Genomic DNA, 108,216 nt, shown 5'->3' on the forward strand with positions numbered 1-108,216 from the left:
AAATATTTTCTTTTCCAGTTCTTACAGCATTGAAAATAAAAATACAATTACAGTGAAATAAATTCTTGAACTGATGGATCTTTCCACAATTAATATCATTATACGTCAAATATTCAATTTGATGTTGTTTATACTTTCCAAGACTGTACAAGACGCATATATTTTTCAGTAAAGTGCCAATGACGCAGCAGGTTTTAGACTTTTACAGTGAGAGAAGGAGGTCATGCCCAAACTCTTGTTTGTAGTGATTTTTGTTCGTTTCAAGCTTGATTTAAATATTCAATTTAAGTTTCACTCGTTTTATTTTATTTTTTTTATATAATTTAAAATTCAAGATTTATTTATTAATTTACATTAGTATCTATTGTATGTCTGTGTGAGTAGTAAGCTATCTAGCACTTTCACCAGTGATTGCGTAATATGCCTTACCACGGGCCAGGCATCTATATATTTGAACCCTACGCCTAAGACATAGATATGTGTGTAGATTTTAAACGAATTGGGGTTACCAGGGTCATTTGCAAAGAGGTATCATTTCTATAGAAGCTATAGTAATTTGAAAAATCATATGGAATTTGCTTGAAGGTACGCGCCCATACCAAACAGGTTTTTCTGGTAGGTAAACAGGTCATTACACTCGGTCATTACACTCTTTGTCAAGATGATTTACTCAATTTCATAGTTCAGTGTCTTTTTTTTAGTGGTAAACCAGCAAACAGATGTCCCTTTTTACTCGCCAATTATTTTTGTATATATTCAGATTTCATATTTGATTCTCCATCAGTTTTGAATAGTTTATATTCGAGATAGCATTACAGTCATTTTTTGTAAAAAGCATTTACATAGAAAAAATGCATAATTCTAAGCAATTTCTGGTGAGTAAAAATATTCTCATTATTATATTAAAAAGAATCAATCGGTAATTTGGGGCTAGAATAAAATGTTGATTTTTTTTTTTAATGTATTAATTGTTACAAAAGCTTCCTTTTTTTGAGTTTCGGTTTTTTCCTTAATTATAGCTCGTTATCACGTACTGCTGGAAAATGTATTTCAGTGATATTTTAGATCATAGTAGGCTAATGATGCTTTTCGTCTTTAGAAGAAGAATAAAAAAAAACAATTTAGAATCTATGCTGCTTACGGGGATTGACTGAGCCATGTTAATTAACTTTTCCACTTCCTAAATTTCTATTTATGTCTACATTTGATTGAAATCTGATAGTTTAAAGAGAAAAAAGGCTGTTATACCAAAGAGTTTAATAATTTCCGACTAAATTGACTTTGAGTTTCACAAAATCTTCATAACTGTATGATTAGTAACAATTTTACGCTTGAGTATACAAAGAGGAAGGTCGCTGAAGGAAGTGTCAGAGACCGGATAATCTTGAATAAGAAAAACAAATCTGTTCTTATTCTAAAAAATCTAAATTTGTAACAATGAGTATTTTATTTTGATAATAAAGGAAAATAAAAATATTTTCAGTTTTTCTCAGTAGGTAGCTTGCAAGCTTAAAGAGCTAAATATATATATATCATATATATATATATATAATGCATTCAAAAACCCTCACCCCCCTCCCCATTTTTTAATGTATTAATTGTTACAAAAGCTTCCTTTTTTATCAAGATCAGTGGCTTTTTTTTAGGAATGTTTTCCAAAAACCCAAAATGCATTTTTGCTACATGCTAAATTTTTGTCTTTTTTTTTAAAGGAAGAAGAGAATTGCAATAATCCCCCTTCTGAGCAAAAAGTGAGATATTGAGAACCTTCGTTAATAAAGACCGCAAGGGCGTCTCTTATGAAATTCGCTGGAAAAGTTACGCACGATCTGGTTCATACATCTAACACCCAACTTATAGTGACAGAGCCCTCTGACCTCCACGTTAGCTCCATGGCAACTTGAAGGAAGTTGAAAAGAGAATGGGCTACTTTATACCATGTCTCAGATCAGCCTACTCACCCCGACACCTTAAAGTTTAGTACAATAGTTAGTGTGTAGCAGTAGATTCAGTTGTTTTAATTTGCGAATGAATTTCGTCTATCTCTATTTTCAAAAAATATGAACATGTTTCTCATTTGATTTTATACTTATTAGTTAAAAAAAACTAAAAATTTGTTTCTAGTATAATTCATTTTCTTTCCGTAAACAAATATGCCATAAATATATATAGGTTTTATTATACGCATTTCTATAAAAAAAAAACGTACATTTTAACTTAAACCAAAGATAAATTCTATGTAATTATTTCCTTTTAAACAAAAAAAAAAACGTTTTTGTATTTAACGCTCGGTAAGTCCCCCTTAAATTGATATTATTTCGATAAAAACATTTGCATTGTATCAGATCGTCCCATCGCTTTGAATTGTAAATGAAGTTCCTGTGACAGGAAGAAGGTTTTATTACTCTCAGCGGATGTGGGACACATTAGAATAAAATATTATTATTATTTTTAACATGATAGTGCTATGAGTCTCTCTTTTTAATTATTCAAGAAAAAGCATTTTTGAATGATCTTTTACTAAAGTGTTGTGGAATCCGATATCACCCTCTCTCATTAACTCGAAAGGGTATCGATCCTCCTACATCGAAGGAAGCTCCCGGTTCCCAAGGGTCCTCCCTGGGAGAGGGGAAGGGAAGGAGGGTTCTAAACAAGGACCATCCAACATTTTAATTGCACTTTAATTGTTGATATGGATGGAGAAAAAAGTTCTTCTCTCTTACAAACATTTATTTAGCCCATATCAACTTCAAACAAATCCGTTGACAAAATACACAGGAAAATACTGGTTATTGAGAAGCTAACACCACCAACCGACGACATATGAAGCTTATACTTTTAAAAAATACAAAGTTCAATATTCGAAGCTATCTCCAGCAGGGGCTTAGGATAGTAGTGGTGACAATTTAGATATAAGGAGCAATTACCCCCCTATTTTTGAAAAATACCTTTTTTTGGGATTTATAATATTAAAAAATTAAATATTCGAGTCCAGCCACATCAGGAGCTTAGGTTAGGAGTGGGGAAAAATGAGATATAAGGATCAATTGTCCCCTTTTTTTTAAAAAAAACCTATCTATTGCATTTATACTTTAAAAAAAATAAAAATTTCAAAATTCGACGATAGCTTAAGAATGATCGTAGGAGCTTAGAGTGGCCAAAAGATAAATAAGGATAAAATGAACCCAAAAAATTAAAAAAAACCTTTTTTTTGCATTTATACTTTAAAATAACAAACATTACATGATTCGTTCCTAGTTCGATCAAACGCTGATGATTTGTTTTAGTAATAGTTGTATATTAGGAGCAAGTGCCCCCATATTTTTGAAAAAAATTCCATTTCTTTTGATTTATAAAAAAAAATAATACTTTAGTCGAATATAGCTCAAGAGGGAGCTTATGTGCTTAGTTATGACACTTGAGATATTAGGAGCTCTTGCCCCCCTATTATTGAAAAATTCCTTTTTGTTGAATTTATAATTTTAAAAAATACAAAGTTCAATATTCGAATCTATCTTCAGCAGGAGCTTAGGATAGTAGTGGTGACAATTGAGATATGAGGAGCAATTGCCCCCTATATTTGAAAAAAAATACCTTTTTGTGGCATTTTTACTTTTAAAAAATAAAAAGGTTAATATTCGAACCTAGCTCCAGCAGAAGCTTAGGATAGTAGTGGGGAAAAATGAGATATAAGGAGCAATTGCCCCCCCTATTTTTGAAAAAATACCTTTTTGTGTCATTTATAATTTAAAAAAATTCATTATTCGAGGCTAGCTCCAGCATGAGCTTTTGATAGTAGTTGTGAAACATTAGATACCAGGATAAAGTTCCCACTTTTTTTGAAAAATATTATTTTGTTCGAGTTATACTTTTAAAAAATAAAAAATTCAATATTCGAAGCTAGGTTCAGCAGGGGCTTTAAAAAAAAAAATATAAATAAAAATATATTTTAACATGTTCAGTTGACATTACGAAAGACATAAGGCAATGTAACTTTTTTTCTTCTTCTTTTAATTTTTCAGGTGGTGATGATGGTGTTAGTGGGACAATGACTATGAGAAATTGACAAAGTTTATTAACTATAAAAAATTTACATAAAAAATAAAAATTTTTTTCTCTACAGATTAAAAATATAGAACCACCACCAGCGACACCATTGAGTGATGGGGCAACTATATTTACAGAATCAATTCTGTCACCACCAGCAGAGTTCAGGGATGAACCTATACCGGTCCTAGAGAATATGGAGTGGCATGAGGGATTCCTTAACGATGTTTTTGGGGAAATGGCCAGCCTGGAGGACTTAAGCTTCGATATTGACATGCCTGAGGATTGGGGGGGGACAGATAGTTTCATGTTTGTATATTTAGATGATGTTACAACTACATATGAATCAGGTCCTCATAAAAAAATTCTATCAGAGGACAATACCACCTGGCTCGATCTTTTGGAACAGTTCAAATTAAAATATATGTGGGGGGACCTAATTTCCTATCCCCCCACTGCTAGCGTAGAAATCTTTGGTTGTTCTGCCTGTAAGTCAAAGCCAAAAGCCACCATTCCAACTAATTATAGCTCGAGAAGTAGTAATACAACAGCAACTGTCCACCCTTGTATGGATTTTTTTCTCTCCAACTCTGCCTTGCATCACACATTGGTCTACAGCATCAAATTCGGTGATCATTTCAACTCTCGAGGGTTGGGGGATATAAGACCCGACCTCCTGGACATTACACAGTCCTAGACGGAGAAGAGTCGAGCCAGTCTTGAACAAAACCTGGGGGTTTTGGGCATTGAGCAAAGTTTAAAAGCATTAATAGAACTAAAAATATTTTTTTTTAAATGAAAGTGTGTGGGAGATATTTTAGAAATACTTGCACACAGAGATGTTGGTAATACACCCAGATTTATCAAATTATGGGGAGGTTTTCCTAGATTGAGGCAAGAATATTCAAAGTAAGTGGGACAATTATAACGAGGGGGTAGTGGATCTGTGGTTTTATTTATAGAAAGTTTAAATGTTAATATTTGTAGGTTTAAAAAGGATTTTTTCGTACGAGGGGGAGCGGGGAGAGGGAATTGTATTAAAATGTAATTCAGATTTAGAGGGGCGTAGGGGGATACAACGAATCTGTTTCGATACGAGGCTGCAGTGTTTGAAGTATGCGTTTTTGAATGCGGCATAAAGACAACTTCAAAAAGATGCATCTAAGAAAAAGATGGACGGAATGGCAGTTAATAGTAGGGTGGGTTAAAAGGTCCCCAAAGTAAATTTTATTTGTCTTAATGGTCAATACCCCGGGATACTCAAAGAACTAGATATTTTTGAGTGTGATAATGCATATTTAAATATTGGTGTTACGGTGCTACAGTATGAAACATAATTTGAAGAGGTTAACCGTTATGATGAGAAGGTGAGGTTATTTCCAGTGCGGGCTCCTTTAATTGAATCAGTAAAATATTGGGTGTGGCTTCTATACACCCCACACATAGACTCCGATTCAATTGGTCATTTCAATCTAATTACGGATATTAGTAGGGTTCTAAGTGAGGGTAAAAATGGAGGTGGTGTGTGTTATTACTGTCCAACATGCCTATCAAGATTTCGCTCTGATTTAAAGTTAAAGAATCACATGAAACACTGTAAACGTCATGGATACCAGGTTGTGGAGATAGTAAGCGGAGAGAAAGCTATTTTATGTTTAAAAAATTTTCAAAACACGCTCCTATAGAGCAATAAGATCAATTTGGACTGTAAGGCTAAGCTGAAAGACATTTGCGACCTATCAACTTCAAATCATGTTAAAATACATGAAGCCATCGGGGTCTCTTACGCTCACGCGCAACGAGATTCCAATAAGACCCTGCAAGTGCTGGAGGTCGTGGAGATGTTGAGTGACTGTGAAGACATGAAGCGCTCGGCAGTGGTCAGTATAGTCGAACCAGTGAAAGGTGCAAGTTTGTTCAATCTCTATACAAACTCCACTATGACCCTCTCACCAGATGCTATCGGTTCCATTAAAATATTACCCGGGTTTGGAGTTGCAAGTGAGACTTTTATGAGGGGGTTGGGACTGGGGGGAGGAGAGCCGTGATTAATCCTGATAATTCTCGGTAGGACAGTATAATTGAGGGGAATACCGTTTGAGGGGTAGGACAACAGTCATGCAATTTAAACGTTAGAAAACAGTATTTTGTACCTTTTCTTATGCACAACTTCAATTACAACTTGAATTTTGCTCTTCCGGCGTTGGCCAACATTGCCAAGGAAGGAGTTGAATATGAAGCAGGGATATATGGTTCTTTTTCTTATAATATCATACCCAAATCATCGGAGAAGCTACTGCTGCTAGAATTCATGTTGAAAACTGTTGACAAGGGTAACAAGTGCCTGAATAAAATTCGTTTTTTAGACTCTTTCAGCTTCATCCCCAAATCTTTAGGTCAATTGATTCAGGTGCAGAAAAGTGACAATTTTGATAGAGTCCCCCTCCTTACACTGTGCGGTCCAGATGATGAAATGTCTGAGTTATTAAATAGAAAGTGTCTATATTCATATGAGTATTTCAACACGGGCTCGAGACTCGATGAGGTGTCACTACCGCCAATTGAAGCTTTTTAAAATTCTCTTATTGAGAGTGAGTGCACCACGAGCGACTAAAAATTTGCTAAAAGGGTTTGGGAAAAGGGCGGATCAAAAAATGGGGGGGAGTATTGTAAACTATACTAGAGCAGTGACGTACTCATTTTTCAAAATATAATTTTCTAAAATAAGGATAAAATCTATAATGACTACGGGTTGGAGTTAGGTTATTATTCTTCCACCCCCTAGTTGGTGATGGAACTGATACTTAAAATCAGAAAATAAGAAATAGGTCTGATTGTCGTTGTGGATCAGCATCTTTTTTTAGAGTTATAAATGAGGGGGGGTTATGTTTTTCACGGGGATCGCATCATGGAAACTGATCCGAGTGGACAGCACACCGATGAAAAGTTGGACGCAGTATTTTGGATATGAATTCTTTTTACCCATTTGCAATTTTTCACTACTGTTTGCCGTTTGGTACTTATAAATGGCTTAACAATCCCTTTGCCTCGAATGTCCACGACAGTGCCATTTTTGACGGGACTGGAGAACTAGGATGTTTTTTTGAAATTGATGGTGAAATACCCGTGAATACACAGGACTCTGCAAAGCACTTTATTTTTCCGTGCATAAATAGACTAATGGGTAAGGACTATCTGAGCCCCTAAAATTTATCTTTAGTAGAGGACGGGAGTATGCACTGGGTACCTTCAAAACAAAAACTAATTGCCGATTTCAACCCAAAACAGGATCTCGGTGTTCATAACTTGCTATTAAAATGGATGGTGTTCAATGGTTTCAAGGTCACAAAGCTTCATAGAGCCCTCCAATTTGATCGAAAGCTTTACATAAAAACGTTTGTTGATACCTTTGTCACTAAGCGTTCATAAACGAAAACGAAAGTTGAAAAAGAAATCTATAAACTCATTTTGAACTCAGCTTTCGTTAAAAGATGCAAGAGCACAAAACACAAAAGTTGATTTCACGTTGTAATCAACCCCAAATTATGCTAGAATCGTTGCTGATCCATACGTCACCTCTTTCAGAATCATAGACCCTAATATGGTTCTCCTACGTCACAAAAACAGAATTATTGTATTAAATAAAAATACTGCAGGTGGAAGTGAAATAACCGAAATATCCAAGAAACTAGTGTTGTCATTCTATTCTAATGTATGAACTGTACAGTGGCCAATGTATGGACAAGTTCAAGTGTAGTACGGGGACACTGATTCACTCCCTTTAAAAGACAAAACTGAAAATCTGGTGAATGATTTGGAAAATGGCGAGTACATTAGCTAACGAATGGACTACACTAACTGTCATGAATCTATTTACCCGGAGCTAATGAGAAGCATGACCCAAAATCAATTGTTAATGTTAAAATCTGAAACGGGTCGCAATCTGATATCCAACGGTGTTTGTCCTGGACCAATGGTCTACTTTGTGGAAATGCACAGCAAATACATCGAACAAGTTTGCAAGGGTGTACCCACACCCTTCTTAAAAAATAATTTCAAAAGAAGTGTTTATAGAAAATGTGTGGACTATTGTTTGATCCCACGGGTGAAGGTCATGGCGATTTTCTCTTAAAAATTTAAAAAATACACTTTTAAGAGTTGAGAAAAACGCCTTGTCTGCCATATCGGACAAAGTCTATTTACTTGTGGTTGGTGTTAAGTTTTTACAATCCGTTAATTATTTAATTACCGATAGTTTTTAATTTACATTTTGAATAACACACCTCTTTATAAAAAAATTTAATTAAATTCACTAGAAAATTTATAAAGGGGAGGGGAGGGTTTTTTTGTGGGTAATTAGGTTTTTTTTCTAATTCTTTTTTTTTCTATCACAATAAATTTTCCATGTGTGTGTGTGTGTTTGCACGGCATAACATTTTACTGTTGTTAATTCCAGCCCCGGCCCGGGCCCGCCGAAGCGGGCCCCCGCCGCCCGGCAGGTACCGCCCCCCGCTGCCCCAGCGGCCGCCCCCCGGGGGGGGGGGGGGGACCCCCAAAATAAAAATGTTGTAAATTAATGTATTATTTCACGTGCGCAGTAGTCCAATAAATGTTGTATTTTTTATAAATAAATAAACAGAAAAAAAAGTGTATTTATTTAAGTGTTTTTTTTTTCTAGTGGCTATTTAAATGTTGTATTTTTTTTTATTATAAATAAATTAAAAAAAAAAGTGTATTTTTTTATTAATTTTTAATTTGCCTTTTTCAATGTAGTATTTTTTTTTTTTTTAAATTATTTTAACCTTTTTTTTTAGTTATATAATAAAATAAAATATTATTATTTATTATTATAATTATAGTTATTATTATTATTCTTCAACGGAGTAGTAGTAGTAGTAATAGGGAAATTATTTAGTCATTAGACGGCCATAGTCTACAGTTAGTTGTCCAGGTGAACTGTTGAAGGGAACATGTATCAATTTAAAACACCATTCAGATCGTTTCTGTGTGGATCGTCAATGTAAGGAAAAACTACACTCTTAACTAAAATAATTAAAAATTTTGATAAAATTTTAGCGGTAAATACGAAGAAAATCTTCTAGTGCTGTAGTCTTTGGAAGGAATCATATGATGAAATAAAACCAATTGCTGCCACGATAGGTTTGATGCAGTTACAATTCATACAGGAACTTGATGTTTTCAGCACTATTGATCAAAACTCTTGGTTGATCATTGACGATCTGGCTGAATCTATTGAAAACTAGTCCCCGGAAATGCTATAACTGTTCACTATTTACTCTCATCATGAACAGATTTTAGTTCATATTGTTCTACACAATCTCTTTCATCAGAGCAAGTGTATATAAAAACTTGCATTGAACTGCACCTGCTTTATCATCTACAGAGTTGTTCGTGATTCCCGCTCGCGCTACACTCTCAATGAGAAGCTACACCCCGGAGCCCCCCAATTTCTGCTCTTGGGCTCAAATCAAACAACAAATATAACCAACGACTAAATCCTATTGGATACTATTAAAAATACAACAGACGATCAGCGTGTAGTCACAAATATTTTTAACAATGCAATTACAGTATATATCCCCGTGAATAACAATAAGACTTATTATTTACTATAATGAAATTGAAGAGACTAAATGAAAAGAGACATGTGTTTTCAGTTCTAAGCACTTCAAAACCTTTTCTTAGTACAAAAATACCCAAAAACTGTCTTGACAACAAGTTACTTAATATAATACCTGAACTGTTTTTAAATTTGATAAAGGTTACTGATAAAGTGCCCGAAGTATTTAAGAAACTGACAAAGCAATATCGTTCATGGATGAGTGAAGGGGCCTCTCAATGTAACTTAAATAGTTTCAATATGGAATGTCTTCTGCAGGTGGGCGGTAGCTTTTTCACAATTATACTGCCAATAATAGCTGGAATTTTAAACAGTCTTTTCTAAAAGATAATAGCAGGGCCCTATAAATTGGCTCCACTAGAATTCGCTCTCTAGGCTGTCAAACACTTTCAGAATAATATGGGTAAAGTTCTTGACCATTAAAATATTGAGGATGATAAGAAACTGCTTTTACTTCAAGATGCACTTTGTCAGTTGAAAAAAAACTATCGGTCAAATTCGACTGCTGCTGCTGCTGCTGCTGATTCAAAGAAATAAACCTCTTAAAAGGATTCTGCTGGTGGTCCACAACGGAATCAGGTTTTTAGGTTTTAGTGTTCAATTAAATTTGTAATAAAAAGGCCCAAAAATTAGGTTGAAAACATAACATGAGTGCTGTCATATCTCCTTGAACGTGATCACAGTCAACTGGGTAGCAACAGTGCGAATATCATAATTCAGGACATGAGATATAATACACTATATTTAATACGTGATATTTTTACAACTATCAAACAAATATTATCATTTGATAGTCATCTATACAACTTTCTAAATACATTAAACGTCACAAAAAGTCTTATTTGTAATATACAAATTCTAAAAAAATTTAATGAAAATGCATCATCGTCATCATCAACAACATTGACTCCATTAAAAAATGAACTTGAATACGAAGATTTTAAATCAATTTGGGAAAATACTAGCCCACCGCTTATAGCTAGACAGAAGCGAAGACGCATCAGGTCATCATCACCACCATCATCCCCGGTCAGTATACAACCGTGGCGCGGACGTTACACAACGTGTTTACATACAAAATTGTTGAAGTTCTTAAAGCTGTTTATGACCGTATTGGTGAGGTGGAGCGTTTAATGTCCCCCACAGCTCTTTCCAAAGTAACGTATATTCGAACTAAAAATGTGCAATACGATCTTATGAATGAACAAAGTTACAATCTGCAGTAAAATCATAGACTTTGTGCCAATCAATATCAAAACTATAATTCTTTTTACCCATTGTATATAATTCAAGCAAATATCCTGACTCTAGATGCGCATCAAAGACATCACAATACACTCTACAGGTACATCATACTTGCAATCAGTGTTTATTGTCTCTATGTACATGCAAGTCTATTGGGGACAAAGATAGGGTCTGAAGTTTCTCAGGCCATTGAAAGTATTCTCCAACGTGAAACGTATAAAAAAATTCAAACAGATTGGGGTAGTGAATTTGTTAATCCTCATGTTTCACAAGTACTAGAGAAATATAGTACACTGCTGTATCATAGTCACAGTCCTATAAAAGCTGCATTGGCCGAACTATTGATAAGAACTATTCGACTTTTAATTTCAAAGTATTGTAAATTGGAAAAAACACCGGGTTTTATTCGCTATACTGGTAAAATCATGTTAATTTATAATCAATGACCTCATCGATCGTTGTCAAACTCTATACCAATATAACCTCATCATTCGAATCATTATGCAATTCATGAAACCTGTCTTAAACAGTGGTCCAGTGAGTCGTCAGCTGTCAAGAAGAATAAGAATAAATTAAATTTCGTGTATACGTGCCTAATTAATATAACAACTAATTTTTTTTAAAAGTTTACTTTCTTATGGTACACTGAACAGTTTGTATTGTCAAAAATACGATAAAATCCACCCATAACTTATCGTCTGCTTGATACTACGGTTGAGTAGATTTTTGATGGGTTTTGTTCCTATGAATTGCAAACAGTTAAAAATGCTAGTTAAATATATAAAACTGAACATGTATAAAAGACCTATTCTCGTGTGGGTAAGAAACAGTTACTTGTTTAATGGCTAAGATACAACTCTGATTTTGATTCTTGGGTCGGTGTTGAGGATATTGACAATGCCCATTGATTTGTATGTAACATTTATGTCCAACGAGTTCGATCCTCTCTACACTGACTATAATACTACAAGTGATTTTTGGACAAAACTATCACCCGCCGTCAAATTTGACTGTGCGTATTACTTGACTCTGGTAAAATTTATCTTCAAAAAGAAATATGAAATCCTTAGAAGTGGCCTTAAATATGAAATAAAAATACGAATGATTGACTTCGGCGCTGAAGTTGCAATGCCAACTATTGATTCTACTCAGTATCCAAGATCTAAAAGCACCTCTTTGGACTACAATCACATGAATGACATGTGTCGAGTAATCAACAAAAAAATTGCAAGTCTAAAAAAGGGAGGTTTCACCTTCAATTACATGACAGAACAAAGCAAAAATCATGTTACTAACCCGTTTGAGGATTAAATAATTTTCCTAAATGAGAATGTACGTGAGTTTCTTGGTTTTAAGAATTGTAATGTTAACAAAGACAATCTCAATGGGAGTGAGCATGTTTTATATACAGACTATGCATATAGACTCTTCACGAACACTTTTATATTTTTTTACTCGTCATGTTTGGAAACATATCTTTATTGTAATTCAAATGTTGCCCTCCTTTGAGATTCTTGAACAAAAAACAAATCTAGAACACGTTCACCACTACAATATAAAGCAGTTTCTTTATAGTCCCTTAAAAACCTCATATCTGTAGCTCTTTATTTTAAAACAAATAACTTATTTAGGTTATCAAAAAGAAATTAAGCAAGTAATGACTGTTTTTAATTGCATTTTTTTCCAAATTTTAAACGAAAACGACGGTCAAATAACCTAAAAAATGAACAATAGAAGAACATGATTTGTTTGTCCCAAAATTGACTGTTATTTTGGTGATTTGAGTCCACGTCAAGTAGTCCATGGCTTGGACTGCTACAAGGGGCGTACTACACTGTCTGGCTCTGGTCTTGGTAGCTAGTTTGCTAGGCTATTTCGTTCTGTACTACCCCTTGCCAGAAAATATCTTGTACCCGCTTAGTCAAATTTTGCTGCCTACACACGACAGGACTAGGGGTTGGGAAAGAATTTCAGAATGTTAATGACAATATTAGATCTTCAGCAAAAGCCGTTTGCGAACAATTAAATTCCCGACATCCTTGAGAGGAACTGAAAAGGATACGGTTGAATCAGTCAATCATCAGTCTCCACCCATTTATGAATCAAATGACATCAACAAGGACTTTGATAAATAAAAGCCCGAAGGCCTATCAGCAACAGAAGAAGAAGCAGAAAAAGATTGTTAGATCAAAGAAGGAGATCTTCTCTTAAGATGATCTATCTACCTCACAAGGAATCATATCCATCAATCACGTCCTCATTGAATCTATTCAATGCTGAAAAAGTTGATTTCAACTTCAAGTATTTTTCCAATGAACACATTCACCCTCAACACCCTCCCTGGAAAAATAAACACTTTCAAATATTCTCAAAGGAAGAATCTGTCATTGATTTGTCATCAACATTTATTTATTTAAATGATGTTTTGAAGAAAAATTCAGATAAGACACCTCCGAATGCCGGTGATGGTCTCTCTCCTATGAAAACTGTAGTATACACAACCCATTAAAGCAACTTAATGTATTTATTAATTGGACATTATTGAGCTATAGCAATAATTTATCCAACGATTTAAGCTAAAGAACATTTATGAAGATGACACCGAAGGCGCACAATGAGTTGAGCGTAAAATCGTCGGGCTATGAATCTCGAACAGGCTGAGATACTGACAATGATTTTACCACATCAGGGACCTAGGAGTATCACCTAGTTGAAAAATTAAATCATGAGATACTAAACATATCCCAATGGCTACCCCCCCAAAGTCAATATAGACATAAAGTTGTAGATGGCTCCATCTAACTTCCTTTTGAGAAAAACACTTCCTACAGTGCCTGATTCAAACGTCATTATCGCATCGGAAAGTCCCCGCGTCCGAAAACAACTATTTATGGGCTCTGCTGCATTAGCAGCTGAGAAGTTAAGAGCCTATGATAATAACATGAAACTTTATGTTCCCCATACACTCAACAACCACCATCACAGTACCACTGGCTCCCGTGGCTCAAGTAATTCATCGTTTATCAATGGAAAAATCTCACCAAAATGAGCTTCGGCCTATTTGAAGAGTGGCAGTGTCGTTGGATCCTTGACTGACTCCCCCCATCATTATAATTTTTTCGGTCTATCTAGCCTTGTGTGTAAAGTGAATGGTATTCCACTGTACACTCTATCGTTTGACAAAAAATCACATTGAACTCCTTATGAGTTGACAATGCAATCCCTAGATGATGACTCTCAACCATTGGAGCATTGAAGAACCGATTCATTGTTTTTTATATATCATGGGGTTAGTGTTTTGGATTTTTTAGTCGCCAATGATATGGCCATAGCACGAATTGTGACTGTATGTTTAGAGTTTACATGTGCCGATGCCCTGATTGATATTATTACGCTCGTATCACTAAGCCAATTTGAAACCTATTATGAAATCACCCCTGACAGTAGTTTTCTACTAGACCTATCACAATGAAGACAAATCAAATACTCAATTGATTTAGTGAAGATCCAGACTTGTCCCTGTACAAGTCCTATTGCCTACCTTCGGACTTCATTGAAAAAATTCAAAGTGTTCACAATATCCTCATCATTGTTAAAAGCTGTTCATCAAGTTTGACGACCGGTTATGGGCTAGGCGTCTCTCAAATAGCAAGGAAAATAGATTTTGTATATCCTCTTGTCTTATCGTATAAATTCTACGCTCCATACATCAGCAGCGTTATTGAAAGCGGTTGGAATAACATTATTAAAAATCAACGGAGATTAAAGGATTTAATGACTAAGACATCTGGCTTTCATTTATTACTCTATTTCATGTTCAGAGTTAGTGGTTACACCTACAACCAGTTTCTCGAAATATGAGTTGACCCAAATCACTATAACGACTGTCTCGTGGATAATACATTTACAAGTGTATTCAATATTGATTTTTGTAACATAATCATAAAATTTTATAAAAATGTTTGTTAAATTGTCTATTAATAAAAAAATTTCCATACACGATAAAACGACTTTTCTACTCTTTAGATTTCATCCACTACTAGGTATTTGTCGACAAAAACGAGTGCAGGTAGATTGTCTGGATTCAAAGTGTACTGATCCTGATGTAGTGCAATGTCAGGGTCATATTTTCTACAGTAGAGTGTGACCTTACTCTTTTCATATCTCTTTGTATAGTCAGTGATACTATTCTCATTCATTCTATAGAATACAAATGTTTCAATTTGCCTATTTGAAGCAATTTCACCAACAGTGTCCTCAAGTGTCGAATCAAATTCCGTCACAGCCAACTAAAAATCAGTGGGCTTATAATCATAAAACCCAGTCTCTTCACAATGATGACTTAGAAACCATATTCTTTTGTTTTTCCAACAGTTGAATCGTTTACCCGGGTCTTCCTTCCAGAACAATCTAAAACCACGACAAGACCAATCTCGTAGAACAAAACTGAAATCACGGTTAGGATTCTTTCCAATCATACCGGGGTATGTACTCTCCCATTGCTTGCATTTATCATAATGACAATTGGATCATAGGTGAAATCTAGGGTGAGAGTAGCACCCCTCTTCAATACAGGAATTACAACTTTTAAGTTGTATAGCATATTATCTGTGTAATTTAAACGGGTTGCATAATCTACACTTTTCATCATCTTCCACAGTCATTGTGCAAGTCTCACATTAAGACCAGCTGCCATGTGTATACATACATAACTGACATACATTGAAAGTGTTTTCATATGTTAATACTCTCGCTGCCACACTGAAAGTGAGCTAGCAACAAAGAGAAATTGTATGAGAAAGAGAGAGTGGTAAATCATCCTTGAGCACCATGTTTCTTATGAAAAAAAAGTCCTAAATTTCTAAACTAGTATTTACAAGCATATTAAAAATATCATTTTATCATCTCGTGATCAATATATAAATAAATTGTGTAAATGTTGTTGGACCACGTTGTAGAATATTCATACAATAGTATACTGATTGAGAATCAGTTTTCATTATATCGACAAGCATTCATAGAGAAAATATCTTACTTTTATTATACAACTCTAGAAAATCATCATCTAGAATTAAATGTTTTTCCATAAGAACTAGATTCTTCATGACTCGATCTGTATCGAATCTATCCATTTTTTTTTAGTCCTTACTCTCTCACAACCAACTTCAGACTAATCAGAATTTCTTTTTTCTACTCTAGAAAATATACGCTTGTCTACTATAGAAAGAAAAAAAATACTATTGATTTAGAAACATTTTTATTGAACATAATTACAATAATAATATTCACTGATGCATCTTGTTCTCATCACTATATTTCGATAGAACATCTAATGCCGACCGAAGTTTATTTATATGGAGAGTATTCACTTTTCCAGCAAAACATATTTGCTCCTCATGCTTAAATTTGCTTAATGACATAACGTATCTCGCATACATACTATCCAATTCAAGACATAGTCTACACACAGCGGTTATTTCCAGAACTACAGTAGGTACTCGTATCTCGTTGCTGCTTTTGCTGTCAGTTCCATAGTTAATCTCCAAAATTGTAAATGCACAACTAATTTTTTTTTTCAATAATATCCTTGTAAATAATCTAATATCTTTTAATGAAATTATCTTACTAATATGAATTGTAAAGAAAACTATTCCTTTTATTAAAATACTAATCACCAATCAAGTCATACTCATTCCTCTTGCCAAAGAGTGTAATGACCACTAAAATGGGTCTACCAGAAAAAAACCTGTTTGGTACGGGGACGTACACACAGTTTATACGTTCAAGAAAAGTCAATATGATTTTTCAAATTACTATACCATCTATAGAAATGACACCTCTTTGCAAATGACCCTGGTAACCCAATTCGTTTAAAATATACACACATATCCATGCCTTCAGGCGTATATCTGAAAGTATACTTTAAACGAATTGTACGGTTACTACTAATACCTCGCTCTTTAAGCCAAAGATTTTTTTGTACTTTCATAAGAGCTATTTATTCTAAATAACGGCCTTTGTGATTAATGGGTCATTTTTACATAATTGGAACAAAATTCGAACTTTAGCTTAAAGAGCGAGGTATTGACTAGGGGGGCGAACCCCCTAATATACGTATTAAAAATATATGAATATAGAAGTTCGTTACGTAAGTTAATTCGAAGTTACGTACATTTATTACTAATAAAAACGTTCGTAAATAAAATTAAACAAGTTTCGAGAAAGCCATTTAACCAAATTAAAGTAAAATTAATATGCAAATTTTGTTTTAATTATTCATGTACGGTTAGCCAAAATCAAACCCAAAATCTGATTCTTTTGATGTATCTATTTGTATCCAAAACCCGTTTTCTAGAGTTTCGGTTACCATTGAGCCGAGTCGCTCCTTACTTACAGTTCGTTACCACGAACTGTTTGATTCAGAAACTCATCCCAGAGGTAATTACGTGACATTGAATTTATTTGCTCAGGCAGGAAGGATGGAGTGCATAGGTAGGGAGTAGGGCTAATGATGAACAAAGAAGCTGCTAAGTCTTGTTTAGGTTGAAAGGTAATAATAATAGAATGCTATTCGCTCATTTTATGACTCAAAAGTGCAGGGTATCAGTCATAATAGTATATGCCCCTTTAGAACCGACTGATGGGGAAAGTAGGGACTCAGAGGAATTTTACTTACAGCAGCAGGGAGAAATAGACAGGATCCCAGGTAGAAATACGGTATTTTTATAAGGAGATTTTAATACCCAGACCGATAGAAATAGGGATAGATGGTACCCCAGCCTAGGTAAATTTGGTATAGGAAAAGAAAACAGTAATGGTTACAGACTGTTTTAATTTCTTAGGTAGGCTATAACAATCTAGTTGTAATCAACACAGTATTTGGTCATAGAATTACTCATGAGTTAAGATGCTGCTCACATGATGGTAAGATGGCGAACCTTATTGATTGTAACTGTAAACCAAAGACTGCCCAGATCGATACAAGATACTAGGGTATATAGGAGTGCCGTTATTGATGTTAAAAGTACAGATCACCAGTTAGAAGTGTCTAGGGTTAATCTAGAGCAGAGAATTTAAGAAGGGTAACTGCCTTCCGGGAAGCTACGGCATTGGAAGATTCCAGGATGAGAATTTAAGAAAAACTTTCCAGGAACAGTTGAATACTAAACTGGGGAGTTTAAAATTTGGCAATGTAGAAGATGGATGGAATAATTTTAGGAAAATAGTTTGATAAGTCGTTGATGGTGTCTTAGGGAAGAAAGTTAGAAACGCAGCTAGGGATATTAGTGAAGATGCTTTATGCTTAATATAGGCCAGAAGGGGCTTGTACAAGTATTATTTGACTGATACATCATATGAAAATAAGAGGAATGTAAAGAAAGTGGAGAAAACATTAAAATATAAATTAAGGTCAAGTAGTGGCCATGTACAAAATTGCCGTAGACCTGGAAGATGCAGCCATACGTCATAAAAGTAAAATATTGTACTTGCATGTTGATGAATTGAGATGGAGTAGCCAATCTTGACTTGTCCCAGTTAAAGATAGGAACGGGGCCACAACTAGTAATAAGGAAAGTGTTAAAGAGAGAAGGGTAGAGCATTTTGAGAATGTGTCAAATGGTAATAGAGTTACAGGAAAAGATATAGAGAAGAATGGAGAAGTTTGTGACACTTTGGATGTGAATGATGATTTGAATTAACGACAGTACTAAAAGGATTAAAAAATAATAAGGCCCCATGTGCTGATAGTGTGTTAAATGCTGTGGTTGGGATGTTAGAGAAGTTACTGAAGATTAAGATACAATTTTTGAAAAAGGGGAAATACCTAGCGATTTTAGGAGAACTAATTAAACCCCTTCGTAAGAAAAGTGATAAGAGTGAGCGTGGTAATTATAGAGGCAATAGTCTGATTTCTTTAGGAAGCATTTTTATCATGATGATACTTTTATTTAGTATTTAATTATTTAGTATGATGATACTTTTTGGACTTAGAGATACTGTAGGTAAACTTTTAAGAAAATAACAGTGTGGTTATAGGAAGGATAGGGGATGCGTCGACCAAATTTTCACTCTTAGATTAATAGTTGAGAAGTGCCTGAGTCATCAAACCCCTTTAGTCCTCATTTTTATAGATTATGAGTAAGCGTTTGATTCAACTGATAGAAGACCTTTAGCAATGGTCATATGCGAGTTCAGGGTGCAAGAATAGGTTTAAAAATCAATGTTAAGAAGACTAAGTTTTTAAGACTAGGAATAAGTATAAGCTGAAGAGTTGATGTTGGGCAAAGAGAAGATCTAACAAGTGGACAGCTTCACTTACCTAGGCAGTATTATTAGTAAAGACGCTGAGTGCAGTGAAGACGTTAAAAGTAAAATAGCCAAGGCTCGGGGTGTTTTTTCACAGTTGAACAAAGTTTGGAAGAATAGGAAGATAAGTCTACGGACCAAGATTAGAATAGTATCAACTGAAAAGCCCGCCTGCTTTGAAATAGAAGAAGAAGAAGAATATTGGAAGTTATAATGATGACTGTGGTCAAGTATGGTTCTGAAGCGTGGGCGCTCCGAAAATAAAGGAGGATTTGCTAGATGTTTTTCAGAGAAATCACCTACGGATTGTTTTGGATACCCGACTGACTTACTGTATTTCAATCAGTAAACTGTATGAGAAATACGGTTCAATCCCACTTTCTAGGACTATACAGATGAGTTGGCTAGGACATGTTCTGCGGACGACAGATTGCCAAAGATTGTCCTTGTCGCCAAATCGTCTAGGGCCAAACCACAAGCTGGTCCTCGACTGGGGTGGGAGGATGTCGTAAGGAAAGATATAAGAAAAATAGGAACTTCTGGGGAGGGTGAAAGGAGGGAGGCTTTGAATCGATTGGGATGGAGGAGGAGCGTGTGTAGCTGTGTCGGCCTCAGGTGGCTTGGTGCTGCAGTGAATTGTTAGGAGTAGTAGTGATAGTATATATATATATATATATATATATATATATATATATATATATATATATATATATATATATATATATATATATATATATATATATATATATATATATATATATATATATATATATATATATATATATATATATATATATATATATATATATATATATATATATATATATATATATATATATATATATATATATATATATATATATATATATATATATATATATATATACACATGTGTGTGTGTGAAGATAAAGCCAAAACAGTTTGCAAGTGAATGACAAAATAAGTTCACCAAGCGTCTTTCTTGGCTACTGATGCAAAATGTACAGGAATTATAGCTCAAGGGGAAAGCCTTCGAACCCGCGCCGCGCCCCATTCCCTAAATCTCAAGATTTTCATTCCTTCCACAGTGATTTCTTCCGTACAATTCGTTAGATTTTTAAAGTTTATTTGCAAGGCTGTGTCCCACCCAACAACCAAACCCTGCGCAAGTGTGTGGCATGCTGTATCATAAATACCACATGCTTAATTGAAATATATGGTCTTTTGTTATTGTATTTTGAACGGCAAAATTTTACAGAATTAGCTTAGTTGCTAGTCTTTTGCTTAGATTTTTATTTATCTGGGCAAACCATTGATACCAAATTGGTCTTAATAAGTGTTTCTCTTCTAGCCTGCTCGGCACTCCAAGTTAGAAAAAGCAGACATTTTGGAAATGACAGTAAAGCACTTACAGACTCTTCAGCGTCAGCAGTTAACTACGGCAGCTCTAACGGACCCAAATGTATTAACGAAATTTAAAACAGGATTCACTGAATGTGCAGCTGAAGTAAGTCGCATAATGAGCAGAATGGAAGGATTCGACAGCAATCTCCGCCAAAGGCTTATGAACCATTTATCGGGCTGCATGGTAGGATTTGAGCACGTCCAGCCAGCACCCATATTACCCCTCCATAGCTATCCTTTTTCAAATCTAAATGATTTTAATAATAATGCTACAAGGTTTCTGCAGAGTTTGAACTTGATCCCAAGTCGATTACCTACTGGAGATACGGCACTTATGCTGGCTAATATAGATAACCCGTCAATTACCAACCTAGCTGGTAGCTCATCAACAATTTCCACTGCTTTAATAAATGAAAAAACTAACGTATTTAGTACAAACCGTTCCAAAGAATATAATTACAACCTAGAATCCCCGAGTGAATTTACAATCGAAATACCTGAATCAGCGTTCCAACAACGTATATCGAGGTCTCTTAAAATATCAATGAATCAAGAAAGGTCATACCCTTACAAAAGGGAGCTTGATGAACAGGGCGAAGGCAGGGCTACTAAACAAGCAAAGCTCTCTGTAAAATTTTCACATTATGACGATTCTAGCACATTAAGCAGTGTCAAAAATCAAAATACATCACAAGAAAGTGATAACATGTGGAGACCGTGGTAGTTCACGTAACCTTATTGGATTTAATAGTTGATGCCTTTTTTTTGTCTATTTAACCGTTAATTTTCTGTTTAAGTTCGTTTTCAGTCACAAATATATATATTATATCGGAATTTTGTCTTCAAATATATAACCAAAGGACAGGTCAATTGTTATACTTAATCAGCACATTAAACGGAAATTTTTTTTACAATGATATAAACCCAAAATGCAATTTCTACCTTACGGATGCTCTATTTAATACCTATAACTACCACGTCAACGCATAAAACAAAATACTTTCAAGTCAACTACTCGAAAGTTGACAACTCGACACATACAACTTGACCCTTTCTTCTATTTTGTGACCTCTTTATTATCCGTGCTTTCTAACTCTTCTCGATATTTCCCCTTAATAATAACTAAACCATCTCAAGATCAGATTTATTACATATATTATCTCTTTCTAGTTTCTGGTCCCAAAGTTTCAGGAGTTGATATTTGTCCTAATGCCTAAAAGTTTCATTTACATACTCAACTACTTTGAATTATTAAAAGCCGCAATTGTTTCCGCTAGTCTACTATGTAATTACTTACATTTTTCCGTTTTTAGAAAGATTATCTAGCGAGTTAAGTACAAATTGTATTAGTTAATTAAATATTAGCTTTACATAGGGTAAACAGTCACGTTCCATTCCAAATTTCCTTAAAAGAAAGATGTTGAGCCACGTAAATAAAACTTAGGAATCAACTTCTGAAACTCTGAAAGTTTTATTTGCCTAGATCAAGTATATTTTTCTTAAATATTAACGAAAAGTTATGCGGAAAGTGGTTATCTACCCTATGTAGCTTTGTTCAAAAAGTGATTGTTTACCCTAATGTGAAATTACCAGCTAAAATTTTGATTTCACTTACCCATACTGACACAAATAGCACCTCCAAAGCGATTCAGCTTATCAAATCAAGCAATTCATTCACCATATTCCATGTTACGCTTAAACATCCCCATGCACAACCTATTTTATATTCCTAGAGTACTCTGTTTCCAATGGCTAAACCTATAGCCGAAATTGGCAATAAAAATCCATGCTTTCATTGTGTCTAAAAAGGGAGTCCCCCTTGAAAATATATAGAACTGGCAGAGAAAAATACGAAACATTATGCATGCTTATCTCCAAAATGAAAATTCCATGACTTACGGTTCAAAACAGGACATACTCGTTTGTCCTGTTTCTGAAACTGGAGGTTCCATGCACATTTTTAGACTCGTGGTGGAAAAACTAAGTCCTTTGATAGACCAATGAGACTGGCGGGCCACATTCGCCACCCTGAGTTTACCTTGCGTTACCAGAGACACTCTTCTGGAGATCAATGTCAATACATCTTGTACAATTTAGGTAAGAATATTGGTCGGAATTTAGTGGATGCATGTGTTCGTTCAAAATATGCGAACTTAAGACGACTCTATAACTAGCTACTGCAGACACTTACTTAGATGGCGTCGCTGTCTATCGTAAATAATACAGCGAATGATGCTGCAAAGATGGGACTAAATATAATGTATGGTTAGTTAAACTAACCTTTAGAAGACAAAGACAAAAGTTGGGCTAATAATTCAAACGAGCGAACATTTTTTCGACTATACTTAATCATTACAATCCCTAAATAAAGAGGAAAAATCATTGAGCCAGAAAGAGAGATTATTTTGGTGAATGTTATTGACGCTTAAGCTCACAGAGAATGGCAATAATTTGAAATGTCGGGTGACAAAAAACCGTCTCTCCTTGTGCATGTAGTTGAGCCATTTAGAAGTAGGATCAATAAACTCTGCTGGGTGCGTAGAAAATCGTATACGAATGGGTTAAACAATAACAACGACCTTAAGTTCTAAATTTATTTTCATAACAACGTAATATTATCCTTATTAATTTTGAACTGCGACGCTTTACTAATTTTTTTCAGGCCTTTTGCCCACAGAGCTTCAACATCACCAATTTCACCATTTATACATGTATATTCAGCTATAAGCTTTTTCTTCAGTTTCTTCAAAGATAGTTGCTTGTCTTCACGTGATTGAAGAATTGATAAGGCAAATTCTGGCCATTTGAATTTCCTTTTTACGATTGTATTTTCGGCAACCTCTTCATTAATACCATTAGTATTGGGTTCTACATCAGGATATTCTAAAAAGAAAACGAAAAGCAATGTACGTATTAGATTTTTTCTATACATGTTTTTTTTGCATTGAAAACCATTGCAATTCACTTCACTAAGTTTTTTCACTAAGTCACTCCTCTTGGCAGAAGAACTTATTACATCCCGCTGCAACAACTTCATAAAAGGGGAGGCACTAATTTGTTTTACAGTGAAAAAAAAAAAAAATCCAAAGCATAAGCTTCAATTAAGGAAGTATGGACAAGGAGTGATGCCTAATGTGCTTTGATTCTGCGACAAATTTGTAGCAGCAATAGTAGAAAAAGGTTGTTTCAACATTTTTTCGTATTGGCTGGTGCCGAGTTTTTTTTCTTTCATTTCATGACAATGTAAAAAGCAGAATCATGAGTGTGCACGGAACGTCTAATAAAAGACACTGATTCAATTTCTTGACAATCTTTCCTGGCTCTCTATTGACTTAATCTCTTCTTCCTGAGCATGAGAGTAAAAAAAGCGCTAAAAAAGCATTTAGCATACACAAAAAAAAAATCACGGTAACTTGGGCAGACGGAGCGGTAGACACGAAACCTAAATGGCACTGAATGGATATACTGTAGACAAAGTTTAAGAGAACAGTGCGGTTTTAGGAAGCTTATAGGATGTGTCGACCAAATTTTCAATCTTAGACTAATAACTGAAAAAAAAAAAAAAAAAACTGAGAAGTGACTGAGTCATCAAACACCTTTATTCCTCAGCTTTATAGATTATGAGCAAGTGTTTGATTCAGCTGATAGAAGAGATTTAGTAAAGGTCTTATCCTCGTATGTAATACCAGACAAATACATTAAAGTAATTGGCGCTATGTACGATAATTACACTTCTGCGGTGAAGGTAGGAAATGAGGTTAGTAGCTGGTTTCGTATTAAATTAGGAGTTAAGCAGGGATGTGTTCTATCCCCATTAATATGGATCATTTTGATGGACTTTGTGTTAAGGAGCACATCAAAGGCAAGCAGAGAACACTGAATCAAATGGGGAGGAAAAAATATCCAGGACTTAGGTTATACTGGAGATTTAAGCATCCTAGATGAAAGTGTGAGCAAACTGAATGAACTTTTGGAAGTCTGTCATGTTGAGGGTGCTAGAATAGTTTTGAAAATTAATATTAAGAAGACTAAGTAGTTAAAGTTAGGAATAAGTGAAGATGAAAAGGTGACGTTAGGTAACGAAAACATCGATCAAGTAGACACATTCACTTACCTAGGTAGCATTATTAATAAAGACGGTGGATGCAGTGAAGATGTTAAAAGTAGAATAGTCAAGGCCCAGAGTGCTTTTTCACAGCTGAAAAAGGTTTGGAAGAATAAGAATATAATTCTGCGAGTAGCTACAATGATGACAGTGGTCAAATATAGTCCTGAGTCATGGGTGCTCCGAAAAACGGAGGAAGATTTGCTAGATGTTCCCCAGAGAAATTTCCTACTGATTGTTTTGGTACCCGACTAACTGACCGTATTTCAAACAGTAGGCTGTACATGAAGTGTGGTTCAATCCTGCTTTATAGGGCTATAACGAGAGAAAGGTTCAGATGACTAGGGTACGTTCTGCGGATGAAGGATGACAGAAAGCCAAAGATTGTACTTTATGGCCAACCGTCTAGGACTAAAAAAAAACAAGTGGTCCTCGGTTGGGGTGGGAAGATATCGTAAGGAAAGATTTAAGGGGAATGGAAACTTCCCGGGCGGGTGTAAAGAGGGAGACATTGAATACATTGGGACGGAGGAGCTTGCGTAGCTGTGTTGGCGTCAGGCGGCTTGGTGCTGCGATGACTTGTTAGTAGTAGAAGTAACTGCAGAATTTTTTCAGCTGATAAATTTCTAACGATTGAGCAATTAAGAATGGGTTCAAAGCGAGATAGCAAACGAAAGTTAGTTAAAAAAAAAAACAACCCAAAAATCATGTGGTGGTTGCAAAATGATCTTGAACCAGTTTCAACGGCAATTCTATGAAATTAGTGTTAAAAGTGGCTATGCCATTGAAGGCCAAAACATCTGCACCATAGAGTATATATATATATTTTTTTTTTTTTTTTTTTTTATTGTTGGTTTTTTTTTTTTTTTTGCAAAGATGTCGACCAGTGGAGATTTGCAATGGTACAGTCTAATCTTAGCGATCGCAGAAGCAGCTGAAGGGGCGATAGAGCTTAAGAGAGATACTACTACAAAGATAAATGAAGTCAAAAAGTGTGTTAACAAGTGTGAGAAAGATGTAGTTACAGATAAACCATTTCAGAAGTTAAAAAACAAGTTGGACCTGTTATGTTAGAGGAAAGATCAATACCGAAACAAGCCATTAGCTTTCATTTTGAAGAAGAAGCCGGAAAGTTTTTAGACAGAAGAGGGATTGAGACGGAGGAAATCTTAATGTGGTTGTCTGTGGTATGCCTCTGCAATCATAAACAACGCTAACACTTTCATTCAAATCAACTGGCAGCGCATAGCAACTTTATAGGTGTGAACATTAGTAACGGTAGACCATCACTAGAGCAACCATTACCAGACAAGAACCATGATAAACCGCCAAGAACTAGCCTAGAATCTGCTCACTATCGTTCTCTTTTCTGTCATAAATATAAACATAAAACGACGTGTTCTACAAAAATTCTTCGAGCTTAGCCAAAAAATCCAGGTTAGAAGACCGAACAGGAAGATCGAAAAAAAAGAAAAGCCCTGTCTGACAAGGGCGGATCCAGGATTTTTTTTCGGGGGGGGGGGGGGGTTTACTAATTTTTGACTTTTTCGGGGGGGATTTTACTAATTTTTGACTCAGTTTTCGACTAATTATACTGATTTTTACCTAGGTTTTACTAATTTTCGACTTATTTTCGACTCGGTCAAAAATTTCAGGGGGGGGGGTTCAAACCGGGTAACCCCCCCCCCCCCCCTGGATACGGCCTTGCTGTCTAATGAAGTCGGACGCCTACCGAACCAGGAGAGCCTAACTCGGCTATCTGCCACGGAAACATTGCATAAAAAAAACCGATCAGCCCTGGTGGGGACGATCTACTTCAAGTTAATTCTGCTGTGTCTTAAGAGTAATATGGTTATTTACCATTCCTTTAAAAAACTTCTTATTCGTAAAGTTTTTTAATTAACTTACGTTCGTTTTTAATTGCCAAAGTAAAGTTTTTCAACATTCCCCATTTCAACATCAGATTTTTTTTTTCAACATCAAAGTCTCATCAAAGTAATATTTATTTCAAATTAAAGTTTCAAAGTTCATTATCCCCTTCAACGTTCGCTGAGAGTAGTCGCAAATAGATGTAGTAGCAGTTGCAAGCATTCCCAGTCACGGTTGCAAGGTGTTGCACTTGCAGTCGCAATAGTATCAGCAGTAGTAGTGACCCTGAAAGTTTCTAGTTAATACCCTTACTTTTTCCTAAGATACTGCAGATAGACCTTTTAGATAAGTTGGCTATATATAGTTTCTTTTGATTTAGCTCAACATACCCCTTAACATTTCGTGAAATTTTGTCCCAATACCCTTAGCCTTTGTGGACATATACAGGATCAAACATCCCCCCCCCCCCCATTTCCTAATGATAAAACCTGCATGTAAACAATGAGCATATTGCATAACTTACAATTCTTGCCCACGGGTTACGCGGGTATGGCATTCCTGGAACAATGGCTATTAAACCCTTTGACTATTTTGAACAAAATGGCAATTTCAAAATTTCGATAATTGGTGAGCAGAGTGGGCACCTAAAAAAGCACGGAAGGGGGGGGGGGGTTAGTTGCCCAAAAATTGCTCTTCAATATCTCCTTAATATACCTTGAAATTTTCCACTTAATACTCTCAGTCGTTCTTTAGATATTGCTGATATTCCCTTTTCACAACCAGCAAACACATACAGTGTTTTGATTATGTTTGGTATCCCTCTCAACATTCTCTTAAAACTTCATCTTAATACCCTAAGTCTTTTTGGAGACCCAGTATTAAACATGCTCTCTTTTCAAATAAAAATCCTTATATGTTAACAATGGTCAAAGTTCTTGCCCGGAAACTTTTGGGAGATGTGTCAACCCTGGAGGCATAGTTATTTGGCCTTTGAAGTATTCTGAACAAAACGGCTATCCCAAAACATTGATCTGATGCATTTGGGAGAAAAGGGCGTGAGGGGGGGCTGGTTGCTCTTTGATTACTTTTGACTCCTAACAAGGGCAATAAGAATTTCGATTCCCAATCAAAGTTTATACAATCCCTTCTATAACTTACAGCCCTTGCCCCGGGGGCTGGGGGGATGTTCGACCCAGGAAGCACAGTTATTTGGCCTTTGGACTATTCTGAACTCAATGGCTATCTCCAAATTTTGACTAGATGCTTTCGGGGAAAAAGGGCGTGGGGTAGGGGCTGGTTGCCTTTTGATCGCTTTAGATATTTAAAAAAAGAAAATCATGTTTATATCGAAGCTCTTCTGCCCCTCCCCCTCTCTTGTATAAATACCAAGTATAAACTTTCGAACATATTTCGCAGAGCTATGGAGAACTATTTAGAAGATTTTCTTATAGCAGAATCCTTCAGTTTCCTCGAATTTTTGTGAAACGAGGGGTTCCTGGACGGTCCTGTTACAAACAGCTCAAATACTATAACACCGTTCATACACTGCAATCACCTTGTTTTTGTAAATAAAAGCGATTTAATTATGCGCATAAACTATCTGCCACCTATCGGGGAAGGAGATCACTTTGTCATTGAAAAGGTCACCCGTAGACACAGATCGAGGACAGACACACAGACACAGACAGACGGACAGACAGACAGACAGACAGACAGACAGACAGACAGAGAGACACACACACACACACAGACACACACACAAGTTACAAGTTCATTAGGGCCAAATTAGGCAAGATTAACAGGAAATCGATACTATAAGATAAATCCAAAGAGCAGCGGGATAAATCTTCGACCACAATCACAGAGACTCAGATAAGGGAAATTAGTCCCTATACCAAAGACCCGCCATAATTTAAGTTTGGATGCCTTGAAATGCAGTCAATATGAGCTGGCCCTTCCTAGATACCGATTATCAGAGGCTCCATGCGATATGTTTAACACAAACACAGATTTTCGCCCAGTTTGACTTCTTTTATGAATCTGTTAAAACTTAAACAGTCGATGATGTATGACATCCACGTGGGGTTCCAGGTCTAAAATTTATTCCCTTGAATCCAAGAACGGCCCCAGGCTTTCTCCGAAGCTAGAGAAGACCAAATAACCCTTGGAAATTGTACAAGTCAACAAAGTTATCGTCAAGAGCAGCTGATGCTCGCCTTCAATGTTTCAAAAGTCAAAGGAGTATTTACACTAGTTTGGTTCTGAAGACTCAACGCCTTTATTTTTTTCAGGAATTTTTGAACGGCAGAAAGAATCTTCGGAAAACTTGGAAAACGATTAATTCTGCCCTCAAACCTTTACCCCCGCCTTCTGGCATCCCTCCAAGTTTGACGGTTGACGGCTCAGTTGTTCAGAGTGAACCTAATGTTCAAGAAGAGCTGCTTCTTGGAAAAAAGCTGCTTCTTCAGTAAGCTTACTATTTCTGAACCAGATTTCTAATCGTACTTTGGCCCAACTAGCTTTAAGTGAATGGCCATGGAGCCAGTTTCTGAGATTGAGATAAGTAGACTTGTTAATGGGAAAAAAGGTTCAGCGTCTTCTGATCCTGACTATGTACCTTCCAAGGTAGTGAAATTTTTCCCAGTTCACTTAAGTGCGCTCGAGCGATTATCTTATATAAAGGTGGTAAACATCAGAGTGCCCTAGTTAATTATCGGCAGATGTCTTTATAGTCTGTACTTAACACAACTTTTGAAAAGGATATGCTTTCTCGTCTACTTTCGTTTTTAGAAGCAAACGAATTTTTTCCTTTGATTTTTAGTTTAGCCTCCAAGCAAAGCAATCAACTCAGCATGCTTGTGCTATTCTTTAAAATTTTCTACATTCAGCTCTTGATTCTGGTCAGATTCCTGCCGAAAAATTTTTGGGCGTCCAAAAAGCTTTCTAGTACTCCACCCACAAAATTCTACTCTAGTAAAAACTAGGGCCATTTATGTTCTTAACTTATGTTAATGACCCTATTTTTACGGTTTCGAACCAAAATAAAACAGTTACTGCCATCTATTACACTCCGGATCTTTCCCTGCCCACAAATTTAGATATCCATCCACTGGTGACGAAACTCTAGTTGCCTTCGTTGACGATAGAACCCTGGGCCCTGCAGTCAGAACGGAGTCTGACGTCCATATTATAGCAAGTGTTTTTTTTTTGCCTGGCTCTGAATGTTACTAAGTTGAGCTTCCTGATTTTCTAGCAAATTTATCAGACTAGTCCCCAACTTTTCAAACTTCATCTTTCAAGAGATTTTCTCGGTATATCTACTGATCGTTGCTTTGGTACCTAGGTTCTTCTTGACGAGAATATCTCCTTCGGGGATCATAGTAGTCACATTACAATGAATATATCGAGAAGCTCTCTTGGGTCGATTCTAAAAATTTTGTTTCGTTGTTTAATAAGATTTTTTAATAAAAAAGGAAAAAAAGAAACAAAAACATCCAACATCAAATACCCCCCCCCCCATGTTCTATGGCCAGGAATAGACCCCGGCGCCGCGCCGGCGGATCGACCGAACGCCGCTGACGAGAGGCCCAGTCGAACGCCGCCGAAGTGTCGTAACGCCGCCGGCAGAGGCGGCGGCGTTTGACCGACTTTAAATTATTTTTACGGCAATTCTTTATTTCGTCAACCGCAAAGTCAGAGCTTTTCCGTCTCTTGTGGTTTAGTATTTGGATTTTCCTGATTAGAAATCAAGCAGGGCTTGCACTATCCCCGAATTTTCGGGTATTTCCCCGAAAATATGTGTCACTCCGAAAAAAAATTTGGTTCCCCCATTCCTCGAAAATCACGCAGTCAAGGTGCAACTGCTAGTGATTTATCACCAGTGACTTTCCCTGCCGAATATTACTTTGTATACCATAATTCTTCACTGCTCTCTTGTTCATTTATTTTCGTCTTTTTTGTTACTTTGCATAAAAACCAGACAGATGCAATATTCAATTCCAAATATTGCAATATACACAGTTCTTCATATGTTGACAAAAAAGTATCGTCTTTATGAAATGAGTTTAAATAATTTTGAATGTAGTTTCCCATTCACTACTTCTTGCATTATTTGTAGTGAAGAATTTTACTATCAAGTTGAATAGAATTATAGAACGCATTCACTACTATACAGCTTCAGCCTTTTGTTGGATTTTGAAATTGACAGCCGACAGATTGTTTCTACAGCTGAATTGTAAGTTTGCAGATTTTTTTTTTTTTTTGGCTGTTTTTAGATAATATTTTCTTAATTTTTAATACTAAATTATTGAACACCTTATAGAAAATACAATATTTTTTCTGTAACATTTTTACCCCCCCCCCCCAAATAAAAAAAAACCGCCGGCGGGTGAGACAAAATTTTGGGATTGTCTAAGCGATGTACAAGGGTGGGGAATTAATGATTGAACAAGGCGTTACCCCAAAAATATGATTCATAAATAAATTGTAAATTATTTCCTATAGGGGAGGGGTATAGGGGCTATCATTTTTAAATGATAATACCTCATTTTTTTTATTGAAAGCAGGGATGCCAAAAAGATAATTATTTTTTTCATTTAAAGTGGAGACAGAAGAAAATGATATCAAATTCCCTGGAAAACCATTGAAATATTTTGATAAACCCAGGACCCCCCATTAGGACTTGCTCATTGTCCTGGGTATTTTACGATTTTTCATAGGCTACTGACCTTATTTGGCTTTTGTGTGCTCCCTTTTAATTCGATTCTTTGGATCTTATGGAATGCCATGGCGTATCTATCACTCAGTTTTCCAGTAATTTGATGTATATCTGAATACTTTCGACATTTTTGTTGTTGTCTTTGTACCCCTTTACTCATACCCTCAAATTTTTTTTCAAGGAACACTAAGCTGTTTAATGTTATTTTGCGTGTTTTTTTTAACCATATAGTGACCTTGTTAATTATTCAGTAAATTATTTTTCTAATGAAACCTGAGACGGTATCCTATCAAGGGGGTATCCAGAGGGAGGGGGGGGTAGGGAGGTATTATAGAGGGGGGGGGGTAGGTGACGAACTATGATGAACATTTCAACATATTCCTGGAGCTACTTCAGTCTGCATATTATTTCATTTAATTACACTTAAAACGGATGAGCTTTTTCATTTTTTTTACCTAAGAAAATAGCTGGCACTTCATTTTTCTTCATAGCATATAAACTATTAAGTGTTTTTTGTGTCACTGTAATTGAAGTGTTCTCATGTGAAGTGTTCATCATGTGTTTTTCAATTTGATAAATTTACTCCTTTTAGGACTGATATTAGGTATTTATCAGTGTATAATTTGGAATGAATCCCCAAAAGAAAGAATGAATAATGTTCAAAAGAGCAGCCAAAAGCGATAAAAAAGCAGCAGTTCAGCCTTAGCCTACATGACATATTCTATAAAGAAGCCAAAAAACTTTAAAATGCATTTTTTTTAAATTGTAATTAAAAACCAGTTTTTAATACAAGCAGGCTTCTTGGGAATCCAAAAGAGCAAAAAAAACCAACAAACAATCAATATCTAAGTCGCCCATTTCAACTGTTTTAAATATGACAAAACAGATATAGGCAAGGGACATTATGAAAAAATTAAGCTTCAACGTTCAAAGTTAAATTCAAAGTTTTTACCCAGATAACTGACGAATTTTGTGACACGGTATTTTGAAGCTTTAAATGCAGTAATGCTCGATGAAAAAACTACTAATTTTGATAATTGTTTATGTTAAGAATACATAGCTATTAGATACTTCAACTACTCGTATTATGCAAGGGTTCTGAAACGTCACAGCAATTTCGCTTCTACCAGATTTCTACTTCTCTTGATGAACAACGAAGAAGACCAGTTTCCAGCCAGCGACTTGTGAATTTTGATCATGAATAGGCTCGAATCTGTTATAAACTTAAGCTGTGATTTGAGAAAGACTGATGAAAACATTAATGCTTGCGGTCAACATTGATCGCCCCAGCGGCGCGCCACCGACATCTTACCGGCGGCGCGCTGCCGGCGTCTTACCGGCGGCGAGGCGTGCTGTTTTTTGCCCCGCCGCCGCCGGTCTTCCCTCATCGGCGCGGCGCCGGGGTCTAGCCAGGAATGTAAGATGAAAGAAAAACAAACAGACAAAAGACAAAAGCAAAAAAGGAGAAAAAAACACATACATACTAAAACGGAATAATATCTTTCAGCTGCCAACTGACTATTCGCTGAAAATCAAATCGGAGCAAAATTCTGTGCCCCTAAAACAAAACAACACACAAATCCAACTTAGACCAGAGATATTAACCACACGTGGGCGATAAAGAAATAAAAGAAAAAAAACACGTAAATACAAATAAATAAATAAATTATCCAGAAACCAAAATATGATCCAGAACCAAAAAACCAGAGATATGATTCTTTTAAAGGCACCAAACCAGTGACACTTTCTAGCCAACTCGGGTAGAATATTGCAGCCAGAATGACAAGCAGACAGTGGGTCGAAAGCCAGTGGGTCGAAATGAATGGAATCCGAAAAATATCATAATTACAAAGATAAAATGTAGAATGGTCAGAGGTCAGAGGCGTCTAGCTTTAATTGCTACAGTAATATCACCCTGTAATTTTAGAATAACACACATGAAACAATATAATGTGAGTTTAAATAAAGCAATGGCATATCGAAAGGATTTTTCTTTCAAAGACGATGTCCCTTGCTTTGTCATATACCCTAGAGAGTGGCATCAAAAGGGAAGAAAATGTTGACATCCATATAGTGGGCCAATAAAAGATGTAATACTGAATTAAACTGTGAAACAAAATTTTTTAGATTCAACCCTGGAAAAATGTATATGAGCTTTCTGATGGCTTCGAGATTCCTCCATATCTTCATTTTAATTTGACTAATATGAGGCCTAGATGAGATATTCTCATCAAGAAGAATATCCAGAAACCAAACCTTACGATCACTAGGATCTACTAATCGAATCCCTTGAGCCATGAATTTCCAAAGGTTGAGGCCAAGCCTGAAAAGTTTGCAAGAAAACAGGATGCTCGACTCAGCGACATCTATTGCCAGGCAATTAGCATCGAACCACAGAAATACTCACTCAAATTAAACCGCCGACTTAACACGGATCTCAGGCGCCGTTCCGACAGCAGTACCATGGATGCTGTCGTCAGCAAAGGCAACTAGAAGGTCGTCACCAGTTGATGGAGATTTACGTTTGTGGGCATAGAAAGATTCGGGGTGACATAGATGACACCACACTGTTTGTTTTTGGTTCATAATCATAAAATAAGACCATTAATATAAAACAAGAACACAACTAGCCCTAGAACTGAGTCTTGTGAAACCCCAAACTCAAACTGAGATGGCGAGTAGAAAAATGACCCTTCCAGACAAATAAGAATCAAGCCAAGCACCAGTGTTCCCTCTTATACCGAAACGAGACAATTTAAAGAACAGAATTTGGGGTCAGAGAATAAAAAGCTTTTCAGACGTCCAAAAAAAAAAAAAAAAAAAAAATGTGGAAGGAATTAGACCAGGATCAAGAGTCAAATGCAGAAAATTTAAAACAGGAGCACAATCGTGTTCAATTGAGTGTTTTGCTGGGAAGCCAAACTGAAAATCCTTAAAAAAATTCTCTACTTTTAAAAAGGGAAGTAAACGGAAAAGCATAGCCTTTTCAAAAAATTTTTAAATATAGAGGATGAAGATATCGGCGAACAATTAGCTGGATTACTCTGAGATCTACCTTCATACAGAACAGTCAATCGAACTCGCTTAAGTGAGCTGGGAAAAATTTTATTCTCGGAAGATAGATTTACAAGTCTTGTCAAAGGAGAGATAACTCCCACTAAAGAGATAACATCACTATCTTGGTGGGTTACAATCAGGATCAGAAGACGCTGAACCTTTTTTCCCATTAACAAGTCTACTTATCTCAATCTCAGAAACTGGCTCCAGGGCCATCAACTACAAACAAGTAGGACCATGATATGATTAGAAATCGCGCTTAGGGGACCTTACTGAAGAAGCATTTTTTTTTCAACATTTACAAAATAAGAGGTAAATGCCATTTGAACATTTAGTTAAACCTTATTAACAGAGCCATCAACCATCAAACTTGGAGGGATACAAGAAGACGGAGACAAAGGTTTGAGGACGAAATTAATCACCTGCCAAGTTTTCCGAATAATTTTTTCTCCAACTGAAAAACTCCTGAGAATAATAAAGGTGTTTAGCCTTCCGAATCAGAGGATTATAAACATTCATATGATCTACGACACGTTAAACGCCAGCAGCAGTTGCATTTGACAATAACCTTTTTAACTTGTAAGATTTCCAAAGGTTATTTTTTCTTCTCCAGCTTCGGAGAAAGTCTGGGGTCATCCATGAAGTCAAGGGAACAAATCTTATAGATTTGGAACCCCAAGTGGATGCAATGAATATATTGATAATTGAAGTTTTGTCAGATTTATAAAAAAAAAGGTCAAACAGGGAGCAAAAATCCATATCTCTGTCAAATATATCCGATGTTTTCTCTGTTAACCGTGGTCTAAGAAGGGTTACATCATATTTACCCCATTTAAAGGCATCTGAGCTCAAAGTTGGGGTCTTCCGACTTACTATCTTCTTACAATGGATACAAAAAATTCAGAAAAATCATTGCAATGGATCATTTACCAGTATGATATTCTGCACCAAACCAAGGGAAGAGAAAATATTGTCTAACAAGTGATGCCCTAGTCACAGCTACACCTGTCACAATGCAAACGATGATAAGGTGCAGAATTATTGTACTAGAAAATTAGGTACTAGTTCGACTCACTGCATATGAAATAATAAGCTCAATTCTCCTTTATATAAAAAAAAAGTAAAAGTAAAAAGAGACCCTCTCTTGCCATCCTCCGTCGATTTACTCATTCCTTCTTATATCCGGGTACATCCAGCAGCATTTCGTAGTTATCATCCAGAAAGGTTTGACACAGCCCAATAGCGTCAGATTAAGGACCGAGAAATTGTCATGACCTTTAATATACCCATTAAATGAGTAATATTTTGCCTACTTACCGAGGAAGAAAAACCTAAAAAATTTTCTTGACCCTTGCTCTACGAAATTATTTAAAATACAAAAGATATCTATTGGGTTATTTTGAAGCTCAATAAGACGCCCGCCAATGTAACTGAAATCCACGGAGCCAGAGTTAGTAAGTTCTTACTATCCTGAATTAAATTAGCACAGTAACTACCCAAGCTTGGAAATTCAGTCTTATGTCTCTTATTGCCCTACTGTATGGTTGTCAACTTTTTCATCCCTTCTGATACCACTCTCTAAGGTATATGACAAAGCAAGGAGCCTTATTTTGAAACAAATAGCTCTATTAATAAACCGTTGCTCGATTTGAAGCCACTTTATATTGTTTCATGTGTTTTGTTTTTCTTCAATTACGCGGTGATGTTACTCCATCTTTTAGAACCGGGCTGTCTTTTGTCTCTGACCGTTCTACATACTATCTTCGTCATTTTAATAGCACTAGCTTACCCCTTGTGTGTTGCTGCGATCTCAAAACAAATTAAAGACAACTCCCCCCCAAAAATCCTCTACCGCAGAACTTCCCCCCCCCCCCTGCGCGTATTAATAAGTTTGTATTTTAAAACTTACAATTATTTGAAGATTCCCGCCGTGGGCGATTCTCCCCCGCAAATTCCCACCCCACTGCAGAAATACTCCTGGAAAATACCCCTTCATTGAGCAATCAAGTCCTTAAATCGACCTATATTTATATAAACTGCCTAATTAATTTATTTTGATTTAAAATACAAAAAGTCGCAAAATGACATGCAAATTAAATTCATTTTGATGTGAAAAATTCCCCCTCCCCTGAAAAATTTCCCTACATGTGAAATAACGATAGTTATTTTTAAATTGAAAAGTATTTGAAAAATTAGTTCGAATAGTAAATTCACGAAACTGAGGTTGATACAGAATTCAGAGCTTATCAAAAAAGAAATGTTTAAATTCGGTGGCGTGTTAGATGACAGAAATCAGAATTAAATAACATGTTAATTGAATATCCAGAAAATGTGAATATGACCGGAAGGGACTGTCAAATATTTGTATTGAGGGACCTCTATTTTCAGTCAGCACGAAAAGCATCAAGAGGGCATTGAAGGAGGGGGGGGGGGAGGATTTTACACCTAAAACCTTCGCAAGACTTTTACTCAACATTTTTTAAAGACAAAATCACACAACTTTGTAAATAGGGGCTTGAAATCTCTGCAAGAGGGTCCTCCGATATACCAAATTTGACAGTGCAACTTTCATCGAGATCACTCGCCTTTTTGGAGGTTGTTTTCCCCTTGTCTTTGAAAATCAACCAGATTTCCTTAGGCTCGTAAGTTTTGGTGGGTAATTGATTTGATTCAGTATACTCTTTGCTATGCCTAAACTTTTTGTAGAGTATTTCTAAGGCGAGATTTCACTACAATCTAATCGAATAAATTTATTAGGAATACATGTGTCATGATTGTAGGGTTGAGACCAGACCTAGCTAGTGATTCCCTATTTGAGCTTTTCATGGATTATTTCGAAAGTCTTAGGAGACCAATTCCGCCCAAAATTGTTTGAAACAAAATACGCTTTATTATTGTCCCCCCTCCACACTTTAGGTATCAGACTTGTATCTAGTTTTCGAAAAGAGCTGTCCGTCGACATTATAAAGGAAATGCATATCAGCTTGTCGCTTCCGGAAAATCGACAATGAAATCCTTTTAGGTTCCAAGTTTTGTTGTGACAGAAAAAAAAGAGAAGTTTTCAAACTTCATAAAAAGACAATGTTTATCAAGATTCACAGAAAGATGTGACGTGACGAGAACTTTAAAATCCAAATCATCAGACCCTAATTTGGAAACAGAGGAACTGAGTTCAAGCTGCTCTGTAGCAACAATTCCATTCTTTCTTTTTAACAATTTCTTAGAAGTGTCATTAATCAATATATAGAAAAAAGAATATCCTGAATAATAATACACTAAACCAGGAATGGAAAAAAAAAAAAATCCAAACCTGCCAGTAGCAGGATTTGACAGAATTCCAAAAGCTGCCGGCCCTTTAGCAGCACAACTTGTGTTTTGACAGCTTTTCTTTGAATAAAAAGTATTTTTATATATAAAAATGGTCAGACAAAATCTGCCAACAAATTTGAAAACTGCCATGTAGGATAGCTACTTTGCTACCCCACTTTTTGCACGGTGCCACTAAACCTTTCCATGAGTTTTTTAACACTAATCAAAATTGACATCGATCTTCAAGAAAATGATGAAGGTAATAAGATTTAGCATAAAAAGGGGGGAAATATGCTAAAGATAATGCTTATACTTAACCGAACTTCTTACAAAAAGAACAGTTATAGAACAGAGAAAAATTACTTTAGATTTTGTTAAGTTTCTCTTAAAAACTAAATTTACTGTCTAATATGATTGCCTTCTTCCAAAAAAATACTGGATAAAATAAGAATTTGTGGAGTAAGTTATTCAGATAAAACCAACCGTTTTCTTTTTCTTTTTTCTTCTTCTTTTCCTTAGCAGCGCCATCACATAAGCCGTTACCAACTGTTTCTTCATATTCTGACTGTTTACGCTTGTGTCCTTTTTGCTTCAACGTCCCTTCATGTTCTAGATTTGTTTCCAAGACTTCTTCATGTTTGTGGTCTTTCTTGTCTTTTTTCTTCTCTTTCTTCGATTTCTTTTTGTCGAGTTCTATCGTTTCAATTGTTTCTTCAATCCTTACATAAAAAGAAAGAGTTGTTAGAAAACCGTCTTCCTTTAGTATTAACTAAAAACTGCAGAGGAAACATTATTGATATCAATCGAAATCGGTTGTCGTTGTATTTACATTAATGTGAATAATTTTCACAATCTTAGAAATTTGTTCTCAACAGAGTACGAAGTTTTGGAATACATAAATTTTATACATAGCAATAGATTGTATTGATAGAATTTTCATAAATAAGAAAGCAAAGTACAAACATTTACTTTTAGAGAAATTAACATAAAAGTAGAGCAAACTTAAATAAAGTGAGCAGAATCTATTTATGGTCTGTTTATCTTCCTTATCTTTTAATTTATACAACTGATCTCCCTATTTTTCCGCTAAGGTTTTTAACGACGTGAAAACCGTTTCTATGTTTTGTGGGCTGCTAATGTAAATGAACTAAACGGGAGTAAAAAATTGGGGGAAAAGAAAAAAATAGATGGTTTAAACGGATAACAATGTTTTACATGTCACACTGAGATGAAAATTTTTGGCCCCCCCCCCACCCGTCAAAAAAATCACTTTGTACTTTTGGTACATCACGTTAAACCTGAATTAAACTTTAAACCCGATAAATCATGAATTTTTCTATTATCCATACTTTCAGCCCATGGCAAAAACTTGGAACTTCAAAAAAAAAAAAAAAAAAAACTTGGAATTTCATACAAAAAAAAAAAAAAAAAAAAATAAAAAAAAAAAATCAAATAAAAGAATAGGCTATAGAAAAGGTTCGTCGCATTTTTAAACTCATCACAAAAGCCTCTATTTATAGTAAAATATTTAGTTTTTAAAAGTTAAATCAGCTTACTTGTGTTTTGGGAAACAAATCGTTTTGGAGGTTATGTAGTAGAGTTTTGCATACAAAATTCAAGAAAGCAACTACATTCCTTCTAGCTCCCATAGTTTTTGCGTAGCTGATTTGAAGCTTTTTTGGAAAAATTTTGAGTTTTTGAGTTAAGAAAGATAAAAACAATATTTCTACCAGCCCAATGGGTGCAAGAAAAATATTGAAAGAGAGAGAGAGAGAGAGAGAGAGAGAGAGAGAGAGAGAGAGAGAGAGAGAGAGAGAGAGAGAAGAGAGAGAAGAGAGAGAGAGAAACAGAGAGATTTATTTAATAAAAAAAAAACTAGAAAAAAACAGAACAACAGAGAAAAAAAACCTAACAGATACCACAGATTTAAATTCACCACTCTCTCCCTAAAGACCTCGATGAGGTCTGTGTTAGGGTCAATTCTCATTATTGTAACTTTACTAACGTAAAATAGTAATAATTAACTACTTAAATACACACAAAAAATCTGTTTATTAATCTGTTTACATTGCTAGAAACGAAATGCAAAACTACACTGAACCTCTCTTCAACTTTTAAAATTAATAACATTAATAAAAGAAAAGTTTTGCGAAGAAAACGATGGGTGTCTTTCTTCCTTGTTCTTAAACAGTTAACAGAATTCATAAAAGCTACTTAAAAATATTTTTCATAATAAGAGTGTTCGTTAAACATTCCTGATTCCAATCAAAAATAGGTAATTACTCCAAGACTGTATCGTAATATAAACGCCACCTAAGAACAGAGGAATAGTTTTTTAAATTTAATGGAGATACATCTAGGAACTCGCAAAAAGCTCGCTTTCCAAATTAAAACTGAATCCTTGTATCTAGGATAGTTAAGGAAACTAGTCAGAGACGGTATCAAAGGTGTACAAGGGTATCACATTTTAAATGAATGCGCAGCGTCGATCAAAGCTATTTTTGAAGTACTCTTTCCTAAATGTGTCCTTCTTAGGTAATCAAAATGATCTTCATGTCTACACGTTTGTCTTATCGCTTTGACTAACAGAGGGATTAGGAGGAAAAAATACTCGGAAGGGGGTAAGTGGATAAACTTGAGGGAATGGAGCATTGGAGCCACACCAAGCCTTCCGATCAAATGTAGCAATTAGTCTTTGGTGGTGCTACAGCCTGCTCTTCTTGTTTTAGTCTAGATTTTCTAGAGTGGTGCCAAGTTGAGTTTCACAAGGCCCAGCATAAGGTGGACAATCTTATTTGGCGATCGGTTTTACAGATCGGTGATCGACCTGGATGGATGAATATTTTTGGCGCGATTTACTACTGCTGACCTTCCGGCTTTGAAAGATCGGATTCAATCAAGAAGAGTGCTCCGAGAAAAGTCAGCTGAGAGACCGATTCTAGGAAGTAGTAACGGAGAAAAAAGAACTGTGAAAAACAATTTTTCGAATAAGGACTCGAAAAACGGAAATTGCCGATAAAAGACCCTCATATAGCAAATAGGACAAAACAATGAAAAAAAAAATAATTACTGCTACTGCAATTTGTCACAGGGCTAAGCCACCTCAGACACAACGAATCTTTCGCCTACTCTATTTAAAGCTAATGGTTTGGCTTTATTCCAACGGGTGTTTTAGGATTGCAAGTCATTTTAAAAGCATCATCTCAAGATGAAGAGGCTGCCTTCCACTAGCCAAATCGCAGAGTATTAAGTAGAAGAATTGAAAATATAAGGTCTTTGTCAATCTGAACAACATGCACAAGCCCCCTTTCATGGTATTAACTTTGGGAAAATTGAAAAAAAAAAATTCAAAGAAAAGTAAAGAGTGAGATTGAAACTTAAAACGAGCAGAAACAAAAGAGTATAATCATCTAAAACTCCAAACCAAACTAAAAAGAAATAAATAAAAAATAAAAGGAACAGGTAATGGATTGAATAACCAAGTACAATTTGAAGCGAAGAGAAATCACTATCAATAAATAAGTGATGTCAAACCACTTCGTTCAGGAAGGGTTAAATCTGGCACCTCACAGCAAAGCATTAGTCTGAAAATTTCTGAAAAACAGTTTTTTTTTTTTAGAGAAATAGCATTCTTCAGCAAAATATTTAGCTACATAGTCCTCTCGCCTTAAATACCCTAAGTTTTGACCTTACTCCTTGATTCCTTTTGCTCTTACTTAAGTTACTCATTTCAGAAAAGCGCCACTTGCTTGCGCTATTCTGCTTTCTACGTTTTACCTCAACATCCATCGTTAATTACAACAATACTCAAGTAAAGAAGCTTCCATTATAAGATTTAAAAATGTATTTCTATAACCATTTCAGCATGTCGTCATAGTCCTCACTGGACACACTATCACCCTTTAGATTCGACCGGAAATGAATTTTCAGCGTCTTTTTTATTTACTTGGATTGCACTTTTGTTACTAGTTCCAACATTCATGTTTTCTACTCTATAATTTTCTCACATTATAGAAAATAACCTTGGGATTACACCTCCTAATTGAGTCTTCCAGCTCATCAGCTACTTCTCAAAGTACTCCTATTAACATCTTTCATTTTTATTTGACTAACTTATCAGCTGATTTAAAATTTCCACAATGTTTCCATGATCCATTTATCAACCTTAAACAAGCCTAACCTTACCCACCAATATAGCTTAAAAATCTCGACGGTGTGTCATTTGGTCATGCAGTCCTTATATTTTGGTTAAGCATTTCATGGAATCGAACTGCAAGTAAAAAGTTACTTGTGCTAATTGTAACCAAAATTCTTCGAAATTCTAAAATTCTGATAACAATAACACACATAAAAGTTTCAATGGTAATTTAAAATATGTAAAATCCATTAACAGGTAACCCTTGTCGATAGAAAGTGAAACTCAAAAAACAAAATTTTTATGCAATATTTGCAATAACAGAAGCAATCTACTGTTCGCCCTGATTCTAAATACGCAGAATTCCTTAATGTCAAGGTTGATCAGTCAATGTTATTAGCGTAAGAACATTTTCACAATTTTAGAAAAAAGATTAAACACACTCGAAAAGAGGTGCGATCTGGAAGAAAATTAAACAGTGAAATTCCACATGTCTTAGAGTCCTATAACTACAATCTCCATAAGTCCAAAAATTTTGTACTTTTCCCGAGAAGGATAGTCACACATGCGTGCCCCCACCCAGTAGTAATTACATTGAAGCAATGGTCCAAGGTAATCAAAAGAGGGATCTTTCAGACGAACTAAAATATCTATTGCCCTTTTTTAGTATCAATAGAGATCAATTCACTACGACGTACCGAATTCAGCCAGCTTGTCCAGTAAAACAACATTTATAGCCCGAATAGAGCCAAAATATTAGCAAGGAATTTTTTTGAGATGACCAATCTGGTTAGAACTGTCAAAAGAACATTAATACACCCTCCCAGTCTCAGAAGCAATACTACACTTTTGATAACGCGCGTACTGACCCTGGCAATATACGTCAGAGCTTTAGTTGCCAGCGGTCGGACAAAAAAACAGGTTTTCCATAGACTTCTCGTGATGTGTACATCGGAATTACGCGTACACGAAAGCGGAGTATGAATCTTGTGTGATTTTAAATTTGTGTCACTTATTTTTAATCGAGAGTATATTCTTTCTCGATACTGTATACTCTGTCTACTGTGGGCGCAAGGTATACCAGTCGTCTCTGAACATCCCTCCAGTCCATACCAAATGAACTGTTAAACAAAACTGATGGTTACAGACTGCTGCCAAGTTCAGCACCAACTATTAAGATGGAGATCGGCATGATTTTTTTTTATGGGGAAAGTGGAACATAAGGGCTCTGAAGCGGATTTGTTGGTCCACGTTTTCATGCTGTCCAAAAAAAGGCCATCGAGATGAATTGGATTTAATTTCTGTTTTCCCTTCTTCTAGAGGGGTATGTACAGATAAAAAAAGGACGAGGCGGGTAATATGGGTGCTGAGCGGATAAATGCCTCTTATAGTAGAACCGATAGCATTAAAGAAAATGTTAGCTTTTAAATATCAAAGCACTGTAATCAAAAGTTTCTAAAGAGCGGGGTTTGACTTCCTTTTACTTAGAAAAATCTTTTAGTTCTGAAAAGCAAATCCACCTAAACGAGCCCTTTTCGTCGAAGTACTGCTACGCAAAAGTTCAACTCTCGCGTAGAGATTGGGAGGGGGTAGCTTCCTCCCTTACTTTCAGGATAAGCTTGATATTGTGTTAAAACAAATTGCATTAAAAAAAAAATTCCAAATGAAAGTAAAGAGCGATATTAAAGCTTAAAAACGAAGAAAAATCGCCATCTATATGAGGGGACTAATCTCATCCTAACACACAGCTCTTCATGCTAAAGTTTGAATTTTCCCCGAATACTTCGAGAAAAAAAGTTCTAGCACAAGGGTAATGGGAAACAAAGGTGTTTTCGCATTGCCTCACAAACGGAGAAACTTGTCGCTGTGTATTTACATTAAACAATAAAATTTTCAGCTAAAATGTTTTGAAAGATAATGAATATATTAGACACTTGCAATTACCAGCTGGCTACGTTTCTTGCACTAAAAAACATCTCCAATAGACCAATTGTAAGACTTTAAAGTAAAGAAAGGTTGGTTACGGGGTGGGGGGGGGGCAGCCTTCGTCACAAAGGCGATAATTTCTCTTCGATTTTTTTAATGTCACTCTTTGCTTTCATCTGAAAAAAAATTCGTTTTTGATTTATCTGATTATAGGAACTTCTAGCTTAGAAGCATCGTATACTAGCATTACATGACTCTTAGTCTTTTGTTTAAGCCTGAATAGTTTTCTCACTGTAGTCCATTATATTCTGGTGCCTAAGATTCATGACGCCAGGCCACGACTGTCTTATACTAATCTATAAGCTTTCCAGTTTTTCTACCACGTGAATTCCATCTTATCTCATGATCCAAACCTGTATCTAAAGACTATATTTGTACTTGCTCAATTACTGACTTTGCAAAATCTTAGTAGCTTATTTTGCTCTGACCCCTCTGACCGGAATTTCTTTTTGAAACTTAACATCCTTCGATCTGATCGAATGCATGAAACTAACTTCGAAATTGTTATTACAGTACATTAACGGTTTATGTTGGCACCATGGTCAATGCGACATTCTGATATCGCCGTCAAATATGACGAAGAAAAGTCCTTTGCCAAAATTTATGTTAGCCTCCTCTTCACATTACAATAACCCAAAAAATATTATACTGTCACTTTTACATCAATCGTACGAAGTAAATTTTTCTTCTTCCTAAACATATCAAGAGATAGAAATATCACAAGTCCTTAGCCCAGTTTTATCACCAGGCTTTTTAACACCTGTTGTACTTTTAATTTGAAGAAATGACCACATGGTTTTGACGGGATAACATCACCTGGGATATTCACTAAGAGCTCTTAAGAGCCAATTTAGAAGTACTCTTGTCTAGGCGTCTCCTTTTTCAGGCAGCCAGAGCAAGATGTGAATCTTTATGCTCGTCTTGTCACTTTTCATGAACGGTAGCACCAAGGGTGTCAATTCTTATAAATATAAGGGGGATGCACCTTTAAAATTCTAGGGAGGGGGGGGGGGGCAAAAATTTGTTTAGATTTTTCTCCATGAAAACGCCGATAAAGCTATTTCTAGTTAAAGTACCATAAGAAGTGTTGTAAAATCTTTTGTAAAATAACAAAAAATGTAAAATCTAGGGGGTGGTGAATTCAAAAGGAAAAGGAAATAATTTTATTTTTCAGCTCAACTTGCAGAGGTATAAAATTAAATTTAACAATACTATTTTTGTCAGGATTAAATGTTGGTAAAAAGTTTCTGCAGCATCAAATTACAAGCCAAACAAATGACTACCGAAAAAAAAAAAAAAAAACAAAAAAAAAAAAAAAAAGAAAAGACTATGTCAATAAAAAACGAACAGACATTAATTTAAAAAAAAAAACTTTTTCCATAACATATGTTTTTCAAAGTTTGGGTAAAGAGCTCCTTTAAACCAAAAATGAGCACAAATAAATACAAATAATCTTCCAAGAGTAAAACTACCATACATCACTATCAATAAATAAATGAAACCCAAATCGAACAGAAATCATAGGCAGCGCACTAGCGCTGCCTAAGTAAAGAACGATATGGGCACAATGTGTTATATATTTTTTTTTTTCTCCATACCCGGGCACTTCGTATCGAAGGAGTTGTCGTAGAAAGTTCGAAATGGGCTCATTCGATTGCAAATTGGAGTGGCTAGTGCCGTTTTTAATAGTCAAAAATGATTGGAAGGCAACTGCCCCCCCCCCATCATTCCCCCAAACACATCCAATCAAAATTTTGAGATAGCCATTTTGTTCAGCGTAGTTGATTTCCAGATAGAAAATATATTTTTGAGGAGGACACTCCCCCACAACCCCCAGGGCAAGGGTTTTAAGTTATACCCTCGGGGCATATAAGGTTTTAATAAAAGGCGCTGTCGTAGAAACTTCTAAAAAGGCTCAGTAGATTGGAAATTCAAAGGGCTAGCACCCTTTTAAATAGTCGAAAGTGATTGGAAGGCAACTAGCCCCCCCCCACGCCCAGCATTCCCCCCAACACATCCCATCAAAATTTTGAGATAGCCATTTTGTTAAGCGTAGTTGATTTCCAGATAGAAAATATCTTTTTGAGGAGGACACTCCCCCACAACCCACGGGACATGGGTTTTAAGTTATGCCCTGAGGGCATATAAGGTTTTTTATAGAAGGCGTTGTCGTACAAACTTCAAAAAAGGCTCATTCGATTGGAAAGTCAAAGGGCTAGTGCCCATTTTAATAGTCGAAAGTGATCAGAGGGCAACTAGCCCCCCCTCCACCCATCATTCTCCCAAACACACCCAATCAAAATTTTGAGATAGCCATTTTGTTCAGCGTAGTTGATTTCCAGATATAAAATATGTTTTTGAGGAGGACACTCCCCCCCAACCCTCGGGACAAGGGTTGCAAGCTATGCCCTGGGGGCATATACGGTTTTTATAGAAGGCGTTGTCATAGAAACTTCAAAAAAGGCTCATTTGATTGGAAATTCAAAGGGCTAGTGCCCTCTTTAATAGTTGAAAGTGATTGGACGGTAACTAACCCCCCTCTCACGCCCACCTTTTCCCCAAGCACATCCAATCAAAATTTTAAGATAGCCATTTTGTTCAACGTATTCGAAAGTTCTGGAAATTAGGTCTTTTAGGATGATAATCCCTTCAGAGCTTTTACTGCAAGGGTTGTAACTTATGCCCTGGGGGCATATAAGGTTTATATAGACAGTTGTGGTAAAAATTTCAAAACATTAATTACAATTTATGAAATTACAATAAATACAGAAATTACAATACAGAAATTACAATAAATAACCGAGTCAAACTCAAAACGAGCAGAAATTAACATAAGTTGGGCTCAAAACCTCTATGCCTTCCCAAGGCCAGAACAAAATTTGCACTTTACTGAAAAATACAAATGAATGTGTATTGTCAGTTTAATGTACACACACTGATTTTTAGTAATAACAATCTTAATATTATTTGACTTATTAAAATTATAAAAGTAAAAACATTTATATCTTTTTCAGTAAAGTGCAAATTGTGTTCTGGCATTGGGAAGGCATAGGGGTTTTGAGCCCAACTTATTTTAATTTCTGTTCGTTTTGAGTTTGACGCGGTTATTTATTGTAATTTTTGCTTGTTTTGAGTTTGATTTATTTATCGATGCTAATTTGTGGTAGTTTCCCGCTTGGGAGATTATTTGATTTTATTTTTGCTCATTTTTTGTTTAATGGAGTTCTTCACTTTTCTTTGAAAAACTTATTTTTTGGACTTATTTTTTAATTAATTACTTATTTTTTACTATTAATTTTTATTAAACTTATTTTTTAATTAATTACAATAAATAACCAAGTTAAACTCAAAACGAGCAAAAATTAACATGAGTAGTGCTGACAACCCCCATGCCTTCGCAAGACTAGAACATGATTCGCACTTTACTGGACCGTGGACTGTCAGTCTAACATACATACTGATATTTAATCCTTAAAATTTCAAGAATCGTTTATTTAAAGTGAAAAAAAAAGTGATTTTTTTTATTAAAGTAAGAAAGTGAAAACATTCAAAATGTATTTTGTTTTCAATAAAGTGCAAATTATGTTCTGGTCTTGAGAAGCCAAGGGGGTTGTTAGTTCTACTCATGCTAATTTTTGCTCGTTTTGAGCTTGACTGGGTTATATATTGTAATTCCTGTCCGTTTTGGGTTCATTTATTTATTGTAGGTGATTTGTGGTAGTTTTACTCTTGGAAGATTATTTGTATTTATTTATGCTCGATTTTGGTTAAATGAAGCTCTTCACTTTTCTTTGAGAAACTTATTCTGTGGACAAAGTTTTTATATTAATAAAGAAATAAAGCAGATACTTTGACAAGAACCCAAGCCAAGGCGTCTTCAGTGATAAAAAAAAAATGTAAAAAAACGGTTGAGAATTGCTGTTACGGAGTAAATTTGCAAGTGTTAAGTGGGATTTCTGCCATAGGTCACACCGCCTTCGAATTAAACCAGGTTAAGAAGAGCATCAAATTTCTTTTTGAAACTTACACTTTTATGCAAGAAACATCAGAAGAAAAAGAAAAATAGTAATTCACTACATATCAAGTTTAAAGATGAAACACTCTCTTGGAGTAAGTAATTACAATCTAACCTGACACGCTCTCCATTTCTTTCAGATTTCTCCTTCTCTGGTTCTTGTTGAGGAGTTCGAAGCTTCTCTAATTCCTTTGAAATAAGATTCCAGGCCATTTGTGCTATCCTTTCATTATATGACCTTCTTTGAGAGTTCTTCAGAAAGTTCTAGAGTATAAATTTAATCATTATAGCACAGAGCAACTCTTCATATTTTCATAATACTGTTGATCATTAGCAAAAATAATAGTAGCATACAAAATAACTTTGCTGGTATAATTTATTACGAATGGTGTTTACAACATTTGTAAATCTATACTTATAACGAAGTCTACTGAACCGAGTCAAACAGATTTTTACTTTAGCAATTGATCGTAAACAGTAAAATCGTGGGACAAATTTTTCCTAAAATTTTGCACGTTTTGACTAGACAGTATAAACCTTTTAGTCTTTGCGTATATTTTTTACATACGTATTATTGTTTATTATATCTGAGGTGCCGAGCATTACGTAAACAAAGTTGAATTATTTCTTTCATTAGAAACTACTCTTCATGACGTAACAATCAGTGTACCAACACTCGGCAAAAACATCGAAAATGATAGATCCTGGAATTGAGGTTTTTAATGCAAAGTATTAATGGTATTAACAGTAATATTTAAAGTCTAGATACTAAACTGAAGAATTTAATAGTATATACGAAAATCCAGAATGATAAGAGTATTCATTGAGGCTAGTTAGCAATTATGCCTGTGAGAGAATAGAATAATGGTTCAGGTGTAAAACTACGAGAGATTAGAAAATATCCATGCTCGTAGTTACGGGAAAAGTCAATATGCTACATACGTTGATTCCGTCATGACCAAATAGACACCAAAAATGGCTGCAATAATATGTAGCACCTAGAATGACTGACAATAATATTAAGGATAATACTGCTAATTTACTGAAAAAAAAAGTTATTACTAGAGGAGGTACGTATGCAAGAATACTCTCAGGGCTCTTTAGTTCAGGGCAAACAAGGGCATATTTTCTTCGTTTTAGTTATAGGTTACTAAAAAAACGAGAGGGGTCCAATATGTGTCAGCCGCTAAAAATCAGTTATTTTCTTAGAAATGAGGGACCTAGAAGCAAATTTTCCGCCCTAGGAACGTTTAATTTGTACTAGTTGGGCTCTATGATTTAACTTGGAAGTATCTGTGTAAAACAGGTTGTATTCGGCACAAGTTATTGAAAAAAAATCCGAACTTATTACTCGTTTACATTGGTCACCTACGTGCTTTGTTTTTTTCAGAGCCATTAAATAGCATTGTTACTTTTCAATTACTTTATTGTGAAATTAGTTTAAAACTTTTTCCACAAAATAAATTTTTCAAAGAAAAATAAAGAGCTAATACCAGAAATAAAATAATTTTTCAAGCGTAAAACTATCATAAATCAACACAAACAAATAATGGAAACCCAGCATGAGTACATATTACTATAGATAACCGAGCCAAACTCAAAACGAGCAGAAAGTAAGAGGAGTAGGGCCTACGCCCCTCTTGTCTTCTAAAAACCAGAACATAACAACAGCTGTCTCAACCACACTTTGTAAACTTTTCGGTATCTTTTTTTTTTGCTGAAATTTCACTCAGATGTACAGTCCCGGACGACCAGTTTGGGTCCAAAAATTTTTGTCTAGGGCAAAAATACAATCACACTGCGTGAACATGGCAAGAATCTGGTTGTTGATGCATATAAGAGCGCTGGATCCACTCACCTTTGGAGTGTCTGACGTAAGCAGAGCTTTCGATTCAGGCATGCATGACCAAGTTGGGCTTAAAGACAACACCAACCGTTTACCTCTATGCATTTAATTCTCTGTCTAAAATATGTCAAACAAACTCTTGACTGTCATCCCGATCCCTTCTCTTTCCGGCTAACATTCGTCTTTAATATCTAAACGTCTATTCTATAGTAATGATCCATGTTAAGAAAGGTCTGCGTCAAGGTGATAGAGCCTCACTACCAGTGTTCAACAGCACTGAATGCAGCAGTCAATGGCAATTGAACGTAAACGTGTGATAAAACCGTCGTGCTTTATCCGTGCTTCTTCTATTGTCTACGTTTGCTGACGATTTCCTACATATTTCTGGTCCGATATCAATATTCAGACACAACTGTACATCCTAAAACGAGACTGGACTTTAATCTAATGAATGGACGACAGGACTCTATCTTGTCAATGACAATCGGTGACATTAGGATCATGCCAGACGAGCCACTCATAAACGAAGGCCACCATATTACGTCCATATTGAAAAGTACACGTTCACTTCAATTTGCCACCTCTGCACTTCATGTGGCTCACTTGTGGCTAACGAAACTGTTTTCCTGCTTTCCTGGTAATACACTGCTTATGCAACTCCTCATCTGCTAGCTTCTCGAACATTTCTACAGCTACCAGGAAGAAGGTCATACAAAGAAAATTTTACAGATATTCAGTTCCTTTGCATTTCATTTCGTCCCTTTTTATACTCAATTTTTCTCTTTATTTTACAAATTAATCGATAATAAATCCATAACAAAAAACGGATAACCTATCTCCAAATTTTTCCAATTTATCTTGTAATTTTCTATATTTTCTGTACTGTGCCTAATTTTAAATCATGACCCCTCCCCACCACGAAAAAATACTTGCGCATACCTGATTTCAGTACTACATACGAAGTTTCGAAGACAAAAAAGGGGGGTTAAAGAATTTAAAAAAAAATGTGAATTAATATAAAACGAATTATTAAGAGTTGACGAATACAAATTGTAGAGAAATGAAACATTCAAATCTATACATCATATTTGAAAGAATGAGGGTAGGTACAAACCTTCCAACGAGATGGAGAGAAAAAAGGCACAATTAAAACAACGATGGTAGATTTAAGGTAGAAGGTTAGTGTTACAGTCATCACTAACCTAATTTTCAAAAAGGCAGATTTGGGTAGTATATTTCTGTGTGGTCGGATGTCGAGAGCATAGATTTTGAGTCTCGAGTATCCAAGTTTGTGTTTGCTTAAAAGTGACCTTTTGAGGAAGGTCACCTTAAAAATGTCCTACGAAAAGCAGTTTTGACTTGTTTCATAATTTATCGTGAATCGGTTTTACAAGATTATTAAGCAATTTTTCTGAATAACCTACATTACTGAATTCAATATTTTACAACTAAGGGTATGTTCCAGAACTTAATTATCATTAACGGTAATTGATTATTTGTTGTCATTTTTCTTCCAAGACAATAGATAACAAAAAGAATCACATGCAATCCGTATTCCTGTAAGAATGGACAGGTAAGAACGGACAATATTAGCTCCTTTAACGCATTACAATCATTTCAGGGGCTAAATCTGTCACAATTTGCCATTTTAGGCTGAAGGTTATAGCAAATAACTCAGGATCATTAGTGATAATTAAGTTCTGGAACACACCCTAAATATATAGGCAGATTCCCAGGGTTTCCTCTATAAAAGACACTTAAATTCCATTTAAAGATCCACATCGGTTATCATTGCTCCCACATTATCAATATTTGAGCAGCAAATAAAAAGGAATTGAAAAGGAAAACGACAAGAGGATAGCCGTGTCCAAGCACTTACAATTCTATCATCAAAAACCTATGAAAATACTTGATAATTGGACGATGGATGTCCAAGGAAATTTGTCAGCTGCTTACAATTTGAATACTCAACCACCAAATTCTCATCCATTTATAGAATCTATCAACTAGATAATCATAGAGATTACAAAATCCATAGTTAAAGGAAAACTAAGTAGACAAAAAAAAAAAAACAAAAAAAAAAAAACAAACACACAAGATCCAAATACTAATAGCAAACACAAAAGAAAAATCTCCAATCTAGATTGTTGGTATTTCATCTTTATCTAAATTTGATGTTTGAGAAATGGAGATTCTATAATATTGAAGCTCCCGTGTTGTGTTGGCTTGGGATTAGTATTTGCTCCTCTGTATGAGCTATCTGTTCTAGTGCACTTCTAGATATTAAGAATAAACTCAAAGCAGGTTATGCAGGACACTAAACTATTGTATTTTCCGTTACTGTAAATTCCTTTTATATCTGCCTGGTATAGGAACCAAAAGATTATTCGAATTTTTTGTGCCACCTCATATATTTAAATCTTATAAAAAGTTCTTGTTTTCTGTAGTTGAGATTTCTTTGGACATTTTGATGTTATTTTTTTTCTTTTCTTGTACTCCATTTACAAAAATTTTGTATGTTTAATAATGGGTAATAAAATAATAATAATAATAATAATGCTCAACCACCAAATTCCCATCCATTTATAGAACCTATCAACTAGCTAATCATAGAGGCCTTGGGGTGATGCGAAGAATTAAAAATCTAGTCCCAAAAAAGATCCTGAAAATGATTTATTTTTCTATATTTTACCCATATATTAGCTACGGATGCTCTATATGGGCAAGTAATTTTGTAAAATGTTTCAAAAGAGTACAAAAACTTCAGAATAGAGCTGTAAAATTATTATCTGAATTTGATGATTCTGATGAGGTTCCTGTTCATGAGCATTTTAAAAAGAATAAGTTAATGGATGTATCCCAAATTCGAGATTACCAAGTCGCGATTTTCTCGTATAAATATTTGAATCAGCTGCTCACCCCTGCTTTTGAAAATCTTTTTACTCTTAATAGAGACCGTCATGATCATAATACACAAGAAAAGCTGATGAATTAACTCATGAGTTTAGGAGCACCACTCGGGCATCTTTTGTGATTCGCCATTATGGTCCCCATGTTTAGAATATATTGCCCAAGTGTGTGAAAAATGCGCCTAGTCTTCCGGCTTTCAAGTCACGGGCAAAGAAGTTTCTTTTATCTCGTGAGTGAATTTGGTTTTAAGCCCACTCCAGGTTGTCGTTCTATTTAAGGTATGTCCCGGATTTGCTTTGCTTTTTTTTTTTCTTTTTTTTCTATCTACTTTTTGTCTTTTCCTCTTTCTCTCTTTTTTCTTTTAGCACTTTATCAGATAATTTTCCTGCGTGTTATGTAGTAAGGTATGAGTATTGTTTTGATTAGATAAGAGTGATAATCTTGCTTGCCCTTTCAAGCTTATTGCCTTTCTTGGTAGGCAAAAGGCGAATAGTGTTGGTTTTCTTTTTTAATAAATGTATATCTCATCTCATCTAGAGATAACACAGTTCAGAGTTGAAGGAAAACTAAGTAGACAAAAAAAAAAAACATACAAGATCCAAATACTAATAACTTTATTTTTTTAATTCCACTAACGGTTGTGCTCATGTTATAAGATTTTTAGAGCTTTCCAATATAGCTTTGCATTTAACTTGAAGTATACAATAATTAATTTTTGTTACTTTAACGATATTTTATCCTATTGTGACCCATGTAATTTATCTTGACGTTTTCACTCACTGTTTTCTGTTAATACCAGGACAATCCTGGACCTCAACCAGTCAATCACTGGAACCCTTTCAAACTTCAAGCCTAATAAGATGTAGATCCTATTTCCCTGGAATGACAGAGCTGTACACTTATTGTACGCATATACATCGAACATATTTTAAATCCTGAAAGAATTTAACAACAAGTATACACTTCAAAGCAACTTAATTGCGTATTTTTTGTTCACATATCTTTGGGTTGTCAATAAAGAGATGAGATAAACTCTCACTTACAATTCCTTCTAAACATACTTGTCAAGAGAAATTTTATAGCTTTTTTTTACTGCCATTATATTGTAAATTGTTTACAGCTACTTTCAATAGAAACTTTTATGTTCTTCAATGAATTCTATCATAAAAATAAAATTTATCACATCCTAACAAACAAGATATCATCGACAACTACTGATGAACAAGTCTTAGAATCAATTAAACTCATAGACATCAATAACAAAAAGCTATTAAAGAGAAAACAGCTATTTACATCAATTAAACTGAATGAGAAAAATCATACCAGAAACTTGGTCTGTTTTCTCGGAATGTTGTCAAACTGTGATACATATTCTAAGAGCTGTTTTACTTCTGGATTGATTCCAGATGCATTTCTAATGGCGTTTTGTACTAGTACCACCCATTCCTCCTGTTTCTTCTCGTTTTTATTCAGCCCTGGTCCAGCCCCAGCGTATTTTTGGTTCTCAGTTATACACTTTATATGAGAATTATAATCCTCACCACTGAAAAAATAGAAATGATAAATTAAAAATAACAAACAACAACAAAAACAAGATATTACCATAAGCATAAATTATAACTCTCGAGAGTAAAAAAAGAAAGAAAACACCTGTAAAACTTTTGAATACTCCCTGAAGACATAATGCAAAATAGAGGTTGAAAAAATATGACACTAAAATCCAACTGATGGCTTACTTATCATCCCGTGATGGATTTCCGGACGATGCTAAACTGCAAAGCACAGTAAAGGTGATATATACTTATATAATTATACTGTACTGTAAATTATGCATGAAAGTATATCAGAAGAGAGAGAGAGAGAGAGAGAGAGAGAGAGAGAGAGAGAGAGAGAGAGAGAGAGAGAGAGAGAGAGGGGTGGACGAGGGGTTAAAAAACAACAGATATTAGAAAAAAAGATATAAAAATAGCTGTCTCGATATCTCAGGGGTGGAAGATAGACTAGATAGTTCAACGGCGCCTCCCTGCATACCAGCCTGTTTCAGAACCTAGAACGAATAAGGCAAAATAATAGAAAAAAAGAAGACGAAAATATGGACTGCAATTTTTAGATCTAGAACGACAATATTTCATTCTAAAATTGTTAATAGCATAAGCACTATCATACAGAGTATTTTTTTTTTAGGAAATTTTTATAGCTAAGAGTCTGATACTCACTCGCAAGGACAAAGATAATCGTGTAAACTACAGGAGGCGCAAGCGCCCTTGCCGGGGGTGCTAGGGCACAACTTCAAAATTACAAATAGTAGCCCTATAACCACCGCACATCTAGAATATACACAAAACTAGATGTTTTACCTTGAAAGAAGTACTTTTCAAGTTACCTTGAAAGAAGTGCTAAAAAGTCGTGTGAAAAATAGTAAGCGTTCTAACATCGAACTAAACTACCATTGAAATTCAGCAAAGTCTCTGGCTTTACAAGCCAGAAACTAAATAGCTGTGAATTAAACCAAAAATTGTCTAAGGCAAATTTTATGTGGTCAATAATCCTATTCAATTTCTAAATTTAAAGGAACATATAAACCCCTTTAGTGGGTGATGGAGAGAAACTTAAATAATTGTAGATACATTCTCTATACCAGCGTTTCCCAAACTTTTTGACCGCGGCCCGGTGTGAAGTTTTAAACTTATTCCTGGCCCAAATTACGAAAAAAAAGAATACATTTGTTTTAAAACAAATTTTCATTCTTAATAAAAATAAGTTTTTTTGTATGCTTCTTGAAAAAATTTATTTGAATAAGAAAAATAATCAAAATAAACAATTATACTCATTTAACTCTTTAGTAAATGAGGTAACCTTCATGACTGCCCGCAATTGCTGGCAGCATAACGTGCATAGCATGGCGCGGACGATAAAGCTATGTGAAAGAGTATAAATACAAACTTTGCCACTATTCCTGTGTCTAACTGATGTAAAAAAAGAACGTAAAAACACTTTTTTCGTGCGTTTTCACAATAGATCTCGCTATCAGGCAAAATTTCTTTACTACTCGGTGCCGGACGCGACCCACATTATACATATGCGACGACATACAGACTACGCTCCCTATAAATGATACGAATTTGGAGTCTACAAGGAAAACAGCGCGTGTCTGTTTAGCTGTAAGAAATTAAGGCGCATAAAAAAAGCCTTTCATCACCAGGGCAAAAATCATGCAACTTCCAAAAAACTACTTGGATAAGATATATTTGTCCCCCCCCCGCAAGCTCCTAAATGTCTTATTTAATAGAGAGTTAGTATCTGGAATGACCAAGTAGCCCCTGGCAACCCTTGAAGAAGGAATGAATGTTCCCTAAAGGCTGAAGAATTAATAGAGCTTTATACCCAAAACTTAGTCTGGAATCTTTTTCGGCCAATGAATCATATTTATCCAGGTTTTGGCTCGCACAGTTTGCCTCCGTCAAATTTAAATTTTAACTTTGTTCAATGCTAGAACTCTTAAAATCTTTGACGGGAATGATTTTTTATTTTTTGTGGAAAAGGATTCAAAATGTGCAGCAGTTTATAGGGGATTATCATTTGAAGTTAGCCCCCGTGTCCCCCAGAACTCGGACTTGCACCCCTTAAAAATTGACTTATTATTTTATCTCTTACGTCTATTAAACATAAACCCCTAAAAATCTCCTACGGAAATACTTGGTTTCTGTATTAAAGATAAAAAACACCACATACTAGTTAGAGGGTTAGGAGTCAAGTTGTTTCTTGTGGAACGCAGACATAAACGCAAAATTAAGGAAAAATTGAAGGAACAACCAAGTCCACACATGCTAAAATGTTCATGGACTAGAATACAAATCTAAAATCATAGGCAGAGCCATTTTGTTCAGCGTAGTTGAAAGGTCCGGTAGTTATGTTTCTGAAGATGAGACTCCTCCAAGCCCTCAGGGTAAGGGTTGTAAGTTATGCCCCGGGGTATATAAGGTTTTTAAGGGAAGGGTGGTCGTATAAGCTTCGGAGGGGACTCATTGGATTGAAAGTAATAAGTTCTAGTGCCTTTTTTAAGAGTTAAAGTGATCGGAAGGCAACCAGCCCCCCCCCTCTCACGTCCTATTTCCTCTAAAATCCCCTCAGAGTCTGGGTACAAGGGTTATAAGTTGTGCCCCGGGGGTATATAAGGTTTTTATGGAAGGTGTGGTCGTGTGAACTCTAGAGGAGGCTCATTTCATTGGAAATGTAAAGCTCTAGTTCCCTTGTAAGAGTCAAGAGTCGTGGAGGGCAACTATCCCTGATACCCTCTTTTCTCCAAACGCACTTGATCAAAATTGTGAGATAACCATTTTGTTCACAATAGTCCAAAGAGCATACAACAGTAAATTCAGGGTGGACACCCCCCTCCAGAGCCCAGGGGGCAAGGGTTGTAAGTTACGCCCCCAGGGCATATGAGGTTTGTATGGAACGGGAGGTCGTATAAACTTTGCATCGGATGGAGCTCATTTGATCGGAAGTCGGAGATTCTAATGCCCATTTCAAGAGACAAAAGTGAATGGAGGGCAACCGGCCCCCCCCCCCCCTTCTCTCAAGCCTATCACTCCCCAAAACCCATTCGATCATAACTTTAAGAGAGTTATTTTATTCAGCAGTGTTGAAAGATCCAGTAATTATGTCTTTGTTGATGTCAACCTTTCCACAGTCTTCAGGGCAAGGGTTGTAAATTAAGCAAATCGTTCATTGTTTATATACGTGTATGTTATTGTTTGAATTTTACTTTCCAAAAGACGAAGGGCATTCAGGTGAGTCTTTCAGAGAGTGTTGAGGGGCGTGTTGAACTAAATTAAAACACGTTATGTGTATATATATTATCAAAAGGGCGTAACTCAGGAATGGCTGAGTATATTAATTCGGAACTTTCTGGAACTGATAAAAAAGGCAATATTTGCATGCTACAACTACTACTACAACTACCACTACTACCACTGCTACCACTACTACTATTAAGTTGGTATTAAGTTGGACCTTTCAGTGAATGCTTAAAGGAGATCATCGGACCAAAAAGCAATATGTGCACGCTACTACTAATACTACTATCCGTGCTACATTTATTAATGCTACTACTACTACTTCAACTACTTCTATCGCAACTACTTGTAAGGCTAGGAACATTGAGATGATAATTTCAAGAAGTATATGAGCAAGCAGGTTATCAAAAGGACATATCAGCAATGACATAGCAATGGCCAATTAAAACTTCCAGGATTTGATAAGAGGGATATTCAAATGACCAACAGGCAATACGTTAATATTACTGTTGCTACTAGTACTACTGCTGTTACTATTAAATAACTTAACAAACATTTTCAACAAAGCAAAATTTTCAAAGAAAGGTAAAGAGCTAAATTAAACCAAAAATGAGCAGCAATATAGTCAAATAATCTTCCATGCGTAAAACCACCACAAATCACCATCAATAAATAAAGGAAACCAAAAACGAACAGGAAGTACAATAAGTCAAACTCAAAACGAGCAAAAATTAACATGAGTAGGGATGACAACCCCCATGCCTTCTCAAGACCAGAACATAATTTGTACTTTACTGAAAAAACAACAACAACAAATGAGCATAGATTATCAGTTTACTATACATATACTGATATTTATTCCTTGAAGTTTTAATAATTTTTTGTCTATTAAAGTTAAAAAAATAAAACATTTAAAATGTATTTTGTTTTTAGTAAAGTGCAAATTATGTTGTGATCTTGAGAAGGCATGGGGGTTGTCAGCACAGCTCATGTTAATTTTTGCTCGTTTTGAGTTTGACTTGGTTATTCATTGTAATTTATGTTCGTTCTGGTTTTCATTTATTTATTGATGGTGACTTGTGGTAGTTCTACACTTGGAAGATTATTTCATTTTAGTTCTGCTCCTTTATTGTTTTATCGAGCTCTTTCCTTTTATTTGAAAAACTAGCTTCGTGGATTTTTTTTTTTAAATCAATTTCTGTTCGTTTTTTATTAATACAGTCTTTTTCACGGAAAAAAACATTTATATTTTTCGTTTTTTTTTCTATAAGAATCCATAGTTTGAATTACTATTTGCATGTTGGATAAACTTTTTCAACAATTTTTAATCCTGATACAAATAGTATTGTTTAATTTAATTTTATACCTCCTCAAGTTGACCTGAAAAATAAATTTTAATACCGTTCCAAAAAATTCTATCTATGCACTCTGACACCCTGGATACACTTACACTCTTTTGATTTATTTAAACTGTAAGAGCAGAAGTAGTGATAGCAGTAGCCCCAAAAGTTTCAACTTAATACCACCGCTCGCTCTTGATATATGGCTGAGGTATCTTATTGGCAACCATACATACAGTGCCTTTTGATTTAGTTTTAAAGCAACAATTAGCTTTAAAGCGTAATGTACCAATTGCATAATTGTGTTGGGTTGACATACCCAATATTCCTAGAGACAGAGTTATCGGAGCATTCTACTAAGCTGAACAAAATGGCTGTCTCAAAATTTTGACCGGATGTGTTGGGAGGAGGGGTGCTTGCTCTCCAGTCTCTTTTGGCTCTTAAAAAGGGCACTAGAACTTTAAATTTCCAATCGAATTAGCTCCTTTAAAAGATTCATTGATATTTCTAGCTATTATAGAGCAGCGAATTTTCATTTTTGTTGGCATCGTATTTTGGAGAAACTTTTTCAACAGTTTTTAATCCTGACACAAATCGTATTGTTTAATTTAATTTTATACCTCCTCAAGTTCACCTGAAAAATAAACTTAATATCATTCCCAAAAATTCAGTCTATGGTCTTTGACAACCTGGATGCACTTACACTCTTTTGATTTATTTAAATTGTAAGAGCAGAAGTAGTAGCAGTAGCAGTAGTAACCCTGAAAGTTTCAATTTCATAGCCCCAGTCATTCTCAATATATTTGTGAGGTGTCTTATTGGCAACTATACACACAGTGCCTTTTAATTTAGTTTCAAAGCATAATGGCCCATTGCATAATTGTTGGGGGTTGACATATGCCTAGAGACATAGTTACTGGACCGTTCTACTATGTTGAACAAAATGACTATCTAAAAATTTTGAGTGGATGTGTTTGTAAAATGAATGGGCTTGGGAGGAGGGCTGCTTGCCCTCCAATCTCTTTTGACTTTTAAAAAGAGCACTAACTCAATTCCCATTCGAATTATATTCTTTAAAGTTTCAATGATATTTCTGGCTATTATAGAGCAGCGTTGCCTATGATATTGTTTATATGCCCTTTTGAAAGTCTGCTTGCGCGAAATTTTGTCGTTTAATTGAAATTTCCCCCTAAACATTCCCTAAAACTTTCACCTTAATAACCTTAGTGTCATTAGTTACAGTAACTGAAGTGGTAGTATTATTATTGTAAACATAGTGTCTTCTGGCTAGTTTAAAATCCGCCACAACTTACCCTTAAAGGTCTAACTTAATAATGTAAGCCGTTCTTGATATATTGCTCTGTCACCTTTTTGAAAATCTACATGCTCATAGTACGTTTTGATTTAGTTTGAAATCCGCCTAAATATTCCTTGAAAGTTTCACCTTAACACTCATAGCTTGCGTAGTAGCATTAGTAGCGGTATGCGCATAACACCTTTGGTTTCTTCAACATCTCCTGCCACTAAAGCTAAGGCTACTACTACTAATTCTACTGCTGCTACTACTAAAACTAAGGGTATTAAGGCGAAAACTTTCTCAGAAATATTGGAAGTGTATGGAACTAAATCGAAACACACTACGCCCACACACATTCTCAAGGGGACGTATCAGAAATGCTTCAGGAACGGTTGATGTTATTATATTGAAACTTTCAGCGTGTGTTGAAGGGGACGTTGAAGAAACCAAAGGCGGTATGCGCATACTGCTACTAATGGTAGTTCAACTATTGCTACTACACAAGCTATGAGTGCTAAGGTGAAGCTTCCAAGGGATATTTAGGCGAATGTTGAACTAAATCAAAACAAGCTATGAGCCTGTAGATTTTCTAAAAGGTGACAGAGCAATATCTCAAGAACGGCTTACATTATTAAGATAAGATAAGATTTATTCTTCATTAAATACACATATTATATTACATGTTATTACTCCCCCAAAGGCTCATTGGCCTGTAAAAAAGGGGGAAGACAAATGAGTTACTAACTCAGAGATGAAAAACAGAAGAAAATTTAAAATGATCGCTTACTCAGAGACAGAAGAGCAAAAGGAGAAGAAAAGAAAATATGAATAAAATAAAAACTATGGAAACAAAAATAAATAAAAGATAGCGGAACACTTAGGGGCCGGTGGAGGTCACACCATGAAGCTGAGAAAAAGTAAAACATGCACACGAAAGAATGTCCCAATTTTTATAGAAGTCCCAATCAACGCTAAGGAAAGGGTAATACTTGGCGAAGTATATCGTTCTCTAAGTAGGTCTATAACTCAAATTATGGAAACATTAGAAGATGTTCTTGGAAAAGTTTTTTCTGAAAAATCCGAAGTTATATTGATGGGTGACTTTAACCTTGACCTTGTGGAACCGTCATCTAGACAGGCTTCTGATCTTTTGTCTTTACTAATTTTGTATGGATTAGCTCCTTGTATAAACATACCGACGAGGATTTCTAACAAAACAGCAACATTAATTGACAATATTTTTTCATCACTACACTCCATTAAGAACGAAGTACTTTTTTCTGATACTTCCGACCATTTGGCAGTTGCAGCCTTGTTTCCAACCCCCCAAAATACACAAAGATTTAGTTCCCCAGGATAAACCGAGATTATGTTGCTCACCAGTGGAGCTGGATAGACCGAAAGAAGATCTGGGTACATCTTCGTGGGACTTTTCATTACCAGAAAATATTAATTTGGGCAATTATAACGATATATTTGCCAGTTTTATGACACTATTAAGGAAAAATTCTCAGCTTATTGTCTAAAAGCTCCTATAAGGAATCCTCGATCAAAAAGATCAACACCCACAGCTCCCTGGCTAACATCGGGGTCTTCAAGTCAATAAATAGGAACCAGAACCTTTAGAAAGTGTACAAAAACAGACCAAGTGATGCTAAATTAGAAGCATTTAAGTTGTACCGTAATATGCTGAAATCAATTATTCGGAGAGCTAAAAAAGTATATTTTACAAAGAGATTTGATGATTGGGGTAAAAATATAAAGAAGACGTGATTAAGGAAGTTAGTCGGCCATCCAAAAAACTAGAAGGTCGCCCTAAGTCTCTTATGGTAGACGATCAACTTATCACAGAAAAAGGGCAAGTACGACATCATATGAACAAATTCTTTGCAGAGATGGGGAAATCAACTCCTAATAGCGTTTCGTATTGCTCTGTGTCACAGACTTGGAAGCAGTTCCTAGGCCCCCCGTGATTGAAATCAACAGTTCTTAAGGATGTTACAGTGCAGGAAATTACAAATATTGTTTTGTCTTTAAAGAATTCTTCAACAGGTTTTGACAAAATTTCTGCTAAAGTAATCAGACATATCCTTCCATCAATTATCACCCCACTTTGCCATTTGATTAATAGGTCATTCAACTAGGAGTATTTCCTCAACGTCTTAAATTGTCGCGTGTGATAGCTCTCTTTAACGGAGGTGACCGTGAGGATCCTGGGAACTATAGACCGATCTCTCTTTTGTCAGTGTTCTCTAAGATATTTGAAAAGCCAATGCTCAAACGTCTGGTGAGATTTCTTCAAGCAAAATTTTATTTCCATCAGCATTAGTTTGGGTTTCGCGCGAAGTATTCTACAGAATATTCTTGTAATAAACTTTTTCAGTTTATACGACAATCTTTAGATTCTAATCTTATTCCTGCAGCCATTTTTCTTGATGTAAAGAAAGCTTTTGACAGTCTTACATACAAGATCCTCATTGGTAAACTTTCTCATCATAGTGTGCGTGGGAAAGCATTGTCTTGGTTCTATTCATACCTTACTGACAGATCTATTGCCATGGAAGATACAGACAAGGAAGTTCCAATTGAATACGGAGTACCCCAAGGTTCTATTCTTGGGCCAACCCTCTTCCTGATATATGTGAACGACCTCTACCGACTTCTTAACACCCCAATTCCCGATGTTTGCTGTGGATTGTGTCACAAATGTCACTCTCAGACTATGTCGGTGTCCACATCTGATAGTCGAGAAGAATTGGTAGCATTTGCAGATGGCACTACTCTAGGTGCTGCAGCTCCGGATGAGTCATCCCTTATTCTAAAGCTTCAAGCAATGACTGAGAAGATACTCAATTGGTTTGACATAAATCAACTAGCTTTAAATGTAAAAAAGTCGTATCTTCTTATTTTTTTCCCGTAGAGGTGTGAGCTGCCCCGCAATTACTGAGCTTCCTACACCAAGAGGCTCCACAAGTCGCCCCACGGATCGATATGTGCGATTCGTGGGAGTTCTTTTGGATAAAAATTCATCGTTTAAATGGTACGTTCAAGTAATAAGAGGAAAAACTTCCCGTGGATTTGGTATCATCCGTAAATTAAAACGTTTATTTTTTTTTCCTATACTCTGTCTTTTATATTTCTGTCTTGTTTTCCCATATACATGTTACTGTTTATCTTTATAGATGTCTACATTTCCTTCTGTACTTGCTCCTGTTCATGTTCTTTATGAGAAAGCTGTAAGAGTTCTCCATTCGACTGCCCACACTCCTGTTGATTTCCTTAAGATTAGAGATATTTATGTTATATCTCTATCTTCGTCGGCATATCAATTCTTCCACGGAGATTTCCCATTTTGTTTTTCTGGACTACTTAAGCTAGTAGGGGAAGTAAATTTGTACGCAGTTCGAAACTGGTAGGATGTGATGATTCCGGCTACTTCCTCGGTTAGTTCAGATATGGTCTGGTCATGACTGTGGGACGTGCTTGGAACTTGGTTCCTGCTGAGATTCGTCAGTCACGAACACTTTGCTCCTTTAAAAGACAGATGAAAAGTTTCTTATTAAAGGTAAATATTAAATAATTTATAGTTATTTTATGGTGTTTTTTTTTTTTTTTTGGGGGGGGGGTTTTTTTTTGACGTTGGATCCTCGATGTGTAGAGAATTTTATTTGTTTTTATTTATTGTCGGGTGATAGGAGGGTCGCTGTTTCGTGTGGACTGTCGGTGAGTTGACTTCTTTTCCTTATAGATTTATAAATTAGACATTGTTTAGTATTGTTTATTCCAAGTTTGAATATTAGTCATTTATTCTATATTGTTTCCCAAATAGCAGACCATTGAGTCCTTTGGGATATTGTTTTTGTTATTGTTATTTATGGAAATAAATGGAACTTGAACTTGAACTCAAGATGCAATGGGATAACTAATGAACGATTAATTTCCTGAATGTGGTTTCTAGCTTTATTGTAAACCTTAGAAAGTGGTTTTAACAGTGAAGGAAAGGTTGACATCCACACTATTGGACAGTAAGAAATGTTAGATTGGATTAAGCAATGAAAAAGGATTTTCAAAATTGATCCAGGAAAAGTATGTTTAAGTTTCTTTAAAATACCGAGACTCCTAAATATATTCATTTTAATAAAATCAATGTGACGTTTGAAAGATAGGTTTTCATCGACAAGAATGCCCAAAAAACGAACATGTCGGTCTTTAGATCTATAGATTATCCCATTTGGCTGGCGAATTTTTGATAACGGGACAAACCTGAGAAACACGCGAAAAAATAAAAACAAAACTGGACTGGGAAAATTTTAGGGTAAGATTATTAGCATCAAGCCACAAAATTACGCTTTCAAACAATTTTTCCAAATTTAATCGAAGCTCTGATTCACAGTTTATCGAAGTGCTAAGTGTGCTGTCATCAACAAAACAAACAAGGACATCAGAAGAAGGCGAACTACAGTTGCCACTATGGGCAAGAGAAGGCTTTGATGACAAAGTCTGCAGCAATTAATAAGTTTCTGCTTTTTTTTACAACATAATAAAGATTCTTTACAAAAATCAAAAATAACACCGGCCCGAAAACTGATTCCTGGGGGACGTCAAAATTCACTTGTGAGGTGACCAGAAAGGTAGATCAACAGAAATTAACCTATCCTTCAAATAAGACTGAAACCAAGGAAATACATTTCCCCTTATTCCAAAATGAGACACCTTCGATAGAAGAATTTCATGGGTTAAGGAATCGAAAGCCTTACGAATATCCAGGAATATAGCAGCCAGAATCAATCCCGAATCTAAAGCAGAATGAATAAAATTCAAAAGGGTCATACAGGCATGTTCAGTGGAGTGCTTCACACGGAAACCAAATTGAAAATCATGAATAAAATTTTTAGATTTTAGGAAGGTAAGGAGACGAGAAAGCATAGCCTTTTCAAAGATTTTTACTAAATATTGATAAGATTGAAATTGGTCGATAATTTGCCGGATTATTTCTTGGTCCACCCTTATACAATCCGAGCACGCTTGAGAGCATCAGGAAAAACTCCACATTCAAATGAAAGGCTAACAATTTTTGTTAGAGGCAAAATTATTGAAGGAAGAACATTTAGTAGGGATAGAATCTGGCCCAGAAGAGGATGAGATTTTCAAGCCATTAACAATTTTAGTAATTTCACTTACTGTTACTGGCTCTAGAAATATAGACTTAACACAAGACGGCCCGAGGTTTGATCTAAAGTCCGGCTTAGGCCGAGACAAAGTAACTGTATAAGCAATATTCTTACCAATATTAGCGAAGAATGAAGTGAATGCCTCTTTGACATTAATCTCACCCTCCACAGCTTAATCACCAATGACCAGACTCACAGGTAAAGAGCTAGATTGTGAACCGGCTTTAACTACAGAATTTATTACCTTCCAAGTTTTACAAATATCTTTGTCACACGCAGCAAAATTATTTAGATAATAGAAAGATTTGGCTTTCCTACACAAGGAATTATATATATTCCGGTAGATCTTGAAATGACAAAGACAAATAGCACTTGCTGAAAGTGTAGCGCATTTGTAAGCTCTCCAGAGATTATTTTTCCTTCTCCACCTTTTGAGAAGTCCGGAGGTCATCCATGGGTTTAGAGGAACAATCCTTTTAGACCTATTATTAGAAGTTGGCACTTTACAGATGCTAAGAATAGCCTCTTTTATGGTTCCATAAAAGGACTCAAAGAAACAAGAAAGATCCTTATCATTATCAGACAAGTTCCACGAATTTTCGGCTAATTTAGACCCAAGAAGAGATAACTATCTCACCTAACCTAATAGAATAGGAATCAAATACTTGAGCCCGGTTACTCTTCCCCTGTCTAAAGCTGAACCGAGAATATATTGGAAAATGATCGGAGATATCACTAACTAAAATCGAGTTTTCCTTCAAACTAAGCCTAGAGAAGATATTGTCAATCAAAGAAGCTGTAACATTAGTTACTAGTGTGGGGATGGATGTAGATGGTAGAGTTCCTGCTGCAAGAATGGTTGCAAGAAAATCAACTGAAGCCGAAGAGTTTGAATCCATCAAATTTATATTTAAGTCACCCATTATAATTAACTGACACGGACGTTTCAGTGTTTTGTCAAGTGTTTCCTCAAGATTCCGAAGAAACAACGGAACCGCACCACTAGGAGAACGATAAATATTGCCTATGATTAGATCAATACCATTAGATCTAATTTCTGTAAATTGTGACTAGAAAATATCTTCAAAATTCCTTGATAAGTCATCCCGCAAGCAATAATGCAAATTGCAAGATATATACATGACAAGACCTCCTTTAGCCAGCTTGCAGCGGTTTATACGTTCTATTTTGTAATCATGGATATCCAATAGCATTTCATTGCCAGAATCGAAAAACGTCTCACATAAATCCACAACATCAGGCTGTCCATCCGAAACAATTTGTCTTAAATTATCTATTGACGAGGAGAGACCCTGAATGTTAAGCTGAAGTGCTGTCAGAGAATAATTTCCTTTGGTAGCCTCCTCTCCCCCCCCCCCAAATCTGAAACAAATCTGAGTCCATTTAAGTCACCAGATGAACCAAATACACATGTTTACTTAAATCTATTGCAAAAGAAAAACCTGTCAAAGGATTACAAACACATAAATAACTAATTTCACAGCAGTTATTATTGGAATCAACCATGAGCACGGAAAGAGAGAAAAAAATAAATAAAAGAAAAAAAGTTAGAAAATTAAACGAAATGAAAAAGAAATTGTGAAAAAAATTGAAAAGTAATGACCTGAGGAAGGCATTTACAAATCAAGAAAAATATTAACAAGTCACAAACTAATGCATTCATGCAAATAATTTATTTTACGCATACGAGTTCACCCGGAACTTTGGCTAGAACTTGTCCATGATCAGACCAAACACTTCTTGGGCCAAAGGTTCTGCGAGCCGCATTTAATAGATTGCGATGGTTTTTAGTTTGGTTTTCAGACACAAATACACCTGACTTAGCCAACTTACTTTTTGCTGTAATCACTTTTCGAGCAATATCCAAGCTTGAAAATTTTACCATGGCGGATGCAATTTTCACATCCTCAGTTTGAGTATCAGGCATACGGAATCGATTAGCCTTTAAGAGGTCCATTTTTTTTTTAATCTTGCAAGCCCTTTATTTGTGTTATCACTCCATTAAGATTATCCATCAATTCCACATTGGGGTTTGGTTTCACAGCGTAGAAAATTAGGGTGTCAAGTAAGGTATCCTGCTCAAGTTGGTCAACCCTGTCCTCTATTTTAGAAATTTTATTTTCAAGCAAGTTCACAGCATTATAAAGTCTTTGAAGGTTTGTTTCAATTTTTTCAAATTTAGCATTATATTCAAGGGAAATATAATTATAAACTTCGTTCACATCATCTTCACTGATAATTTCAGAAGCTCGGCGATCTTTCATTGTGTCTGATACGACAAGAGATATGTCATCCATTAGATTGGACTTAGTGTTCATAAATTCCTCTTGAGTTTCATTTATTATTTCCTTTAAAGTTGATGCTGCTGCAGAAGTCGGAGTTGACGGCGCTAGTCTGGATTTTGCTTTAGTTTTAGTGAGTAGAGACAAGTAGCTTTTACCCTTAGTCTTGAAATATCAGGGAATAAGCTCTGCTCCTCAAAAGCCTTATTTAAATCTTTATCTGTCTTTGTACAAGCTTCTTTAAAGTGCTCATTCCAGTTGCAGATATGAGCTTCAGCTATATTATGCTCAGAGTGGGTACCGTAGCAAAAGACTATATATCTACCTTGATTTTTCTGATCTTTGGTGCTTTTAATAACTACTGATGGCCATAAGGGGTATCCCTGAAATGAAGCTAGGACAAAATCGAACGGTTTGTATTTTGCCATTTTACAATCTGCAGTCATGAGGGGGGGGGGCACTTTAGGTAACAAACTTCAACAATAAAATGTTCCAATTTTCCACCCCAAAGTACTCACGTTTGTAATATGTGCTTGGTTTCAAAAAATTTCAGCAAGGACTATATCCGATTCAATTAAAAACTTGTTTAGCTCTTCACTCTTTGAACTCTGACAGTGAACTTGTGGCAGATTTTGAACTAGCCAGAAGGCACTATGTGTATACTATCAATACTACCACTACAGTTACTGTAACTAATTACGCTAAGGGTACCAAGGAGAAAATTTTAGGGAACACTTAGGGAAAGTTTCAATTAAACGAAAATAAAATAGGCATACTCGTTTTCAAAAGGGCATATAAGCATTATCATGGGCAGCGCTGTTCTATAATAGCTAGAAATATCATTGAAACTTTTAAAGGAGCTAATTAAATTGGAAATTAAAAGTTCTAGTGGCCTTTTTAAGAGTCAAAAGAGATTGGAGGGCAAGCAGCCCTCCTCCCAAGCCCGTTCATTTTCCGAACACATTCAGTCAAAATGTTGAGACAGCCATTTTGTTCAACATAGTAGAACGGTCCAGTAACTATATCTCTAGGGATATTGGGTATGTCAATCCTCTGCAATTATACTTTAAAACTAAATCAAAAGGCACTGTTTGTATGGTTGCCAATAAGACACCTCAGCAATAAATCCAGAGCATCTGGGGGTATTAAGTCGAAATTTTTGGGGCTACTACTACTGCTATTGCTGCTCTTACAATTTAACTAAATCAAAGGAGTGTAAGTGCATCCAGGTTGTCAACGAGCATAAACTTAATCTTTGAGGATAATATTGTTTTATTTTTCAGGTCAACTTGAGGAGGTAAAAAATTATGTTAAACAATACTATTTGTGTCAGGATTAAAAATTGTTGAAATCTTTCTCCAACATACAAATAGCAAGCCAAACTATGGATTCTCATAGAAAATACTGAAAAGATATAAAATATTATTTTTCTTCCGGGAAAATTCAATCAAAAACGAACCATGTCAATTAAAAACGAAGAAAAATTAATTAATTTTTTTTTTACCACAAAGCAAGATTTTCAAAGAAAAGTGAAGAGCTCCATTAAACCAAAAATGGGCAGCAATATAGTCAAACGATCTTCCAAGCGTAAAACTACCTCAAACTACCATCAATAAATAAATGAAACCCAAAACGGACAGAAATTACAATAAATAACCAAGTCAAACTCAAAACGAACAAACATTAACATGAGCAGGATTGCTAACCCCCATGCCTTCTCAAGACCACAAAATAATTTGCACTTTACTGAAAACAAAATAGATTTTAAATAATTTCGCCTTTTTTACTTTAATAAAGAAAAAGTTATTAAAACTTTAAGGAATAAATATAGTATACACATATTAAACTGACAATCCATGGTCTTTTTTTTTGTTTTAAGTAAAGTACAAATTGTGTTCTGTACAAGTTGTCAGCCCTACTCGTGTTAATTTCTGTTCGTTTTGAGTTTGACTTGGTTATTTATTGTACTTTCTGTTCGTGTTGGGTTTCATTTATTTATTGATAGTGAGTTATGGTAGTTTTATGCCTGGAAGATTATTTGACTTTATTTCTGCTCATTTTTGGTTCAATGGAGCTCTTTACTTTTCTTTGAAAAGCTCGTAGAAAAGAGCTCACTAACAGCTCGGATGTTTTCTAGGAATCTGACAATAATCCTCAGACAAGAAACTCTTATTGGGGTGGCCCCCCGCCTAGAATATGGGAGACCAAGGTCGTAGACATTGGGTAGTAAGTTGAAATCAGCCTTGATATTGATAAAATTATCTCCCAAGATCCCTCTAGCCAATTTCAGAACAGATTTGACCTTCGAGAGCTTGCTCCGTCTTGTGGAATTGGTACATAATTATAACCTACCATTAGTCCACTACACTCTCCTGCAGGTTTCCCACACTGTGCCGAATGACTGACTCCCCTTGCGCAAAGAACATATTATACACGGTTGGGTTGAGTCTCTCCGCCTCTCGAACAGTTCAGCATTAGGCTTCCTGGGACGTCCAAAGTGGATTAGGCTGATTTCATTACCTACGAGCTCCCCAAAACCTAATGCTTCTCATTGTATTCTATCTATTTCTAAAATTTGGCCCTTGGAGGGGGCTTCTCATATTTAAACCGATACATGAAATTGTCCTTGATTTACTGGGGCATAACATGCGGCACTGCGTGACAAAACACATTTTTTACTGGGGCTCAGATTGAGGACCATGGTGTTCTACCATATTCTTTGCAATGAGAGCGATTGGTGATAAAATTAACGAGATACCACCAAAAGCTTGCATGTAGCCCATTCATTTTATAGGGCTAACTTGTACTAACAACTTCAACATTTTTTTTTAAAGATAAACGATAATGACATTGGCCTGACAGATAGGAAAAATATTAGCCACTACCATTGCAAAAAACGTATGTAGAAGGCTTTGGCTTATCCGTAGGTTTCATAGTGCTAGCTTTTATGGTAATCTGGAAGTCTGACTTGATGAATTTCTATCCTTCTTTCTACACCTGGCGTTTATATAGTAAGTTGTTCACACGATTTCGAATTGTCGGAAATGAATACCGAATTTGAAGGAATAAAGTGAAGCAAACGTTCACTTGAACGTCGGAAGCACAGGAAACATGTCAAGGAAAATAAATATTTTCTGAACCGGTGAGCAGGAAGGAGAGAAACTTTAGCCCATTATGTCCCTGACTTATGCATATGACATCTTAATGCTTTCTGAAGTATTGATTTAATCAGGTTTTGACCTATTTCAGACTTATTGACACCTACTATCATAGTTGGACGCAGGACAAAACCTCCTGGGGTATCGGAAGAAATATGAAAAACAGTCTTTCGACAACCATTTTCAAATTTTCCAGGGTAGTCCTTCAGACCAATCTCGAGGAGAGGAGTCGCTCCTGCACAAATTTACCACTCTTGCGAACTAGCATAACAGAAAAAAGGCTCTTTTTCTCACTTCAGATTATTGAAAGACATAATTTACGTTTTTGAAAACATATATTTAGTACTCCATATTCTCAAAAACACTATTATGAAGTGTTTATTAAGAGGAGTTCCACCCTCCAAAAAGTATCCCTTTTTTAAAGACATCCGATTGTTCTAGTAAAAGTTTCAATAATAAAAATGGCTATTGGAAACCAACCATGATGAAAAGAATATCAATTCAACAACATAGGAACTTTTCTATAGTAGATCTACTTAGAGCTTATTGCTTCAATAAAGACCTCTAGTCCTTTCCTTTATTTGTGCAGATAAATTAAACTCCGAACAAAGACGACTTCTGATTATTCGTTTTTCAATATCTCAAGTGCAAGCAGCTAAAAATAATATTCCAATATCTTTGTCTATTTGAACCGCTAACATTGGATTTGGAGGCTTTCAAATTTTGCGCCAAGAATTGCATATTTTTCTCATGCTTATTCTTCTATAAGAGAAAACACAGAAAACAGTTTGGATAATTTGCACCTTCGGATCAAGGGCACAGCTTTCCTTTCACAGGCAAGGGAGTAGTTAAAATTTCGGATAATGTGGCTAAAATTAGCTTAACAAAAAATAAATCATTGTTATTACCTCATAAAAAATTAGTTTGTCAATAATATATAATTTCTCAGAATGATCAAGTTTGAGGGAGAAAGGAAAAGCTTTAAGTACACCAAGTTGGTTAGGCTTTCCGAGGATATATTTGGGTTTGCAATAAAAAGTCTATAGCTTACTGAAATTCTTTAGAGCAGTCCATGCATGACAACTTGAATGACCTCCGACATTGACTTCTATGTTTTGGCACAGATGGCTTCTTTATAGACTCTCCACAGCCATCACAAGTGAAAAAAACCATCTTAACTTAAACCAAAACTATAATCTTCTAAATCTCAGACCTAAAAAAAGTAAAATTGGAGTAGCTTAAGGCCATACATTTTGAAATATATTGTCGATCATAATCTTTTAAATAAACTAAAAATGGGACCCCCCCTTAATAGAAACATCTGAACGATTGCTCCAGAGGGAGGTAACGGTTAATAAATTCACCAACTTAAAAATACTTGGGAGTGTTGGTTAGCTCACTCAACACTCACATAAGAAACAAAAGTGATGACAGGATACAACAAAAGAAAAATTTGAATATTTCGAATCCCCATTCCGAAATTCTTTCTCGACAGAAATATTCAACGAAAATTCTTTCACTCAAATCAGCCTCCATATAGCCCAGCTTTGTCACTCATATAGCCCAGCTCTTATGTTCATTCGAAGAGTCCCGAGGGGCCCAAAGTGGAAACAAGAGAGATTTGTACGCCAGACGCTACTGACAAACCCCTTTCTTTTTACGGTGACAGGATGTAGAAACTGTCAATACGCTGAGAAAAATGTGCTTCTACAGCGGGAGATCATATAGAAAAATGAAATGTAACTTGATTTTTATAAAAAAAAAAAAAAAACACCAAAAACATTAAAACTTGATTGAGGTTCCTTCTATTATTACACTGTGCGTATAAAGTTCAATTACAAAAAGTATATAAAAATGTCAAACTTAAAACGAGCAAAAATCGGCAAATAAAAGACGCCAAACTACGAGCAGAGATTACTATGAAAGAACAACATAAAACGAACAGAAATTAATGCAATTACTTTTTTTTCATATTTGAATTTTAACGGAAAGTTCAAATCCGTAAAATTTTAATTAAATGTCTTTAGCGGACAAAAATTAACTTCAAACTGGCAAAATTCACATTATTGTTTTGAAAAATAAAGTTCTGAGACAGAATCAAACTTTAGCGTAAAGAGCGAGGCGTCGAGGAGGGGACCGCCCCCTTCATATACGGAATAATTTCTGTTCGTTTTAAGTTTTAATGTCGCTCCTTACTTTTAGTTAAAAAAAAAACTTGTTTTTTATTTAATTTCTGAACGTTTTTGAATCAATGCAGCTTCGATTTTGGCTCACCGTACATAAATAATTAAAACGAAATTTGCGTTTTATAATTAAATAATTAAAAATAATTAAAACGAATATTTTTTTTTTGCTAAATGGCTGTCACGAAATTTTGTTCTGACGTAACTTACGATTTAACTTACGTAACGAACTTCTATATTGGTATATTTTTATTACTTATATTAGGGAGTTCTCCCCCTAGTCAATACATCGCTCTTTACGCTAAAGTTTAAATTTTGTTCCAATTTTTAAGAATGACCCCTTAATCACAAAACCGTTAATTAGCATAAATAGCTCTGATGAAATTACAAAAAAAAAAAAAATTAAAGCGTAAAGAGCGAGGTAATGACTAGGGGGCAAACCCAATCATACACATAATGATTTCTGTTCATTTTAAGTTTTGATGTTGCTCCTTACTTTCATTTGAAAAAATTATTTTTTTAATTTAATTTCTGATTGTTTTTTTTTAATAATGCTGGGAAATCCGGCGCCCCCTCTATAGCAATTTCCCTTCCTCCATGAAAAATTCCTCCATGGAAAGATCCTCCCACGTAACCCCAGACCCCCTCCACCCAAACTACCAGAAAAATCCCCCCTGAAAACGTCTGTATACTTCCCAATAACCAATACTATTTTTAAACATTGGGCAAAGTTCATAACTTGCAGCCCTTCCCCCGGGGACTGTGGGGGATTAATTCGTCCTCAGAGACATAGTTATTGTATTTTTCGATCACGCTGAACAAAATGGCTATCTAAGAATTTTATTCGGGTGAGTTTGTGGCAGCCACGTGATACCAGAAGAAGAGGAAACGCCCCAAAAATGCCCTACGACGCAGCTACCAGGCTCTAAGGTCTAAGGAGGATCTAAGGTGTAAGGTCTTGGGAAAAAATGAGCGTGGGAGGGGGCCTAGTTGCCCTCCATTTTTTTGGTCATTAAAAAGGCACTAGAGCTTTTAATCTCAGTTCGAATGAGTCCTACCACGATATCCTTGGACCACTGGGTCGCTACGATCACCCTTGGAAAAAACAAACAAAAAAGACAAATAAACACGCATCCGTGATCTTTCTTCTGACAAAAAATACAAAATTCCACATTTTTACAGATAGGAGCTTGAAACTTCTATAGTAGGGTTCTCTGATACGCTAAATCTGATGGTAGGATTTTCATTAAAGTTTTATTACTTTTAGGGAGTGTTTCCCTCTTTTTCAAAATAAGGCAAATTTTCTCAGGTGCGTAACTTTTGATGGGTAAGACTAAACTTGATGAAACTAATATACTTGAAATCAGCATAAAAAAGTGATTCTTTTCATGTACCTATTGGTATCAAAATCCGCTTTTTAGAGTTTCGGTTACTATTGAGCCGGGTCGCTCCTTACTTACAGTTCGTTACCACGAACTATTTGACAAAACATCCATTTACTTATTTTGCCTTTAGTAAAGCATGATGACACTCGTGCTATAATTAGGGTACGATAGGGACGACTTCCCAGTTCATATATCTAGTAATTTCTGTTCGTTTTGAGTTTGAGTTGAATATCAGTTTTATCTTTGGTACATTATAAGTGCATTATTGGTTTCATTTTTTATAAATCTAATATCTGGTTCTTTTAACTTTAATACCTGTTTGTTCGTTTTTTTAACAGTAATTGGGGCACAAGGGGACGACTTCCCAGTTCATATATCTAGTAATTTATGTTCGTTTTGAGTTTGAGTCGAATATCAGTTTTATTTTTGTTACATTAAAATTTCATTTTTGGTTTCGTTTTTTTATTTAAGTCTAATCTCTGTTTATTTTAAATTTTAGTTCATTGTTCATTATAATTTCTTTTAGTTTTTTTGATCTGCTCAAGACATGCTTCGCTCTTTACTTTTGTTAATAAAAGCTTTTTTTTTTACTTAATTGGAAAAAGAGGTCATGTTTCATCCTCAGTCTTCAAAGCGCTTACGGTATTAAGATGAAACTTTCGGAAAATGTTGAGGGGAATGTAAAGTATAGTGTATGCAAGTTGTCTACGTAAAACTTTTTTGAGCAATGAAAATCAGATACTTATGGATATTCCTGGATATACGTATATATTTTTTAACCGAAAGACGACAAAAAAGGGTGATCTCGGATTTTATATTTCGTATACTCAACCAGCTATCTGAAGAGATGATTTATGTACAAACATTGAGCAGGTTTTTGAATATTTACTTTTAGAAATTAGCATTAATACTAAGAAAAAGGTAATATATAGATCCCCAAGTGGATCTACGAAGGGATGTCCCAAAATTTTGGATGATGTTCTTATGAAAATTTCATCTGAAAAACCAGAAATAATCCTAATGGGTGACTTCAACATTGACGTAAAGGATATGTCATCTAATCGAGCTTCCGATCTTTTGTCGCTGGTAATTTCGTACGGACAGGTTCCTTTCATAAATATACCGACACGGATTTCAAATCAGTCAGAAATATATAACGTTTTTTTCAACAATGTATTCCGTATAAAATGAAGTGCGGATCTCCTGCATATCGGATTACTTCCCAATTGGAGTCCTTCTTCAACTTTCTCAGATTTCTAAAAGACAAATAATTCATGATAAACCTATATTTCAATATAAACCAGCAGAGCTTGACCAAATCAAGGAAACTGAATAGTACTTCGTAGGATTTTGTACTATGTGAAAAGGTTAATTAAGGAAATTATGACAGAGCATCTGATCAGTTTTATGACAATCAAACTAAGTTTTTTTTTTAATATTGTCGAAAACCACGGAAAGTAATGGGTTGTAGATGTAAGAACACGCTCATTTTTTCCCAAAGTCCTTAGACCTTAGATCCTCCTGTGCCTTTAGAGGCACTTAGGGCATCCAAGTAGAGTCGCCAGTCATCTCTCACTGCTGCGGCCGCCCAGACATCTTCCCATTCAGGTTGGATTGAGGCATTGAGGTTTGCGAGGTCAGCCTGATAGCTGCGTCGTAGGGTATTTTTGGGGCGTCCTCTTCTTCTGGTACCACGTGGCTGCCACAGTCACCCGAATAAAATTTTGAGATAGCCATTTTGTTCAGCATGGTCGAAAAATACAATAACTATGTACCCCAACAGTCCCCGGGGGAAGGGCTGCAAATTCTAAACTCTACCCAATGTTTACATATAGTATTGGTTATTGGGAAATATACAGAAGTTTTCAGGGGGGATTTTTCTGGTAGTTTGAGGGGGTCTGGGGTTCCGTGGGAGAATATTTCCATGGGGAAGGGACATTGGTATGAAGGGGGCGCCGGATTTCCCAGCATAATTAAAAAAAAACAATCAGAAATTAAATTAAAAAAAAAAAAAATATTTTCAACTGAAAGTAAGGAGCAACATCAAAACTTACAACGAAAAAAAATAATTATGTGTGTGATTGGGTTTGCCCCCTAGTCATTACCTCGCTCTCTACGCTATAAGTTTTTTTTGTACTTTCATCAGAGCTATTTATGCTAATTAACAACCTTTGTGATTAAGAGGTCATTCTTAAAGAATTGAAACAAAATTTAAACTTTAGCGTAAAGACCAAGGAATTGACTAGGGGGAGAACTCCCTAATATACGTAATAAAAATATACCAATATAGAAGTTCGTTACGTAAGTTAAATCGTAAGTTACGTCAGAACAAAATTTCGTGACAGCCATTTAGCCAAAAAAATAAATAAATAAATAAATAATGCAAATTTCGTTTTAATTATTCATGTACGGTGAGCCAAAATCAAAGCTGCATTAATTCAAAAACGTTCAGAAATTAAATAATAAAAAAGTTTTTTAACGAAAAGTAAGGAGCGACATTAAAACTTAAAACGAACAGAAATTATTCCGTATATGAAAGGGGTTGTCCCCTCCTCGACGCCTCGCTCTTTACGCTAAAGTTTGATTCTGTCTCAGAACTTTATTTTTCAAAACAATAATGTGAATTTTGCCAGTTTGAAGTTAATTTTTGTCCGCTAAAGACATTTAATTAAAATTTTACGGATTTCAACTTTCCGTTCATGGTGTTTTTGGTGTAATGTTTTTGGTGTTTTTGTTTTTTTTCATAAAAATCAAGTTACATTTCGTTTTTGTATATGATCTCCCGCTGTAGAAGCACATTTTTCTCAGCGTATTGACAGTTTCTACATCCTGTCACCGTAAAAAGAAAGGGGGTAAACAAAACACCGTGAAAAAATATAAATGAATGTGCATTGTCAGTTTAATATACATATACTTATATTTAGTAATTAAAACGTTAATAATATTTGATTTATTAAAGTTATAAAAGTAAAAACATTTATGTTTTTTCAGTAAAGTGCAAATTATGTTCTGGCCTTGGGAAGGCATAGGGTTTTGAGCCCTACTCATGTTAATTTCTGCTCGTTTTGAGTTTGACTCGGTTATTTATTGCAATTTCTGTTTGTTTTGGGTTTCATTTATATATCGATGCTGATTTGTGGTAGTTTCACGCTTGGTAGATTATTTGATTTTATTTTTGCTCATTTTGGTTTAATGGGGTTCTTTACTTTTCTTTGAAAAACTTATTTTGTGGAAAAAGTTTGTTTTAATTAATTTCTGTTTGTTTTATATTGACATTGTCTTTTCAGGGAAAAAGACAATTATTTTTTAAATCTTTTCGTTCTTTTAAGACTTTATAGTTTTGCCTGCTATTTGTATGCTGGAGAAAAATTTTCAGCAATTTTTAACAACATACACTCTTTTAAAAATCAGGACACAAATACTTGTGTTTAATTTAATTTCATACCTCCTCTAGTTGTCCTGAAATAGAAAACTTGATACCATTGATCTGTTTACTTTCTTTGATAGCTTTGATACACTTACGCTATTTTGATTTTGTTAAATTTTAAGAGCAGAAGTAGCCCCAAAAGTTTAAACATAATACCCTCAGTCGTTCTTGGGATACTGCTGAGATGCCTGTTTGGGTTGCTCTTTACGCTAAAGTTTTTTATTGTTTTAAAAAATAAAGTTGTGAGACAGAGTCAAACTTTAGCGTAAAGAGCGAGGCGTTGAGGAGGGGACAGCCCCTTTCATATACGGAATAATTTCTGTTCGTTTTAAGTTTTAATGTCGCTCCTTACTTTCAGTTTAAAAAACTTGTTTTTTTTATTTAATTTCTGATCGTTTTTTAGTTAATGCAGCTTTTATTTGTATAAAAATTTTACTTTTCTTTTGCTAAATGGATGTCTTTACAAATTAACTTACGTAACTAACTTCTATATTCGTATATTTTTCTTCTGGCAAAAAATACAAAGTTGCAGATTTTTGCAGATATGAGCTTGAAACCTATGTAATAGGGTTTTCTGATACGCTGAATCTGACGGTGTGATTTTCATTAAAATTCTTTCACTTGTAGGGGATGTTTCCCCCTCTTTAAAAAATCGAGTAAATTTTCTCAGGCTCGTAGCCTTTGATGAGTAATACTAAACTTAATAAAATTTATATATTTAGGATCAGCATTATAAACACATTCTTTTGATACATTTATTGACATCAAAATTTCGTTTTTAAAAGTTTCGATTACTATTGAGCCGTATCGCTTGTTTTTTTATTGTTTTTTTATTACGTATATGTTATTACTTATATGAAGGGGTTATCACCTTAGTCAATACCACTCTCTTTACGTTAAAAGTTAAAAAAATTTTTGATTCAGAAACCCCTGAATCACAAAGGCCGTTTAATTAGAATAGATAGCTCTTTTGAAAGCACTAAAAAAAAACTGTAGCATAAAGAGCGAGGTACTGACTTGGGGGAGAACCCCCTCACATACGTTATAATTTCTGTTCGTTTTAAGTTCTAATATTCCTTCTTACATTTCAGTTGAAAAAACTTGTTTTTTTTTATTTAATTTCTGATCGTTTCTTAAATAATGCTTGGAAATCCGGTGCCCCCTTCCTAGAACTGTCCCTTACCCCAAAGAAACATCCTCCACGGCAATATTCTCCAGAGTAACCCCCTCCTCTATCCCCCCCCTCCAGAAAAAACCCTTCCTGAAAATGGTTGTATACTTCCCAATATCCAATAAATAATGCTGGCAAGTCCGGCGCCCCCTTCATGGCAATTTCCCTTCCCCCATGAAAACTTCCTTCATGAACAGATCCTCCAACATAACCACCGACCCACCCTTCCCTCCCCCAACCACAAAAAAAAACTCCTGAAAAATTAGGTATAAATACCAAAAACCAAAACAATAAGTTAAAATTGGGTAAAGTTCATAACTTTTAGCCCTCCCTCTGGGAACTTTGGGGGATTAAGTCATCCTAAAAGACATTTTTATTATATTTTCGACCATGCTGAACAAAATGACTATCTAAAAATTTTGATCGTGTGACTTTGGGAAAAAAAATAATCGTGGGAGGGGGCCTGGTTGCCCTCCATTTTCTTCTGTCACTTGAAAAGGGCACTAAAACTTTTAATTTCCGTTCGAATGAGCCCTCCCACCATATTTTAGGACCACTGGGTCGATACGATCACCCCTTGGGAAAAAAAAACAAAAAAACAAACAAACAAACAAACAAATGAACACGCATCCGTGATCTTTCGTCTGGCAAAAAATACAAAATTCCACATTTTTGTAGATAGGAGCTTGAAACCTCTACAATAAGGTTCTCTGAAACGCTGAATCTGATGGTGTGATTTTCATTAGGATTCTATGACTTTTAGGGGTCTTTCCCCCTTTTTTTGAAAATCAGCCAAATTTTCTCAGGCGCGTAACTTTTGATGGGTAGCACTAAACTTGATGAAAGTTATATATTTGAAATCAGTATTGAAATCTGATTCTTTTGATATATCTATTGGTATCAATAACCCGTTTTCTAGAGTTTCGGTTACCATTGAGCCGGGTCGCTCCTTACTTACAGTTCGTTACCACGAACTGTTTGATTTTAATTTTTGTTCGTTTTGGGTTTCATTTATTTATTGATACTGATTTGGGGTAGTTGTATGCTTGGTAGTATATGATAGTCCGGACGCCAGGTGTTGAAAATGTGAACCATACCACGACGGAATGGGGCTGCTACGAAAATTAGCCTACCATCCATCCCCTAAATTGACCATGCGGATACAAAAATACCAATGGCACTTGCTTGCGAGTGGTGAAACACTCCGAAACTTGACATTTTATTATATTTTGGCGTTTCATGCAAGAAAATACATGTTCCACAAAGTTTGAGGTGCAGTTTTCCTCTCAAATACAAATGCCTAGAAGCCATAGAATGTTTTCATAACAAACTAACACGATTAGTTAAAAAAAATGGCACGGCTAAAAAAAATGACAAAACTTTATGAATCTTGAACAGTCTTGGAAAGTATAAACAAAATCAAATTGAATATTAGATATATAATGATATCAATTGTTGAAAGATTAATCAGTTAAAGTTTTTTTTTCACTGTAATTTTTATTTTCATTTTCAATGCTGTAAAAACTTGAAAATAATAAATTTGTTAAATACAAGTAATTTGTTTTCAGTGAAGCACCAATGACGCAGAAGGCTTTAGGCTTTTACAGTTAAAAAAGAGGACAATACTAAAATTTTTATTGTAGTGAAACTATATTTGTCTTGGTCAATCTTGAAAAAAACTAATAGATTAAACTGACTATTTGATGAATAATAATATTAATTGCTAAAAGTTCATCAGTTCAAAATTTTGCTGTAATTTTAATATTTATTTTCAGTATTAAGTACAAAAGAAAATATAATTCGTTTTCAGTAAAGCACCTTACTTTTCTTTGAAAAACTTATTTTTCGGAAAGTTTTTTTTTAATTAATTTTTGTTCGTTTTTGATTGCAAAAAGTTTCAAGTTTTTTTTGGCATCGGGGGGGGGGGGGGTTCTTAATGTCCGATTATTCTTTACTTTAAAAAACGGATCTAGAACTTTAAATTTAAATTGAATGAGGCTTTTATAAAAGTCTGTACGATTACCTCTTTGATAAAAACCTTATATATAAACAATAGACAGCTTGCATAACTTGTGGACAGCGATTGATAACAATGAATATATTGAAAAAATAGCTCCAATAAGGGAGTTTAGACCATTTCACTTGCTGACACAAAGGGATCACGGCTGTTTGGAATTTACCTTAATAGGAATTTGTGTGTCAAAGCAATTTTGCATCTATCACAGAGTATGTATTTTAACCTTATAATTGATTAATTATGACAAATTTCCTATGTGTTCTTCCCATACAAAACCCCTTCCCATAAGTTATAAACCCCCCTTAATAAGTTATGTCCCAGGGCATAACTTACAACGCCTACCCCTGGGCCCTGGAAAAGCTGTGTTGACACCGGAGTTTTTGTTATCAGAACTTTGAACTATTTTAACAAAATGTCTATCTCAAAATTTTTATATGATGCATTGAGGGCGTATAGGAGGGAGAGGGGCTAGTTGCCCTTCAATTTCTTTTGACTCTTAAAAAGTGAACAAGAACTTTCAATTTCCAATCAAACGAGCCCTCTCTAAAGTTTATACGAGCATCCTTCCATAAGAAATAAAACGAAGGATTCGGAGAATCCTTAAATTACAACCCTTGCCCTGAGGGCTGTGGGGGAGTTGTAATCCTCAAAGACCTAATTTCCAGAACTTAAAACTAAGTTTAATAAAATGGCTGTCTTAAAATTTTGATTGGATGTGTTTGGGGAAAAGTTGGGCGTGAGAGGGGGTTAGTTGCCCTCAAATCACTTTTGACTATTAAAAAAGGACACTAGCCTTTGGAATTTCCAATCGAATGAGCCTTTTTTGAAGTTTCTATGACACTGTCTTCTATAAAAACCTTATATGCCCCCAGGGCATAACTTAAAACCCTTGCCCTGAGGGTTGTGGGGGATTGTCCTCCTCAAAAACATATTTTCTATCAGGAAATCAACTATGCTGAACAAAATGGTTATCTCAAAATGTTGATTGGATGTGTTTGGGGGATTGAGGGGCGGGGGGGGGGGGCTATTTACCCACAAATCACTTTCGCCTATTAAAAACGACACTAGCCCTTTGAATTTCCAATTGAATGAGCCTGTTTTGAAGTTTCTATGACAACGCCTTCTATAAAAACCTTATATGCCCCCAGGGCATAACTTAAAACTCTTGCCGAGGGTTGTGGGGGAGTGTCTTCCTCAAAAACATATCTTCTATCTGGAAATCAGCTACACTGAACAAAATGGCTATCTCAAAAGTTTGATTGGATGTGTTTGGGCAAATGATGGGCATAGGGGGGGGGGCTAGTTGCCCTACCATCACTTTTGACTATTAAAAAGGGCACTATCCCTTTTAATTTCCAATCGAATGAACATTTTTTGTAGGTTCTACGACAACGCCTTCTATAAAACCTTATATGCCCCCAGGGCATATCTTAAAACCCTTGTCCTGAAGGTTCCGGGGGAGAGTCCTCCTCAAAAACATATTTTCTATCTGGAAATCAGCTACACTGAACAAAATGGCTATCTCAAAAGTTTGATTGGAAGTGTTTGGGGAAGTGATGGGCGTAGGGGGGGGGGGGGCTAGCTGCCCTCCAATCACTTTCGACTATTAAAATGGCAATAGCCCTTTAATTTCCAATCGAATGAGCCTGTTTTGAAGTTTCTACGATGACTCCTTTTATAAAAACCCTAAATGCCACCAGGGCATAACTTAAAACCCTGGCCCTGAGGGTTGTGGGGAAGTTTCCTCCTCAAAAAAATCTTTTCTAGCCGAAAATAAACTACGCGGAACAAAAAGGAATATCTCAAAAGTTTGATTGAATGTGTCGAGGGGAATGATGGGTGCAGGGAGGGGGGGGGGAGGCTAGTTGCCCTCCAATCACTTTTGACTATTAAAAAGGGCACTATCCCTTTGAATTTCCAATCGAATGAACCTTTCTTGAAGTTTATACAAGAACGCCTTCTATAAAACCTTTTATGCCCCCAGGGCATAACTTAAAACCCTTGCCCTGAAGGTTCTGGGGGAATGTCCTCCTCAAAAACTTATTTTCTATTTGGAAATCAACTATGCTGAACAAAATGGCGATCTCAAAATTTTGATTGGATGTGTTTGGGGACATGATGGGCGTGGGGGGGGGACTAGTTGCCCTCCAATCACTTTCGACTATTAAAAAGGGCACTAGCCATTTAATTTCCAATCGAATGAGCCTGTTTTGAAGTTTCTACGACAACGCCTTCTATAAAAACCTTATATGCCCCAGGGCATAAATTAAAACCCTTGCCCTGAGGGTTGTGGGGGAGTGTCCACCTCAAAAATATATTGTCTATATGTAAATCAACTATGCTGAAAAAAATGGCTATCTCAAAATTTTGATTGGATGTGTTTGGGGAAATGATGGGCGTGGGAGGGGGGGGGGGGAGGGGGCTAGTTATACTCCAATCAATGTCGAATAGTAAAAAGTGCACTACTGCTTGAATTCTCAGCCGAATGAGCATGTTTTTAAGTTTTTACGACAACGACGTGTATAAAAACCTTAAATGTCCCCAAGGCGTAACTTAAAACACTTGCCTTGTGGGTTATGGGGGCGTGTCCTCCTCAAAAATGTATTTTCTATCTGGAAATCAACTACGCTGAACAAAATGGCTATCTCAAAATTTTGATTGGATGTGTTTGGGGAAAACATGGGCGTGGGGGGGGGGGGGCTAGTTCCCCTCCAATCAGTTTCGACTATTAAAAAGGGCACTATCCCTTTGAATTTCCAATCGAATGAGCCTGTTAATAAGTTTCTACGACAACGCCTTCTATAAAAACCTTATATATGTCCCGAGGGCATAACTTAAAACCCTTGCTGTGAGGGTTGTGGGGGAGTGTCCACCTCAAAAATATATTTTCTATCTGAAAATCAACTACGCTTAACAAATTGGCTATCTTAAATTTTTGATTGGTTGTGTTGGGGGAATTAATGGGCGGGAGGGTGAGGGCGGTGCCTTAGATACACTCCAATCACTTTTGACTATTAAAAATGGTATTAGCCCTTTAATTTCCAATTTAATGAGCCTGTTTTGAAGTTTCTACGACAACGCCTTCTATAAAAACCTTATATGCCCCCAGGGCATAACTTAAAACCCTTGCCCTGAGGGTTGTGGGGGGTATCCTCCTCAAAAATATATTATCTATTTGGAAATCAACTACGCTGAACAAAATGGCTATCTCAAAATTTTGATTGGATGTGTTTGGGGAAATGATGGGTGTAGGGGGGGGGAGGGGGGCTAGTTACACTCCAATCACTTTCGACTAATAAAAAGGGCACAAGCTCTTTAATTTCCAATTGAATGAGCCTGTTTTGAAGTTTTGATGACAATGCCTTCTATAAAAACCTTATATGCCCCCAGGGCATAACTTAAAACCCTTGCCCTGAGGATTGTGGCGGGGTATCCTCCTCAAAAATATATTTTCTATCAGGAAATCAACTATGCTGAACAAAATGGCTATCTCAAAATTTTGATGGGACGTGTTTGGGGGAATGATGGGCGTGGGGGGGGAGGCTAGTTGCCCTAAAATCATTTTCGACTATTAAAAAGGGCACTAGAACTCTCGATTTCCAATCAAATGATCTCCCTTTGAAGTTTCTACGACAACACCTTCCATATGAAGTGCCTCTGGGAAAAAAAAAATAATAAATAATAAAACATTGGAGCCATATGGCCTTTACTATAGGCAACGCTACAGCGTTGCCTCTGATGAACAATCTTCTGTGGCATATTACCTTAATTTGCACTTTGGAGCAAATTAAGATCCTAAATGTTTAACTTATTTTGGCATTTTCATAATGTTTGTGACACTTGCATTTTAAACATTTATGCCAAGTCCAATTTTTCTTCTTTCTTGCCTTTTATACACTGTTATGGAGGTAAGGGATGGTTTTGGTCTATCTGACGAATAAATCTTGGTGTTTTGATCCAGGCCAAGCAGAGTTGATTTGAAGAAATTCTAATTTCTTTCAATATCTGTATCCTCAGTTATATGCTCATTCCAATCAATTTTTGCTAAACCATTACAAATAAATTTATGATCAATGAAAGTCTTTTTAACCATGTATATTAAACTGACATTCTCTAGGCATTAGTTATTTTTTCAGTCAAGTGCCAATTTTGCTCTGGTCTTGAGAAGGCATGGGAGCTGTCAACCCTTGTCATGTTAATTTTTGCTTGTTTTGAGTTTGACTTGATTATGTATTTTAATTTCTGTTTGTTTTGGGTTTAATTTATTTATTGGGTGATTTGTGGTATTTTTATGCTTGGAGAATTATTTGACTTTATTTCTGCTCATTTTTAGTTTAATGGAGGTCTTTACTTATTTTTGAAAACTTGTTTTGTGGAAAAAGTTTTTTAAGTTAATCAAAGGCAGCACAATAGCGCTGCCTAAGTAAAGCACAATGTTGGCACAATGTATTATTATTTTTTTGTTTTCTTTTTACATACCAGGGCACTTTGTATCAAAGGAGTTGTCATAGAAAATTCAAAAAGGGCTCATTCAATTGGAAATTGGAGTGGCTAGGGCCCTTTTTAATAGTCAAAATTGATTGGAGGGCAACTAGCCCCTTTTTGAGATAGCCATTTTGTTCAAACCCTTTTGTTCAGCCCTCAGGGCAAGGGTTTTAAGTTATGCCCTGGGGGCATATAAGAACAATGTTGCCACAATGTATTATTTATTATTTTTTCCTTTAGACCAGGGCACTTTATATCAAAGAAGTTGTCATAGAAACTTCGAAAAGGGCTCATTCAATTGGAAATTGGAGTGGCTTGTGCCCTTTTTAATAGTCAAAAGTGATTGAAAGGCAACCAAAATTTTGAGATAGCCATTTTATTCAACATAGTTTTAATTTCTGGAAATTAGGTCTTTGAGGATGACAACCCCCCACAACCCTCAGGGCAAGGGTTGTAAATTACGCCCTGGGGGCATATAAGGTTTTTATAGAAACTTCAAAAGGGCTCATTTGATTGGAAATTGAAATAGCTAGTGCCCTTTTTAATAGTCGAAAGTGATTGAAGGGCAACTAACACCCCTTTCACACCCACCATTTCCCCAAACACATCCAATCAAAATTTTGAGATGGCCATTTTGTTCCATGCAGTTTAAAGTTCAGAAAATTATAAATTTGAGCAGGACACTCCCCCCACAGTCTTCAGGGCAAGGGTTATGCCCTTGCCCTATAATGGTTGAAAGTGATTGGAAGGCAACTAACACCCCTTCCACACCCACCATTTCCCCAAGCACATCCAATCAAAATTTTGAGATAGACATTTTGTTCCATGCAGTTTAAAGTTCAGAAAATTATACCTTTGAGCAGGACACTCCCCTCACAATCTTCAGGGCAAGGATTATAAGTTATGCCCTGGGGGCATATAAGGTTTTTTATTGAAATATTTGTTGTAGAAACTTAAAATAGGGCTCAATTGATTGGAAATTCAAAGGGCTAGTGCCCTTTTTGATAGTAAAAAGTGATTTGAGGGCAACTAACCCCCCTTTCACGCCCACCTTTTCCCTAAACACATCCAATCAAAATTTTTAGATAGCCATTTTATTCAACGTAGTTGAAAGTTTTGGAAATTAGGTCTTTAAGGATGACAACCCCTCGCTGCACAGCCCTCAGGGCAAGGGTTGTAAGTTATGCCCTGGGGGCATATAAGGTTTTTATTGAAAGCCTTGTATAACTTCAAAAGGGCTCATTCAACTGAAAATTGAAAGGCCTAGTGCCTTTCTTAATAGTTGAAACTGATTGGAGAGCAACTAACACCTCTCTCATGCCCACCATTTTCCCAAACACATCCAATCCAAACTTGAAGATATCCATTTTGTTCAACACAGTTGAAAGTTCTGGAAATTAGGTCTTCTAGGATGATAACCCCCTCAGAGCCCTCAGTGCAAGGATTGTAAGTTATGCCCTGGGGCATATAAGGTTTATATAGAAAGTTGTTGTAAAAATTTCAAAAAGGGCTCAATTGATTGGAAATTGCCCTTTTTAATAGTCAAAAGTGAGTGGAAAGTAATTGACCCCCCTCCCCCTCTCAGGCACACCATTTTCCCAAAAATATTCAATCAAAGTTTAGAGATAGCCATTTTGTTCAACGTAGTTAAAAGTTCTGGAAATTATGTATTTAAGGATGACAAACCCCCCAGAGCCCCCACGGCAAAGGTTTTAAGTTATGCCCTGGGGGCATATAAGGTTTTTATAGATAGAGTTGTTGTAAAACTTCAAAAGGAGCTCATTCAATTGAAAATTGAGAGGGTTAGTGCCCTTTTTAATAGTCAAAAGTGATTGGAGGGTAACTAACCCCCCTCTCACGCCCACCATTCCGCCAAACACATCCAATAAAAACTTTAAGATAGCCATTTTGTTCAACGTTCTGGAAATTAGGTCTTTGAGAATGACACCCCCCCCCCCCCCAGCCCTCAGGGTAAGGGTTGTAAGTTATGCCCTGGGGGCATGTAAGGTTTGTATTGAAAGTGTTATTGTAGAAACTTCAAAAGGGCTCATTTGATTGGAAATTGAAAGGGCTAGTGCCATTTTTAATTACTGAAAGTAATTGGAGAGCAACTAACACCCCTCTCACGCCCACCATTTCCCCAAACACATCCAATCAAAATTTTGAGATAGCTATTTTGTTGAACATAGTTGAAGGTTCTGGAAACTAGGTCTTAGAGGATGACAACTACCCTACCAGCCTTTAGGGTAAGGGTTGTAATTTATGCCCTGGGGGCATATAAGGTGTTTATAGAAAGCGTTGTTGTTTCAAAAAGGGCTCATTTGATTGGAAATCAAAAGGCCTAGTGCCCTTTTTAATAGTCAAAAGTGATTGGAAGGCTTGAAATTTTTATAGTAAAGATCAATGTGAGTATAATGTATTATTTTTGTTGTTGTTGTTGTTTAGACCAGGGCACTTTGTATTGAAGGAGTTGTCATGGGAACTTTGAAAATAGATTGAAAATAGAAAGGGCTGATGCCCTTTTTAATAGTCAAAAGTGATTGGAGGGAAATTAATCCCCCTCCCATGCCCACCCTCTCATTTTTCCATTATTTTTAAAAACTAAATGTTGCCCTAAGATTAAATCAAAATGCAGTGTGTTAATGCTAATTCCCAATAAGGCATCTCAGCAATATCCCAGGAACAACTGAGGGTATTATGTTCAAATTTTTGGGGCTAAATCTGCTCTTAAAATGGAAGCAAATCAAGATAGCAGAAGTGTATCCAAGCTATCAAAGAAAGTGAACAGATTTTTTTGTGAATGGTATCAAGTTTTCCATTTCAGGTCAAATAGAGGAGGTATGAAACTAAACTAAACACTACTATTTGTGTCCAGATTTTTAAAAGGGTGTATTTTGTAAAAAATTGCTAAAAAGTTTTCTCCAACATAGGCCAAACTATAAAGTCTTAAAAAATCAAAAGATTTGAAGTATTATTTTCTTTTTCCCTGAAAAGACTGTGTCAATGTAAAACGAACAGAAATTAATTAAAAAAAATTCCACAAAAAAAGTTTTTCAACGAAAAGTAAAGAGCTCCATTAAACAAAAAATTAGCAAAGATAAAATCAAATAATCTACCAAGCGTGAAACTACCACAAATCAGCATCGATAAATAAATGAAACCCAAAACAAACAGAAATTACAATAAATAACTAAGTCAAACTCAAAACAAGCAGAAATTAACATATGCTGGGCTCAAAACCCCCTATGCCTTCCCAAGGCCAGAACACAATTTGCACTTTACTGAAAAAAATATATATGTTTTTACTTCTATAACTTTAATAAATCAAATAATATTATTCATTATTCAGATTTTTTTTTTTTTTTAATTGTACAACAGTGAAAGAAGTGAAGATAAAAGTTCTCCCCCCACAAAATATATTAATTAAGATTATTCTGCTTATCAGCCTATGTAGTAAGAATTGTTTTCTTAACATGTTTCCTTATGTAGGCTACTGGGTAAATATCTAGGTAGCACAATAACTTAGCTAGGATGAAAGTGAAAACATCATTTGATGCTATTTTTTATGATTTTTCATAATTCAAGAATTATTTCTAGGGATAATTGCATCTTGAGCCCTTAAAGGGGCCCCAAAGGTATTTTATATGAATAATGAAAGAGCATAAAATTTCAAACTAGCTAAATTACATACATTTCACTTTCATCCTAGCTAAATTATATGGCCAACTGCAAATTTACCATATAATTTAACCCCCATCCCCCTAATGTGCAAATTTATACCCTGAATTGTCAACAGATAAGCATTGAATTGCAAAATTCAGCACTACTTTTGTTGATGGTATTCAAAAAACTTGAAATGGTAGGAAACTAGCTTATATTTGAGTTGCCTAATAAATGAGGTTTGAATTGTTATAAATAAATATTTTTGGAACATATTACTGTTGAACAGCTTATTTTTAAACTAGTGATATGTTTTTACAGTTTTCAATAGCATAACTAGTGTTGATTACTTCTTTGTGTGGTTACAAAAATGAAATAGCCTACCTTTTGGCCCCTTTAAGGGCTCAAGATGCAACTAGCCCTAGAAGCAATTGTTAAATTATGAAAGAGCATAAAAAAGGTATCAAATGATATTTTTACTTTCATTCTAGCTAAGTTATTGTGCCACCTAGAAATTTACTTGGACATCCACCACATGGCTAATATGGAAGTAAAGTTCATTTGTGATGCAAATGGATGTTATATTTAGATTGAGGATGCAATTCTAGGTATATATTTGCACATTAGGGGGTTGGGGGTATATATTCTGTGAATATATAGGTTCTAAGAAATTCAAGAATTTCTTAGAAAAACTGGAAAAACAAGGAAAAAAGTGAAGACAAAGACTCTCAACCTTGAAAATGTGTTAACTAGGATTATTCTCCATATTATGGAGTAAGAATTGTCTTCTTAATATGTTTCCTTAGGTCTAGCTGTACTCCTAGGCTTAAAATACTGGTTGGCCGGTTGACTAATTAAAAGATTTGTATATATATACACTGTCAGATTAGCCATCTGGTGGTATCCCAAATTTACTTTACTGGCTACTACTACTTATTATAGAAATTTACTGGCTACTTAGGTAAATATCTACCAAATCATATTATTGAGTTAGGAATAAAGTGAAAACACCATTCAATGCCTTTTTTTTATGCTGATTACAAATATAATAATCATTTCTATTGGAAATGAATTTCAGCCCCCCCTATATATGCCAATTCAGGGTTAGGTTGTAGAAATATATACCCTGAATTGGCATATATAGGGGGGGCTGAAATTCATTTTCAGCCCCCCCCTATATATGCCAATTCAGGGTTAGGTTAGGTTGTAGAAATATATACCCTGAATTGGCATATATAGGGGGAGGGCTGAAATTCATTTTGGTAAAGTTCTACAAAATCATATTATTGAGTTATGACACAAGTGAATACACCATTCAATGCCTTTTTTATGCTGATTAGGAATATAATAAGCATTTCTATCGGAAATGTATTTCAGCCCCCCCCCCCTAGATATGCCAATTCAGGGTTAGGTATAGCCTATACAGGGGGGGGGGGATGAAATTTCTGATAGAAATGCTTATTATATTCATAATCAGCATAAAAAAAGGCATTGAATGGTGTATTCACTTTAGTCCTAACTCAATAACATGATTTCATAGAACTTTACCTTCATTTCCAATAGAAATGATTATTATATTTGTAATCAGCATAAAAAAAAGGCGGTAAAGTTCTACAAATCATATTATTGAGTTATGACACAAGTGAATACACCATTCAATGCCTTTTTTATGCTGATTATGAATATAATAATCATTTCTATTGGAAATGAATTTCAGCCCCCCCTCCCTATATATGCCAATTCAGGGTTAGGTATAGCCTATTTAGGGGGGGGGGGGATGAAATTTCTGATAGAAATGCTTATTATGTTCGTAATCAGCATAAAAAAGGCATCAAATGGTGTATGCACTTTATTCCTAACTCAATAATATGATTTCATAGAACTTTACCAAAAAGGCATTGGACGGTGTATTCACTTTATTCCTAACTCAATAATATGATTTGGTAGATATTTACTGCTACTTATACCTAGAACTGTCATAAATGCAATCTCCTAAGCCCAAGAAATGAGGAAAGGGAAAACCCTCAACTAGAAATTAACCAGACACCCAGTAATTGGACAACTAATCACTGCAAACAGTCTCAATTATACCATTACCATCAAGAGAGTGGATTGTTTCCTGATCAGATTAAGAGCATTAAAGAGGGTGTCAAATGGTATATTATTCTTTTTTCTGCATTAGGCCGCAAGTTAAATTTATTTTTCATCAGATCAGCGAATTAATATAACATTCAATAAATTTAGGACTACCCTTTGATCTCATCCAGAGTCATCTTCTTCTTCTTCTATTTAACAGCAGGCGGGCTTTTCAGTAAAACTACTGAAGTCATCTTCTTCTTCTATTTAACAGCAGGCGGGCTTTTCAGTATAACTATTTAGCCCTTTTCCTTTTGCTTCACTCTGTGGGCTACAGAGCTACTGGCTTGATTGCCTCATATTTATTAGATATATTCAGATATCTTTCAGCAGATCTTTCGACTGTAGGAGTTCAAATATAAGATGATAGATGTCGATTTCTATGCTCTGTGTGCAGGTATAGTTGGCTAGGCTCTTGGCTGATAGTGGGATTTTGTGGTGTTTGAAGTATTTTAACAGTTTACAAAGAAAGGTATGTTGTGCAGACGTCAGCATATTACATTCAAATAGGCAATGGTCAATTGTTTCATTATTCATATTACAATGCCTGCAAAGAGGGGACAGGGGAATTGAACCACTTGAATTAGAAAGCTTATATGAGAATGCAAGGAAATTTAGTCCATTTGTTCCAGAACGAATTCTATGATAAATTTTAGAAAGATACTTATTGGGAAAGGGGGAAAGGATAGGATTAATCTTATTAAAATTAATATCTGATAGCCTCCATCGGTAAATATCTCTAATTGGGATTGGTCTCCCACTTGGCTGGTCAATATTTATAGCATTTTTTGCTATTTCATCAACCTGATGATTACCACTTATGCCAGAGTGGCTAGGAATGTACTGAAAGTAAGTTTTTATGCCGCTTGAAGCAAGATTATCAATAATACTGAGACAATGATAAGTGTCAATGTCCAACTTATATTGAGGAGCTGAAGCCAGCAACTCAAGGCTTGATAAAGAGTCGGAATAGATGATAATATTATTCGAATTTGCAATCAAAGGTTGGTTTCGCTTAAGGTGCTCTAATGCCATGATTATTGCATTTAACTCAGCAGACATTATAGATAAATTATTAAATAGTCTCTCGCACATTGCATTTTTCAGGTAGGGAAGGAAAACACCACTTGCGACCTTTTCATTCATTTTTGAACCATCAACAAATATTTGGAATTGATTTTTATAGGGAATTGTATTAAGTTCTGCAAATTTTTTCTGGACAAAAGCAATGGGGGTTAAATCTTTATTCCATTTTGAAAATTCAGTATTTATTATGGGAAATGACCAATTCCATGGAGGGGATTGGGGGAAAGTAGGTGCAATAGACTTTGCTGGTACAGGGAACTTCTTTTGAATATTGGCATACTCATCTGCAATACCTCCATAGATGGCTGGATTTCTTAACCAATTATGTAATGCGTGTGAGCTATTTGATTCAATTTTTGTAAGATGTTTTATCAAGAGAAAGCTACGTCTCTCCCTTATTGTTGTTAATCCACTCTCCATAAGCAGAAACTTGGTGCTTGTGGGTTTCCTAAGACCAAATATGAGACGTATTATATCATTTTGTGTTGTTTCATTTTTTTGCATCTGGGTCTTTGCACATGCACCATAGACAATGAGCCCATAGTCAATATGGGGTCTTATATGTGATTTATAAAACTGGAGTAAGGTTTTCTCCTTACAACCCCAGGGTGTGGAAAGAAGTCTTTTTAGTATATTTGCTTTTCTATAACATTTTTTTATTTTGTTTGAAATGTGGAGGTTGAAATTAAGTTTTTGGTCAAGAATGAGACCTAGGTAATTAATATTATTATCTTCTGGAATAGTTGTTTTATTTAGAGTTAGTTATGCATTAAAATGGTTTATCTTCCTGTGAAATTGGATTATTTTTGACTTGGTGGATGCAATGGGTAAATCTGAATGTTGAGAGAATTTTTCAAACTGGAAAAGTGACTTTTGCAGATTTGACTGTGCTATCTGAAAGGTGTTGCCAGATGACCATAGCACCAGATCAGTCATGCACGTTTGTATTGGGTTTTCTGCTAATTCTTCATTTAAATCAGATTGAACCAGCGTTGCTGCACATAAGAAAAAATCACTAGATTCTTGAAAAACCCACTAAATCAACACATAAATCAGTAGATTATTGATTAGGAACCGCTAGAATTATAATACTCTATCGTCGTAATTAATAATTTCTTTGTTTCTTTACCATGTTCTATACAGCTGCACCTACAGGAAGGGAGTAAAATTACCCCCCCTAGATTTGAAAAAATATCCTTAGATTGATCTTTTGTTTTTTCTCAAGCGAAAGTTGCCCTTAAAATTGCATCTTTATGTAGGAAACAGGGACGTCGTTTCTGGGGGTGGGCAAGTGTCCCCCCCCAATAATTTGGAGAGAAACACTATTATATAGGGCATGCCCCTTGACTATCTGGATACGGACCTCTCCCCCCCCCCTCCCCCAAATAAAAATACTGGAGCTACTCCTCTGGCAGAGAATAGAACAAAATCTCTTTATTTTCCCGTGCTCTTGGCTTATACTTCCATCACTAAAAATTAGTTATCAGGGATCTAATTGAAATATTTGCTTTTTCTTTTTAATTTGTTTTCCTTGTCGATCCAAAACTCCAGTTTTTTCCCAGAAAATATAGAAACTATTTTTATTTTTACTTTAGTTAAGCTAGTATAATTGATGGGACACCAGCGACAGTTTTGAAAATGACCTTTTTATGTTTTCATGGAAAAAATTTGTCCCATTCTTGACAAATTTCGATAAGCATCAGTCTTATTGCTTCGTTAAAAAAAAGGTACTTGTTAAGTATATGGAACAAACCCAAGAAGTAAAGTTATGTTAATCCTAATAAAATACGCCAAAATAGGATGAAAACTTAATACTTTAGTTTATATAATAATATTATTTGGGCTATATATTTGCACATTAGGGGAGTGTTGAGGTAAAGTAACTTAACCTTACCCCCACCCTCCACCCCAATATGCCAATATATAGCCCAAGTTATACAAGTCCAAGGCGTTCTGTCCCCCGTAGATTATCGGTCGTACATTATCCTTAGCAGGACTGCGTGTGTCATGCTAAATCTAAAGGTATAGTTTTGAAACCTTTCAACTATGCTAAACAAAATGGCTATGTCAAACTTTTCATCGAAAAATCTTTGAGGAAAAGGGAACGACGGAGGGGGGCTAGTAGCCGTTCGATCTTTTTGCTTAAATAAAAGGGACAGCAGAAATTTTAGTTTTCGTTCAAATGAGCCATCTCCCCATGTTCTAGAACCATTGATTCGATTTGATCGCCCCTGAAAAAAACAACAACAAATTAACACGCATCCGTGATATTCCTTCTGGTAAATAATACAAAATTCAACACTTTTGCTGATAGAGGCTTGAAACCTCTACAGTAGGATTCTCTGATACGCCAAATCTAATGATTTGATTTTAATTAAAATTCTTTCACTTTTCGGGGATGTTTCCTCCCTGTTTCAAAAATCCGGCAACTTTTCACAGTTTCTTAGCCTTTTATTGGCAGGACCAATCCTGATGAATCTTATATATTTGGAATCAACATAATAAGCTGATGATATATCTATTAATATCAAAATTCTGTTTCTAGAGTTTCGATTACTATTGAGCCTTGTAGCTCTATTCTTATAGTTCGTTACCACAAACTGTTGGATATGTCAGCACATAAACACCCAAACTTAAAGAATAGGACGTTATCTGTACTTATTAGGTGTTTGTATTACCAGTAAGAAAATCTGGAGAATTATTGGAGTTTCGAGTAGATTTTAGAAGCAAAAATTCAAATCATTAAACAAATCCCAGAGTAAATACACCCCCCCCTTAACTCCCAACCGATTTCAATCATGAAACTAACAATCGATTTAATCTATCTAGTTATATTACAAATCCTGTTGTAAAAAGAACTAAGTTCTATATTCTTTTTCAATGATTTCTTTTTTTATTTAGGAAATTATATTTAATGTATACCAACCTTCTTATTTTTCAATTACGCCATTTCTGTTATACTGCATATGTAGAGAGTGTATTCATATCCCACATTCACTCCACTTTCAAAGGTTTTAAAACAAGAAAATCTAATTTATAACTGATAGACTACAGAGAAAAAAAAACCCCACAAAAATAAAGACAATTGCACCTGAACAAATGTCGTGAAATAGTAAGTATAGAACATTTTTGCAATTCTGCCATTAACTAGGTTCGCCTATTATCTTGATGATAACGCTCTAGGGGTCTATATCTGATATGGACATATGGTGGGAAATCGGAAGTTTCCAAGGCGGTACCAGCTTCTAGTGGGATTTATTTGATTGAATCATTAATCTACGCGCTATATCGTTAAAAATCACTAGATTTAGGGAAAAATCACTAATTTTAGATAAAAATCACTATAAATCACTGGATAAAACATAAAATTGTGAAGAAAGGAAAAGAAAAAGGACACTGAACAAGGAAGGAAGAAAAGTAAGAAAACGTTTTGAGTTAATGCCGGTTTTGATTTTGGCTCACCGTACATGAATAATTAAAACGAAATTTGCATATTAATTTCTATTTTTTTGGCTAAATGGCTTTCTCGAAACTTTGATCGGACAGTTTTGAGAAAAAAGGGGCGGAAGAAGGGGGCCTAGTTTCCCTCCAATTTTTTGGATTACTTAGAAAGGACACTCGAGCTCCTTATTTTATTTACGAACGTTTTTATTAGTAATAAATATGCGTAACTTACGAATTTACTTACGTAATTAACTTCTATAATCGTATATTTTTATTACATATATTAGGGGGTTTGCCCCCTAGTCAATACCTCACTATTTACGCCAAAGTTTGTATTTTGTTCCAGTTCTTTGAGAATGACCCCTTAATCACAAAAGCCGTTTAATTAGAATAAATAGCTCTTACAAAAGTACAAAAAAAAATTTAGCGTAAAGAGCGAGGTATTGACTAGGGGGCGAACCCCCTCATATAAATAATAATTTCTGTTCGTTTTAAGTTTTTATGCTGCTCCTTACTTTCAGTTTCAAACAGCTTTTTTTTTATTTCTGATCATTTTTTAAATAATACTGTAAAATCCGGCGCCCACTTCATAGCAATCTCCCTTCCCCCAGGAAAACTTACTCCATTGGAAGGTCCTCCCACGTAACCCTCGACCCCCCCCCACTCCCGGAAAAAATCTCTCTGAATCCACCCTGCAAACATCTGTATACCTCCCAGTAAACAATATTATATTTAAACATTGGGCAAAGTTCTTAACTTGCAGCCCTTCCCCTGGGGACTGTGGGGAATTAAGTCATCCTCAAAGACATATTTATTATATTGTTCGACCATGCTGAACAACATGGCTATCTCAAAATTTTGATCGGGTGACTTTGGGAAAAAATGAGCGTGGGAGGGGACCTAGTGGCCCTCCGATTTTTTGGTCACTTAATAAGGGCACTAGAAACTTTAATTTTCATTAGAATAAACCCTCTCTCGATATTCTAGGACCACTGGGTTGATGCGATCACCCCTGGGGAAAAAAAACAAATAGACACGCATCCGTGATCTTTCTTCTGGCAAAAAATACAAAATTCCATATTTTTGCAGATAGAAGCTTGAAACCTCTACTGCAGGGTTCTTTGATACGCTGAATCTGATGGTGTGATTTTCATAAGGATTCTATAGCTTTTAGGGGGTGTTTCCTCTTTTTTCGAAAATAATGCAAATTTTCTCAAACTTGTAACTTTTGATAAGTAGGACTAAACTTGATGAAACTTATATACTTAAAATCAGCATAAATATCTGATTCTGTTGATGTATCTATTGGTATCAATATTCCGTTTTTTATAGTTTCGGTTACTATTGAGCCGGGTCGCTTCTTAATTACAGTTGGTTACCACGAACTGTTTGATGATGCCTATTATTTTTTTTTAGCTAGACTACGTGTTCTTTAAAGTATATTTGAAAAAAAAAAACATGTCCCTTAAAGTAGATAGTTCTTTTGTTTTGGCACCATACCCAATATTTTTTTTTGTCAAACTACATGTTCTGTAAACTGCATTAAAAAAGGCCCCTTAAAATATATATTGCGGCATTGCACCCGATATTTTTTCCAGTTAGACTGCACGTTCCTTAAATAAATTTTAAAAAATTCCCCTTAAAGTAGATAATTATTTTGTTTCGGCATAATTTCCTATATATTTTTTTGAAGTTCCATTACATGCTCTTTAAACTTTTTGATCTAGACTAGGTGCAGAGCTTAAAATATAAATAAATATTAATACATTCAATTCTTATAGGTCTTTACTATAGGCAACGCTTTAGGATTGCTTCTGACTTAAACAAGTGAGTAGAATTTTCAATTTCCCTTGAAATGAACATCCGGAATTATCCAGAGGGAATATGGGGGGAATTATCTGGGGGAAGGATTTACCGGGGAGGTATTTCCCGGGGGACAGTTTCTGGGGGGGGGGGTAAACCCCTAGACCTATTGTCCTTATTTTTAATTTTAATTGGTAATTGTAACTTATGTAGGGTATGCCAATGATAACTATCAACCAATGCCATCAATAGTAGTTGCAGCTCCGTCAGTCGTGTCAATTCCCTTAAATTTAGAGAGAGGACCAAATGCTTTTTTCAAAATGTAGGGGGCAGGAATTTGGCATTTTCAAATATTTTTAAATGAAATGCATAAAAAACCGCATTTTTCAATGAAAGTACCTACAAAAGAATAGTTATAAAAATCTAGAACGGGGGGGGGGTAAAAATCTAGGGAGTCATATGCCCCTTTGACCCCCATCCCTCCCCTATTAGCACCATTAAGTTCTGAAAAGAATCTACTTCAGCTAAAAGAATTGAATATATTCTATTCAATTATCACTATAGCAAAGGCTATGGGAAAACATAGAATCAGTTTGAAAAGTGAAACTTCTTTAGATTTAGATTATGTATATATTTTGAGTGTCCAATATAAATTTTTTTTTAGCAAAATGAATGAAATTTTGTATTTTTTTGGGAGTTCAGGGTGCAAGAGTAGGTTTAAAAATTAATTTAAAGAGAACTAGGTCATTCGGACTAAGGATAAGTGAGGACGAGAAGGTGATATAAGGTAAAAAAAAATATATAAAGCAGATAGCTTTAATTACCCGAGTATTATTAGCAGAGATCATGAATGTAGTAAAAATATAGAGTAGCCAAGGTGAAGGGTACGTTTTGGCAGTTGAGAAGTTTGGAAGAAAAGGGAGACGAGTCTGTTAACTAAGGTTAGAATATGGGAAGTCACGGTATTGACCGTGTTAAGCATGGTTCTAAAGCGCAGGTTTGATCCCACTTTGTAGGGCTGTAACGAAAGAAAGGCTAAGAAGGCTAGGGTACTTTTCACGAATGAAGGATTACATATTGCCAAAAAGTGTGATTTTTTACCGTCCATATCTGGCCAAACGAAACACTGGTCGTCTCTGAACTGTTTGATAAGAGATGCTAAGGAAGGATTTAAAGAAAACTAGAACTTCCTTAGAGCGAGTAAAGAGTGAGGCTTTGAATAAACAGGCATCTTGTACGAGTAGCCTGTGCAGCTGTGCCTAAGTAAAGAACGATTTTTTCACAATGTATTATTTTCGGTTTTATCTTTTAGACCACGACACTTCTTATCGAAGGAGTTGTCGTAGAAACTTAGAAAAGGGCACATTCGATTGGAAATTGGAAGGGCTTGTGCTCTTTTATAGTGAAAGTATTGGGGGGGGGCAACTAACACCCCTCCCACACCCATTATTTCCACAAACACATCAAATCCAAATTTTGAGATAACCATTTTGTTCAAGTATTTGAAAGGTCCAGAAATTGTGTCTTTGAGGATGACACTCCCCTCACAACCACTCGGGGGCAAGGGTTGTAAGTTATGCCCTTGGGGCACATAAGGCTCTTATAGAAAGCGTTTTTTAGAAACTTCAAAAGGGCTCATTCTATTGGAAATTTAAAGGGCAAGTGCCATACTTAATAGTCGAAAATGATTGGAGAGCAACTAACACCCCCCCCCCACCCTCTCACGCTAACCATTTCCCCAAACATATCCAATCAAAATTTTGAGATAGCATTTTGTTCAACGTAGTTGAAAGTTCTGGAAATTAGATCTTTAAGGATGAAAACCCCCTCACAACCCTCAGGGCAAAGGTTGTAAGTTATTCCCTGGGGGCATATAAGGTGTTTATAGAAAGCGCTGTCGTAAAAACTTCAAAAAGGGCTCATTCGATTGGAAATTGAAAGGGCTAGTGCCCTTTTCAATAGTCGAAAGTCATTGGAGGGCAACTAACCCCCTCTCACACCCAGTATTTCCCTAAACACATCCAATCAAAATTTTTTTAGATAGCCATTTTGATCAACATAGTCGAAAGTTCTGGAAATTCGGTCTTTGAGGATGACAAACCCCCCAGGGAGAGGGTTGTAAGTTATGCCGTGGGGCCATTGTTCGTGTTTACTTATGCCGCTGCCACCAATGTTCGTAGTGCTAGCTACCGCTGGCACCACTTATTGGGGTGTAAGTACGGGTGTCGCCACTTATTGATGCAAAAATGGCGCAAAAAGGTTGCTATGCCACTTACTCGAAAGGGAGAACCCCTTGTCGGCCCAAATGGTAGTGAGATCCCCGATCTTACCCCAACGGTTCTGCAAATATCGGGTTTGGTACTACCCTATTTACAGTATACCCTGTCCCAGGATATGGTAACGCGATCAAGTGGTCAAATAGCAACTTTCTAAAGCCAAATGTACCCGCCTTGGGTTACGGCTAGAAAATCTCTTAACTCTCTCCTTGGAGGTAACAAACCTCCCTGTCAATATAATAATGACAGTACCTCGTAGATCTATTCCTACCCTGCCCGGGTTACGGAAAATAGTACACAGTTTGTAGAAAATACCTTACTTGTATTCTTCCAAAAAGGGTCACATATAACAACAGAAATATCCTTCCCCAAACGGGGTCAAAACGCAGACTCCTTCCCCAACCGGGGTCAAAACATAGACTAAAAAATAATAATAATCTTTACACAACTGTTCATATGGGTGGACCTCCACTTGGCCCAGCCAATCAGCTACATCTCCATTCAAACCCAATTCTAACTCTTAGATTTATCTTTCAATGACTCCCAACCAGGAAGTATAAAAATAACCTTGGTTCAAAGCTTACCTATTGCAAAACCACTATCGCTTAGTAACGGGAATTTAACCTGTCTTTTGAAATTATACTATAAGCAAATGTAATTAAGAAACAGAAAACAGGCCATTTATCTGAAAAGAAAGAAACAGGGATGGAACCCCAACACCTCCCCACGTAAGATAAATGACCGCCCACGCGCTACCTTGGTCCACCCTTACAAACATAAGCACTTAACTTCAACTTTACAAAATCCATGCTTTCTCTCTTCCACCAGTGTCTGTGCTGCTGCTTCCACCGCTTGGCACTGGAACGGTCGTCCTCACCACATCTCTACTGTAGGACCACCAAGGTCTAGATCGTATAGCATCCACATTTGGTTATGAAAATTGAAGTTCCCAAGATTCGTAGAATTCCATTGTGCACAGCACAATCAAAAACAAAAATTTTCTTGCTCTCACGAATTTACATTTGAGAGGAGCAGAGAATCAGTTTCTGGCACATTTGATGATGCCAGCCATCGTGAAAAATTGGCTGCACTAGCCTCTTAATTTCCATCTGTGGAAACAACCCCACATCTCAATCAAAAAGTAAATTGCCCCTTGGCATAATTTCAAATAATCTAAGGCCGAAAATGCAAAGGCCTGTGACAACGATAAGGGTACTGGGAATGGAGTAGAATTTTGAGCGAACCATGACTCGCCTTTTTTCTGGGTTCCCTCCCCTGGGATAATCAAATACAGAATATGCGTTGATGGTAATTGAAAATGAAATTTGGGTACATCTCCCACTGAATACAATTTGCCGGAAATAATTGTCGATTCCCATGAAGAATACCAGCTATGAATAGGGTTACTGGACAATGGTTTGGGTGAAGTATGAAGTGACTGGGAGAGAGTATCCCCCAAGGACTTCAGATAAGAAAGGCAAAATCTCGGTAAAGGGATCACAACTTGTCCATCAGTTGTGCATTGAGGAAAAGGACTATCCTTCGCGACTTCCCGCAGGAGATCTTCCCCAAGGGATTCCTCCCCATCATAAAGAAACAAACCCTCTTTTGAGTCGATCAGACCAATATAAGATTCCTTCCCAAATCTTTCCAGTCCGACTCGACATTCAATATCTCCCAACTTTCCCCCAATCCGTTGTAGGTCATCCATCTCGATTTTGTAACCATCTTGTTTTAATCTCCATGGGTCTTTGACCTCTTTTCCCCCTTATGATCTATGTTTTCAAAGCAAAGCTCATCCAACATTTTTTTTATTTTTCACCACTGCAGGCTGAATCTCCAAATTTTGTCTCTTCTTTACATTCCTCTTTTCGTCTCTACTTTTCTTAATTCTGTCATTCGCGCAAAATAATAAAGCATCGTTATATCTGATTTGGACTCCAGTGTCCACCATCGTTGACTGCATTTCTTCATTGTAACTGGATTTAATATCCCTTTTCTCTCTTTTAGTCTTCTTCATTCTTACCGCCGAAAAAAATATTTCCTTATCAAATGGGAACTGAACTCCGACGTTTAGTTTTTCATATTGTACTAAAATCTCTCGATTTTTACGTGGAGAAGCGCGTACAATAAATTTCGTCTCCTTATTCTCTGGTACAATCAGCGCTTCATTTTGGCTTGTACTTGTTAGCGTCTCATATTCATTAAAAGTGTTCTCAAGTTTTCTATTTTCTGCAAAGATATCTCCAAAGTCTCCTCCTAGTAAAAGATCCACTGCTAGCATAGGTATTAAGCCTACTTTTATCGTTTTTCTCTGGACCGTACCGTCCTTCTTTGCAATTTCTATTCTTACCCAAGCAGACGGGCATTGGTGCTTATCTCCATAATAACATAATGTTGTAATAATATTTTTATGGTCTATTTCCCTCTTTTTAATTAGGTCCATTCGCACAAAAGTTTGCTCACTCCCTGAGTCAATTACCATTTCGGTCAATTTTCCGTTTAATTTTCCTTCTATTTTATGTGATTTCAAAAACTCGTCAATATTTCCTTGATTATGTGCTATAGCCCAATTCGATCTTTTGTAGGTTACTTTATTTTCTTTATTATGGCAATTTTTGGAAAAAGGCTTCGAGAAATCATTTTTTACCAGATTATCATCATTATGACTATCAAGTATTTCTTTTTTCCGATAGGGCGGCGTAGCCTCCCAATTTATTTTATGGGCCGATTCACCTCCCCCCGTAGTTAACGGAGTTGTATATTTTCTCGTAAAAGTGTTTACTGTTTGGTAATTTTCGTTTTCTCGCAATTGATTCTTAGACAAATTATTATGGCTATCTGACAGCCTAGAAGTTAGTTGTGATTAAATCTCACTTTTTGGAATTAGACCTATCATGGTTCTTTTAAACTCTTGGTGATGTCTTTCCTCTTTCTGTCTAGCTATTTTATCATTCTCCTTTTTTCGTTCTCTGGCTATTCTATCAGCCTCTTCTTTTCGTTCTCTGGCTATTCCATCAGCCTCTTCTTTTCGTTCTCTGTCTACCCTTTCTTTCTCTCTTTCTTGTCTATCTTTCTCTCTTTCTTTTTCCATGAAATTTACTAATTGTTGTGTCGTATCTATTTGAGTACTCCTTCGCGATCCCCTGCTTGAAATTGAACTTCTACTACTGGTGCTACTTGGCCTACTATGATTCTCACTGTCTTTATATTCTCTTAATTTATTTTCTGAATCAGTTCGTTCTCTATCCGTATTGTCTCTTTCTTTATAGGCTACTCTAGCCGTTTCGTCCTCTTTTCTATTCTTTCTAATTTCATCTTTCTCAGCCTGCATTTTTTTCTTATATCTCTGGTACAATCTCTCAAAGGCCTCCATATTAACCTTCCTTTCTATTTTCCTACTTTTTCTATGGGCTTCACTCGCCCCATCCGGTCTTGAGTTAATATCATCTCTGTCCGACATAATATCTGAATTTCATTAACTGAAATTACGTCTTCAGTCTAAATGAAAATTCTTTTATCCATTCAACTTCCGGTTCTCTCGCGGAAAATTGTTTTGACACGCAGCAATTTTAGCCTTATATTTTTGAATGCTAATTAGTTGCGTGATATATTGATTCGTAAATTTTCCAATTATGATATCACAAGGCATAGCCCATAATAGATCTTCATAATTGTATTAACTTATTCCGTATTTCTATCTTTTCTCTTTATATGTAACCACAATAGGCTACTATCACTATGCAGGCTAACTCGACTAGTCTCTTCGAAAACGCAAAATTCTTTTATTATCAACTCTGTTAATAATTCCTGTTCTTGCTGCCACCAATGTTCGTGTTTACTTATCCCGCTGCCGCCAATGTTCGTAGTGCTAGCTACCGCTGGCACCACTTATTGAAGTGTAAGTACGGGTGTCGTCACTTATTGATGCAAAAATGGCGCAAAGGGTTGCTATGCCACTTACTCGAAGGGGAGAACCCCTTGTCGGCCCAAATGTTAGTGAGATTCCCGCTCTTACCCCACCGGTTCTGCAAATATCGGGTTTGGTAATACCCTATTTACATTATACCTTGTCTGAGGATACGATAATGTGGTCAAGTGGTCAAATAACAACTTCTATAGCCAAACATACCCACCGTGGGCTACGACTCGAAAATCTCTTAACTCTCTCCTTGGAGGTCACAATCCTCCTGGTCAATATACTAATTACGGTAACTCGTAGATCTATTCCCACCCTGCCCGGGTTACGGAAAATAGTACACAGTTTGTAGAAAATACCTTACTTGTATTCTTCCAAAAGGGTCACATATAACAACAGAAATATCCTTCCCCAAACGGGGTCAAAACGCAGACTCTTTCCCCAAACGGGGTCAAAACATAGACTAAAAAATAATAATAATCTTTACACAACTGTTCATATGGGTGGACCTCCGCTTGGCCCAGCCAATCAGCTACATCTCCATTCAAACCCAATTCTAACTCTTAGATTTATCTTTCAATGACTCCCAACCAGGAAGCATAAAAATAACCTTGGTTCAAAGCTTACTTATTGCAAAACCACTATCGCTTAGTAACGGGAATTTAACCAGTCTTTTGAAATTATACTATAAGCAAATGTAATTAAGAAACAGAAAACAGGTCATTTATCTGAAAGGAAAGAAACAGGGGTGGAACCCCAACAGCCATATAAGTTTTTATAGAAAGCGTTGTCGTAGAAACTTCAAAAAGGGCTCATTCGATGGAAAATTGAAAGGGATAGTGCCCTTTTTAATAGTCGAAAGTGATCGAAGGGCAACTAAATCCCCTCTCACGCCCACCATTTCCCAAAACACATCCAATCAAAATTTTGATATAGGCATTTTGTTCAACGTAGTTGAAAGGTCCAGAAACTATATTTTAGAGGTTGAAACTCGCCCCCCCCCCACACCCCTCAGGGCAAGGGTGGTCAGTTATAACCTAGGGGTATATAAGGCTCTTATAGAAAGTGATGTCGTAAAAACTTTGAAAAGGGCTCATTCGATTGGAAATTGAAAAGGTTAGTGGCCTTTTTAACAGTCGAAAGTGATTGGAGGGTAACTAACCTCCCTCTTACGCCCACCATTTCCCCAAACACATCCAATCAGAATTTTGAGATAGTTATTTTGTTCAAGGTTGTTGAAAATTCTGGAAATTAGGTCATTGAGGATGACAAACCCCCCACACCCCTCAGGCTAAGGGTTATAAGCTATGTCCTGGGGCATTATAGGGTTTTTAAAGAAAGTATTATCGTAGAAACTTCAAAAAGGGCTCATTCGATGCAAAATTGAAAGGGCTAGTGCCCTTTTTTATATTCGAAAGGGATTGGAAGGCAACTATCCCCCCGTCTCACGTCCACGATTTCCCTAAACACACCCAATCAAAATGCCCTTTTTTTATAGTCGAAAGGAATTGGAGGCCAACTGATCCCCCTCTCACGCCCAGCTTTTCCTCAAACACATCCAATCAAAATTTTTAGATTGTCATTTTGTTCAACATAGTCGAAAGTTCTGGAAATTGAGGATGCCAAACCCCCCACACCCCTCAGGACAAGGGCTGTAAGTTATGCCCTGGGGCCATATAATGTTTTATAGAAAGTGTTGTCGTAGAAACTTCAAAGAGGGCTCATTCAAAGGGAAATTGAAAGGGCTAGTACCCTTTCTTATATTCGACAGTGAATGGAACGCAACTAACCCCCTCTCAGCACATGATTTCCCCAAACACACCCAATCAAAATACCCTTGTTTTTATAACACACCCGTCTCACGCCCACGATTTCCCCAAGCACATCCAGTCAAAACATTGATACAGCCATTTTATTCAACATAGTTGAAAGGTCCGGAAATTAGGTCTTTGAGGATGGCAAACCCCCCACGGTCCCCAGGGCAAAGGTTGTAAGCTTTGTCATGGGGGCATATAAGGTTTTTATAGAAAGTGTTGTCGTAGAAACTACAAAAAGGGCTCATATGATTGGAAATTGAAAGGGCTAGTGCCCTTTTGTAGTCGAAAGTGATTGGAGGGCGACTAACTCCCCTCTCAACGCCCACCATTTCCCCAAGCACATCCAATCAAAATTTTGAGATGACCATTTTTTTCAGTGTAGTTGAAAGTTCTGGAAATTAGGTCTTTGAGGATGACACCCCCTCCCAAAGCCCTCAGGGCAAGGGTTGTAGGTTATGCCCTGGGGACATATAAGGTTCTTATCGAAAGCGTTGTCGAATAAACTTCAAATAGGGCTCAATCGATTAGAAATTGAAAGGTTTAGCGCCGTTTTTAATAGTCGAAAGTGATTGAAGGGCAACTAACCTCCCTCTGACGCCCACCATTTCCCCGAACACATCCAATCAAAATTTTGAGATAGCCATTTTGTTCAACGTAGTTGAAGAGTCTGGAAGTTATGTCTTTGAGGATTGCACACCCCCCGCAGACCCCAGAGCAAAGGTTGTAAGTTATGCCCTCGGGGCAAATAAGATTTTTATAGAAAGTATTGTCGTAGAAACTTCATAAAGGGCTAATTCAATTGGGAGTTGAGAGGGCTAGTGCCCTTATTAATAGTCAAAAGCGATCGGAGGATGAATGTCCCCCACGCCCATCATTTCCACAAACACTTCCGATCAACATTTTGATGTAGCCATTTTGTTGAACGTAGTTGAAAGGTCTGGAAATTATGTCTTTGAGGATGACACCCCCCCCTAGCCCTCAGGACAAGGGGTCGTAAGTTGGCCGTTGGAGCTTCGATTGGAAATTCAGAAGGCTATTGCCCTTTTTAATAGTCGAAAGTTATTGGAGGCAGAATCCCCCCCCACGCCTTACTTTTCCCATAAACATTTTGATATAGCCGTTTTGTTCAACATAGTTGAAAGACCTAGAAATTATGTCCTTGAGGATGACACCCCCCCCCATAGCCCTTAGGCGAGGGGTTGTTAGTTGTGCCCTTAGGGTATATAAGGTTCTTATAGAAAGTTTCGTCGTAGAAGCTTCAAAAAGGGCTTATTCGATTGGAAATTGACAGGACTAGTGCTTTTTTTACTAGTCGAAAGTGATCAGAGGGTAAATGACCCCCCCCCCCCTTCCACGCCCATCATTTCCCCACATACTTCCATTCAAAATTTTGAGATAGCCATTTTGTTCAAAGTACTTGAAAGGTCTGGGAATTTGTCTTTAAGGATAACAAATGCCCTCCAGCCCTCAGGGCAAGGGTTGTATTTTATACCCTGGGGGCATACAAGTTTTATATAGAAAGCGTGGTCACATAAACTTTGGAGGGGGCTCATTGGATTGGTAATCAAACGCTCTAGTGCTCTTTTTAAGAGTCAAAGTGATCGGAGGGCAGCCCCCCAACTCACACGTCGTATTGTCCTGAATTGCATCTAATAGAAATTTTGAGATAGCCATTCTATTCAAAATGGTCTAAATATCATTTAACAAGGCTTTTGGGGTTGATACAAACCCCAGAGATTAGGCGCAAGGGTTGTAAGTTATGCCAAGGGGGTATTTAAGGTTTTTTATGGAAGGGATGGTTGTATAGCTTTTGAAGAGGCTCATTGGGTTGAAAATCGGAAGTTCTAGTTCCTTTTTAAGCGTCAAAAGTGATGGGTGGCATTTACCCCTCCCCCTCTTCTGAAACCCCTCCTTTCACCAAACATATCTGATTGAAATTATGAGATTGGGATTTTTTTTCAAAATAGTCCAAAAGAACATATAGCAATGTCTCTAGGGATGACCCCCCCCCCCCCCCCCAGCGCCCTGGGGATAGGTTTGTAAGTTGTTTTATGAGGGCATATAAGGTTTTTCTATTGAATGGGTGGTCGTATACCCCTCTTTTCCCCAACTGCATTTGATTGAAATTGTGTGATGGCAATTTTGTTTAAAATAGTTCAAAGAACATATAACAATGTTTCCAGAGGTTCACCTTCATACCTTCATAGGTTATGGATTTTGAGCTAGCCGGAAGACACTGTGTGTATTCATTTAATGCTGCTTCTACGGTTACTGTAACTAACGACATTAATTGCATTAAGTTGCAACTTAAACAAGTTGAAATTCTTTTAAATGTTTTCACTTTTATAACTTTAAGAAATCAAAAATTAATTAAGATTTTAATTAATAAATATCAGCATATGGTATATTAAACTGACAATGCAAATTCATTGAGAATTTTTTCAGTAAAGTACAAATTATATTCCGGCCTTTAGAAAGCATAGGGGTTTTGAATCCTACTCATATTAATTTCTGCTCGTTTCGGGTTTGACTCTGTTGTTTATTTTAATTTCTGTTCACTTTGGGTTTCATTTATTTATTGATACTTGTTTGTAGTAGTTGTCTGCCTGATAGATTATTTGATTCTATTTTTGTTCATTTTTTGTTTAATATTAGTGCTTTACTTTTTTGTGAAAAACTAATTTTGTGAACTTTGTTAATTAATCACTGTCAAATAGCTACATTTCCAATGAATCCACAAAAGAGAAATATCACTTTCCAAAAACTTATT

The 108,216-nt window shown here is 35.9% G+C and overlaps 2 protein-coding genes across 3 annotated transcripts; one reads left to right on the forward strand and one right to left on the reverse strand.

Moving 5' to 3' along the window:
• Window positions 1-20,519: 20,519 nt before the first annotated feature.
• On the forward strand, window positions 20,520-21,457 carry LOC148949378 (uncharacterized). Its single transcript, XM_089092938.1, has one exon. It carries the CDS (start codon window positions 20,613-20,615, stop codon window positions 21,345-21,347), a length of 735 nt encoding a protein of 244 aa, XP_088949064.1. The 5' UTR covers window positions 20,520-20,612; the 3' UTR covers window positions 21,348-21,457.
• A 1,746-nt stretch (window positions 21,458-23,203) lies between these two features.
• LOC148949379 (uncharacterized) lies at window positions 23,204-91,256 on the reverse strand. 2 transcript variants are annotated; one of them, XM_089093404.1, is made up of 6 exons: window positions 91,216-91,256; window positions 71,689-71,850; window positions 53,896-54,115; window positions 47,932-48,080; window positions 38,164-38,399; window positions 23,204-23,506 (listed from the first exon to the last, which is right to left on the reverse strand). In XM_089093404.1, the coding sequence occupies exons 2-6, from the start codon at window positions 71,808-71,810 to the stop codon at window positions 23,223-23,225; spliced, it is 1,011 nt and encodes a 336-aa protein (XP_088949530.1). In that variant the 5' UTR covers window positions 71,811-71,850; window positions 91,216-91,256; the 3' UTR covers window positions 23,204-23,222. The 2 variants fall into 2 exon arrangements, with proteins under 2 accessions (XP_088949530.1, XP_088949529.1); XM_089093403.1 differs by lacking the exon at window positions 91,216-91,256 and adding an exon at window positions 91,063-91,187.
• Between the last annotated feature and the right edge of the window lie 16,960 nt (window positions 91,257-108,216).

This window comes from Artemia sp. Qi Xiang Cuo, chromosome 8 (assembly GCF_049724085.1).
Source record: "Artemia sp. Qi Xiang Cuo chromosome 8, ASM4972408v1, whole genome shotgun sequence".
Classification (NCBI taxonomy): Eukaryota; Metazoa; Arthropoda; class Branchiopoda; order Anostraca; family Artemiidae; genus Artemia; species Artemia sp. Qi Xiang Cuo.

Excerpts from the sequence above, each read along its gene's own strand:
- LOC148949378 (XM_089092938.1), top strand. The coding sequence starts at position 20,613 with ATGACAGTAAAGCACTTACAGACTCTTCAGCGTCAGCAGTTAACTACG.
- LOC148949379 (XM_089093404.1), bottom strand. The coding sequence starts at position 71,810 with ATGGTTTTTTTCACTTGTGATGGCTGTGGAGAGTCTATAAAGAAGCCA. Across the intron at positions 54,116-71,688 it reads GACTGCTCTAAAGAATTTCA|TGGTGAGGATTATAATTCTC; the intron begins GTAAGCTATAGA and ends CTATTTTTTCAG. Across the intron at positions 38,400-47,931 it reads AGAAATGGAGAGCGTGTCAG|GATTGAAGAAACAATTGAAA; the intron begins GTTAGATTGTAA and ends TTTTTATGTAAG.